The sequence below is a fragment of the Meleagris gallopavo genome, chromosome 1, assembly GCF_905368555.1.
Source record: "Meleagris gallopavo chromosome 1, MGAL_WU_HG_1.1, whole genome shotgun sequence".
In the NCBI taxonomy this organism is placed as follows: Eukaryota; Metazoa; Chordata; class Aves; order Galliformes; family Phasianidae; genus Meleagris; species Meleagris gallopavo.
The window spans coordinates 69,207,099-69,351,277 of NC_139404.1; the positions used below are offsets into that span (position 1 = coordinate 69,207,099).

At 38.7% G+C, this 144,179-nt stretch overlaps 2 protein-coding genes across 6 annotated transcripts in view; one reads left to right on the forward strand and one right to left on the reverse strand.

Moving 5' to 3' along the window:
* The first annotated feature begins 1,079 nt into the window (after window positions 1–1,079).
* Window positions 1,080–78,569, forward strand: ARHGAP8 (Rho GTPase activating protein 8). Of its 5 annotated transcripts, XM_085232866.1 has the most exons (14): window positions 1,080–1,429; window positions 7,125–7,249; window positions 22,262–22,373; window positions 25,529–25,666; window positions 35,286–35,373; window positions 37,205–37,336; window positions 40,371–40,457; window positions 43,420–43,560; window positions 44,637–44,747; window positions 54,002–54,075; window positions 64,992–65,069; window positions 65,738–65,866; window positions 69,039–69,142; window positions 77,915–78,569. In XM_085232866.1, the coding sequence occupies exons 3-14, from the start codon at window positions 22,337–22,339 to the stop codon at window positions 78,110–78,112; spliced, it is 1,317 nt and encodes a 438-aa protein (XP_085088992.1). In that variant the 5' UTR covers window positions 1,080–1,429; window positions 7,125–7,249; window positions 22,262–22,336; the 3' UTR covers window positions 78,113–78,569. The 5 variants fall into 5 exon arrangements, with proteins under 5 accessions (XP_085088992.1, XP_085088990.1, XP_085089011.1 ...); XM_085232864.1 differs by lacking the exon at window positions 7,125–7,249; XM_085232885.1 differs by lacking the exon at window positions 7,125–7,249 and having other exon boundaries at window positions 1,083–1,429; window positions 43,420–43,518.
* An 11,017-nt stretch (window positions 78,570–89,586) lies between these two features.
* Window positions 89,587–144,179, reverse strand: part of PHF21B (PHD finger protein 21B) — a 158,984-nt gene continuing 104,391 nt past the window's right edge. Inside the window, exons 4-14 of the mRNA XM_085232894.1 lie at window positions 132,253–132,345; window positions 117,511–117,861; window positions 115,215–115,337; window positions 110,071–110,122; window positions 103,682–103,758; window positions 101,053–101,107; window positions 97,898–97,920; window positions 96,371–96,529; window positions 95,295–95,370; window positions 94,280–94,383; window positions 89,587–91,864 (exon numbers count right to left, since the gene is read on the reverse strand). Coding sequence (XP_085089020.1) covers window positions 91,640–91,864; window positions 94,280–94,383; window positions 95,295–95,370; window positions 96,371–96,529; window positions 97,898–97,920; window positions 101,053–101,107; window positions 103,682–103,758; window positions 110,071–110,122; window positions 115,215–115,337; window positions 117,511–117,861; window positions 132,253–132,345 — 1,338 coding nt within the window. The 3' untranslated portion in view covers window positions 89,587–91,639. The remainder of the gene's footprint in view (window positions 91,865–94,279; window positions 94,384–95,294; window positions 95,371–96,370; window positions 96,530–97,897; window positions 97,921–101,052; window positions 101,108–103,681; window positions 103,759–110,070; window positions 110,123–115,214; window positions 115,338–117,510; window positions 117,862–132,252; window positions 132,346–144,179) is intronic.

The following is a 144,179-nucleotide window of genomic DNA, read 5'->3' on the forward strand; positions in this document are numbered from 1 at the left end:
CGAGTACAAGGAAGCACTTTGAAAACAGAATGGTTCAGGCAAGACTGGGACAGAACACTAATTTGGAGTATTTTATCTTTATTAGGACGCTAATGGTACTTTAGACCACTCCTAATGGCATAGGGATGTCTGGGTAGCCTGGAGGAGCTACTGGTGTCACACACTATTGAAAAAACTATGTGAAAAGTTATGTACATGTCAGTCATCTGTAGGATATACGTATTTGTATAGGCTGTGACATTACACTGGGCAGCTGTCACCTGTTCGCTGCCCTGATGAATGGAGCAAAACCACCAAACAGGCCTTGCACAAGGGCTGTATTTGGCTTTTCTGCTGCAGATCACTGAGTGAACTACAGAGGGTGATTTTGCCAATAGAATCATAGAATCACAGAATAGCTCAGGTTGGAAAAGACCTCAAAGATCATCAAGTCCAACCGCAATCTAACTCTCTACTACTCTATTCTAACAACTCATCATGTCCCTGAGCACCACATCCAAACGGTTTTTAAACACATCCAGGGATGGTGACTCAACCACCTCCCTGGGGAGCCTATTCCAGTGCTTATCAACGCTTTCTGTAAAGAAGGTTTCCCTGATATCCAACCTAAACTTACCCTGGTGCAACTTGAAGCCATTTCCCCTCGTCCTGTCACCTGTCATCAGTGAGAAGAGACCAACCCCGCTCTCGCTTCAATCACCTTTGAAGATCAAAATTTGAAGAGAGCAATAAGGTCTCCTCCCCCCTTACCCTCCTTTTCCCCAGACTAAACGGCCTCAGTTCCTTTAGTTGCTCCTTGCAGGACATACTCTCCAAATCCTTCACAAGCCTTGTTGCCATTGTTTGGATGTTCGCTACTGTACTCAAATGGCAATTCTCAAAAACTTGATATCTGATTTTTCTTTCCCCCTCATCAACAGAGGCATTAAAATGAGATTAATTTCCATATCTTGCTTTTGCATCCGGTTTTATTCTCCTACTCCCCTCTGGACTAATTCAGTTAAACCCCAGGCTACATGAGTGTGGAGCTAGGAGCCTGCGGGGCGGCAGCACCCTCAGCCTCACGCCTCCTGCCAGGTCCTGCAGCAGGAAGGGAAAGTGAAAGGATCTGGGACTTTGCCGTGCCTCTACCCCGCGGCCAGACTGGCTTTAAGCCGTCCCGGAGCAGCCTCTCCCCTCTCTCTCTCCCTCTCTCCCCGCTGCGTGCCTGAGGTGAGGGCGGCCGCCTCGAGCTTCGCCTCCTCCAGGGGGCTTGGAGGCTCCGTGCCCCGATCCGGCCTCGCTCCTCCTCCGGCCGCCCGCAGGTGAGGCCGGCCCCGGGGCGGTGCTGCTGCTGCTGCTGCTGCCGCCACCGCCCGCCTGCTCGCCTCGTCCCGTCCCGGCCTGCAGAAGCACCTGTGGTGCCCGCCGGCCCCACCGCCGCCGCCAGGTATGTGAGGCCGGCACGGCCGTCCGGGTTTCGCCGGAGGCACGGGGAGAGAGGCGGCGAGCAGCGGCCCCGCCTGGCTCCTGTCCTCAGGAGCGTGCACGGGTTTTCCCCGGGAAGGGCAAAAGGAGCTGCGAGACTGCGGGAGGGAGAGGGCTGTTTGCGTAGAGCTGCAGGAGTCCGCAGAGAGCTCTGTGGAGCTGCGTGTGGGTATGTGCGCGTTCAGCCAAGCCCTGGGTGGGCTTCTCTTCCCAAGGACCTGAAGTGAGTGCGCTGAGGGGATGTTTGTGGTGAGAGCTTTGACTTGGAGAGCGCTGACTTTGAGCCAGCCTGAAGTGGAGGTGTGAGCACATCCTTCCACAGGGCGCTTTCATTTTTACAGCTCTCACAATGATAGGATTCAAAGGTTGCAATGAGGGAAAGGGTTGTGCCCTAACCTGCAATAGGGTTATGCCCTAACCAACGTTATATGTGGCTGTTGGCTCGTCGGTCCCAGTGCTGAGACCTGTGGCTGTTTACACAGGGATATGACTCAGTTCAGGAGGATTCTGTACATCTAGAATGTGTTGTCTGATGGTTGGTGGGTGAGTTTGTGCTCTTGTGGATGTGCCTGCTGATTTTGTGGGAGGACCAAACGTTCTGCATGTGAGACCTGTTCCAAGCCTGAAGCTCACGTTGCTGTTAAACATCACTAGGAAAGGGGAAAGCGCTGGTAAGATTGCAGCGTCAGATGGTTGTCTAGATACCACTTAAACTGTGGGCGTAGAAACCTGCAATACTGTAACTAGAAGCCATAAAATCTCATGCAGAATGTCTCCAGCTATATACTGATATACTGTATTTTTAGGGTTTTCTTTCCTCCTCTGCTACCAGCCCGTTGAAAAAGTGATTATTCTTCATTGCTATCATAATATGTGTATGATTAGCTTGATTTTTCAGTGTTGCAGCATATTTTTTATGAAACCATAAAGGCTGCAGCCTTGAGTAACCAAAAAACATGATATGTCATTAAGATCTGTATCATTGTGCATGTGCACAAGGGGCTGAACTCCTCTTGTGAATTCTTCGATTCTGACCTGTCCAGCTGTTCCAGTTGGTGGTCCTGCCACTTTATTTCCCAGCGAGATTTGCAGGTAGGAGCAGGAAAGGGTTTAGCTGAGGCAGACAGAAGCTCACAGGAGCTGCAGTGGCCCAGAGTGCAGTCTGGAGCCAGTCCAGCCGGGGAGCTGCTGCCAGCATTCCTTCAATTCCTCCCCTACAGCCGCCCTTGGGAATGCATCGTGGTAGAAGTCATCCACCGAGAGGCCGAAATTCAGTAGGGACAAAAGAGGCTAAGCTTCTCTCGTGCACCTGTGCTGTAACTAAACAGCTTGTCCCAAATCTGAGGGAAAAGCCCGTTTCCAGATGTCTTTCCCCTTCCCACAGATTTTGGATGACACCACGAACGCATTGCGGTGCACAGCAAGGAGTCTCCTGTCCTTTATGCTGTGTTGTAATGTTGTAGCCTTGCTGAGATTTTTACATTTTTCTCTTTTTAACACAGATAAGCTCTTAGTCTGTTACTCAGTCCCTGTGCTGAGTGATCACTGAGCTACTTTGGTCTGGTCTTTTCCATGCTGCAAGTCCAACCTATGTGGCTGGGTACAGAAGTGAAAGCACTTTCCTGAGTGGCATTCATTGACAGAAGATGTAAGGACCACTCTTCTGCCCCAAAACCTCTTCTGAGGAGAGGTGAACTGTGCTTCTGTAAGGCATTTTGGGATCAAAGTGTGATTTTTGTCACAGACTTGTTACTAATCTTTGGCATGCTTTCTTAAAGAACATGCCATTTTATCTCAAATTTAGCGGTTTGCTGAAGAGGGCTTTTAATAGAACTAAAACAGATGAAGATTCTGTAACAAAATAAGTTCCTTTTAAAAGTTGCTTTAACACAAATAAGTTGCTTGTTCCAGTGGCTTCAGATAAAAATATGCAATGGAACTGACTTTAAAATGTGAAATGAAAGCGACTTCCCTTTTTCATTGTTAGAGCAGGAATTCAAAAAGTAAATAGCCGTAGTTGATCTAAACTGTGTTTTTAAGATCTTCTGGCTTGAATAAATGTTTAACAATAGTACAGCTGGGAAAATGTGTAAGCAGTACTTTCATACTCCTCTTACTAAGTCTTAAGCATTTCTTTAAGTATACGGATAGAAGTCATTGTTTGACAGAGCTGAGTAAGTACTCTGTATGCTTACATGGGTTTTAAATGTAACAGTTTTTTGTTTGTTTGTTTGCTTTTCCTTCAGATATACTTTGAACATACAGATATGTTCAAAGTCAAAACTGACCTTGGTAAAAAGTGTTTGTGTGTATTATATCTGTAGGCATTTATACTGTGCTGACTGGTCTGGTTTGAGTTTGAAATTCAGCTATAATTGAACACTCATTCTTTGGTAGACATTATTGTAATTAAAACTCCAATTTTATTTAATACTTATTTTTTTTTCTTAAAATTACAGATCTGTTACATTTTTATGGGACTTAAAGGTTGGATATCAGGAAGAACTTCTTTACAGAAAGGTTGTTAAGCACTGGAATAGGCTCCCCAGGGAGGTGGTTGAGTCACAATCCCTGGATATGTTTAAAAACCGTTTGGATGTGGTGCTCAGGGACATGATCTAGTGGAGTGTTGTTAGAGTTACGGTAGTATGGTTAGATTGTGGTTGGACTCGATGATCTTTGAGGTCTTTTCCAACCTGAGCAATTCTATGATTCTATTATAACTCTACATAAAGATAGGATAAAGATTGTCTCCTCCAGATTGTGCAAGTGATAGACCAAAATGTTAATGTGACTACAGGTGCCCCTCTGAGAGGTGGAAATCAGGGGATCCAGGCAGCTTAATGGTCACTGTGTCCACAGTTGAGATTACAGATTTAGAATCATAGAATCATAGAATGGTTTGGGTTAGAAGGGACCTTTAAGATCACCTAGTTCCAACCCCCTGTTACAGGGAGGGACACCTCCCTCTAGACCAGGTTGCTCGAAGCCCCATCCAGCCTGGCCTTGAGTGCTTACAGGAAAGGAGCATTCACAACCTCACTGGACAACACGTTGCAGTGTCTCACTACCCTCACAGTAAATAATTTCTTCCTGATATCTAGTCTAAATCTACCCTCTCCCAGTTTAAAACAATTTCCCCTTGTCTTGTTTCTACCTACCCTTCTAAAAGGCCCCTCCCCAGCTTTCCTGTAGGTCCCCTCAGGTACTGGAAGGCTGCTATCAGGTCTTGCAGCCTTCTCCAGGCTGAAGAGCCCCAACTCTCTCAGCCTATCTTTGTATGGAAGGAGTTTGAGCCCCCTGATCATCTTAGAGGCCCTCCTCTAGACCTGTTCCAATAGCTCCACGTCCTTCCTGTGTTGAAGGCTGCGGAACTGGATGCAGTACTCCGGATGGGGTCTCATGAGAGCAGAGTAGAGGGGCAGAGACACCTCCCTCAACCTGCTGGTCACACTTCTCTTGATACAACCCAGGATATGGTTGGCTTTCTGGACTACAAACACACACTGCCAGCTCATGTTGAATCTTTCATAATTTCTTGCCGACTTCTGCACCAGCATAACCCTTTTCAAGTCAGACAATTTAGCCATTACAGCAGGACACACCTTTGACAAGCTTGCGAGGCAGGCATGTCGCACAGGTTGGAATTCCCTTTGCTTTTGAAGGAAAAAATAAATGAGAAAAGTATTTCTTCTCAGCTTCTACTGGAAGTCTTACCTTGTTCATGCATAGTGAAACTTTCATTCTTTATTACAGAATGCACTTTATGTGATATTGATGCAACCCATATTTTTTGAGATTTTCTTCTCCTCTTCCTGCAATCTGTCTTCTGGAGGCATAATCTTTGATCCATGGTGACAATAATTTTCACAGCATATGCAGACAGTGACTGCAGATGGGGAATAAGTAGCATGAGCAGATGATCATGTGAGAAATAGCAATCCTCTAATCCTGTAAGTGTGGAATATGATGTCAAACCACATATTCATAAGAAATTTTGGATCCAGTGCATGCTGCCATTTACTATATCAGAGACTGCTGGTGCCTCTGAGAATCTGGGACTGTGTGTCCAACATCAGGCTCTGGGAATTAGTGGCCTGCACTGAATTCTGTCTTCTAGCACTAGTTTTGTGTTTTCATTAGACTAATGACTGTGCTCATTTTTCTTTGATTCTCAAGCCAGTTCTTTATGTCAGGCTGCTCTCTGTATTTTTAGTCTTTTGAAGAAAAAATCATCTCTCCCCCTCTCTCCCTTTTGAAAACCCTAAATATACAGTCATTTCTTTGAGAACTTTTAAAATTTATTCCAAAATTGGAGATGGTATTTGTTTTCATCATTCAAAGAACATGGCAGATCACAGAATCACAGAATGGCTTGGGTTGGAAGAGATCTTAAAGACAATCATTCTCTTGGCCTGTACACGTATCTGGGATTGCTGTGACCCAAGTGTAGTCTTGGCCTTATTGAACCTGACTAGACTTTCAAGCTTGTCCAGGTCCCTTTGGATAGCATTCCTTCCTTCTGTTGTATCAGCTTAGTGTCATCAGCAAACTTGCTGAGAGTGCATTTGATTCCATTGTCTAAGTTGTTGATACAGAAATTGAAGACAATCGTCCCAAGATGAACTCATGTGAGATTCCACTTACTACCAGCCTCCAACTGGACACAGAGCCGTTGACGACAACGCTGTGGCTGCAACCATCCAACCAGTTCTGTATCCATAGGATAGTTAACCTTACAAATCTCTTTAACTTTGAGAAAAGGATGTGGTGTGGGACCATGTGAAAGGCCTTGCAGATCTATCAGTGAAAGGGAGTAAGCTAGAATTGGTTCTGAGGGAACCATCCTGTTGTATTTCTTACATATTGTTTCTTAGGAAGCTTGTAGGTAGTCTTTAAATTGTCTAAGTTTTGTTTCATAATTTACAAGGTATCTTATTGGAAATTGTTGTCAGAGGCAAAAATAGATTTTAGCTCTTTGATATTAACTCTGAGACCATCCATTCTTCTCATCTCTGGGCACGTCTTGTCTCTGTGAGTGCAGAAAGGGGGAAAGGCAATCATCAGCAAGGAGAGGTGGTTATTCAGTGCTCCTGAATAACGTTTTCCTATGCAGAAGCTGAAGTAAGATTTATATGGAAAGAAAAATTACTGTTCTGAGCCTGTAATTAAAAATGTATCTTTACTCATACATAGAGATCTGAGATCACATTTTTGAGGCAAACTAATTTTTGGCATTTCTGAAGGTAAGTAGGTAGGCTTAGGGAGCACATTGATATCCCTGTAACAAACTCTGTGACTTTGTATCAATATATAATCCTTTAATTTAAAAAAAAACAAAACCAAAAAACATCGTGATTCTGTTGCAAGTTATTGTATTGACCGTAGTTTAAGTCATCATCAAGTCTGAATCTCAAGCTTAACTGTCCAGACTTGTGTGTTTTGATGTGATGGAATAGTAAATAGGAGCTGTATTATTTGTATGACCAAGGAGTGTAAGAGCTGGTATACTGGTAGGAAGAAAATAGTGAGGTAGAACAATCTTGGATTTCATTCCAAGCTACATTAGTGGGCACTGATTTTATGTCTGTTATCTCCAGCAGGGACTGAACTTTTCTCCATCTCCTTTCATATCTTGTTCCACTTCTTTCACGCAGCCTTCTCAGTAATTCTTCCTGAATTCACATCATATTCACATGCTTCTTTTCAAGTCTGGAAGATTTCAGCCGGCAAATGAAGTTGTGAAGAACTGAAAACAGGGTCACTAACTTGGAAGACTGAGGTAACCTTCATGTTAGTGACTTATGATATCAGTCCTGTCTGTAACAAAGAAAATCCACAGCACTGTAACTTCATTGCCTTACAGTGATGTCTGCCTGAAGGGCTGTTTCTTTGATTCATCCATTCTAAAGATACCTAACTTTTTTTTTTAATGTTAATATATTCTGGAAATATTTCTTTTAACAGTAAATTCTTAGCCTGACATTTTATATATGCTGTGCAGTGCTTGTATTACACTAGGCTTTTCAAATTTTGAAATCAAGCCTGCTGGAGGCTTTGGGCTTCCTCTTTTCCCTGGCTGCCACAACCATTGAGGATTATATTGCCTTTGGCACAGTGTTGCGGGATCGTGCTCATAAGGGCCAGAGCTTCAAGAGAAATATTCACCAGGAATTCCTCATAGGGAATAATTGGTGTCTGTTCTCACCACAACTTTCTAAAACATGATGATCTTGAAGGTCTTTTCCAACCTAAATGATTCTATGATTCTCAGGCATTTATGGTGCTACTCAGCTGGCCACCACAGTGCTCATGCAGATAAGCAGGTGAAACTTAGGGTAGGTTCAAACAAGGGCGGCCAGGAAAATGGTACAAGGTCATTATCAACTCCCACCCTCCTCCCTCTCCTTATTAACAGAGGTCTGTAGTGTCACTGGATTCTCCAATTCTGGAAGCTGCCCCAAACTTGAGAAGCTACTCACTAGAGTCTGAGGCTGGCATTCCGAATTTTGGCATGTACTCTTCAAAGCAGGCTTTGAGCAATGTTTTTACAACACAGGCTGAGCACTGCAGCTTTAGAGAATACTGAAGATCCAGCTTCTCATTTATTTCTGGCTTTGATATATGGTGATCTGGACACCATTGTAGCTTTGGATTTACAACTCAGTTTAATATTACTATGTACCTTTGCATGGATATCATGCTTATTGTCGCCTATTGGATGAAATATGAAGAAAAAAACTTTTTTTTTTTTCCTGAAAACTATTCTATTCGTTTACAGGATTTTACCCTGTATTTAGAAACTGAGAAATGACAGTTTCAGCCTCTGCTGAGACTGAGTGCCACAGGGAAAGAAAGGTGACTCACGACAGAATGTGGACAACTCTTGAATACTTTAGAAGAGAATTTTACAGTAAGAACTGATGCTCTGCTTGGGATAAAAAAAAAAAATAAATAAATTAAAAATACCTGAATGTGTGATTCTATCTCAGCTCAGCTTGAGGTCAGTGTCAAATATAGTGCTGACTGATTTCCCTGGGGATGGAACCTCATGCTGTGTATGCAGGAGTGTCACTAAATGGGTAGGTGAGCTTTTAGGTTAAACTTGTAAGCCAGGAAAAAAAAAAAAAAGCAGTGCCTGAAGGCTTAATATTATCTTTCCTGTTCCAGTGTGTCCACTGGGTGATGTTTGCTTTGGCAATGGTTGTTTTTGTTTGTTTGTTTGTTTGTTGTTTTTTGTTTTGTTTTGTTTTTTGAGCTTGGTTGGTGGTAAGGAAATTCTTTTGAGACAGTTCGGGTAGCAGAATAAGTTGAGGTTCTGTTTGCAGCTTTATTTGTCTCAGCATCTGGATTTATTATACATACTGTTTTGCTTGACAGAAAGATTAAGCAGACTTGACAAACTCACAGTTGTAACCTTATCTTTGCAGTCAGAACCCTACAAGTCATGATAAAAGATATGTTGTTAAGATCTACAAAGGAAAATACTGAAGGAAAAAGGGGGGGAAGAGAGGAAAAACAAAAAGAAGAAGAAAACCATTTGATTCAACAGCTGTCTGCAAGTAGAGCTTGGATGTAGTATCATACTGCATAATGGTGTTACATAAATACAAGTGATATAGGTCTTTTTTTATGAGTGTCATATGTTTTGCTCTGCGTGTGGTGGCCTCACTGATTGTTTGCTGTTACCTGCTGGCTTCCCATCTATAAATATTTAATGATACACTGCAGTTAAATCAGGAAGAACTGCATTTATAGGAACAAAAAAATCAGTAATTTTTAAGCAATTGATTATAACTAGCTTCACATATCAAATTTGTTTCTTACTCTCTCTGACCACCTGGGAGATTTTCTCGTGCTTCATTTTCTTGTCACTTACAAAAGGCTTATCTTCCCTTTGTGTAAGACCCATGCAAAGGAATTAGTTATGTACTGAAGAGACAGTGAAGATGTCTAAGTACAGAATAGTACCAACTAGGAACCATTAAAATACCACCTAAAAATAATTGTAAACTAAGGAAAAATCTTATGCTCAACTGGAAGGGGCAGTAAACACTGTCGAATATTTTGCTATACTGATGGAATTTCCAGACTTAACACTAGCGTGTCACTGTAAGTGAAAACTTACCTAGTAAGTGGGGGAGAATGTTCTGTGTTTTGCTTTGTTTGGTGCTGCATAGTTTCAGTTGACCTTCTGAGAGAATGGAAGGACTTTTCATGCTGGCTCTGAATTCTTTCCAGGTAATTGACATCTAAGCCACTACTAAAAAAGGTGAAGCTGATTTGAGAAACAGCTAGAATAGCTATTTCTTTATCTATTTCTTTATTAATTTATTAATTGTGGCCAGCAGCTAAGATAATTACAGCACAAATACTTACCAATCTAAACAAATTTTTTCTTGCCAACCAGGTTGATTGTGTTACATAGCATTTCTAGTAAGGTAAGTTAGGTGTCCCCATCGCTGGGAAGAGTATAAGGGTTGTTAAAGAAAAAATGGAGATTTATTTAAAAGGTTAAGTTTTAAGTTATGACAGTTATAGAACAAAAAATTTTGTCTGATAACATCATTTATGTCCTATCATTGCATTTATTGGTAGTTTGTATATTCTCCTCTTCTACTTATGTCCTTTCTGCTTTCCACAGCTGACTTATGTTAGCTTTGTCCTCTTGAATCTTTCTCAAACTGCACTTTCTTGTTTATATACTGCTTATTAAATATTTATTAAACATATCAAAGGGAATATTGTTTGAAGGTGCATAAAATGATAAGTTAACAGGTGCACAAACTTCTCTTTGAGGTTACCTGAAGGGCTTATACCCTGGAATCTTAGCAGTTTTTTTTTCCCCTCATCTAATAATAATAATAATAAGAATAACAATAGCAATAATAATAAACAGCAACAAACAACAACAATAAACATAAACAAGAAAACCATCTTATCATTCCCTCTATTTCTTGCTTAAATTCAGATCTTCATGTCATTACTCTTGCAATAGTACTTCAGACTGTGGCAACACAAATGACTACTTCTACGTAAGTAATATAACATTTCTCAAAGTTTTCAATTTTTTGTGATGTGCCACAGGGAAAGAAAAAGAATAAACAAACAATATGGCCTTGTAAGGTAAATGCATTTGTATCTTTAGATTTGTGTAGCAGTTAGCAAACATACGTTTGAAAGTACCAACGTAATTCAAAAAGATATGGATACCAATGTTGTTAAGTACATCTTAGGATCCTTTAGTAGTGTTTCATGCAGACTAATGGACTAGCGTGCATCATTTTCTCTGTACCTTAGAAGTAGGATTTTTTATCTTTCAGATGCTTTAAATGTTGATTATGTCTCAGGATGATGCTTTGTGCATGCTTGTGGGGCGCAGTTAAATATATATGGATATAGAAAAAACTTTTAGATAAGATGATGAAGTGTTCAGGGTAGAAGCCTTCATAATGGTGCAATGGTCTCACAACCATGTTTACCAAATATACATGCAAGCAGACTGCCCAGCAATAAAAATTTGATCTAGCTTATGTAGTGATGCACAATCCCATTGCTGTCAAGTTAGTCAAACTACATGGGGGCAGCAAAAAGGCATAAATTCTTGTTTATGTCAGCATTGGGAGGGCAGGAGATGCTAGACATCACATAAATCTTTCAGATAAAAAGTTAACCTGCCAGAATTTTTTGAGCAAATTTGAATTCATAGAGTTCATTTATGCTGGATAATTTCTTTCTTTCATGTGACCTCAATTTTCTGATATGGTACAGAGAAGTTGAAGGTGACAGTGCATCACTGAACCATGCTATGAGATGTTTCTCATGCAGATTTTAACTGGGATTTTGAAGGTCTGTATGCCATTTCAGGCAAGGGAATTAAATCTTTATAAAGCATAGGCATAGTGAATAAGAGGGAAAAATGAACAGGAAGCTTTTTAGCTACATTTCAAACTTTAATTGTAACCTACTATTTTTTTTTTACCCACCTGTTACAATTTATTGTGGAAAGATCTGACTTCCCCATCTCCCTCCCCCTTTCCTTTTCTATTTCTTTTTCTTCCTCTAGTTTCCTCTACTCCACAGTCTTTCACAAATGTATTATTTTGCACTTTTTCACCTACAAGAATTCTTCATGTTCTTCCATAAATGTTACCTCTCACAAACTAATAGCTTTGCTCATAAAAACTGTCAAATGGAATATTTGTGACCTTGTAGTAAGTTTTAGTAAACACTTTAACGTCGTCTTTAAAATTCCAACATTAAGAAAACAGTAGCAAGTCTTGAGAGATTAAATTATTTCTCCGTTTTTGTTCAGTTATAACTCCAAAAGATCTAGCAGGGGAAATGTTTTGAAGAGTAAGATTCTGTGGATAAGATGTGCTGATGTGAGTAAAGGGGAGAGTTGGGGTGGACCAAAAAAGTGGACTAAAAATTACGGAAAGAATTTGGGATCAAGGTTAGATTTGAAGCACCTGTTTTTCAGCTTGATTGAATTGATATTATAGAATACACAAACTGGTTTGAAACCTATAACCTTCCTTGGCTGATCAATGACTGAGTTCTCATTAGAAACATCTGGTAGGCTGCTTAGTCAATTGAGCTGACATCAAGCACTGAACTCCTTTAGGAAACACTACCAGGCTTTATGGTTTTAGATTTCCTGCCTTTTAAAGTAAGTTATGATAATTTACACATTTGCTTGGAGGAAAACATTTAATCTTAGTAGTTGTGACTTAATGGAGAAATAATTATTTCAGGCAGCCAGCACTTTAGTGCTCAGATGAAGAGCTGGTCCCATGTCAATAGAGAAACAGTGGAATGTTATGTGCTGTTATCATCATTTTACTTGATTTCGAATTGAGATTTGTAGCTAAACATGAGCTTTTGGAACTATTCTCCTTTTCTGTAAAGTCCTATTTCATTTTGGGATAGCTAGGTTATGGGAGGGATGGTGGTAAGTTGGGTGAACTACAACCACATCTTGACAAGAACTGGAAACACTGGCCCTGTGTTATTTAAAAACAGGAAGAATATTTATTTATTTTACAAGCCCTAATTTATTCCAGCTAGAGAAATCCTTGGTGAATAATTATGCAATTAAAAAAAGCAAAACCTTTTTATAATAATACACCAACCCTTTGTCCAGTAACTTGTCAGATTAATTTAATTATAAAATACAGTCTTAAAAATATACTTGTCTGCAATTGAAATTGTTTAATCCCTTGAGCCAGAAGCTCTGGTTAAACATGGGTTCAGCCAACATAATTCTGCCACATTAGTGTGCATTACCATTTACTAATTCAGAAAGCAAGTTCCATAGATGACTGATCATTAATGTTTATTATGATTACATTACAGTAATTTTGTTTAGTCAATAAACATTTACACTGAATCAAAACATGGTGTTGTAGTGTGTCATGTTGCAACCACTTATCCACGTTCAGATAATTTTGCTTTAACAATATAGCAGGCATACATGGCTTTCTGTTAATTGGTTACACATTAGGCACTTTTTTTTCCACGTGCTTGCTCTGTGCCAGATGAACGAGTGGATGCGATAAGAAAATAGCTGCAGTGTTTCAAACAACAAAAGAGCATTTCCAAAAGCTCTTTGCTAGTAAAGGGTAGAAATAATCCCTTTACTTCAGTGCTTTTAGAATTGGGAATAGCTGATACATGCAGATATTTGTATGCAGTAGAGAAACAATTTATATTTCATTCTGACATGCTTAATTTTTCCCAGCAGGGAGGTTGAGGGCTGGGGGGGGAAAGACTTTGCAAAGGCATGGTCTCAGCGTTATAGGGGCAGGCTTTTTGCAATACATTTTGGTATTATCTCTAGTGTAGATCTGTGGGAAGATGGTTTCTTAAGTTAGTGAGATCTATGTGACATCTTTCCCTATTAACTGGGAACTATAAATAGTTCCCCATTTTGGAGGAAAGATGGGAGTGAACAGAGTTGTTTTAACAGCATAATGGGGCAGTTTGTAGCCCAGAACAGCCTGTAAAGGGTGTTCCAAGCTGCACCATTGCTGCAGTAGGGGCTTGGTTGTCCTGCATGAGGCAATAACCCTGCACTTTCATATCTCTATCCTACTCCATCATCTGTACTGTTTTCAGTAATTATGTTCTAATTTTTTTTTGTGTATGTGTAGGGAAAAAAAGAATTAATACTTTGCTCTCCCATAAGTTTCTCTCTGAGGGGAGAAACTGTTGTCAATGGCACCCAAACTTCTCATTTCAGGAGCGTGCTACCCTGCATTTATTATCCTCCTTGCTGGAAATTTGCTTTCTTACACAGTGTAACAATTTTACTTTATCTGCTTCGTATAGAGTGGATGATTGTTGTAAATGAATGCAGTGCTATTAAATATTACGCACGGAAGGCATCAAAAGTGTAGTCTGATTTATCACTGAATCAAGTGCAACATAGCATGTAAGCATCCCACCTTCAACATTAGTAAGTTTGTGTTCTAAACAAGGTCAAACCAATTGGGGTTAAGAGAGTGTTTCAAAATTACATTTACCATATTTGATTAGAATGTTTCCATTTATCATATTTGATGAAAATATTTGCTGTGTCTGTTATTCAGTTACTGGTCTCTGCTATCTGTACTGCTACACACCCACTGGATGAATGTGGAGTAAGCTTCATATTCAGGCTGCTAATAAGAGATGCAAACTGTTTGTGTATCAGGTTATTGAGCCATCAAGCGTCACCAAACACTATATCACAAATGAAAACTGTTTGTTGATTAGACAATTGCAGCTGTGGTTGCCAGTATAATTGTAAGTGCTAAGGAAATATAAACAAATGTGTTTACTCATTCAGTCAGATTTCACCATTAGCAGCTTAAGCAGTGAAAGCATAGAGGGATGAAACATTCAAGAAGCTCTAAAATAAGAGATCTTTCTGCAAACTTCAGAGAGAATTCTGTTCTAACAGATAACAGAATAACTGTAAATGATGTGGAGAACTAGAGAAACATCTTACTTGCAGTTATGAGCTTGTTACCTATTTGTTCCTGCGGCTTTGGTAGTTCACTCATTCATGTACAGCCCAGAAACTTGAAGTCTGTTTGTGCTGGGAGAGAGAAGGAAGGAGGAGTCTAGGCAGAAGAACTTGCACATCAATAGAGAAAAGAGTTGTGGAGAAGAATTAGGCCAGGATAAAGGAGCTAGGAAAAACGTGGAAAACAAGGATCATGGTGGAAGAAGGGAAAACAAAGAGATGAGTAAAAATGAAGGCTGAACGGGGAGAAGGAAGAATGAGAAACTTGGTGGATGTGGGAGCTAAAGAAGTAATCAAGAGCAACTTGGACATGCACGGGCCCTGTAGGAGACTGTGTGTCATGCACCATGGAGGTGAGCACCACCAAAGTGTCAAATAACAAGCACTCTCATTACACTGACTGCTCTGCCAAACTGGGGCATCAGCTGAGATTTCTATGTGGCAGTGTGCTGTGCTGGGGGCTCTGCTATGTGGAGTTGCTTTCTGTGATCCGGAACAGTTGTGTGGACGTGCTCTGAGCGTTAGAGCACAGTTTTACTGTCAAGGCGGCATTAAAAATCCAAAGAAACAAAGTAATTCAGATGGCATGGAGGCTTTAGATAGCTAATTATTATTATGATTCAGTGTTTATCCAGGAGTAAATCCTGAAAAGAAAAAAATGGAAGAAAAAGAAAGAATGAAAAAAAGCAGCTGCACAAACTTGGGTTTCTTTCCAAATCTAGGACATTTACCATCACCAAAAAAACACCATTCTCCTATTTTTGAGGCACTGATAAGACTAGTAGAAAATTACTTTCGGAGAAATCAGCGCTGTTTGATCAGTATGTAACTTGGTGTGATAGAGCACAAAGACTTGTGACAGGATGACTGTCTTCCCTTCTTTCTGATTTTTAAGGCTGTGTCTCAATCCATTGCAGGAACTAGCCTCTTTGTGTCCTCCTTCTCTGATCATTACATAAAAAGAGGCTCAGAATCCCCCAAATGAACAGGATAGACAAATGGTAAAGTCATTGTTCTGATTCTTTTTAAGAACATATGCTTTTCATTTTTACTTTATACTCTTCTATTTTAACATAGATTTTGTTTTTGCTTTTGTTTTTTTTTATTATTATTTATTTATCTTAGCCTTATGAACAGGTAAATTCACACCTTATCTATTCTCTGTCCCAGAAGTATAATATCATAGTATGTATTTTTTTTTTTTCCAATGGAGATGGCTAGTTTTAACTGTTATAAATTTTTAACTGATTTTTATTAATTTTGAAAGATCTGTATACAGACTTGTCAAATTAAGATCTAAGAACCCAAACCACATTAAAATTTGGGGGCAGATTTAACACTGACCTGTAACTGAAATATTCCTAGTATTTCACTTTGAATTGTAGTGTGGATGTTTTTATGTGTTATGTGGTATGGAAATCAATTTGTATATATACAATTAAGGACAGAAATTATGTTTTTAAAGTGGATTGGAATATCCCCACATGGATAATCTGCAAGTTGGACAAGTTGTAACAATTTGCACTGAACTTTGCAAGGCAATAACTTTCTCATTGTAAATAAGAATATACCAACCTGTGTGTATGATAGTCATCCTTCAAATTCTTTTTGTTTTTCTATATTGCTGAACTACATTTTCCCTTTAAAATGAATTTTTCATGGAAATTTTGGTTAAAAATATTTTTACATTTCAGAGAAATGTGGCCAGCTCTAGGAATTCATATGTATTTATCTTTACTGCACCAAAATCAATGGAACTTATTACAGCAGTAAAATTAATTTGAATCCAAATAGAAAACGTACTAAAATGAAAGCTGCTTAAATTTTTTTGAATTTCGGGGTTCGGAAACACTTTTCATCGAAATTGATGTGTGGAAATCATAACAGCATATTTGACTTTCTCATCTTGTATGTACGTTCACTTCGCTCAGGATATCTCAGCGCTGTGCAAAGCCCAAGATACCACTAGGCGGCTCTGCTGACTGCACGAAAAGCTCTACTGTGCAACTGGCAGCCTGGCAGAGAGCTGCAGCCCAGCTGCAGGGTGCATCTCTGCTGTCTCTGTGGAAGGACAAGTCACTGCAGTGAACAGAAGACCCAATTTACTTTAAGTGATTTTAAGAGCAATTCCAGCCCCTCTATTTTATTTTATTTATTTATTTTTATTCCACACTTCCCGTTTCTGCTCTGCTCAGCACAATGCAGTTGGATTTTGCTGTATTTTCACCTGCAGTACAGATCTCAACTCCACTTTTTTTTGTTAAAAAGCGGTATTTTAAACTGAGTCTGTGTGTGTTCTGTGTGCTCAAGTAACGCACCCCACAGAACTTGCACAGAATCCTGAATAGAAGATGGGAGAAGGGTGATGACACACTGGAACATGTTGCCCAAGGAGGTTGTGGATGCCCCATCCCTGGAGGCATTCAAGGCCAGGCTGGATGTGGCTCTGGGCAGCCTGGTCTGGTGGTTGGCAACCCTGCGCATAGCAGGGGGGTTGAAACTACATGACCATTCTGGCCCTTTTCAACCCAGGCCATTCTGTGATTTGATTCTATGAAGAAGAGAAGGATGGCTATGATAACTGCACTGCTCATATTCTACCCCTGGATGCACAGCTACTCTGCTGCTGAAGATGTGTTCCCTTTTTAAAAGCTAGTCCATGAGTTATGTATGTGAAAAATACAGTGATACTTTTGAATTTTTTTTTCCGTCATTCAGAAATATATGCAGCCTCTGAATAGCAAGGCAGGGTTTTGACATTATCTGAACTAGGCCCAAGTCAATCATTAATCTGATTGGTGCACCTGTCCTGTGAGGAGAAGCTGAGAGAGCTGGGGCTATTCAGGCTGGATAGAGGAGGTCCAGGGCGAATTCCATCAATGTATACAAATATCTGAAGAGTGGGTGTGGAGGGTGCAGCCAGGTTCTTCAGGAATGCCTGGTGTGATGACAAGAAGAAATGAATGAGTACTGAATAAAAGGATGTTCCATATGTATACTAGGAAGCACTTCTGTGCTGCAGAGGAGATGGGGAGCAGGTACAGGTTGCTCAGAGATGTTGTGTGTTCTCCTTTTGGGGTGTCTTCAATATCTGCCTGAACATGGACCTGGACACTAGCTTGGGGTGACCCTACTTGAGCAGAGATTGGACTAGATGGCCTCCACGTGTCTCTTCCAACTTCAGCCATTCTGTGATTAAACTGAAAGTTGTGCAAAAATGTACCGTCTTGTGCTCTAGCTGTTGGTTCTCCTGATGTTTGCTTCCTAGCTAACTTTTTCCACTGTATTGCCAGTGAAAAATGATGGATAAAGAATATGAAAATAAAATGCAAAATACTTGAAACTAATTGCTAATGAAAAATATAGACTTTGAGTTTGGTAGACATTGTGCAAGGAGCACACTGAGGAAGAATATTATGTAGCTCAGATAACATATGAGAAGGAAAGCAGAATGTTTTGAATACGCTTTCCACAAGTACATTATGCACTCAATTCCTGTGGTTTTGTGTTTATAAATTCCATAGCAAAGTTACTGCAGCATTATAAATAATAAACTAACCTTCTGACACTACTTCACTTCATTTTGTAGGCTCTATCCCTCAGCAAATACTAGCATATGCAGATGCCTTGTCTCATCAAAATGTAAATTGCATCCTGATGTTACATGGTGTGCTGTCACACCTTTTAAAATAAAGAATATCCATGGAAGGGAGGAACATCAGGAAAAATACGAAGAAAAATTCCAGTATTTAAATTCGAAGAACATTTCTGAGAGCTGAATGAACAAAAAGTATGAGCATGAAAGGCATCTCTGCACTGACAAGTGTGGTGAGGGATTCCTCGTCTTTGTTTGGGCTCTCTGCAGAAGCAAGTTCATTGCCAAGCAGTTCTCCTTGTGGCTGCCTTCATTTTGGATAAAGTAATGCTCTTTTAGGGTTGTCAGTAAGTAAAAAAACTTGCCTGTGGAGGGATATAGGATCCAGTATTTTGTAAAATACTTCCAAATTTCTATTATTAATAAATGACTTGTAGTTTGATTCTTTTGGGGGCTTTTTTATTGCCTTTCTGGTGGGGTGAGATGAGGGAAGGCACTAAATCTGACAGCTTGCTAGGAATGGGGAGACGTTGTGAGAAGCGCTGTTAAGGAGATTATGTTATCTCCCCAGAACAGAGAATGCTGTGGTCAACGGGAAATCAATTTCTGAGGGTGCTACAGTAAATTTGTCTTGTAACTGAAAACTTTTTAATTGCTGCCTCAAGGGAACAGTAAGCTGAAAACCAGGCAGATGGTTTCTCCTCCTTTTCCCTCCTTTGATTCTGTCTAAATTACCTCTAGCTTCCCAGTAACTTTATGCATTAAATGTTTGCAAATGCATAACGCTATCGTAGTTGCTCTCACTTGTACAGTAACTTTGCTGCTCAAAAGCCAGATGTTATTCTACAGGTTCTGGGAGATAAAGCCTCTACTCTTAGCTGTAGCATTAGTAATTATTATGAAGGAGAAAATAAGTTTTATTCCATGCTACACAGCAGAAACAGTATATCTTATTTCTTCTTCTTTTTTTTTTTTTTCCTCCCCAAGAAGAGGCATAAGGAGCTGGCTTTTTCTTTTTTTTTTTCCTTCCCTTTTTTCTTTTCTTTTCTTTTCCTTTTTTTTTTTTTTTTGTTCCTTTATTGAGAGTTTTGGTACTCATGGCATCTGAAAGCATCCTAGTGCCAATCTCACAGCCTAGTTTTTATCATTTATTGTTTTATTTATGATTTGTGGACAATATTAAACAGAATGAAAGGGTGGCATAAATACTACAGAAGTAATGCAGAGATCCATTGCGTTATAAGGACTTTGGGACTTTGGGATGTATCTGGTTGTGATTAAGAGACTACAAAAGTTAAAAGGTGTTGACAGTTCTTTGTTCTGAAAGTTTGTCTGGGTGTGAGTGGTAGTCTGTGCAGAAGGAATGGAAAAACATAACAACCATTGTGTTGTTACAAAGATCTTCTTGTGGTCAAGCTCCAGCTTCAGCAAAGTGCTAAAAGGCTGGCTGAAGTTCGAGGATAAAAATGAGTGGAATAGTGAGTGGAATGTGAGCTGTAGCTTTGATACAGAGCCTCCTGAAAACTTCTCTGTGTTGATATTACGCATCCCTTTGAAACTTAGGGAAAAAAAATTGGCAAGGAAGAGTTCAACTTTCCTGACCATATTTTGCAACTGTATTTTGCTCCAAAAACACATTTTTGTTTAGTCAGATCATATGCTTATGTACCATTTGCTCCTTGCCAGCACAGGTAAACATGATCAGATACATAGATCACTCTGGAAGTAATGCCTCCTACTTATTTCCATGGAAAATACAACAGATACAAAAAAACCACAACAACGCTGTTTGATGGAGCACATTCTCAGCTTCAAAACACTGTTTGTCAACATAGTCACCACCATTAGCTATGCATTTTTGCCTGCAATGAAGAAGAGCCAGCATGTTATGCTTGTAAAAGTCTGCACCAGCAGATCATCCAGTGTCACTGTCACCACCACTGCAATGCATCACTCACTGCTTAAGCTCACAAGCACTGTTTGGTCTCCTTAAACATTCAGCAAGAGTTGATGAATGTCAATTGGTGCATTTTTCTCCACATAGAAAAATTAAATGCCACACCTTTGCTTCATATGCATTTCCTTGTCAGACACCAAATCGTCAGACTGCTCCTCTGCTACCATCTATCACATGGCAACAAAATGTAGTAGAATATTGTCAGGAAGGTTCAACTTCTGCTGCCATACCACCAACATCTGCCTTTGGTGTCATGGGCCAACAAAATAAAATAGGAGGCATTACTTTTGGAGCAGCCCTCATGGTACACCAGTTACTCACAAGCAAACCGCATTGATTACTAAATTTCCTAAAATACCTGTCACAAATTATTTGCTAAAAAAAAAACACACTATCACACTGGTTACTAATTGTTAATTTTCAAAATGTCTAAATACAACTCCAAAAAGCAATAAACAAATTAATCACTGTTTGGAATATTAATTGCAAAGTGTTTAATTGCAACACAATTTAAAATTAACAACAGAATTGTCGTTTTGAACGTCATGTGGTAAAATTAAAAAATAAATAAAATCTATCTGGCCCAGAATTGCTTGCATTTTTCAAGAAAATTCTTTTTCAGTGAGAAAATGCAAAAATTTCTCTTGAACTTAATGGATGATTTTCTTGTGTATGTGCTCTTAATTTGAGCATTTCCTGTAAGTGAGGATAATTGTTTTCGACAAGAAATAATAATAACTGTATTATAAAATAGTTTCTTGGTTGTTTTAAAATTTCAAAGTGGTAGAACCATATTCATACTTTATCTACAGTGAAAAAAGTTAGGGAAATGCATGGTTGTCTATTTGTATTACATTAGTGTAATTACATTAGATCTTTGAAATGCATTGAAAAGTTATAGAAAAGCTTCTCTAAACATCATAAGCTCTCATAAAGGTTGTGATTGCTAACAGGTACTTGTTTTACTGTAGTAATTGCAAGTTGCAGATGCTAATCCTTTTCCTCTTTACAAACCTAAAATCAAAGGATAGACTTTGCAGTAGGTAGTGAAGGCCAGATTCTATCCAGTTCATGTTCAGTTGTCACTTTAAAGACTGATCCCTCCTCAGCAAAATAGATAAAAACACCCCTATAGTTAAGCAGATGATTGCTTGCTTTGGTGATACGATCATCTGTTTTATTTCTTGAAAACTACTTTCATATCCTTTCACTGGTTAGAAGAAAATGGTTGGCATCTAGCTTTCAGGCTGGTGGGTCTGGAACAAACATCCTTAAGCTGAGGATTGAGTGGGAAGGCAGGCAGACTGACCTTGTTGTATTTTTTTTTTTTTTTTTTTTTTTTTTGGCCTAGGATGATTTCCCAGTTTCAGTTCATTGAAGCAGTGGTGCAATCCATAACCTCTTGGCAGAGAAGAATGTATTTGTGCATGCATTTTCTCAACGATCAAGCCATAAATTCACCTATGTTCCTTTTAATGTACTTAGATGGAATCAAACTAATATTTAACAGGTTTTTGAAATTAAATTTGATGAGTTTGAAAAGCTCCATTCTCTCATACCTCATATCTGAGTCTGCTTTGAGCAGCTACTTGGGAAATCAGATCTTCTAAATTGTACTCTTAGATCCTGATGCACTCTTTGGGTTACTTAGTATTCTGTTTACAAAATGCTCCTCTTAAGTATTTGATGAAGAGCAGTGATTAGGTACAGGAAGTGCTGACTTTTTTTTCCTTTCAGTTTTATGTATGTTAATGCTCACTTGCAATTTTTATGAAGCTGTTGCGTGTGCCATGCGAGGTAAACAGCACTGTCCTGTAATAAACCATATGACTGCAATAGAAGTGACTGGGTGTGTGAGAATGGAGTATACATCTTTTTCGTCAGAGAAATAAAATTAAGAAGAAAGAAGAATGTTGTTTCTAGAAGTGAGGAAACCCTAAATTCTGTTGTTAGTCATGAAAAAGCGTTAATGTTTTTTATAGAATGACCCTCCACTCCCCAGTTGGCTGGAAATCTTATATGTAGCTTTCTGGTTTGAGCTGCTGTTTTAAAACACTTTCCTAATGCTCTGTGTTATTAAAAAAAATGGTGCACAAATGCAGTCAACTTTATTCCTCAACAACTGAGCAGGAGGATTTGTGTCATTTTTATTTTTTTCTTTGCTTTTTATCTGTGTAGTGTGTGAAATGCGCCACACTGTGGTGACAGCTTCTTTTGTTTATTCTTGTAGGCCTGACCCAAGGACAGTTTCATCCCACAAGAATCAACTAGCAAGGTCTGCACAGGCTTCTTCCTAAGGGGAATCATGTCTGAGATTGACTACGAGAAGTTAGCCGAAATAGGTAAATATTTTTTATTATATTTTAAATGGCTTCTTTGTAGAGTCACAGGTGATTTAATAGAGCATCTTGATTAAGGGAGAGACTTCACCAGCGTTTTGTAATGCTTCTTGAAGCAATCCAGTATGAGTTACAGCCACTGTACTCATGTGTACCCTATTAAAGCCATTAGAGTTGAAGGTTAGTTTAATACATGCAGCTTTTATGAATTATTGGTAGATGTTCCCAGTGCAATTCTAAGCTATTGGAATATCACCATCTTCACATATTGTGGCACAAATGGGAGTCATTATTCCAAAAAGACAAGTATTGAATGAGTATAGAGATTGCTGTATTGCATGTTATTTCCAAAGATGTTAGTTGCAATGAGCAATATGGCCATGGCATTAGAAGGCTCATCATTTTGAAAGATCAGTGTTATCTGGGTTTTTTTTTCCCCCTGGGTTTTGGAAGATTCCAGGCTAAATCCCAAAGCAAGAATTTTTTTTTTTTTCTTTTCTTTTTTTTCCCTCCACCTCAGTCTCCTGATCCTCTACTTAGATCTGATGTCTCCACACCACAACTTTCAGCAACAAGCAATTTTCCAGTCAGTTTTGGCAAGCTCTCGGTCAGGTCCTTTGTCGTCTCTTCCAGCCAGGGCTGAACAACAGCAGCAATGTGCGTGGTAACAGATGATCCTCTGCTATGGCTCATGAAGCAGGGCAATAAACTCCTAGCACTGAGTGAGAAAAATGGAGCTCAGTTCTCCCTCAGTCTGGAACACTGAATCTTCTTTTTTATTTGTGTATATTAGGAAATGTCTCTTGAGCTCCTGTCTTCTTGTTCACGCATGTGGAAAGGAGGAAAAGAAAAAGAATAAAGAATTATTTTACTAGGTTAGTGTTAACTAGCTTTTCAGTAGTTTGTGACTACTGCTGAGACTACTCTAGTGCCTGTGAATAACTGCAGTAGAAATAGGCATATGTGTTTTGCTTCCCTAGCTCTTTGCTGCACATCAAAGCCAGGTAGCTTTTTGGAAGCACGTCTATTACTATGCATAGTACAAAATGAATTTTTACAGAAGGGATTGCCCACAACCTCTCTGCACAAAAAACTATAGATAGCATATCAGTTGTTTCTGTTGTTCAATAAAAATGCACATTTCACTTTTATTAAAACTTGTTAAGTTTCAAAGGATTCTAGTGAATAGTTCTTATTTCTTGCTTTTTAACCCCAGGTACTCGCATTTTCTATTTTCTTCTCTCTCTCTGTTTTTGCTATTTGTTACTTTATGTGGTTAAGTGCTCAGACATGAAAATTTGCTAAACAAAACAGCACTTTTCTTTTTCAGATTTGTAGCATGACTTTAAATATATAAAAATGAAAAAAAAAAAAGTGAAATTTGGGTATGGAGTATATTTGTATTATTATTCCTGGCTCTTGAGAAAATAAAAATCCTCTAAAGTGAAAGATTACTGTAGCTCTTTATATGATATGCTTCTAAAATATAGAAAAACACACATTTTGGTGATAATAGAAAGATTAACTTTTATGTGTATGAGGAGGGCTGATGGTATATTAATTAAATGCAGATTATTTTTCCAGTGTGTAATAGGACTTTTGGTTTGTTTTCTGAGGAGCTCGACTGTGAATTGAAACATAAAGAAATTTAAGAAAAAATGCACTTTCCTGACTGTTCTTTTCCTTGAGAAGCCCAGCCCATCAGTGACATTTTTCATCATTTTGAAAGGCATTTTTGGTACAAATCATACAAATATATGTATTTTTATATATTATATATATATATATATACAAATTTATTTGTATAAATACAAATAAAAATGAAATTATGAAACTTTCATGTAGCTGTTTATAGAATGGAAAGCTACTGGGAAACCGTGAGATAAAAACATTGCAAAAATATTTAGTGAGAGTTTTTTTCTAACACATCCTAGCTACTGGTACTAAATCTGGTTGAAATCAATACCTAATACATATTCTCTCTGCCCCAGTATATCTTGAGTTCTGGTCAAGGCATGTAAAATATATAGATGATCAGAATGCAAAAGTTCTTGAAGGACTTAAGTGGCACCAGTAGTGTTACAGATAAACTTTTTTGATTTCTTAGTGTTAGAAGTTTTATAATAAAAGAGGTGGATGATGTACAGGGGGTGCTGCACCCTAGCAGAACATTAGTTTTTCTCTTTACATGTATGTTTTCCTCTCATAAGCCATTGAGACATTTGTGTGCCAGTGTGTCAGTATAATTTTATTCCAGTCAGTTTCTAGAAAACATCCACTTGTGTAGTTCAGCAATTAAGGGCAGCAATTGTCCCAGAATCTGTTTGTTTAGATTGGTACTTTGGTTCTTTCCTTTTTTGTACTGAGCAATGATTTGAAAAAGCTTTGGGAAAACAAACTAAACCAAGTTCTGAATCAAGACTGAATAACAATGAGCTACTAATTTTAGTGTGAAATAGATTTAACTTGAGAATCTAGACCAGAAGTGAAGAGAAAAAATGTCCACGGATTTCATTGGGTTTTTGAGCTGATGTTTATATCTTACTTTGGCCTCAAGCTGGTATTTGTGATGGATGGAGATTTGACTGCCTTGCCTACTGCAAGTTTTGAACATTGAATTCACATTGACTTCAAAGAAATTATAGATTTTGATGGAGCTAAGATGGAGGTTTATTGGTTCTTCCTTCAGTACCTTTGTTCAAGGTATCCTCATGCAGGGCTGCTTTCAGAGAGTGTTATGGAACAGCTGTCAATGCAATTAGCATAGTGAAACTTTGACTTCCCCATTTGGACACCCTTGAAGTAAAAGAGGAGATGTAGATGGATAAAAAAAGCAGATTGTGAGAGTGTAAGAAATGACAAGACAACACTAGCAGTTGTGAATAGCAAGGTCACGGCATGCCAGCTGTCCAGCCGTTGTCAAGATTTTTATGATTATCACAGCAGATACTATTTTTAAGGAAGACATGAAGGTTGTTTTGAGTTATTAAAGGGTTGTTTTTTCCCACACATGAAAATGAGAAGGAGGAAGAAACTGTTTTGAAAATATATCAACTGGTGTTTTTGTCTGAGCTAAAATTGAAGCCTTCAGTAATTAATCAGAAGCAAAAGTTTTTCTTTGTTCATTAGCACTTAAGCATTCTTTCTTGCTTCTTTAGAACTGCAGAAAGATGAAGCAGAAGATACACAGTCAGGACAAGATAAAACATTTACGCCTCCACCACTTGAGGATCCTCAGCTAGATATCAATCATCCCTACTATGATGTTGCAAGACATGGCATCATTCAGTTAGCAGGTATATTTGGACAAAAAGCATAACTTCAACATGCTAAACCCCTTAACACAATTTTCTCACTGTACTCTTCAAGGTGATGCATTGTAATTGTACTGATGTTTTCAGCCTTCATCCCAATGAACAGCTGAATAGTAAAATGTGGTCCCTTGCTTTTCTAGAGATGACTTATGAGTGAAATGCTTGAGCTTAATCTTGTTTTAAAGTATAATATAATCATAAAAATATACTGTAGTTGAAGACCTAACTGTGGCTGTAACAGAGCCGTACTTTGTTTCAGTGATAAGTTGTTTTGTGTTTTTATTAACAACCTCAAGTGTTATGAGGCCACACACATCATTTTTCTAGTTTGCTCAGGAAAGGGCATGCAGCTGAAGAGATACGGGCTAATAAAAGGCAAAAAGGACACTGCTGACAAAAAATTTAACTGCATTTATCACTCGACTCTCTGTTGTGATATGGAGTGAAACTATGGTTACATATTTGATATATTGACATATTGGTTCATTTGGTGTATACACTTATTTATATTTAAAGCATTTTGGCAACACAGAACATGCAGACACATGAAATAAAAGGCATACATATGAGGTGTATATGTATAAGTATATGCTGCATGTCGTTTCACCCATTTGATTTGCTTTTGGCATTAATGCTTTTGTAATTGTAATATTAACCACAGTACTCAACTACAACTAAGTTATAGAGTAAGATGTAAACAACAATATTTAATATCGCGCATCCTAATGAAGTCTAAAATTGTGTTCTACCATGCACGCTTTTCGCCTAGGTTGTGATTTTTCTGGAAAATGGAGAACTCTGGTTATATGTATTTACCTTTCTGAATTTGATCCATATACAGGATGCCATTCAGGTGAATATAAACTTCAGCAAAACCAGTCCTCAGAAGAGGTTTCATTGAATAGGCTTGTGAAAAACTTTGTAAATTACTTCTGATTATAGGAGAGTTTTACTCATACTAGTATCTCTTCTTGAAGCTAGCTACACACAGTATAATAATTAAATTTTACCTTCATCAAAACTAACTCCGCAACATAAGATTAATGTCCATAAACAAGGGAACCACAGAATCACATCCTTGCAACTCAATAGCTGCTACCTACTAATCTAGTAGGATGCTTCTCACTGAGGCACAAGCTTAAGAATGAAGGAAATACTAATATGAAAGTAATGAAGTCATTGAAATCAAACTGACAGTGTGTGAAATAGATGTGTTAACAGACACACTGGATACACCAGAGTTACTGTAACTATCCATCTAAGAACCTCTCCCATCTGCTGTATTAGGCAGATCTATACGATCATGTTTTAAAAGAGATCTCTTCAAGACTTCTCCTGCTATGATACACAAGATTGAATCATGATTTGCCATATATTTTTTTACTTCTTCTACCTTAGTTAAAATGCATGATTATTTAGTAAATGTTTGTTTCTGGTCCTTGCTGTTAATTCACTCAAAGCTGCCCTGGAAGTGGTGCTTATCGTGCTTGGAGTAATCACTGTGATTTTTGCAGCCGCCAGATGATGAGCCTAAGCTTGGGTCTATATTTTGAAAAATCTCCTCTTTTCTGTCCCTGTGTACTGGAGGAAAAGAGGACAAGTTGGAAGTCTTAGTATGCTCAGCCTGAATCACCAATGAGACATACCCTGCTGATTTTGAAAAGAAAATAAGTAAAGTTTACTAATTACTGTGGCATACAAACTGGTATCTTTGATAGTCTTGGACTTACACTACCATTTGTCTCAAAAGAGCTAAAACAGTGGGGGAACTCAAAATTCACCATCTCATTCATTTTTTATTTAGACAGTGAAATATACTGGAACAGCAATTTTTAATCTTTTCCACACTTCTGCTGGTGAAACAGAGTATGCATAGTGGGGACAGAGTGATAATCAGCCTGCCCATTCCCAAATAGTCTCATCTGCTTTCATTTAATGTATATTCCTTCTCCTTATTCCTGTATTAGAGAATGGGAATTTGGTTCAGTGCAGTCTGGAGTGAAAACCACAGTGGTTTTTAGAGACCTTCTGGTAGTGGTAGCATCCACTGATTCTTTTTGGAACTTGCTCCATACCAGTGTTTGTTTCTAATACAATCAAAACATTAGCTGTATTCTGAATTTGCTGAAGTATTCACAAGATGAGCCTGGGATGAAGTGTTAGTTTATCTATGTTGGTTTTCTCCTTACTACTGTAGTCTTTTGTAGGGAAAAAAAGTGTCCTCCAGCCTTTGTCTATGCGTAGAAAAGAGTGACTTTCGCTGCCATTTCAGTCAGAAACATGTGATGGGATTTTGCAAACCTACAGGACAATTAAAATGTGAAGCACAAGCCAGGAACTGTTCTTCAGAATGTGGTGTATGTGCATTTAAAATAATTCTGATGGTAGAGTGCAAGATGGAAACACAGAGGTGTGCATATGAATGCAAAACATGGGGAAGGTAAAATACTATCCAAAGATATACTTCACCTCCGCAAAAGGAGACTTCCTTGTCCCCACTGTTAACGAGTGGAATCAGGTTCGGATGCTTTCTGGATTTACATTCAAGAGAGAAAAAGGTGAGCTCTTCAGATCTCCTTCCCATCGTAGAAAAGGTCAAACAATGCTTTTGACATGAGTCACTTTAAAATGATTTGTACCTAATTATAATGATTTCAGTAATCTCTGTGAATAAGACAAAGTATAATTTCAGCACTTCGAATGCTTGTTTTAGAGAAATTCTGAAAGCTGCTTCTTCAGGTTTGATTCTGTGATTGAAAGACAATGAGATTATTGTTTGAAGTGAAGAAGAAAAAAGAATTTAGGTGAAAATATTTGCAGTGATTTACCCATCTCTTATATGATCTAATTTCCAACACTTATTTAAAAGAAAAAAAATCTATGATTCCTCTTCACTTCTCATAAATTGACTTCTACTTGCTTTCCATAACAATAGCTTTGACTATATGCAAAGAAGATTTCTGCATTGTACTTATACAATGTGAAATGCATCAATTAAAGAAAAATAAGGAGCATTTGGAAAAGCTGTAAACTTTAATTATTTTTTATTAATCACGTACTAGTTTATCTCACTAATAGCATTGTACAGCTGGCTACTGGTTAACACATGTAAATGGAAACAAGGCTGCAATGCTTGTTCTTATTATTTCCATTCTGAAGGAGAAATTTCAGTCTGTTTTTCTGTTGCCTAAAAAGAAAGTAAACTGGTTATTGATTGTGATTTTTTTTCACACAAAAAAAAGGGACATACAAGTAAATATGATCTTTTTAAGTTGTTTCTATAATACGATTATTGATAACTTTTTGTAATGCCTGTTTTTGAATATGTGTTGATTTAGGAGTCTGTCTCTGATTCTTGTGCTTTTATTAACTGTCAGTTATATCCGTATGAGTTTGATTGAACTTTCCCTAACAGAAGCAAAGCATCTTATTAACTCTACATTTTCCTTAGCTTTTCACTGTTTTTTTTTCTTTTCTTTTTTTTTTTTTTTTTTCCAGTTATATTTAAATATTTCAGATTCAAGGATTTGAAAGATTGGTTATTTGAGAAGGACTGTCCATGCTCTTCAAGCTCCCATTCATATTCATTTATGATTTCTGACCAGTGCATTAGAAAATGATTAAAATAGTGTTATGTCAATCACTCTGAAAGAAACAGTGATGATGTAGTTTTTGTGTCTTAGTCTCATTATGTAATTCAGTACTGTTTCTCCTGAAAGTCACAAATCTTTGTAACTTTCAGTCCATCTCAGTGACATCTTTGCCACTTCCTGCAATACCCCCAGGAGCAGACCCATTGTGTGTAAATTGTAATGTCAAAATAAAGAGGAAGGTTTAAAGCTTTTATTCTTGAAAGAAAATAAAATGGACAAAGTAAGTCTTATTTTCAAAAGATATTCCTGAAATCAGGAGATATTCCTTTGAAATCAGTGTTATTTCATAAATTATACCTTCTTGTGGGAAGCAGGAAACCAACTGGAGAGACTTAAGATCTCCAAGTTTTCAAGAAGGACCGTAGGCAGTTTTCAAGAAGGAACTGAGGGCTCTGTAATTTATTCGCAACTCAAGAACAGACATTAATGTGTACTTTGCACTTTAGGAAGCCTGTCCTAACCATTTGACTGCTGTCATTTTAGAAACATGGGTTCAAGTTCTTCAGGTAGGAATTGAATTTGAATTTTTCACATGGAGACAGTTTTCCTGTTGTTTCTTTCTCCAAATATTTTCTTCAGAATGCAAAATTATATGAATTGATCTTAATGGCATTTCTTGCTTTCGAATGTCAGGCTCCAAGCAATAGTGTCACTTTTAAAGGCAGAACATAGTTAATTTCATTGAAGAATATGGAAGCGTTTTCATGTTGAGTCTGAGAAAATACAGAGATTGAGCCAGGCATACCTGAACTTAGTGTTTGGCTTCAGAAATGGCTTTAACTTAACCGTATTTCAACAAATTTTTTGTACTTAATGAAGAACACAGAGAAATGCAGATGTTTCATTACACCAAAACAAGCTGTCTCTTCACTTTCAGCTGGTCTGAAGAAAATGTGCTGTGGCAAAGCATTTCTCTTAGCCAAAACTGAGGAGAGAGAGAGTCCATGAAGAAATCTCGGTTGAGTCTTTGTTTTCTGAAGGGAAGGTACAAACGTCTTGATGTAGGAAATCTCTGAAATACTCACTTCTGTCTTATAATTCCTTCTTTTTAGGAAATCATGTGAACATATACTTGCTTTTAATTACATTTTTTGCACTTTTCAGAATTAACCAGGTGCAGTGCAGGTGCAATCCTCTCACAGAAAGTTGGTACTTAAATTACTGTGTGAACAGGAAGGGAACTGAGTAATGAACAAAAAAGTAAATGGTGTGAAGTCAAAACAGGCTGACTCTTATTACATAGAGTTGGTGTCACTCCCGTTACGTACTTGGGGAATCTAATGTCTATTATAATGGAAAAACATCCAGCTCATTATTGCAAATTTTGGCCACTTTAAAGTTGAAGTCTTCAAATAGCCATTGTAATGTATTTTCGTATGATTGGCCAAGGTAATCAGTGCTAGAAAAAAGAGGACTCAGATATCTATATGCAAAGATATTAGCTTCTAATGCTAGCGTGGAGACTCAGCTGTGTTATCAGGGCTGTGTGCTTCTTTGCTGACTAAGAAGTTTGCCATTATGGATGGGCAGAGACCTACATAGCATTAATTGTGGGCATATTTACTATCCATTACTCATCCAGTGCAAACCACAGAACGTTAGTAATTGCTTTTTTGGAACCCCTGGTTTCCCCAAGTCACAGAGAACAGGAGGGACCTTGAAAGCACAGTTTGTCTCATCATTTAACACAGTGCACATGAAGTTTAAGCTTATTTTCAGTAACTTAAATTCTAAGAAAGAAACATATGGGAGTAAGTCTTTTCACTGTAGTGGCAAGTCCCTTGGATTTTGACCCAGCTCCTACTCCCATCTCTCACTGAAAGAAAGGCAGAAGTTCCATTTACTTTAGGATCGTTCTGTGCTTTCATGTGATAATGACAAGCTTCAGTGAAATAATATATTTAACTTTTATAAAATAGTAATATTTAACATTGTTAGAAGAAAGACTTTAAAAAGTCGTACTAAAATTATAGCATTCAAAATCTCTCATTTGTAAATTGGAATAAGCTGTATCATTAGAAAAAAACTTCTCATTTGCAAGATGCAGTAAGTGCTGTGCCATCCAAATTTTTAATTAAAAAGCAGAACAATCATCCGTTTTCCCACTTGCCCTTCTTTGTTTCTTACCATAACATTTTTTTCCTTGGTACCGCAAAGTTTGATATCAGAAGTGATGTATGAATCATGTCTGCTTCAGAGAAATACACACAAATAATATTCCAGCATTTTGTATTTTAATGGGCATAAATCCTGTTTTGGACACTGCACTCCACACACCCCTCTTTACTCATGAGGTGTAGAGAAGAAGGTTGGCTTGGCAGAAATGAGTTTACAGAAGTGACTCAGCAGTGGGCACAGCTAATAATGCTGAGGCTGTCATCATCTTTCTATTTACATACTTTACGTATGAATGTGGCTACTGGGTACCAAGTGAGGCAGTGCCCTCCCACCCATAGGTGAAGGAAATCTCTCAGACATTTTTTCTTTGTGAGAGAAGGATTTCAGCCAAAGGATTTGCCAGTATGAAGAAAATGAGAGCATGAACACAGAGAGAGTGGGCTGGGGAGTTTAGGTGCCCAAGCAGTTAAGGAACCCAGTCTTTGGGAATGCTTCTGGAACTGCTAGAGCACAAAAGCAGTGTAGAAGCATAAGAAGAACACAGAAGCATAGAACAAGTTGCCATCTGAAGCTGTTCAGTAATGTGGAATAAAATATGTTAATATGAAACTACATTTTTTACCTGAAAGTAAATCACCAAGGAACAAAACTGAAATTGTGTTGTTTTTTTGTTTTGTTTTGTTTTTCATTGTCTTCTGTAAAGAGAGGCATCTTTCAGTTCTGAATTATTTAATTCCAAAGGAAATACAGGTTTTGTGGGTTATATACTTGCTCTATGCTAGTTTAAAATCAACGTGCTTCAAGTAATGCTCTTTGTTGTGTGTAGATAATTGATACTCCCACCTTTCAAACTACACTTTCACGTGTTTGGGCATAACTTATATCCTCAAAATTCTGGACTTCAGTGTGTTTCAAAGTGTGAAGCAAATGGTCTAGAGGAATGGGAATTTTGCAGGGTGCTCAGTCACAGCTCTTCTGGTAGAGGGCTTAGGCAGACCTACTTGACAGATCAGCACTTCATGTGCCATTTAAAAACTTTTATGTTTTTCAAAGAATTATTGATGCCTATGTAAAAAGAACATGCTCTTTCCTTTTATCAGCTGTCATTATTAATGGGAAGCTGGCACTGCTTTATTTAGCCTTTAGTTGATCTGAGGTTCTCATTAACCATTTCTGATTGTGGCTGTTGCCCATATAGCTCTATGGAGTTGCAGAACAAGGTTCTGTTCTCCGCTCTTCTGCTAGTTTTGGCAAAGCTATTGCACCCCAGTTTTCTGATTAGTGGAACTAGAACACTTTACATGTGTTCTAAGTGTATCTGTTTACACTTCCTTTATAAAGGTAGTTATTTTATTCTGCCCTTTAAATCAGGCAGAGGAATGTAACCAACATTAACAATTAGTGACTCATTTAGTAATTTAAGTGGAAACATTATTAGATTTATTTTGCTCATAAAAATGATTGTCTAACAAATAAAATATTCCACAGTGCACTGTAGCACAGCAGTTTTTCCACAAACAAGTCATGATTTAGAGAACAATTTTTTATTAATGCTTTAATTTAATTTTAGTACGTCGTTCATATTAATGCCTTTAAAATTATAATGCCTTTATAAGTGCTCTGAGAACATCAAATAAGACACTTTAAATAACTTCAGGAAATGAAATTATTGCCTGTTTAAGAACAATATACACACTTACCTGAGTACGTATAATCATGTTGTTGTGCATAACCTTCCTTTAGTGGTGCTCAAGCAGCTTATTTAACATGAGAATCAGAATTTATTATTAATGTGGCAAGGGGGCATCAAACTATGGTGGATGAAAAAGCATGTTCAAGAAAGATAGCAAACATAAGTAGTAAGCCTGAAAGGAATAGAAAAAAAAGAAGCAGCCAGCAGAGAAAACTACATTTTGGAAGTAAGAAATACAGGACTAAAGTGATAACTGCCAAAAGTCAAGCTGAGTTAAGTCTTCAAAGGTTGTTAAAGTAAATAATAAACGGTTCTTTGATTGTATAAAGAGAGAAAAAGGAGATAAATGATCTGTGAAATCAGAGTGGGTTAGACAATTTAAATGAATACTTCATCCCAGTTTTCAGTAAAGATGATGTTGATACTATTAGAAAACCTGTAAGTCCTATTTTTGATGTTCATCTGCAATTCATTATCTAATCCTTGTCACCCATGCTTAGGAAAGAGGCATTCAGACTGGAGCAGTGTAGAAAACAGTGGGATTGGAGAAGGGAGATTTTTAAAAGAGATGGAAGATCTAACATGTTTATAAGCAGTAAAATGCAGGCTGAGAAGTGATTATTGCCTAGATTTGTAAACAGTCCTGGAGGAGAACTGTTTCACCTGGATCATATCAGTGTCACACAAACAAGCTGGTACAGACTTGCTAGCACTTTTAGACCAGAATTGAGGAAAGAAGGTTGCATATTGTCATAGCAGTGAGCAGTGGGACCAAGAGCTGGAAGAATTCACTGGTTTTCAAGATGGAGCCTGACAAGTCAGGAAGGGTTATGGACACAGTTCCTGGTGATGACAGGCTTGGAACTGATAAAGCAGAAGATGTCTCCAGTCAGCACTCATAAGTGAAAAGTAATTAAAAGTTAATCTCGTCTCTTCTATCCCTTTTCCCATATTAAAAAAAAAAACAAAAACAATAGTGTACCATCACGACCTCTGTGTACATGTGGGATAGAATCTCCGTAAAGCAAATGCAAGAATGTTTTTTTCTTGATGTGGAATCTGTCAGTTGAAGGTGCCAATTTTTCCTAAGCAAAATAAAGGGAAGAATATTTATATAGTTGGAGGTTTTTCATCAAAAATACATGTTTCCAAGCTGGCAAATATTTTCTCATTCAGATGATGTAATTTGATCAGCTTTAGCTGATCAAGTTAATAGAACTGATGTTGATTCAAACAGCTGAAGCTGCTCATTCATAGAAATGTTCATATGATTCATATGTTGAGTTATCGTGTTAGATCTTTAACTTTCCCCCTTTTACTTCTTTGCTTTGTCATTCCAGCTAGTTGCCAGTATGTTAAGATCTTAACATCTCACAGTCTTCCGTACAGTTACCCTCAATATGATCATCCTATAACTTCTGAATGTGGGTTTTCAGATAGCGGAAGTTGGGCATTGGGTGGGCACTAGCGTCATCACCAGCATTGTCCATACAAGCAGTGGGTGAAAGTGTCATGAGCCAATGAGTGCAATGAACTTGACTGCCGCAGTACATGCTTTGCTGAAGGGATTAAGGGATGCAATCTTGGTGATCTTCAGGTTATGAAAAGCAAAGGTGTTTGCCCTGTGTCTTGTGTTTTAATGAGATCTGAATGCATTAGAAAAATATCTAAGAAAGCTTAAGCTGATAAAATAAAAATCTGACTTCAGTGTTTGACAGAGCAGATCTCTAAATTGTTTGTTGTGGAACAGCAAATAAGGGATGACGAGTTTAAAAACATTACTTCTGCAACTACTCCAGAAAGAAAGAAACGGTTTCTTCCATGGTTAAATTCTGCAGGAGGATTTAGTCATTCCTTTTCAGGAGCTGCATGCTACCAGCTACACTTTGAATAGATCTTTCTCAGCTTAGTTTGCCTCAGTTGTCCAGCAGTTGCATCATTTTACTGCCATGGTTGCCAAATTTATTTCTGTAGGCAACGTGATTTGCTTGTGAAGTTTCCCAGTGTGTTTTGTGTAAAGATAAGAAATACAAAGATTACCCCAAATACCAGAAAATACAAGCTGCTCCCTCAGATCACCGAGGTCCCACTGCATGAGTAAATGAGTGTTGTCTTTACTAACTGTTTTGTTCACTAGGTGATGACAATTCTGGAAGAAAGGTGATTACCTTCAGTTGCTGCCGTATGCCCCCCTCCCACCAGCTCAATCACACCAGATTGCTGGAGTAAGTTTCTCTCAATCTCCTGTGTGGACTGCTTTACATTCACAGAATCACATTTATATGTGAACCTCTTTTAGCTTGTTTCCAGATGAATGAGTTTTCAGAGAGGGAGAAGCAGGAGACAGTGAGTGAAATGGAAAAATGATGTACTTACTAGTGTTAATATTTAGTCAATGAGATGTGGATGAAACTGTCAGTTTCTTCACCTGGAATCTTGACTAGAGGAAGTAATTCACTGTGTACTGAAATTAACTTGGTGTTTTGATTTTATTAATGAGTTCTGATATTTTAAAATAAAGAATTTATGATGAAGACTAATGAAAGAGGAATTCTAGTATTTTAGCGCTGTGTACATATGTTCTCATGAATGACGAGTTTGCCTTAATTTGCTATATTTCATTTCCTAAATCACATAGCAATAACATTTTGTTATTTATGTTACGGTTTTTCCTCTTTTATAAGATGACCTACATCAAGTACAATATTATTGTTTAAGTCTCTTATTTCTCACCTTGTAACAAGCACTTGATTGTACAAAAATATTGTTTATTTTACTCCTTCAAAGCTCCCTCAATTATTTTTAGAAGTACAGGTTTTCTGTAGGCAATGTGCCAAGGAATTTGCATGCTGTAAAATAAAACATGAGGCTCTCTGTATGTCAGAGTATATGTTTAGATATATTTATATTTTGATTACACTCTTTTTGAAAACCTTGAATTACTGTTGATGGTAATTCCATTATAATACCATTTAATACTCAATTCAGGTATCAAAACAGTATTATATAAATAGCAATAGCATTCCTTGTCCCAGACTATCTGCAGTCTTAAGGTTTTCAGTACCATAGATGAGGAAGCGAATCAGTAAGACTGTGGGAGTACAGCATAGCAGTGAAGTTATGTGCTTTTGCATAGGTGAATAGTCAGTGTGGCCTTGATACTTTCAGATAGCCACAGCCTAATAAGTGTCACATGAAACTGTCTATTTACTGGAATGAGTGAAGAATGATGTCTGGGACTCTGTCACAGAATAATAAGATAACATTGAGAATGACATGAGAAAGTTGAAATCTGACACAGCAAGAGATGAGGCCAGATTGTACTCCTCCATCATTGCTTTATTTGAATCACTGAGCTGTGTAATAGACCATGCAGTGCTCTCAATTGTAGGAGAAAAGGAAAAGTGTCTTACACTATACCACGAAAGAATCAGTGCGCTGAAATCTGCTTATAAAACATATACTTTTATTTCAAGATGGGATAGCTAGTGTAGTTCTTTAGATTAGTTTTAAAGGAAATGATCTATAAATATAGGCCCTACAAAGCAAACAAGAGAAAGGCAAACGCATTCAAGAAAACAGTTTACAATAACCAGTTGTAATTGGCAGTAATTAGAGTTAATGGATTTTTCTAAGAATTTAAAATCTTTTTATTTGAGAGTAAAAAGAAGATTTATCTCTTATTATTTTGAAAGGTCAAAATGTCTATGTTTGGCTAATTTTTGATAAAGACAAGAAGAAAGCAAAATAAAAGTTGCTGCCAGTTAAAATGTATCCTTTAAAATATTTGCTGAGCAACACAGTCATATATTGTCTTCATCTTTTAGTGATTTGTGAGTACCATTGTTTTTATAACTAAACATGTTCATAATGTGGTGGAATTACTGGTAATGCTGCCTCTAAAACAAGATGAACTTGTTTGATAAATACATTGAGGAAAGCATGAATCTGCAGTCATGAACGTTCAGTGCAAAAACAGTGCATTTACTTTCTCAGTTACTGCTTTAAAATCCCCATCCAATACACTGTCTTAAAACTAAAATGGTATCTTTTCAGGTACTTGAAATATACTCTGGAACAGTATGTAGAGAATGATTATACAGTTGTCTACTTTCACTACGGCCTGAAGAGTCTGAATAAACCATCACTGAAATGGTTACAAACTGCCTACAAAGAATTTGACAGGAAGTATGTCTCCAGAATATTCGGTTTGTGTGTGTGTGTAAAATGTCTGTAGCTAATGCTTGAGTTAATTTTACCATTACAAATTCTTGTAATGGCCTCAGTCCGTTAGTTCTCTTATAAGTGTCTTCTGTGCACTACTGAGTGTCATAGGTGCTGAAATGATTATCCAAAGTTATACAAAGACTTGGGAGCAAGAACTGAGCCATTATCTTTCTGTGCACTATTTAACAAGAAGCTTGTGACACCTTACTAGCCGTCGTTCTTGATCATCTCACAGGTTTTTTTTTAACCTTAAATCTTCTCAAGGTTATGTTATATATGAAATAGAGATCCTAACAGACAGTTTCTCAAAATACTTGTAGTATTCGTTGTTTGTTATATGTAAAGCGCAGAAATGACCCCTGTGCTTGTATATGCCAGTCCTTTGAAGTAACAATGACTGCTGCTCACTTATATTTTGGGTGATTGGATGTGTTGTTGACTAGGCCAGAGCTCCTAGATAGATAGCTTTTCAGTAGAGGAAACTGAGTTCTAAAGTTTATTCTTTGAAAACAAGCATTCATCAATAGAGCTGGAAGTTCCTATTGAAATCAGTTAGGCTTTTAATTGTTCACAAGTTATTTTACTTATTTTCAACGAGTTGTTTTACTTCTTTTTTAAGTTGGCCAAAAAAAGGCAACATATCTGGAAGTGAAAGCATTCATAAATGGCTTTTTCCCAAAGTGGAACTGTAGATGTGCCTGTGTGTGCATGTTGGGGGATGAATCATATGTGCCTGATTTTTCCAATCTGGGAGCTGGAACAAGAAGCAAATCTCCAAAAAGACATTGTGAAAGAGGTTAATGTGTATTTCTAGATTAAACTGCAATATAAATACACAAGCATTTAACACATCTATGTACCACACTGCTTTGAAAATGGAAATTCAAATATGCAAAATTTGGTTATCTAGTGCCAGAGCTCAGTCTTTTGAATCTCACCCAATAGCATCCTGTAACTCTAAAACCCACAGTGCAAGAAAACAGCAGCCATCCGAGCTGCAGAGATGAGCTGTCATTTGAAATATCTAAGTGCTTTAATGAGAAATTGATATCGGTACATCAACAGATCGAGAAAGCTTATTTTTGCTAGTAGGTTTCTGAATATGTTTTCTGTAATGCATTTATTGTTTGTGAGACAGGGTAAGGAAGAAAAAATGGCAAAGAATCTCCTATATTTTGTCTTCGGTTAAAGGTTTGGGCTATAACAGTGTTTTTTGCTGTGCTTTGACAGTTCCTGAAAATAAACCACTCTGTGGAATTGGAAACCTACCCTATCATATTATTTTCCTTCTGAGACAATCCCAAGCCTAATTTACAGCAGCTATATAGGGAGAGGCAGTATGAGGGGCTGTATCTTCCTCAGTTTTGTTGCCTTCTCTCCTGCATATATCTCAAGAACACAATTATGCCAGAAATCTGTTTTCTCCATTTTCACTCTGTCCCAGAATGCAAGAGAACCAAAGAGGAGCAGATAATCCCAGGTAGCTTTAAAAAGTAAGCAACCTCACACCCGTCATTTTATTCACAGCTGAAGTTCATGGCATGCAGTCACCGAGAAGATCACAGCAGTATTTACAGTCCAGCTTTTATGTTTAGCTGTACTAGCCAGAGAGAAAAACACAACACAAATACAGTACCTTTCAGACCTGTTCCATTTGTGTATTTTGAGGGTGAGAGAAAAGAAGAGAATACAAAAGAAGATTGTAATTAGCTAGTATCATGAAAGGAAATGTTCAACTGGAATAATTTCAAGGTAGTAGTTCTTGGTTTTAAGGTTTATGGCAGAAGTTCAGTGTAGTCTTCTAGGCATTCAGTTGTAGTTCAAGAAAATATGAAGTATGTAAACTTCCATGGAAGTAGAGGCTTATGCCTTCTATTTTGAGATGCAAAACAGACTTATTTCAGTAAAGCAACTCAGTTATGTTGCTTTTTAGTATTTATCACTGAATTTGAGTTCTTATTTACAGCAGTGCCTGTTGTGCAGGAGGATATTTATTTGCTTGTATGTAATACTGGCTTTGTAAAAACAGCACAGACATATATGGGCCCATTTAAAACCCAAAAGGAAGAACTATTTCAACTACTGAACTATTTTAACTGCTAAGTTGATCCTCTTTTCCCTCTTACAATAACCTGTTACATAAAGGTTTTTTTCGTGAGTTAATGATTATATATATATATATATATATATTTTTCCCCATAACAATGAATGGTCAGCACTGGGGAGGATTCTCCAGCTTTGAAGCAAACTTTGCAAAGCCCTAAGCAAAAGTTTATGTACAGAAAATAAAGAGATACTTGATTGTGGGTTTTCTCAGTTTCATTTTGCAGTAAGGTCGAGTAAGATCAGCATGTTACTGTGGTGCCTAGTTTCCATTTCAGTTTTAGCCTGCTAGAATCTATTGTTTATGTACCATTATATGACAACATGGAATCAAGCGGTGCTGTAATGGAGAAAGTTTTTGTTTTAAACAAAGAGGACCATCTGATATAAAACAATGCATAAATGGCTTCAACTTTAGCAATGACTACCAAAACAAGAAAAAAGTAGCGAGAAAGAAGATTAGGTCTAAATTTTACAGCTGAAAATATATAAATTTTCTCCTGTATGAAGCGCCTTTATGGAGAAAATAAAGAGAGATGAAGGGAATCCATTTTTAAGACTTCCTTCTCCCCTCAGTTCTTTTTCAGGTTGCTTCATCTCATAATTTTCCTTCTTCCCTCCAGATATTAAGCCCTTAAGACAAAAGACTTTGGTTAGGATTAAAATAGTGTTATCTTGGAATACTGTTGTATCATCAAAAGTAACCTTTTTTTTTTTTTAATAAAAATGTCATTTTATGTTGAGTTTCTCTTGAATTAAGCCTTTTTAATGTACTTGAATAAAATGCTGTATGATATTCCTGTAATAACACCTTCCATTCAGCTGTATCTATTCATTTCTACAGTCCATGATATTCAAAAATTTTCTTAACAATTTCATTTTCTTTTCTTAGGTATAAGAAAAACCTTAAAGCACTCTATGTTGTACATCCAACCAACTTCATAAAAATTCTGTGGAATATTTTTAAACCTCTTATAAGGTACTTGGCAATTTTCCTGTCTAATTTAAAGATGATTTGTTCTCTTACAGGTTGCTTTTAAAAACCTTGAGGTAAAATATATCAAGTAACAGCACAACACCCATTTAAACTGGCTTGAACTAATACGTAAGATGAGCTCAAGCTTGAGTATGTATAACAGGGTAGAGGGTATTTTCTTTCTAAGATTATGAAATCTGAATTAATAAAAGGTTCAGTGGTATGTTAAAGCAAATGCTCCTTTAAAACATAGTTATTCTGTGGGCATGAATGGCTTTTTTGTTCTGTTTAACAGTACTTAGCACAAAAAAAACTAAGTCCATGACTGGAGTTACTAGGTGGTATGGTAAAGCAGGTAATAAATGGCTAACCTTTGGTCTGATCTCAAGTGCTGAGATGAATAGGACTGATAATATTAGCATGTTCAAAGTTAATGAATAAGCCCTGAAGTGCTCATAAGAATTTGAGATAGATAGTATAATGGTGGGTATACTTTAACAGTGGATTCTTCTCCTTTTTGTTGTAAAAACTAATGGTAGCTACAAGGAACCAGCAATGATGGATGGATTCTGACAAGCACTAAGTTGGTTGGACTTTAAGTTTTTGCTCCTGAACTTCTGCTGCTTTCAAAGTAATTGCAACATGTTGTAGATTATATTATGAATGTCCTCGGAGTTGAAAGAATAAAGCAACTTTTCCCGAGAAGACATAGTGAATCAGCTCCTAATGTATATTATGCTTACTTACACTTTCAGACTGGGTAGCAATTGAGTTAATTGTAAAGTTTAACTTTTAGACAGGTCAGAACATGCAAGAAGCATGTGAAATTTAAAAAAATACAGCTAGAACTCATTCTGTAGTATATCATTCAAGAAACAAGAATGACTGTAGATATTTATTGTAACTGGCAGTAAAATAAATGTCAGTAATCCAGGACATAGACCAGTGGTGACAAAAATGTGACAGAAGCAGGAGGTGCAGTAGCTGATTCAACTTCAGGAACTGTATGGATATTTTTTATTCCTGATTTGCTGTAGGATGGCTATGAGGAGTTTTCCAGAAGGTTTTGGGAAAAACAAACAAACAAAAACAAACAAACAAGCAAACAAAAAAACCCAGGAACACAACAAACCAGTAGTCATGATTTGTTCTAAGATCACTCAGGCACAGCCAACTTCTTTCTAAGAGGCAGTTGAGAGTGATTTGTGGGGTGCTGAGAAGTTAGCTTCAGGCCCAGCTGTTAAGCCAGGCATTGTGTGGCTAAAGGAAGAAGCGGAGTAGTTAAGGACAGCTATTGCCTGGATGTATTCAGCTGCTGATCACACTGTGGTGTGGAATCAGTGCTGGCTTCAGGGTTTGAACGTATTTGTAACCCTCCTTGCACTTCAAATTTTCAGTGTTCCTTTGGTCTTAATGCTCTCAGTGGGGCTACAGGTGGATAAACACTGCTGCTAATTCTAAAAAAAAAAGTACATATACATGGTTATCTCTTCAAACATTCATTTTCCCTGGATCATATGATGTCTGCATAGATAAGATAAATGCCTTTTTCTTTCTTGGAACACTATGATATGCTGGCATTTAAATCCTTATTTATTTTGGATGTAAAAATGGATGTGCTCTTGATAAATTTAAGCATTCATATCCAGCACAGAAAATTGAAACCAGCATTTGTCATCTTAGATGCACGATCATCTTGTCCTTCTTAATGCCCTGTTTTCATAGCAATGAGCAATTCATGTTATACTTGACTTTTAGTACTGCTTACCTGGATACATGTTTTAAGTCTAATCTGATAGCACTCTGCTCCTTGTTAAAAAGAAAAAAACGTGACCAACAGAAACAAGTTTGTACACTGGCAATAATAATAATAGCAATGATTATAATGCTATTTATTATGACAAAATAATTGAAGGAATGAATTAACTCTGAAAAGTCAATTACGGATAATTCTTCATAAGGTTATGTGTGATGTTGAAATCAGAGACCAGAAAAAAAAAAAAAATTTGGAAAAAAGACAAGCTGAAAAATCTGAAGTTCTGCACAGTGGACTGATATCTATCAGTAATAAAACGACTTGTCTGTTGGCAAGATTTTACACTTTCCACTTGAGAGCTTCTAAAATGCCCAAGTTTGCATTTGTGTCATCGCCCACTAGAGGGAGTGTGCGTCTGCGTGTTTGACAATTCAGTGATAAATTCATTACTGCGAGAGAATTTTTCTCTAGTTCAAATATCAAAGTAACATGCAGCGAAGTACAGTTTTCATCATGAACACCTACTACTTGTATTGACAATTCATTACAGGGCAGACACTTTGTATCCCAGAAAAATATGAAATTGTTTTAGACTGTACGTAACTGAAACTCAAAACCTAACTTGCTTTCCTTCTTGCACCTAAATTGGAAAATCTGTTTTGTTCAGCTCATCAAGAGAGCTTTATTGTTCAGAAGCTATCCAGATCTTTTCAAAACAGATAAATCTGTTGGCCCTGCACTTCAAGGACATACATCATCCATTCTTTGAATATCTTGCCTGTCATTTAATACTTTATGGTTTGTGTCTGTAGTCACATTATTTCACGTTTTGATAGGAACGAGTACCTAAATAACACAACCGTTGTGTTGGCCATGCAGCATTTTCTCCAGAGTTAACAGTTATTTTAGTGAGCTTTCTAATGCTGTGTGAAAGCTGTTTTTCAGTGGCTTTTAAAGCAGTGTTTTTCATATCTATGCAAATCAAAAAACATTCAGACGAAAGTCAGTTATTTTTATTCAAATCAGACTCTCAGGCATGCACTGTATATGTTTGATCATACAAAATGAAATACATCTCATGTCTCCTGCTGCTTCAATTACAGTCTAATTTTGAGTTGCATCAGCACTTACATTCTTGTAATGGAAACTAAAACCTTCATAAATGCTTCTCCCATGCTGATTTTTATACTTCTTTCCAATTTTTTTTAGCCATAAGTTTGGGAAAAAAGTCACCTACTTGAACTATTTAAGTGACCTGAGAGAACATCTCAAATATGACCAGCTTAATATTCCTCAAGAAGTCATCCGGTACGTGTCAAGTTTCAAATACTTCGTCTCACATTTTTTCAGGTACACTTGTGTTACATTCACTGTATTCCAAGCAGAATCTAATCCTATTTCTTCAGTGACTGAAAGTTTAATTTACCTTCTGTGCTTGATTAGATTTAATTCTGGAATTTGCATTGTCATGTAAGACGTGCTAGAGTGTGTCATGTGTACACAGGAGAACCTTATGTAGTTTTCTACAGGTCTGAAACCTCTACATCTCATTTGTGGAGCATTTTCTTCATATAACTGCAGCCTTAGTGTGAGTGTTAACAAAATCCAAGTGTTGCTACTACTTATGGGTACTGCATAATGGTCATGGGCAAAAATACAATCCTGAACTCTTTGCTTGGATACTGTAATGGATCAAGTGACTTCCATTTATGAAGAGCTATCACAGTCAGCAAATAGTTAATTTATTTTGAATTTTATGGATATGTCTATTGTTAGCAGATCGATTACTTTAACGTGATGCTTGTATGTGTGTTAGGGAGGAGTAATGAAGAGGGAAAGATTAAGAAATACATTGGGTTGGGATTATCAAGTGCCAATATTAGTATCAATAACAGTCTTTTCAACACTACTCTTTACATGGAAATGCTTTGATATACTGACAGGAAATGATTTTATGTCACTGCTGAATGAAAGTAACTGGAAGCTTTGATTATGACTATTACTGACGCCAGGTGGGTTTTTACACACCTTCTGAGTAAATAGGGAATAACTGAAAATACCTTAGAGCTCTGAGGTTATAAATTAGAGTGCAAGGTTGCAAAAGAGAGGAGATTTGTATTCTGAGTAGCAAAGAGGCTTGAATTTTCTTTTAAATTATAGACTGTTCCTATTTTTTTGACACATTTATTACTGTACTCCATTGGCTACAGCAAAAAAAAAAAAAGCTCTTTTTTGTCTTGCTTAAGAATTCTTTAACAAATATCGCTTAAAAATTTCCCTATTGCATAAATTATAGTAAATGTAAATTCTGTAAGACCCACAGCATATACACTGTTAGATGATCAGCATCAAAACTGATAGTTGTTCGTATATGTAATTTGTCAACTGTGATGCACAGAAAATCAATGACTTTTTGATTTTTACAGACATGATGAAAATCTTCGGGGGAAACACAAGGGAAAACTGCCACCTGTGGTCAAGGTTCCTCCACCAAGACCACCTCTACCTACCCAGCAATTTGGAGTCAGCCTGCAATAGTAAGCTATGAGATTTCTGAAAAAGAAGATTTCTATATCCTGCAGGTTTCTGTAATATGCAGGTTCACTAGACACAAAGTCTGCAGACATTTTTTTTGTAGTATATGTTTAGTTTCTCATTCCCTTTGAAAACCATAAAGCTACGGGGTTAGGCAGTAATATTTATCAATTTGGGACAGGTCTTACAGTCCCTGTGCCTGGTCTTCGTGCTTATAGTATCTTTGGGGTAGTTAGTGCTACTACTGCTGCACAGTTTTTCTCTCCATGGACAGAAATTTGCCCATAAATGACAGTCCCAAGCTCACTCACCTGTTGCTGGTGGTTGCTGGCAGATAGGAAAGTGTTTTGGAGTTACTGATAGATAACTTGTGGGTAGCAAAGCTTCAGAGTCAAAAATGGCTGCAAAAATCTAAAATGGATGCTTTAGCCTTTATAAATTGATAAATTGTTGCTTTGCTGCCCAAGTATTATTCTTATCAGAGCTCTATGAAATAAATACAATCAGTCTTACAGAAGGGCCCTCACAGCTGTTTATGTAAATTACAGTACAGTATCTGGTATAAAAAATGATTTACTTAACACAGGGAATGGGATAGCAATATACTTTCAAAAGGCAATTTTGCTAAAAACAGCTAGAACAAAATACTGAAGCAAACAAAACCAAAAAAGCAAAGAAATGTAAAACCCGAAAAGTAACAACTGCAGTGAAAACTGCAAAATCTTCTTCTAGCTTCCAACTAAGTAATTTCTGTCAAAGATATGGAAAGCTATCTTGCCATGGCTTCTTCTTCAAGAGCAGCTGGCAAATGTTCGCATTCAAAAAAAACAGTTTAGTCTGTCTGATCCGTGGACATTTGGATTTCCTCCCACCCCCCAAGTCTGCTTATCTGGTGTTAATGATTCAGCTGTAAATGAGATATAAAATATAATTTTCCCCTGTTAAATGTTAAACATTAGTCCTCTGTGGAAGGCCTGATATTAGAACAATCAATATCTATCGTATAAGAGCTGCTATGACATTAACTTTTATGATACCTCTTTAGAATCCCACCTAACACTTGAGACATGAGTAACTCACTTCCTTAATTCAGAAGATACCTTTTAGGTAGACTCCATTGGGTCATTAAGAAGGACAATGTTTTATGCTGCCGCTCCTGTTGTAAAAGTGGGACTGCTTACTGGCATCAGGGCATCCAGTTTCTTGCTTCCAGTCCATCCTGGAAGTCCAGTAAGTTCTGTCTAACCTCTTGCAGCAAACAATGTCCTTCTCACATGCCTCAGCCTTCCTGAATATAAAAAGGATGACAATCCTCTATGACTTCAAAATAAGAAATAAATGAATTAATATATGCCATATTTATGAAGAAGATAAAACTATTGGAGGAAAGAGAATGATGTGTGTTGAGAGCTTCTAGAATCTGAACCAGAAAAAAAGTATTAACTTTTCTCTTGATGAATCAATTGCTTTTACTTCCTTCCTCTCCTTTTGTGAGTTCTACAGTCTGTAGTGGCAAAATTTCAGTGACCTCCCACGTATTTAGCAAAGATACAGGTTTGAAGCCTTCTCCTTGATGAGGCTCTTTCTGTTTGCTGAAAAGACTGCAGGATGACCCAGATTTTGTTTTGTATGGGTTTATGGGAATACGTGTGCTGTGTGCCATGTGTTTCAGTACTGTCAAGTGGAAACAGTATTATCAGTGATGCTATTGAGAGAAAGTTATTGCCATTAAAGGACTATTTCTTGCAGACTTCTTTTTCTGTAGTGTAAGAAAAGAAATATTAAGACTCATAAGCCTGAAGTTTCATCACTTTCAGCACCTCTGGAATGATGATCTTTAATTAGGCAGTTAAAAGATGGTGAGTGAGATTATCCAAAACCTCCTAGATAGCCTAATTTTGATCAGATGTTAGACAATGATATCCCAATGACTTCTGGATATGGAAAGTAGTAAAACCCATATATTTTTGAATGTTCTTCTGTAAAAACATCAGGCAATGCTGTTGTTTGGACCACAGTTAGCAGCCACCGTGTTACACATGAAGAGTATGGGTAGAAAGAATTTTTGGTCATTCCAATCATGTGTGTATGAAAACTTTATAGCAGCACACTCTTAGGCATTTAATTTGTGTCTCATAATTTCAGATAGCTACTTTAGACATTTTCAGGGTGTTACAAAAATTTCTGTGTACTAGTTTTTATGTACTTCGGTTATTATAGGTGTAGAATAATAGAGGAAGCTTTAGTAATTAGAGTTTATTTGAAAGAGCTTTTCTGTGAGTCAAGGTGCTGTTGTTGCCTGGTGCAATGAAATAAATGAAGCTAAAGAGGAGCTCTGAATCATGTGCAGAGAGGAGTTTGAACAGTCAAATCACTGTTCTTGCTGCTTGATGCATGCACAATGCTCTTTCTGTAGGCACAGATCAAACACACGCTACAGATGCAGAAAGGAAGATAGATTACATAGTTATCTGCCTGTGGTCCCAATTTTACAGAAACCTGTGAAGGAACCCAGGATCTTGTGCAGGAGTGGACTTAATGAGAACAACTATTTTTAAAGGGAAACGTTCGTTATGATTGATGCCACTGATTCTCTGAAACCTAGAAGTGTTCCTACAGGGTATGTTTGAATCTTACCTAGGAGAGCAAGACAGTAAATATATGAGAGAGATTCAGTAGATCAGAGATCTGTTCTGGGCTGAGTCACAGAAGTTTGTTATCCCATGCCAGCTGTTCACACTGTGATTCAGCAAAGTTCTTAACCCAATTTTATTTCTATTTAGATCTTTGGAATTTAAGTGTGTAATTTGTTGCTCAGAGATATGAATTTGAAACCTGTATCATTTTTGGAGCTCCTGTGAGGACACTCTTGTTTGGTCTTCGCAACTAGAACTTGAATCTGGTACCAAGTTCTCCTGAAGTCTACATGGGAAGTACTGTAGTTTTTAAGCTCATAGTAAAGGAGCTTAGTAAAGGCAGTTAAATCATCAAGAAGTGGCAACAGCATTTCTCTAAAGCATAGGAGACCAAAAAAAAAAAAAGGGGGTGCTCTCCTGAGTTAATTCTTTGAGCAGACTTGCCCAGTTGGCTGAATGTCTTTCCAAGATATTTTTGGCCTCCAGCCTGGTTTTCCTGGGTGGCAAATTCTTCCTGTTTCAGTGGCCCAGAACACATTTAAATATTTGATCTCATGTTGAAAGCAATGTGATTCTCTTGAAAATATAAAATAAAACAACTGAAACTAATGTACATCTTAATGGGCATATCGGGCAGAACACTCCTTCTGAGGAAGCTTTGCCCACACTTGATTTTTCAGTCATAATTTAGTGGGAAACCATGCTTCAGTTTGACAAGCACTTAAGAATCAGTTGGTAAAATATTTTGTGCCTTTATTGTTAATTATGTCCTTTAGCTAACTCAAGCTTCTCATGCTCAGAGGGAGCGAACAGATAAAGAACCGTGATGAGCCAGTTTAAAGGTCTATCAAGCCTTACATCCTGTCTCCGATAGAGGGTAATAGCAGAGACTAGCAAGCAGCAGGGTTAGGAAAGGGCAAGTGTACAGGGATGCACCCTCTGCTATAACGTTGCAGTCTGTAGTCACTCCTAACTTGCAGAGGGTAGCACGCAGTGCTATGAAAATTACTTTGTAGCTCACCAGTAGCTGTAAGTTTTAAAAATCCAGACATTTCAAAGAATGCTCATGTGTTGTGGTCATAAAACAGGACTAGTTTTGTGTTCATTCTACCTGGCTATTTTCACACAAAAAATGCAGAGCAGCAGGAACTAGCTATTCAGAATACATCCTCACTACTTTACACTGTGAGCCAAGATAAAAATATATATATATATATAGGATTTTTCTTGTAAAAGCCATTTGTAAAATTTTGTTTTTAAAAAGGCAAGGAAAAAAATGGGGCACCCTCTACTTGTGGTGTTGAGAAAAATACAACTCGAATGCACAAATGAAGGTTCCTAAATTTGCAAAACATATAAAGAATAAATAATTGACTGTGTGAGCCAAACTGAATCAGTCTTCTGCTGTGCATTCAGCAAGCTCCTATGAACCTCTGTTGCTGCACCCTATTGCCTCTGTAATCAAGGATGGTTACAGCTGAGCTCCAGCACGGAACACAGAGCTGACCTTGACTAGCTGTTGACATTGTTCTGTTTCCTCTGATTGGTTTTAAAATCTAAAATTAAATATCATTTGTGGGGAGACAGGGAGTACTTTGTTTTTGTGTTTATTGCCATGGATGGGGAGAGAAGGCAGAGGAAAATGCACAAAATTGCAACAACTGTACAGCTTTTACTTGTTAAATTGTTATCATAAACATTTCAGGGTGCTTTTCTTTTGGACATAATCTTTCTGCTTGTGCATGCTGGGCATGCATGACCACAGAGCAAGAATGCATTCAAAACTGGATCTCGGCATGTCTCAGCAGGGAAAAAATGAAAAGGAGAGGAAGAGGAGAGAGAGAGAGATTATCAACCAAGAATACTTAATGGCACTTCAGAACAATGTGTAGAGGTCTTTTGTGATAACTGTCCACAGTCTAAAAATGAATCATTGAATGTATGACACTGCAGTAACTGATCACATATTCTGTAGTGGAGTACTCATTCCCTCTAGCTATTGTGTTTACTGAAATAGATCCCTCTTGAATCTAATATATTGTTGCAACATGATTCAGATATGCGAATCAGTTACAGAAGACTATATAGTACACTGAAATGCTGTTTTGTCTTTCTCTCTTAAGCAAAAAGCATAAGAGATCTCTCATTTCAAAATGCCTGATCTCTAAAAGCAGCATGCATTGTCCATCACAGAGCACAGCTACTCATCACACCATCCTGAATGGGGCAAGAAAAATGCAGATTACTTGACAGAAAGGGAAGATAGAGGTGTAATTTCATTGACCTCTGGGCTGCTCTGATTTACATTAACTGAGGTAATGCCCCTATTATTTTTTGTCACCTTAGATCCAGTAAGCTGAACAGTATGTTCCACATTGTACAATGTTGTGAAAATATGCATTCCAACTTTGTCAGGTGTTGGAAAAACAGAACAAACCTTTGCATGTGACTTTCAGTGAATTTTCTACTCTATTTTAAAATACACTTTATCCTGAGGTCCTCTTTCATGTGCCGGGAATGGAACATTTTCTTGAAGAGAAAAGAATCATGCCAAAAATGGCAAATGTGCAGAAACTAGATTTTTTTTTTTTTCCTAGAGAAAAAAAAATGATGCATAGTTTTTATTATTACAAGTCATAGCTCAGTCATTTGTTTCACCTCTCTGACAGATAGGCTAGTGCTCAGCAGGAGAAAGTGCTGTAAATAATCAGTTTGCTATTTATATACTGAAATGAGGAAACACATTTATAGAAAACAATAATAATTAGAAAACATTTATAAAAATCTGCTGGGTTGCTATTTGGTGTCTCTGGAGTGAGCAGCTGTAAGAAAGCAAAAACAATCAAATCAGTGCAACTTCAGAGAGGCTGAGAATGGGTTCCATGAGCTCAAATTGTCAATAATAAAAATGTAACAGCTTCCAAGCAAATTAAAGTCTTGATGATGTCCCTATTTAAGTGATTTAGGCTTTTGACTGATTTTAATAAAACTTGCCCTAAAAGTTTAATGTACTTACTTGAACACATGATTGTGTTGCACAAGGAATGTGTCTTAACTGCCATACTAGAAATATATTATACATATTACATACAAAAAATGCATAGTATTTTTTCCTCTGGTCTTGATTTGCTGCAAGCTTTTCTTCAGTGGTATCCCAAATTTGACCTTGAAATTGGCCTCATCTCCCCCACTCTTTTCTTGTTCAGACACTTTTCGGGGGTTATCATTTCAACCTTGGGAATTTCAACTTGGCGTGCAGTGCAAACAACCCTTTGAACCTCCTTGTTTTTTATTAGTGGGCTGTTCAAAAATTGCCTGTTCTCTTCTATTTTGAGGCAGGTTTTGTTAGGCAACAGTGATCTGCTGCAAACAAGAGAGTAAATGAGTCATGTATAGAAGCAACCGTGACACATGGCTCGTGTGTTCTGTGCTTGGATGCCTGCATTCCTTCTGTAGGGGATGAGAGCTCACAGCATTGCTGCACAGCTGCTTTTAGATTTTTCCTCCCCTTGGACTATATGGATATCAGGGAGAAGGGAAGCACAACACAGGTCTCAGACCTGTTCTTACAGCACAACTGCTGCACAACTTCTGCATGGTTGTAGCACTCAAGCTGGCTGTCCACTCTGAAGTGTCACCAGAACATGTGAGACTGCTCTAAGCTCATTGAAGGTAATATCAGAGCTGGAGGAAGCAGGAGAGGCTTGGTACTTCGGGGGTGACAGAACTGATATCCTGAAAGTGGCTGGGAGGGTTTTGCTGCTGGGATTTTATTTCACACAGGCACCTGATTGTCCCCGTGGGTAAGATGGGGATGCTGCACTGAGGACTAGGCCATAGACATGGCCCAGGTAGCATTTCGGGCAATGACTGTGCCTAGTTAGTGAGCTTTTTTTCTTAAAATACTCATGGCCTTTGGAGTAGCTTTCATAAGATGTCTGTGATAATGATAAAGATTGAGATTGTTCTTTGTCTTATAAGTCAGGTCATAAATCTTTCTTCTGGCCATTGCTAAGTTATTATGATACAGCAGAAAGTGATTTCTCCAGCTAGTCAGGTACTATTTTAGATTAAAATTAATGGCACCTTGCCAGTATGTAAAGACAACAAGTTGTCGCATTTGATCTGAAGCTCCTACTTGTAAACTATAGCAAATTATGAGAATTACTAATACACAGAAGGTCAGACTTCAGGGTTATCAGAATTAAACTCAGTTCTTGCCATTGATCTTTTACTTTCCCCAAGTGCATTACATATATATGTAGAATTTTTTTGGTCAAATGTCTAAAACTATTCTATTACAGACTTAGTATGTGAAACTGGATTGTAATTTCTAGCGGAATTCCTATATCTGCTTGTATTAAAGAAAACCCCTCTTTCCTGAATAGTTCCTGTTAGATGTAGATACAGTGATATTTCCACAAATTAGTATTAACACACATATAGAGCAGTATTGAATTTTATATACTTGGGTGTCTGGTGTAGATACTTTGCTGAACAAGAACAGGAAAAAAATGTTGAATGGATTGATATTTTTTAGTCATGTTTTATAGGGGAGCTATAGACCCCTGTCAATAGGGCTCTCAGAAATACTACTATTACTCAGAAATACTGCTACTACAAGCTTTTAGAAATCATTGGCTGGAAGGAGAGTAATTAAAGCATAAAATCAGTTTTGTGTTGTTTTTAGTCTGCTGATGCACCTGTGAGTATTTAGGTGGTGATTAATTATGAGTTGTTCCTAACATTATAAGGAAATATGAGATAAAGAGGTGAGGGGAAGAAGTGAAAATACTACATAAAAGTTAGAAATGACATAGGGAAAATGGTCCAAGGCTACTTGATGAGGAAACAGAGGGCATAGGCTACAAATCCGTAACACATCAACTTTGTTAGTTCTGCAGCTGAAGGAACAACTAATTCCCTTTCCAACAGCATTTTGCCTCTGGAGTGATGAATGAGATCAAACTGCTTGGTGGCTGAACACCAAATAGTGAAGCATATTAATTCCCATGTCAATTTATGAGTAAGAGAGGTAAAAACACAGGGCAAGTTGGTGACTAAGTCAGGAACCTGATGCTTCCCTTACGAGGAGCCCTATGTGTGAGCCTGGGGTGCCCATCCTCCTCAGTGGCGTCCCAAAATTAAGCAGTCTGCACATCCTCTTCTATCTCCCTTCTTAGGCACAAGGAAAACAAACACGAAGTAGAAGGGCCATGGGCCCCTCACTCAACATTTTCTCTACCCCTCCATGCTGACTGACATTGCTGTAACATTTATTTCAAAGTATATTTTTACGTATAGTGTAAATGCAAAATAAAATCATTGATGGCTCATTCCATGCAAGTGTTACGAAACTGTATCTAATACGGTCCAGTTAGTATCAGTTGTTTTATATTAATAAAATAATAAGCAGGCCTATGCAGAAAGAGAAGAAATCACACTGCCTTGAGAAGAAAAACTCTACAACTCATTCCTATCTGCAGGCACAACCGCAGCCAGGAGCACTAGGTGTGTTTAACATGCTGTGTGTATCAGCTTGTGTGAGCACCTCACACACACTGTGGAATAACCACAGCAGTTGCAGCCTCTCATAATGCAGCCTTTGTGCTGTTTTGTGCTGGTGCTCATCAGTAAAGCTGGTCACCTTTTAAATATGACATTAATTTTTTCGTACAAATACATTTGATTTTTACGTTAAATCTGAGATTTGTCCTTTATTTTGTTGTTGATTACTATAAAAATGTAGCAAAATGATTGACAAATACTGTCTTTTTGTTATACTTCTGAAACTACTAGAGACGTTTTTAGATAATTGAGGAATTCTCTGCATTTCTAGATTAAGAAAATGCTACGTTCGGTTTTTTGCCTCAGCTGCTCACTCATGAAAGAAAAGGAAATGTAATTTTGTGAGAATCATTCAAAGCATTAATAAACTCAATTTCACTGCGTCACTTTGCCTTCAGAATAAATAGTGCAATATCCTTTTATTTATACGTACTCTGTGACTTAAAAAGGGAGAAATGACAAAGAAAAATCTGCACGATAAAAGGCTTCTAAACTTGCAGCATTCCCTAAGACTGTTAAAATGTACTCAATGCAAGCTTTTTTCTTGTCTGCATCCGACCTGCTTTCAAACCACGTTCCAGCAGTGATGTGCAACTGAATCCAGACAGCATCATCACTGCTGTGTCACCACCACATCGTTGGGCACTACAGCCAGGGGAACAAAACTAAAGAGAAACCAACCTTGACTGGGGGCAAATTCAGCCTGGAACACCTTACTGCCACTCTGCCTTCAACTTCTCTTTGGAGCAGAAAACAGCCCTTCTTTATATGCATTGCCTTTGTGGTTGTACAGTTTTTCTAGCAGGAAAAAAAGCACTTAGAAATGGCTCTTTGAATAAAACCCTTTGGCTCATTCTTGCACCTCTTGCAATTGTGGAGGAGTATCGTTTGGTGCAGGCGCCAAGATGTGGGCTCCTTGAGTTTTAGAAGGAAATGCATGCTTTCAAAATCCCTAAGGTTTTTCCTGAGACTGTTCTGCCTTTTGTTTGATTCTTTGTCTGCCAGCACACTTAAAGGCTGTTACTTTTTCTTTTTTTCTGTCTTTCTAACAGTATCAAGGACAAAAATAGCGGTGAACTAATTCCCCCAGTAATGAAGGAAACTGTGTCCTACCTAAAAAGAAAAGGTGAGTTCTGTGTCAAAAAGGGATGTGTCTTTCAGAACAAAGACAGCAGTATGTAATCCTCAGTGCCTGATTCAGCAAAGTTTATAGCTGCAATCTCAAAATGAAGGATATATTCAAATCCTGAAAATCTGGGTGGCAATTGAACATTGCCTTGAGAGCTTTGATTGGTAGAGAACAGTTTATTATCAGATTATTGTCTCACTACAAAAAATAAAAACAATAATAATAAAAAGATTAGGGAATAGCAAGTGAGAGAGGATGTCTTGAAATAGACCTCACCAACCCAAATCATATTGTGGCTTTTAAATAAAATCCACAGTAAAAATCAATGAAAACTTCTGTATAGAACTCATTGAAGAAAATACATTTTGTAGGAGTAAGCCTGAAGTCTTCCCTTCACAAAAGACTGTTACTGGCATTTACAGACCCTTTGACTGCAAGTCATATCTGTGGTTGCAATATATAGGGATAGTTTACAATAACCTTTATTTAAAATGAGAACATTTAAAACCTATGTTCACAAATTACCTTCATGTACGAGGAAAAGAGGGATGCACTATGAACTGCTGTCTATACAGTGGTATCCCTCATGCATACCCAACCAACACAGTGGAGGAAGGAAGCATCAGGTGCTATCTGTAGGGCAAGCATGCTGTGTTTCCAACTTAGGGATGGAGGAGCAGGCAGGGAGGAAGGGATAAGGCTGCAGTTCTGACATTCTTTTTTTCTATATAATATGATTACACATTCTGATCCTTGATTTCGAGGGTGGTGAGAGTAATATTTCCATAATTCCTCCTGCTTCAAGGTGTTAGAGTTTCATGAATATTAATGAAATCTTACAGTACCAACTCCAAATATTAGCTGCATTTATGTTACACGTGCAAGAAAAGAAACAGAGCATAACACAGCTATGTGACTGGTGCAACACTGCTAAGTTCTAAAGCTGGGACTGATTCCTATGATCTCTGAAAGTACAGCGTGAATTTTTAATAGATGTGTCAGTAGAGGCAAGTGAAGAAAATCAGAATGTTTGGTTCTGGTATTTTTTGTGGGGATGCAGGTGGCATTGTTGGTTGTTTTGTTTGTTTGTTTTTTAATTGAATGTCACTGGTCTCTAACATGCTGTTAATTTTGGTTAATGTTTAAACAAATTTTAAGGATTAACATGATTTTTCTTAAGACAAAAGCCAGGCTCACGGCTCTGTATTTCTGCTATATATAGCAGTTTCATCTGAGGTTTTCCTTGTTTAAAGAATGATTTGTATTGACAGCACACAAATAGAGAATACAAATGTTGAGTAAGCTACTGTCTTCCATAGAGAGGCTTACCCCAAACCTACATCCCACAATATTCCCCATCCTCAACTGCATTCTTGAGCTGCTAATCTGAACAGGTACATTTTCCTTTCAGATGTGTTTAAACTTGTTCAAATGTGTTCAGTGTTGATGTCTGTCTGTTTTAACTGTTGTCACTAGAGTTTGATTTCAGTTTATTTGAACCTTAAGAGAGAAATATTAAACATTTTTTAAAACTTGCACTGAATAGTTTGTGAAAAGAGAGAGGAAGGAATGTGAAGAAAAACTTTACTTTTCAGCTGTGTTGCAGATTCCCTTGAGCAATCCTGTCTTCATTTGTATCAGTGCAAGATCATGCTGGTTTAAATGAGGACAGACTACACAGCATCTTTCCCACATTGCTGGACTATGCTCCTTCATATTTTAGTTTCTCCTGTAGTAAATAAGAACATTTTATTGCACATTTTATTTTTGTTTGGTTTTCATATCTTGCATGAAATTTAATGATGCGTATAGGAGATTAAGAGGGAGATCCATTGCAGTGGATACCTGCTTTCAGTTCACAAACAGCAGAGCACAGCTTTTGTAGGCTTCCTTGTATACAGAACAGCCAGCTGCTAGCCTACTGAAATTGGTGATTTATCTTCAAAATACCTGTACAAACCAAAGGCCAAGGATTGGAGTGGTGCCAGTTGTGCTATTCAAGGTATCTACTGATCTGCAGTACATGGAGAGCCCCCAAAAAAACTTTACTGAAGGCCTCTAGGTCCTAATTCAGCATTACACTAAAGCTCATAAAACTATTCTGATATTCTGGATATGCTGCTTCAGGCACCTTAAAGATGAAAACTTTTCAGATGCAGCTTGTTTCAAATGCATTGTTGTTAGATGGGTGGAATGTAAATAGTTCTCTACTAAGAATGTTGAAGGCAAGTGACTGGCAGTTTGAGACAATCCCTGTAATTATAATTGTAAATGGATGATTAGAGCATGTGTAGTGGATCAGTGCATGCCTCATCTGCAGATGAAAGCCAGTTTTTTTCATGTTTTAGATGTTATGAAACAATCATACTTACGTACATTTAGCTTATCTTACTAGGCAAATACTTCTTACTCAGTAATCCACGGGAATCAGGAGAACTAAAACAAGGATGAACGTGCACAGATATCACTACTTCTCATGGCTGTTATTACTGAGAGATTGAGTGAAAGTTTAATCACTAAAAATGTCAATTGATTTAAACTTCTGACTGTATAGAGAGAGGATAGTTTGCTTATCTTACACTTCCTTGCACCTGTTTGAAGATTTTAAAGGAGTTGTATTTTGCTGGTGACCAAAGTTTCATTAGTAACCTGTTGTTATGATTGAAAACAAAAGGTCCATTTCTTGTTATTCTTGATGTTTTTCTTTATGTTTTGTCTCGTAGCAACTACAACAGTATCGGACACCTCCACCCCACCATTTGTTGGGTCCAGCTTAGTTTTCTGAAGCCACCATTCCTATTGCACAATACAGAAATTTAAAACAAAAACAAAACAAAACCAAATAAATTTAAAAAAGCCACCAAAGTTTCAGCTTTCATGGTTCTGATTAAAGAGAAGATTTGGCTCAAACTTATCATTGCAGAATGCCTCTGAGATGAAAGCTTGTTATTCTGAAAGCAGTAATCATCCTTGGGTTTTCTCCAAACATCCTCTTTTTTTTGGCTAAAACTTCATCTGTTCTTGTCCTGCTTTGTGCATCCATGCAAGATGGTAGCACAGTGATGCTGAGCACTGATCTGTAGTTCAGCCTCACACTCGCTAGCCTGTCTCACTTTTCCCCATCTTTCTGTCCTTCTGTGTCCCCAGGAAGGAAGGCCATCAGATCTGCCAGGGCTGGCTTCTTCCAGCTAAGCATGGGTTTGTTCTGAGCTGACATATTCCCTATCACAAGGACATGTCCTCTAACCAGATTTCTCAGTTATGGAGACGGCTTGTCAGGTATAGCATTTGCTGACATTTTCAGCCAGCTGATTCTTGAAAGCCAAGTACCTGCCACGCCAAGGCTGTTAGCAGTAGGTGATAGACATGCATTTTTTTGCACTTGTTTATAAGTGTGCAGGTATCTGTAGTACTTGCTGTCTGCTCTGATTTTAACTCTTTATCTAAATCTGGAATATCTCAGTTCTGCCATCAGCCTCAGTGCGTGTTGGTTCTGGTGCTGACAGCCCTGCAGGCTGACTGGCAGCATTCTTTGCACTCCAGACGCAGCTGTGAGTGCAGCGAAAACTTCAGCTCATCTTCCAGAAGTGGCAGAAATTCACTGTCATTATCTTTTCCATTTGATTTTTGGCATAGTTTCAGTCCCCATAGAATTATCAGGGGTTAGCTTTTGGTTTTGTAGCTGAGAACTTGCTCTATCAAATAGTGTTATTTTGCTCTGTTGTAGTTTCCATGGAAATAAATAGGATGCATTACTTCAGAGTGGCCTATGAAAAAAGTCATCAAGTACTGCAAAATCTTAGCAGACAAATTCTGATCATCTTCTGGACCAAAACAGAGAAGTTTTCTTAATTTCAAAAGTGAGCTGATGATTTTGTCAGGCCTTGGCAAGATCGATTTAAAAGAGCTCATCTGTGAGCAGATTTTCATAGTAACAAGGACTTTCTTCCCCGCTCAACCTCTGTTCATCTATCTAGTTTAGGCTTGGCTTGTGCTTACACTAAATAAGATTTTTGTGTACTACCTTATCTCTACTGTGCCTTGAGAAATTACCTTGCTTAATTAAATATTCACTCTCTTGTCAGAACAATTCATACGTGTTCATAACCTGGTGTCATTCCTTTGGTGGTAATGATCTTGATGCTTTTTGCGCAGACCTTTTTCTCAGACAAACCCAGTTTATGCCACAGGGCAGTCATTTTTTCTATGGTTAATATGCCTCCACATGTCCTCAGCAACCTACCTAGCGCTGAAGTGAGTTGCTGATGGAAGCTGACTCTTCTAACAGACTATTTTTGTAAGCAGGGATGTATGTAATGCCGTGCTATGGAGGCTGTACCTTTAAACATGCCCATGATGCTTGGGGATATGAGAATGGCTGCAGCCACAGGTGCTGCCTGCAGCATCCTGGCAGGGCAGAGGGGACTAACAGCCATGTGCATTGGGGACTGTAGGGCTCAGATGTGTGCTTTTCCTTTATGCTTAGTTAGGTGTCTCACCAATTCCTTTCATGCCTTTTGCTTACATGTCTTTTTGTTCTAGAAAAGTAATACTCTTTATTTAAGTGTGTCGTGTGAAATTAAAAGCTCGGTAGTGTGTGAGTGTTGGTTTGGGGTCTTGTTTAGACCAGTGTTAATACAATTCACTACATTCCTTTAGTTCTTTAACTGAGCCACAGTTTGAAGGGACTAACTGATATACAATAAAAGCGAAGATGCATGGCAAAATCCATATTCTGTGAGCAAGCACTCCAACATCTGGAAGTCACAGAACAGTTTTTAAGGGAATTTTTATTTGATTCATTGTAAAGGTGGGTATAATCTGTACTCTTCTGACCCTTATGAAGGTGTTAAAGAGATTATAAGGGGCAGAAGTATCCTTAAACCCTATCTGAAGTAGTAGCATACTGTCATTTTTACTGGCTTAAAGCAGATTACCAGTTTGAAACGTAAAAGTAGGATTATTATTCCAATGCATTTAGAGATACAAACTCTGTCCTTGTTTGTGTTTTAAGCAATTTAAAGCCAAAGCTAACTACTAAAATTTGCAAAATTTGATAACGTTTATGTTCTCAAGAGTAGGCAAATAAGTGAACAGCTACAGAAAATTACATAGAAACTGAAGAGACCATTTGAGATCAGCAACAGCTCAGAAGTGATGGAACTAGCCAATAAAAGTCATGGTGAAGGAATTGCTTGCAAAATTACAGAAACAAAATAGATAACTGTCCCCTAAAGGAAAATTATGTCACAGTAGTCCTCATTACTGAGTCTTTCTCTCTTACCTCATCTCTTTTGTCGACTGCTAGTGCTTTGTAGCACAAACTTTTTGTTCCGTGTCCTCTGATAGTACCACAGGAGAGTCCTGGGTGATGACAAAGAATCCTAAATGCAATGATAATAACCGTGCCATAGAAGTTTAATAATAAAGTAGTAAAGGTCCTATGGTATGATTATGGTAGCAACTAAAGCTGTCCTTTATCTGTTTGACAGCAAAAGCAGTGGTAAACAGCAATTAATCTTTCTTGCTTATCCTCTTCATGAAACACAACAAATCTCGCTGATGGACAAAATTTTGGTTCAGTTTTTTAATATGAATGAATGCATCCTGATGGTGAGACAGAATGGGTAGAGATGGATAGTTATACATTCTGAATACGTTTGGATTGCTGCAGCTTAGTGAGTTTACCTCCTGGCCTCCACTTCTTGTAATCAATCAAATAGCTTTTAAAAATGCAACACTGGGAAAGCTTGACATTGGTCACACAAACATTTCTGAGTTCTTAGTTCTTTCTGTTTTGATGAGAAAGTCTTTACCTAGGGATAATGGAGATTATATAAATCTTAAGACCGGTTCATGTGTCATCAAATAAAAATGGACCGTGTAATAAGCACAGTTTGTGTTTTCAATGCTCAAACATTGTAAATAAATTATGTTTGGAGGTACCAAGCGTAAACTGAGATTATTCATTCATAAATCCAAAGGCTAGGCTGTGCTGTTCGAAACTGCAAAGACAAAAACACACTTTGGATTCTTGGAAGGATACACTGTTCTAAATCCTTGCTGCAGCGGCTTTGCCATAGGGCTGGAACTGTACTTTCTCTCTATCCTTGAATTTCTGTACCGTCTTGCAGAGCAAATCATTTACAAACCGCAGGCATTATGATCACTTGCTCCATATTTGTTGCACAGTGTATAGGGAAACCGTGTAACCCACTCCTAAAACTTGTAATGTATTCTTACTTTAAAAAATATATATCCCAAATTTATCTTAAATATAAAAATTCTTCATTCCTACCACGTTAGACAATTAAGAGATTACAGTCAATGTGGACAGTTGAAATATGATATATATTAGTCAGTCTGCATGGTAGAAATAAACAAGTTCTGATTTTTAAAAGGGATTCTTATTAGAATCTGGAAGAAGAAGCCTGAATCAGTTGTGTCAGTGAGGATGAAAACTAATTCCCAGTTAGGATGGATGCTTCCTGAAACTTGGCAGGACAAACAATTGAAAGAAACATTTCCAAACTCAGTTTTGGATAGAAAGAATTCAGATGCTCATTCATTCCTGTTTCTCATGTGAAAGCAGACAAATTAACAAAGAATTTTGATGCCAGATGATTGAAAGAAAAAGAATGCAATTTTCATGTCTCCCTTTCTTTGACAAGTTTTCAGCAACGTGTCAGCATGTGCAGCTTTAATTTATCTGTTTTGATTTTCTGTGTTTTTCCTTTGGAACAACTGATCGGGGAGGCAGAAAGGGGTTAAGTATTTTTAGCAACAGTTTATTAATTCAGAGTATGACACAATTGTGTCACTGTACTGTAAAATTTTGTCTACTATGGTAAAACCCATCTTATTTTAGTGTGGAATGAAGTGCCTGCCTGTTTTCATTTATGATTACTGACATTTAAATAATTACTCAGCTAAGTTCTCAATCTCAGGATCACTTTTCATTGAATACAGATGGCTTCTTCTTCAGTCATATTACTATGTTTTTCTCTCTAGTATTTAATATTTAAAATAAAATTTTACTCACTTTGGTCCAGAGTACTGAGGGCAGGGTAGCAAAATTCTACTGATCTTTATGTCTGTCTGTCCATCTATCCGTCCGTCTATTTATCTGTTTTTATGCACAAGGGGCATGGAGCAGTTTGTGTTATCTCAATAGCAGTTCTGCAGCATTGATGGAATATTTGAGTCATGTGCAGCTGCATGTTTATCAGAACTGTTGTTAATGCCAGTCATCAGCTAGCAGTGGTCTGGCAAGCACTGTTAGTCTGATTTTTGTATGGAATTGGTTACCCATGCCTTTAATGGCAAAATAGTTCAACTTGTACATACACACACAAAAAAAATTTCAACCAAAATAAAGAATTAGCTGATATGAATTGGGCTGTAAATAGAATTTGATTGAAGAATATTGCTAACATAATACTGAGTCATCTAAGTCAAAACACATTCTTGAAAGGATAGAAAAGTATGTATTATGTGAAATGACCAGGATCGTCTTCGGTCAATTTTGTTTCCTTTAACGTTGGTGGCTCTGACATGAACTGTGTCTGCAAAAAAGGAGACAGAGTGATTAATTTCACTTTAGTGGGAGCACCTAGCTCTAAACAGTGCTTAATTATGGTAGTACTATGGGCTGATTTTTCCCCATTATTGGCTGAACAGGAGGAGCCGGAGCCAGGATTGGCAAATGTATGTCCTGGTTGTGTGTCAGGCTGAATACTTACCCTTCACAGTTGAATCACTGGTAAGAGGCTTCAGGTCTCTTTTCCCTTTCCCATCCCTTATTAGGAGACTCCTGTTGGGAGCTTTGGGTTAGATGATGTGGGAAATGCTGTGCAGCACTGACATTCAAATGCCAGGCCCTCCTGAAGTGCAGAAAGCACTGAGAGTAAATAACAGGCTTGTGGACTTCTTAAAAAAGAATCCCACTCAGTTCATATGTATGACGCAAGTCAGAAAGAATTATTGCAGAAGGCCTTTCTACATAGGCTCATTGTTTTCCACCTTCAATAACATTATTGCAGATGACCCATATCTCTGTTTACTTGAGGGCTGAGGACATTACCTGTGCTTTATTTAAAAATCACTGTAGTTGTTTTCTGTTTTAAGCGTTTTTATACAAGAAGACTCTTGTTGTTGTAGTTTCTTTACTTGAGAGTGTATCTTTCTTTATCTCTAAGAATTGTTGCTCTAGCCTACATTTAATTAGTCATGTCATTTGAATAGGTTGTACATGTAGATATCCACAAATGTAAGGAGTAGAAATACCTACATTGGTATTTGGTTATTACTACCTGTGGTAAAACAATTTATGGTATATTGATCCAGTTTCAGCTGCTCTGGAAATTTAATTCTGAAAGTACCACAAATTTCACATGTATCCTACACTTCTGCAAATGAGGAAATAGTTGTTTTCTCCTCCCAAGGGCTTCCAAACAACATATCCAGCAAGAGCAGAGTGCCATCACAGTAACATTGATGGGATGCAGAACCAGACAAGTACAGCTGCTGTCTGCACTGGAGATTCATGTCTTTAATTAGACTCTTGAAAGCACAGCCAATAAAGGGATACACATGTTAAAAATGGATATTTATTACACTTTAGTTTATACAGTGAGACTAACATCAGATTAAAGCATTAACTATTAAACCACTTCCAGCAAACCAAATTTTAAGTATTTATAATGTCCATCTTCTGAAAGATATGTTTCTATAGAAAACCTACAGTCCACTTACAGCCAAAATAAAATTCTACAAATTCTAAGAAAGTTATTGCATTTGTTGTTTGCTGAGGACAATGCCTTGACAAGCTATCTTTTCAGAGCTGCCACTTCCAAAGCCATGCCTTTAGACAGGTTGCACTATAAATCTAAAGGAACAGTTTTACTACAGTGATATCATTTACAGTAACTTTATTCAACTGAACATGATCTGGTTGAGAGTTAAACAATCATTCAAATAGATCATAATCACCATTCATTAGGTTCCTTTAGTAAGCACACACATGGCCTTCCTCACGTAGTACAAGATTTCATACACCTTCCAGATTTGAAGGCATAAGTTAAAGTTTTAATATTTAAACTGGAGTTTAAGAAGTGGGAACATACATGCTCAGAAAAAAATTAGGTGCAATATTAAGTTCCAGATAAGCTTCTAATTCTAGTGAAAGGGCCACTTTTAAGTAGACCTAGGGCTTCTTTGCAAAAGTCTCTGAAACGCATCTGAAAATTTACTTCAGTACTACATTATCAATTCTAATATACTGATCTGAAGTCATGTAAATAATGCTAAATACCATTCTATCAGGAGAAGGTCAATTAAGGAATTTTGCATTTATTAGTTTTTCATGTATAAAATATACTTTTGTATGCAACTTGTGTGAATTTACAAGAATGACAATATCTGGCAATAGGACAAGGGGAAATGGCCTCAAGTTGTGCCAAGGAAGATTCAGGTTGGATGTTAGGAAATACTTCTTCTCTGAAAGAGTGGTCAGGCTCTGGAGTGAGTTGCCAGGGATATGGTGGAGTCACTGATGATCCTGGAGGTGTTCAAGAAACGTTTAGATGTTGCACTGAGGGACATGGTTTAGCGTGAAATATTGGTGATACGTGGATGGTTCAACTGGATGATCTTAGAGGTCTTTTCCAACCTTGGTGATTCTATGATTCTATCCTAGTATATTAGTGTATGTCAGTGCATGACTCCAGATTTTTCTTGAACCATAACATAACAACTCTTGATGATGCAAATAGATGTGCACATACTTCAGTTGAGATACACAAGCATAACTTTCAGTCTGACTGCTTAGCAGCTGAAAGATTAGCATGAAAAAAATAAAGAAGTCAATCATCTGCTCTTCCACATTAATGTAAAGAAAACAAACGACAGCCTCTTCAAGTCAGTGGGTGGTCTGCCACCCTTCTCAAAAAGACTACTATTTTTGCTGTGTTTTGTCAGAAAGCCTAATATTTTAGGTGACTGTGCTTCCAGTGGGAATCTCAATTTGAAACTACATGTGAGCCAAATTGTATTTCCTACTAAGCGGAAGGAATAATACAAACCAGAGAGGGAGACAGAGAAGGAAATGATGATTTTACCAAACTCAAAAGCAAGAAGCACTGCATGTCTCAAAAAAGTAAAACATCTTGTCCCAATACTGTTTTGCATTATAAATCAAATAACTTACTTTGAAAGCTATTATCCAATTTCAATCCTTGTCTGTATGCAGCTTGTTGACATTTTTCCTCTGTACCTGAAAACAGATTTCAGTTAAAGACATGAAAGGCATATTTCAGAGATGCCTAGCAAGATTAGAATTAGGTATTTCAAAATACCATGGGCAGGCAGAGTCTGAAGTCCCATTGATTTCCAGAGAGAGGTGGAAGAAGCAGTGGTCTGCTCAAAAGTACCTTGAAGGTGGAGAGACCAATATCCCTCCAGTAATAAGGACTCCTCAATTCAAAGATGCTGTAAAGCATCCCCTAACTGACATCTTGTCTCACCCACTGACGGTAGTAGCAGCTCAGGAAATTTTTGCAAATACTCTCTTTAGCTTGCTAAAGGCTTTAAGGTGTTTAAATTAGAACAGCAGAACAGCAGGTGTGGCTGTTTGCAGATAAACCGAGTGAGGGTGAGGCACTATTGAAAAGTACTTTTAAAGAAAAGAATATCGTTGACATGACACTTGTAAAACACTTATGTAAAGGCAGTAGTACTTCTATGAGTGGCATTAAAGAAAATGCTTTAGGCACTGCTACAGTGTTTTGTACAGTGACTGTACCAAGCAGGTTTGTTCCCAAACCTTCTTCCTCTGCTCTGTTTTCAATTGAATCTGTGAAGCAAAACAAGAGTGTGACATCTGTTACCAATGGGGCATTAACTGTATTTTTCAGGACTACAAGTAGAGGGCCTCTTCAGAAGGTCAGCCAGCATCCAGACTATCAAAGATGTTCAGAAGCTCTACAACCAGGGTAAGCTGCCATTACAAAAATTGCCACAGGTTAATAACAGCGTGAGGGCTTTATTGATCTTGTCTCAAATGATGAAGCAGAGATGTTAGGTATTTTTTTTAATAATTAGTTAATCATAAAGTCATTTATAATCTAAAGTACAATAAGAACACTAGTACAGAAGCTCAAAAGATAGCTTGAAGCTTACTGAATAATGAGTCATTAACTGATGTCAGAGTTTTCAAAAACTGTAGCAACTGAAAAATGTTGAGGTTTCAGTAAAAAATGGTCTGGTTTCTCAGACACTCGTATTACCTTTGTGCAGTTTGAGTCACTGCAGTTAGTTAAAAATGCCAAGTATAGTGCCTTCATGTCATTTTGCCTCTGGTATTCTTCCATGGCTATGGCAAAGGAGTACAATTTTACATAATAATTTATGAAATGTAATGAAGTCATTTTGAAAGTCAGTGACTTCCTCATGAAGTAATTTTATGGTATGCGTTTAAAGAGAGGATCACTTACAGCAAGATTAATAAAGCCTTGAAAAATATGAAGAGAAGACTGTAGGAGTTACCACCTTCTGGAAAGCCAGTGAGTTATCTAATCGTGGTGTGAAACAGGTTTGTACAGTAGTTCAGAGAATAAGTAAAACATCTGATTGAACACACTTCTTTTTTTCCTCCTTTCAGGCAAGCCTGTAAATTTTGATGACTATCATGATATCCATGTTCCTGCTGTTATCCTAAAGACCTTCCTTAGGGAACTTCCTCAGCCATTGCTAACCTTCGAGTGTTATGATCCTATTGTTGGAATTACCAGTGAGTATTAATCCAGTTTTAGGAAAATTCATACAGCTAATTAAACTGAACCTTGCTAATTCACTGCTGCTTGCTAACCATGGCTCAGTTGTGGGTATGTAACTGTATTAGTGCCTTCACTGCAGCTATTAATGTACAGTGACATAATCTGTACTATTACAAGGTGGGATTCCACCCAGAAGAGGTGGATAAAGTATCTTGTCAAGGAGTTTGAAACGTGGGAGTCAGAATCTCTGCTGTTTTGCTGAGTATCATAAAGGCTCAGAAAACGGGCATGTAGCTCCCTACTGGATATACAAGGCACCTAGCACCTTCACTGTTCTTTTTTGGGGTTTGGCTTAACCTTCAGTACAAAAATACAAACACATATTTTTAGAGAATGTTTTTGTAGATGTTACAGACTCTATAATAACTATGGTAAATAAGTTATCTTCTCTATCATTCTTCTTGTATTCCCTGTATTTACGCTGCCTGATACCCTGATAACAATGTTCACTCTCAGTGTTTTTTCACTCTGTGCATTCGGAGGAATGTAAGAAGAAATAGCCCTGTGACTAGCAGAGCTAATGAAGCCTGGATTCCCATGGATTTCCATCTCAAACATGAGCTTTCTTTTGTCTTCTCTAATGCCCAGAGAGAACTCATATCACACTGCACCGTATTTTCATGGTTGGGGCATCTTTATGACCTGCCCTCTCTACTCAGTTACCTAATTCCACAAAATGCAGGGCTTATAAAAGACATTGACCTGCTCCTCTCTCAAATCTGATCTAATTGTCCCAACAGTTTAAATGTTGGCAGCTACCTGCAGGTGGATGACAGCACAATACCAGAAGTCTATCCTCTATAGAAAAGCAGCTTGAAAAATCAGTCCTTGGACACTGTTCTCTTCTCTTTTTTTTTTTTTTTTTTTTCAATCAATTCTCCCTGCTGGCAGTGTGGGGAGAATAAAAATCTGCTTTTACACACACACCAAAAATTGAAATTACTTTTCTTACAGCTTTTGTGGGGCAGAGCTGTGAACCCTGCAGTAAATTGGAAAGATCTTTTTTTCCAAAGCACAAGTTGCTCAAACAAGAAATGTCCAAAATTTTTATGAATATTACTGCCATTTTGGATACTACTTTGTCATATAGGACTTACAAATGAAAAAACAAACAAGCAAAACATGTGCAGTGATTAGAAGTTTGGTAACTATCTGCGAGAATTAAAAGATAACCTAATTCCTTCTGTACTTGGGACCCCCAGCCTCTTTTATCAAATATAGCTGAAATTACCCTGAAGGCTAAGGAGGCAGGCAAAATCAGGTGCATTCACACCTATGAAGTATTTTGTCAAAAGTCATTAAAATAAAAAATTAATCGATCTACAGAGTGACTATCTCAGCATGTTAAAAAAAAAATCTCTTCACAGGTTGGTTGTAGAAATTGAGGGAATAAGGATAGAGAACAGAGTAAAGAATAGAGAAGTTTGGGAAAGGGATAGGGGAATTATAATTTTTATTGCATTAATCTTCTGTCTTTCTGTACAGTAAGTTACTTTTTGCTAGAGCTAATTAAAAAAAGAAAACATCTGAAAAGAACCTGAGAGCAATGCATTGTCCTAGTAATGCTGAGGTTTTTTGCTAGGAAAACTAGCAAAAAATCTTTCATCCCATGTTATTTTAGTTTATCAGTGTTTTAAATGTTGGCAAAATATGTTTTTGAAAAATGCAGTTAAAGAGAATTTCTCCTTGGGCTTTTTTGTTACACAGTGTGATGTCCACTATTGTTTCTTGATATTATGGTGACATCCTACTTTTTAAAGATGCTAAGCCTGAGAGCCATTCTGGACTGCAGCAAAGTTATATTCTGTGTGAATACAGTGCAGAAGGGAGCTCTGAAGAGGTGTGAATGCAGACAGCTGTCTTGGAATGATTTGAAAATTCTCATTCTGGCTTCTGTGTGATGTATCTATTATATCTCTTAACCCACAAACCCAAAAATACATTATCACTGCTTTACAATACTTTGAAATTATAGTGAAGCTTTTCTCCTTAGTGTCTCACCTGAAACATTTTTACAAGAGGTATTGACAGGAGCTGGAAAATTAAAAAAAAAAAAAAAAGGAATTGGAACTTTAAGCTTGTAGTTTTCAAAGAACTTCTTATATGGCTGTGAATGCTGCTGACGAGTTCCTCTGCCCAGTATTGCTACACTTTCTGAATTATTTTCCCTGCAGAAGGCTGACAAAAAAATTCTTGTGACTCACATTTTTTGTCTCACTGGAACTGATAGCTCTGCAGTAGTAAAAATATCAACGCAGCTCACCGGGGCATAGCTTCATGTATTTAAATCAGAGCTTAAGGGAACTTCTAACATGCTGGAATTTTGTGCCTGCAGACATACTTATATGAATCTCTAGCTACGTCAAGGAGAGAGAGAAAAATGGAACAAATGGAGAAAAAAACATTAGCACAAATAAGCTGGTTAGGTCAGATATGGCTGTAATCATGAGTACTTTTTCCAGCTAGATGTTGAACTTCCAGTACGAAATTTATTAAAATATTCCAGGAAAAATAATAGTAATAAAATCATTTGGAACAACATTCAAAATGTATTCCAGTGCTAGCATATTCTCAATCAGAATGTTTCACTGAGTCTGGGGTCTGGTTCCAGTTCTGCCTATCTGTAGAAATGCGTTAATGAATCTGATTTGGCTCATCTCTAGAAAATTCTTACTCACCCAAATGTCCATCTCATAAATCTTTGTCCAAGAAAGAAGTTTCCAACCGAATCACAGAAGTGTGTTTGGAGTTAGTAGAGTGCCAAAAGAGAACTTTGCAGGACCAAGTCTCAGCAAGAATAAAATTAAGGTATAAAAAGTAGACATCTGGATACACTGCATGAAGAGATAATGGGATTCAAAACAAGACCTTGGCTACTTCACTGAGTGGGGAAAATATTCTGGAAGTTAGTCTTAGCCATATATTTGAAAATACTAAATACGGTAGGCTTATCCTAAGAGGCAGCCCAACCTACTATCATGGGGATAGACACTGATAAAGGTGATTTTTGTGGTCAGTTCTACAAACAGATAGCTGAAGTAATTCCAGGTGATATAAATAAGGTGTTATTTCTTGGTAATACGTTGATGCTTCTGGGTTAATTTAAGACTGACTTTGATATTGCAGGTGTGGAGAGCTGTTTACGAGTAACCAGATGTAAACAAATTATTCAAGGACTTCCTGAACACAATTACATTGTTCTGAAATATCTGATATGCTTTCTCCATATGGTGAGTATATAGGAAAAAATTCCAAAAGTACAGCCAATCATTTCTTTAAATCTAATAAAGCTTTGTGCTAAACAGTGGTCTCAGCCATACAGTCACCATGAAATTCTCTACATGTAAGAAATAGTACTATGTGAATTTAAATGAAACTGTGCCTTCACTGGAATATTTAAAAGTCCGCTCTGCTCCATTACCCATTAACTAATGTATGTTTTAGTGACTTTTTTTCCTGTTTTGGAGTGAAAAATATTAAAAATAGTAGTTGAGTAACTTTTAGTGATGCAGGAAAAGTACGTAAAGTGAATTTTTCCCCAAAGTGTAAATTCTGGCACTTAAAACTTTAATTATATATTTGTGTCACTTTGGAAAATTATAAAAAAATATTGATGACCTTTAGGAAAGTAATCAGCAAAATATTTTATATTTTACTTTAAAAACAACATTTTCCTGTTTAAAATAGCCTTTAATTCTGCAACTTAGTACATTCTCAAACAAAAATATTTAATCATGCCCTTTTGCAGCATTTTGGTGTTCAGAATAAATGAATCATTTTTTAATTGTTATTCATATTCCAACAAGTTTGGGACTTTGGGGAACCTCAGTTATAGTCATCCTGTTGTTGCCAGTTCTGCAGGAAAAGACAGTAATAGGAGTGTAATTTTTCCTCCATCCCATCTTATTCAATGTATTACCATTTTCAAATTGCATTTTTCAAGCCCAGGTGCCTAAAACTGAGAATTCTGGTTTAGCTGATATCTAAATAAAAGGATCTAGCCTTCAGAAGACTTAAGAGCCTATCAAAGTAATGACAGATATGGAATGACATTTATTTTCCTCCTCATTAATTGTTATTGGGTTACAACTATGTTTGGCATATTCTAGCTATTAGCATATTTCAAAAAGAAGGATATTTAATCCTTTTTTTTTTATACTGAAACTTTACAGAAAAGCAAGATCAAAGAAAACACGTTGATATGACCCTTGCACTGACAACACTTGCAAGGTTGTTGTAATATTCATATGTTCATTTACTGCTCCTTAGTTGAACTCTAATGCTGTTAAGAAAATCCTCATGTCATTTGCTATTATTTTAGCAACTGATATATCTCCTCAGTATTATGAATTGTGTAAGTGACTTTGTTCCAGTAATAGATGGACCATCTCGATGCACTTCTTAAGAGCTGAGCACTTGAGATGTTAATGAGGTGTGCAAAAGTACGACATAGTGTTTTCTGTAATTGGGCAACAGAATATAGCATTATTTTTGAGTATTCCTTGTTATATAAGGCAACATGTCAAATTGATGTTAGCGTTCAGCTCTGCAATTTTTGCTGATCCATAGCTTTTCATCTTTAATGTCTTGGGGAATATTTGCATGTGGAAAGGTCAAGGGAATGTGAAGCAATCTCAAAGCTAGAGGTTTTTATTCACTGCAGATTAGTGCACTCCACAAGCTGACATAATTCAAATGTAGACTGCTCTACCACTAATCCTAGTTCTTACCTGCAAGCATCAACCTTCTTACATACATGAGCCAATTTAATTCTTCCATGAGCTCAACCTTGAGTAGTGCTAGAGATACTTGTGGTAATTTCATGAAGTGGAATGAATTGTAATCATTGGATGTAGGTTTTTAATACTGTAAGTTTGATACAGGCTTGTGAAAGAAGGAAAAAAAACAGTAGTATTTTCTCTGCAGTCTCAGCCCCCCAACTGAATGAAATGACTACTTCTACTCCAAGGGCATTACAGCAAGGCAGTGTAACTTCTACAGAAGTAAAAGATTTGCATTTCAAAAATACGTCCATACTTCTTAACCTTAGACTGGCAGTTATTTTGCCAGTAATGAGCCCAGGATGCTGTGAAAGGTCTATGCTGTTTCCATTTTGCAGTGCATGTGACTGCTAGAGAGGGATCTGAAGCTCCAGCGTGGACTGAGGTCTGTAGGCAAAATCAGACAACTAGAAGTGAGGGGCAGCTCATATATTCCCCATTCTTTACTATATCTTTCTGTCCCTTTATCCATGCCTTATGAAGAAGAATGATGGCTGACTTGTCTCAAGCAGCTATTGCAAAACTGTGCCAATTTCAAAATGTCAATATGGAGCAAATAGAAAAAAATAAACAAGGTTTTGTGGCATGTGAGCTACATTTCAGATCTGAAACTGAAGCACCATAGTTAAAGCCAAGTACAAGCTGAGGGGGGAAAAAAAAAGCTCTGAATTGCTTTGAATTAGTGTTTTATCACAATCACTTGTCCAATTTAAAAGTGTAATTAGCACCAGTAAAGCTTGGAGATGGCTGGGGGATGGGTCACATTGGGAAAGATGATTGAGCGTGATGAAGCAGACACAAGCAGTTGGCACCTCTACAAGGTTAGCAGAGAGCGGGGATAGAAACTTGCATTTCCAGTAAGTTTTGAGGGATATTTAATATCTAGTAGTTTTCTTCTGAAAATTTGAAATGGGTTGATATTGGGTTGATATTTAACATCTCGTAGTTTTCTTCTGAAAATGTGAAATGGGTTCTGTCAATAATTGTGTGTACAAAGTTCAAAGGTGATGATTTCCTTATAATTTTAAAATGTATAGCAATTGGATGTTTCTACCTTCTATCATATCACTATTTAATTTCATTATGTAAAATAGTGGCAGACTAGTGTCCCTCCTGCAGTGTCCAAGAGGGTGCTGGAATGAATATATGTGGAATCAAAATACTGATACAGTTTTGCTGCGGGAAGCTGACTCTTGCATGATGGACATATATTTTTACATTTGTTGATGTGGCACTAAATCTTCAGTGTTTACTTTCAATTATTAGCATAGGAATTTACAGATTTTATCTGAAGGCTAGAAAAGATTCCTAGATGACTTGTTTTCTATACAATTTGTCACTACTTAATGATTTTTCTATACATGTCCTAGTTAAAGAGAATAATGAGCTGGAATTGTGTAGGTCTTTCTTGTCACTTTTCTGTGATGTTCAGATGTCTTCAAAGACAAAATGTAGGTCCTTAGAGAATTGTCTTTTATTAGCTTATGAAATCGATAGAGCAAGCGTATTCTTACTTGAAATGGTGATAGCAATTTTGTGATGGAATCAAAAAAAGAGTCTAGGCAGTTAGTCCAAATGTTAAATATGTCGTTTGTATTTCTTAGAGCACATCTCTGGATATGAGCTACTTAGAAGAGACCAAAAAGTGCTGATCTTGGATGGCCTTGTGTGGGAAGAAAATACTAATTGCCCATGATAGTGCTGTCGAGGGAGTGGATTTGATTGTGATGTTTGAGAAAGAAATCTGGTATTGGATTACTGGAAGAGTTGAAATAGCTTGAAGCCAGATCCCCTCAGGGAGGGATGAACAGGTGATGAGAGACTGGAGAGCAACTCTGCTGAAAGGGATCTGGGGATTCTGGTTGTCAGTAAGTTGAACATGAGTCAACAGGGTGCCCTGGCAGCCAGAAGGGCCAACTGTACCCGTTGGTGCATCAGGCACAGCACTACTAGCTGGTCAGGCTCTGCTCTGCTCTGCACTGTGTGCAGTTTTGGGCACAACAATACAAGAAGGGCTTCAAACTATTACAGAGTGTCCAAAGGAGGGCTACAAAGCTGGTGAAGGGTTTAGTGGGAAAGATGTGTGAGGAGTGGCTGAGGCCCCTTGGTTTCTTCAGCCTTGAGAAGAGGAGGCTGAGGGGAGGCCTCATGGTGGCCTACAGCTTTCTCAGGAGAGGAGGAGTGGAGGGGCAGGCACTGATCTCTTAGAATCATCTAATAATGGAATTGCTTAGGTTGGAAGGGACCTTAGAGATCTTCTAGTTCCAGCCACCATCATGGACGGGGCCCCATCCAACCTGACCTTGAATGCCTCTGTGGGTGGGGCATCTATAACTTCTCTGGGCAACCTGTTGCAATGCCTCAACAGCCTCTGAGTAAAGAATCTAATTAGATTAATCTAATTTTCCTAATCTAATCTAATTTTCCCCTCTTTTAGTTTAAAGCCATTCCTGCTCATCCTATAATTATTGGACCATGTGAAAATGGTTCTCTCTCCTGCTTATAAGCTCCCTTCAAATATTTGAGGATTTCAATGAAGACTCCCTGGAGCCTTCTCCAAGCTGAACAAACCCAGCTCCCTGAACCTTTCTTCATAGGAGAGGTGCTCCAGACCTTCTCTCTGTTGACAGTGACAGGACTTGAGAGAAAGGCATGGAGATGCAACAGGAGATGGTCAGTTTGGAAATTAAGAAGTTCATCAAGGGGTGATCATCGATGGGACAGGCTCCTCAGGGCAGTGGTCATGGCCTCAGTCTGGCAGAGTTCAAGAAGCATTTGGATCGTGTTCTCAGTATAGGGTTTGAATTTTGAGTGGTCCTACTTGCAGCTAGGAGCTGGAATTAATTATCCTTGTGAATCCTTTCCAACTCAGGATTTCTGTCATTCTTTGAAAGGGCTTCCTTGCTTGCAGTTCTTGTTGAGCCAGCAAGATTATTGTAGAGACAGAGTAGGTTTCAGTTGCACGCGTTTTCTCTAATCTGCTGAGGTAAGGATTGCTCTGCAATTTGTAATAAAACGACATGCTATGTCTTCCTTGAATTCTTGAGTGTCAGGCTAATTGATGACTCACAGACAAGACGGTGTAGCTCTGCCTCAGATATAATCACTGTTTTATTTTATGTTATGTATTTTCATTCTCAGGGGAGAGGCTGTGTCATGGGTATTTTTGTTGATTGTTTCTACATTGTCTGCCTCCTTGAAATGTTCATGAGGTTATATCGGACTGAAAGAGGTGGTTTCATCTTGGGGTTAGAAATATTCTATGTGACAGCTGACTGAGAATTAACAAAAAAAAAACAAAACAAAACTAATTCTATCAGCAAGTTGCAGTGCTGTTGCTTTGGACTGAAGAAATGGCATTTGAAGGAAGCAGCAAATTTGAGCTGGATGTATTTCAGCTAGCATTCCAAGACAGCGCCTGCACACAGCCAGCAGGATAGTGTGCCAGGGAACACCCCTATCAACTAGGAAAAACATGACTGCAACAGGTGTGGCTCCTTCCACCTTTTTCTGTCCTCCAGTACTATACAAATTGCTTTTGTGCTGTCAAAGGTACTTATCTATACCTAAAGTACCTCCCCTAGGATATGCAGCAAATGTGTTTGTTTTCATGCTATAAAAAACACTAATGAGAGGGGCTGCAGCAGAGCTCTCACATTATTTTTGAGACTTCCTAGTGAAAGAAATGCCAAAAATAATTTGTTCTAAGTCATAGAGGCTGCTTGGTACAACATTGCCCTCAATGGATGTAGCCAGGATGGGTCACTTGACCTTAGAGCCAAAACATCAGTTCTTAACCTATCACATTTAGCTCTATTCAAAGGCCATTTTCATCAGGATGACACTTATGTCTGTGTCTCCTTGTTAACAGAATGATTATCATCATCCTAATTATTTTTCCTTATCAGTTACTTTGGTAGCAGTTTAGTGTTTGCTATCCTGCTGTAGTACAATGAACTCTTCTTTAAGCTGATCTCATCTGAAGCATATTAAGTGTATGAAAGTAGCTTGCTGCTTTTTTTTTTTTTTTTCCTGTATAGTTAAATAGCATGTTGAGAGCATTATGTGGAGGTCAGCAAGCTCTACGCAGTTCATACTCAAGAGAGAATGATGTGGGTTTTGCATAAGGTCATGGAGCAGGCATCGCTGTTTAATCTGATGACCCTTATTCTCACGTTGTGAACTCAATCCTCTGAAAAGGTGATTATGGCAACAGTATACCCTTATTAAAACTCCCTTCCTTTATCCAGCCCTGCTTCATGACCTTAGAATCAATTGAATCCTTTAATATTTGTAGCACTGTTGTATCTCTAACGGCCTAGGTGGTTAAGGCAAAGATTGGAAGGAAAAGTAATACCTCTTACTGCAACAAAAAAATGTGGTTAGGAAGAAAATGCTAACCTTTTGGCACATACGTGTTTCTTCATGTCTCCTAACGAAAAAAAAGCATCTTGCATGCATGTCTAAAGGATTTTATATCCCTTCTTGGCTTACCAAGCAGGCTTCTTGGTAGGTAGAAAACCGAGGAGCTGGAGACAGAGGGAAATGAAAACCCTGTTACTGATTAGAGGGAAGTTTATGTATCTGCTCACATAATTGTAGCATTCCTTAGATTTTTTCTCTTGTGCCATCAGACTTTCCATAATACTACTAAGCCATCTTTTCAGGAGACCCTATGGAAAAGCCAGAAATGGAGAGATGCTGATAAGCACAGGTTCTTGCTTTCCTGTTTCACTTGAAATTGTAGTACACAGGAATATTTAACTGATACTTCCCCATTCTATTCCAGGTTGACAACTTCAGAGCAACCTATACATTACAGTTTAGACCATATTACAGTTATAGACCATATTCTTATTGCCAATGAGAAACTGCAGCAATCAGCCTGGGAAGAAGTGGCTGAACTAATAATGTCATAGAATCATGGAGTAACTTAGATCTTAGAGGAGAGGACCTTAAAGATCATCTAGCTGCAACTCTCCTGCTATGGGCCACTTTGCCAGCCACTAGATCAGGCTGCCAGGATCCCAATCTGGTCTTGAATGCCTTCAGAGATGGGCATCCATAGTCTGTCTGGGCAACCTGTTCAATCACCTCACCACCACCACTCTGAATAAAAAAATTCTTCCTAACATCTAATCTAATTTTCCCCTCTTTTAGTTTTAAGTAATGCCCCTTTTTCCTACCACCATCAGATCCTGGAAAAAGTTGTTTCCCTTCCTTCTTTTAATCTTCCTTTAAGTACTGGAAGGCCACAATAAGGTCTCACTGGAATCTTCTCTTCTCCAAGTTAAAAAAACCAATTCCCTCAGCCTTTCTTCATAGAAGAGGTGCTCCAGCCTTTTGTTCATCTTCATGGCTTTCCTCTGGGTCTGCTCCAACAGCTCTGTATCCTTCCTGTACTGGGAACAGCAGACTTGGACAAAGTATTCCAGATGGGGCTGCACAAGGGCAGAGGGAGGGTGACAATCACCTCCCTCTCCCTGTTGTTCACCCCTCTTTGATGCAGCCCAGGATACTGTTAATCTTCTGGGCTGCAAACACACACTGCTGGCTCTTGTCCAGCTTTTCATCCATCAGGACCCATCAAGAAAGACAGGGAGCTGTTGGAGAGGGTCCAGATGAGAGCCATGAAGATGATCAGGGGACTGGAGCACCTCTCCTACGAAGACAGGCTGAGGGAGCTGGACTTGTTCAGCCTGGAGAAAAGAAGGCTGCGGGGTGACCTCATTGCAGCCTTTCAGTACCTAAAGGGAGCCACAGACAGGAGGGGAATCAGCTCTTTGAAAGGGTAGATAACAGCAGGACAAGGGGAAATGGTTTTAAGTTGAGGGAGGGAAGATTTAGGTTGGATGTCAGGGGGAAGTTCTTTACAGAGAGAGTGGTGAGGTGCTGGAACAGGCTGCCCAGAGAGCTTGTGGATGCTCTGTCCCTAGAGGTGTTGAAGGCCAGATTGGATGGGGCCTGGGCAGCCTGGTCTAGTATTAAATGTGGAGGTTGGTGGCCCTGCATGTGGCAGGGGGGCTGGAGATTCATAATCCTTGAGGTCCCTTCTAACTCTGGCCATTCTGTGATTCTGTGTGACCCCCAAGCCTTCTCTGCAGGGCTGCTCACTAGGAGTCCTTCTCTCAGTCTGTACTTATATCTGAGATTGCCTTGATCCAAGTGCAACACCCTGCACTGGCCTTGTTAAATCTTACTAGATTCTTGTATGCCTGCTTTTTGAACATGTCCAGCTCCCTTTGGATGATTGTGTCATTGTGTCAACTGTACTACTCATCTAGGTGTCATCAGAGGGTACACTTTGCAGAGAGTACAATTTGCAGAGGGTACACTTAATCCCACTGTCCTACCTCATTGATAAAGATGTTGAAGAGCACTTGTATAGAACCACTGACAACAACCTTCTGGCTATGACCACTCACTCAATTCTTTATCCACCTCATAATCAAGGAGGGTGTCAGGAGGAATGTCAGGAAGAATGAAAGCACATTCAAATTGCTGGCCCTTTGCAGTAACAGGGAACTTATCACCCAGAGTGTATTGGGCTTTAGATACCAACCACACAGTGCAGGAGAGGCAAAACATCACAAATGCCCTGACAAATTTATACAGGAAAGAAAATTATTTCTGCTTCCTACGTTAGGATTCACATCCACAGATATGTTTAGGACACATCACCTCGATAGAGAGCAGAGTTCAGTGCTGCATGTCTTCTTTACAATCTATTTTCACCTCCATTGCATCAGGGGAATTAGGGGGATGTGGAGGTATTTAGAAGTGAAAGTCATGCATCAGTGGGAAAAAAAATATTTCTAAATCCTTGCAAACAGTTTCAGAATTCTGGAGTTTTATTCTGTAAAGGACATAGCACAAGCAGATGGAGTAGCTGTTTCTGCCATCCTTCCCTGCCCTCCAGCAGAAATAACAACATATTCCATATAGAAAACCCAACACAATTAATTTTCCTAGCATAAGGAATCAGTGCAGGCTTTTTGCTTGACTTACTGACATTTTTTCTTGTACTTGAGGGTTACAGACCCTGGTGGCCCCATTACCTTTCAGCTGCATGGTCAGTCCTCAGGCATTTAGGAAGCCAGTGATGTACCTGTCGTTAACATCTATGTTCATCATGGCTCATTCTTGATGTGCTAGGGTCTTTTGTCTCTCAGTCACAGGGTGTGTGCCTCCAATGTACCAGTTTATGTTTTTATTTTTCAGGTTTCCCAGGAGAGCATATACAACAGAATGACAGCATCCAGCCTGGCCTGTGTCTTTGGCTTGAATTTGATCTGGCCATCTAAAGGAACAGCCTCTCTGAGTGCTCTGGTGCCTCTGAATCTCTTCACTGAACTACTAATAGATTTCTACATGAATATATTCAACTCCCGAACAGTGCCTGGTGAGATCTTACCTTAATGCTCTCAGAAAGGGAAGAAAAGTTTGGCTGCCTGGAGGAAAGGTCTGAGCATCTCAATTGCCAGAGCAGTTCCTGCAAAAGACATTTTCAATTCTATACCTTTCCAAGTACCAAAGATAGTGAGGGAAGTACTCTATATTCTCCTCTCATAAGAGAACCATGTACAGGTTAAATATGATAGGTTAAAGTGAAACCCCTTATTCAACTTCAGCAGTTCTGATACATTTAAAAAAAAAAAAAAAAAAAACAATTGTGACAGTAGGTGATGCTGTTATTTGTATAAGGATCTGAACACCTCACTATATGACATTATTTACTGGGACCATATGGAACTAAGTTCTGGATCACTCCTGTCTGTACAGTTTTCTATTATTAATATTATTATTTGAATACAAGTTTGTTAGAGATTTCTGTAATAAGTTAATAAAGATGGAATTGATTTTTAAGGTACCAAAATTTCTAGAACTACTTTTCCCTGTATTTAAGTGTCTTGTTTTATGCAGGAGTACTCCTGATGTTTGGTCTGCATGCTTCTGCAATTTAAGTTAATAGAAATTTGTTCTTCACATTGATTTCTCTACAAAGCAATAACAACTGCAACTTGGGTAACATACCTAATGCCACTTGAATGCCTTTAAAGTCTGTTCTTAGTCTCGATGTGAATAATTAGCTAACAAAAAGGCAGTGTTTCCTTTCTAACTGTGCCATTAATATTGCTTGTATTTGATGAACTCTAAAACACTACTCTTTCATTGTTGATTAGTAGTGGATTGGTGTAATGAAGTTATCATCATATTTGCCTGCAAAGCAAAAGCAAATTAACAAGGCAAACAATATTTTCCCTAAGGTTCAGATCTTCCTACTTCTGTATAGAACTACAGAAATAGTGGGACTTCAATAAAACTGATCGTCTCTGGAGAACAATTTAGCCATCCCCTTCTCTGCAAACACAAAGCCTGTTTTTATCCTGAAGGTTCTAGTTGCTAGCTGAGGGTTTGGCCATCCTCTCAACAGTTGTGAGTTGCCTCCCTGTGTAGCAGATGCAACAAGACCTTATTGCACTGGGTGAAGGTTATTTGTTCTTGTCAGAAATTTGGGGAAATAACCAAGCATCCAGAAGGCTGTGGAATGCTGGATCTGGAGCTGGATTCTTTTGTTCAGTGGGTGTCATCTATAGCATTAGACAATTATTAAAAATTGAAAAATACAGAGGTTTTAGAACAAGACTTATTAGGGCCAAATTTCACATCACAGTTGTGTATTCTCCCATGTTCTCAAGTGCTCTTAAAGGAATTTTTGGGAGTTTTGAATATCTGTGAGTAATAGCCACGCATAACTCTACTTAAATCTAAAATACTGTGCCATACAAGAATAATTAACATGTATTCATATTTGTTGCATTTCAACCAGAGAATATTGCAAAGGACAGAACTATTTTGAGTTTTGTATCACAACTAATCTCAATTTTATAGCTGAGTTATCAGTGACAGCATCACAGCTTATATTATGGAAAACAGACACAGTTCTGCTTGGTGCTGTACAGTGGCTTGGCAGTACAGCCCTGTGAACAAGCAGTGTGTTCTTATCGAGGAGGAATTTGCCCTTGAGCCAGTGACCGAGGCCAAGAATCAACAAAACTTCAGCATTTTGCCTCTCTCTGACCTTGGTAAAAATACATATGTGCAACACATAGTTTTGCTGTCTGTAAAAGGAGGTAAAACTTGGCATTAGAAAAGTGCTTTGGGATGAAATGCTGATAAGCACTATAAAATGGTTATTTTCCATTTCCCATGTTCTCTTTCAAAATTCCAGCAATATAAAATGTCATTTTGAATGTAGTAGTCTTCATGTTATGCTGCATTACGTGAATGTGTGTACTGGATAGTTCTAACATACCCCGTGCTATGAAATCCTGAGGTCCTGGAAGCCAGCTTTGCTTGGTGGGAAAGATGGGTGCACCTCATAGACATAATTCTCCAATTTACCCTAGGTAGAAAAAAAGCAGAGACTGCGAGCAGTGAACATCCCTTCAGAAAATCTGCCTGCCTGCAGACACACTAAATGATAGAACCAGAATCACCCCCTGGGTATTGGCCACACACGCCAAACTGTCAGTCTTTCTTTGGGCAGTTCGTAAACCACCATTTCCTAGCAATTTATAGCTCCTCTCCTTTACCAAACAAATAGCAAAACAGTGATTTCTCCTTTTAAGGTTCCTTCTTTCTTTAAAGAACGGATAACATCTGTTATCCCTTGGTGTAGATAACTTGATTCTGCTCAGGAAAAATAGAGGCTGTAGCACTGGTGGAGCAAAGTAGAGCCAGGGGAACTGAGTGCTCCTGCTCCCCATCACCTTCTTGCCTCCCTGGCAGGCAGCAGTGAGAAGCAACGAGTATAGCAGTGGCTTCCACCCTGCCAGCTTGTCCATCCAGAGGAGGAACTTTTCCAAATCAAGTACCAAACCCTCCCGATGGGGCCCCAACTCCATCCCTCCAAGCCCAAAGGAAAAAGCAATATCCTACATCTGCTGCAGAAGTCCCCAGTCTCGGTCCTGAGAGCCAGATATAACTACAACATTAAATCAGCTCTCATGAATTATGCAGCAGGGTTTGGAGTGAAATTCATGTTAGAGAAATATATGTTTCAAATTTCCTGACTCTAAGAGGAGTCCTGGAGGTGTCCCCTGCAGTTACTTTGATAACAGTTTCTCTTTACAAATGATAATTGCACGATTTGAGGTTTTGTACTGTGTGGCCTTCTGAACTCTTCTCTCATATCAAAGGACAATTTTCAGATCATTTCCATAGCAAAAAGGAAGTGATTATGGAGATAATCTGTTGGAAACACACATGCTGGATTTCAGCTTAAAACAATAAAATGCAGTCATGGAATGAGAAATCAAGTGTTACCTGACAGTATACAGAAAATAAATTGCTGAAGCATTTTAGTTTACTGAGCTGTTAGAAGCTGAAAATTGGTCCCAAGATTTGCCTGATTATCATGGTGCCTCTAGCAATGAGCGCTGAAGGGGGAAGGGTGTACTTTTCTATCCTGGATCTATAAAGAAGTGTAGCAAGATTGAACAATATGTCATTAACCAAGGGTGTCCTTAGGTTGTTACAAAAAACTTCTGTACATAAATATCCCTTACACGTGTGCAAATGATCTGCAAGTGTATGCTGCACTCTGCGAGCATCAGAGAACCTCTCAGAGCTTGCAACCTTGAACATACTCATCCAGTCATGATGATATTGATAATAGACAAGCTCAGTATTTCGTTAATATCAAATCTGAGCTTAATTAAGGGAGCCAGTTGAACTTATAGTGGGATTGAAGGTGTAATCATCTCCCTTTATTGCCTGAATAGTTTGTCTTCATTACCCTGGCAGATGTGTCACTTTTCAAATGGCAACAGGGGTGCTGGAGGGAGGAATCAGAGTTACCTATGATTTCTTAAATCAGAAGCTCATGTTCAGTGGAAGATCTACAGGAAGCTCACATTCCTGTCCTTACTCTATTCATTTCCAAATATTTTTACCCATAAAACAGAAGCAAGAAGCCAATGCATCTGGCTCTATGTAGGCACATCTCCACTGAAGATGTGTAAGAGTCACATGTGTCCAATTAAATATGTGGCTGGCATACGAAAGTTGGCATTTTGCCTTTCCCACTGGAGTAATACTCACTGTCACCATCAGAAGGGTTTGATTTCTCTCTTTATCTGTGCACACACAGGAAAACTGCTTCAGTTTATTGCATCTAATTTATCAAAACATTCCAAATGTCTTTCAGCATCATCTAAGAACAGTGGGAGATCTAAAAGTCCGGGATGCCACAAATATTTCCTTCTTGCTCTCAAACTGGAAAGCCTGTGAAAGCACTCCACTAACCAAGGAGATTTCTTAGGTCTTTGGTGGCTTCAGCAACGAATTGTCCTGGAGACAAAGAACTAAACTTCCAAATACAACCAGAGAATATAACCTTTTCCATAATGGTCCTGTTAGCATTTCCCAGAATTGTCACATTGTGGAAAGAGTCGTGGTTTGCCTCTCAGAGGTGGAGATGCACAAACCCATGGTGGAAATGGCACATAAGTTCTCCTACCTCCTACTCCTAACTGGGATCTGTTGCCTTTAGCATTGGGAAAGCCATGGTAATTGCACATAGAATTGCCCTGATTCCTACCCACTCCAGTTCCTCTCCAGAACAACTGGCAGAAGTTCTGTCACAAAAATAATGAACTGATGGAAAAAAAAAAATTCTGCTGGAAAATGCCAACTCAACAAAAATAAAAGCAACTCAACAGAAAGGAAGGCAGTTTTTCTTCCAAGGCTTATTTTTCGTGCATTGCTACTTTCCATCACCATCTCTTTTGGGATTGCATCACTTGGCTGTGCACAGTGTTTCAGTCACTGTTCAGAAGCAAGAAGGGAGCTCTCTGGAGCCAGGAGAGATGGCACACACAGTTGAGTGAGCATTAAAGCTAAGTACTTTTGCGGTCCTGATTTCTCCGTGGTGTAATTATCTTATGGAAACTGCCTTAATGACTGCTGGTCTGCCTGTTGTCCTCACAGCATGAGTCATAGGGTGAGGATTTGTGCCTATGGTTTGCAGTGTCTAGGTCTGCTACCTGACCTGAATGCTTAGGTGGCAGAGCTGCTTCCTCTGCCAAAGGGAAGTGTACCCCTCAGAAACAGAGCCCCATGTGCTAGCCAGTTCATTTTATTCTGCTTCAAGCCTCAAACTGACACATTTTAAGCTACTGTTAGCCCAGATAGCAACATCAACCTTCTCAAACCTAATTAGAGATCAGGATTTCTGGTTTTTTTGGTTTTTCTTTCTATTGCATGGATTGGGTTCTCCAATGATTATTTTTTCAATTCCCCGTTTAATCACCCAAGAAAGCACTTTACAGCCTATAACTCTTCTGCCATGAAAATTATCCAATTAATTAATGAGACAATAAAAAGCAATTGTAAAATACAGCAAACTGCATCATCTTTAATTTCTGAACTGAATTTCTGATACACTCATGTAAGAGTCTTTAGCGTGTGGGTTTTTGCCACTTCACCAGACCCAGAAATATAGAAATAATAACATTAATTAATTTTCTATTTCAAGAACTTCCAAAGATCCTACATTCTGTTCAACTTCACCTGCCAAAGTTGTCTTCTTTTTTGTAATATTTTTCCCATTCCTTGAAGCTGTGTCCATCTCCTTATTCCCATTTATTTCCATCATCAGTCTGGAAGCAGTCTACGTATATTGGAGGTCAGTCTTTACCCTCATGTACATGGTCTTCATTGTGTTTTTGTGAACACAAAATCCATTTGGGAAATGGTTAGAATCATCTGTTTCGGTACAGGAGCTCCCCCAACTAACTGGGCTATCAAACAGCAGCAGCCAGCACCCTCAAGATGCCTTCACATGGTCTCTTCTACACAAAGTGCTTGATTGCTGCCACAGGACAAATATACAAAACATATATGGAATATCACAAACCACATCCACTTTTGCAGAAGGACTGGAGGACTTAATGTCAAATGGCTGATGTCATTGTGCAACCTCTCTCAATTATTTTTCAAGAGTCTTGGAAATCTGGAGAGGTCCCAGTCAACTGGAAGCTGGCCAAAGTCCCAATTTTCAGGAAGGAAAAGAAATAAGATACTGATAATTACAGGCCTGTCAGTCTCATTTCAGTGCCTGGCAAAATTATGGAGATGATTTTTCTGGGAGCTACTGAAAAATGCATGAAAGACAATGCAGTTATTGGTCACAGCCAACATGAGGAAAGTCCTCTTCAAAGAAGAGCAAACAAAGCTGGTAAACGGACTAGAAAGCCTTCTGAAGAGTGGCTGAGGGAAATGGTATTTTTTGGTCTGGAGAAGAGGCTGAGAGGAGAACTCACTCGCTACAACTATCTGAAAGGAGGCTTCAGCAAGGAGGATGTTAGTCTATTTTCTTAGACAACAAGTGATAGGACATGATGAAATAGTCTCAAGTCTTGCCAAAGAAGGTTTAGATTGGACATTAGGAAGAATTCATTCACAGAGAAGGTGATCAAGTGTCGGAATGGGCTGCCCAGGAAGTTGGTGGAGTCTCCATTCCTGGTCCTATTCAAGTGTGGAAGTGGCTCTGAGGGACTTAGTTTGTTGACTGGACTCAGTAAATCAGATTGATGGTTGGACTTGGTGATCTGGAAGGTCTTTTCCAACCTAAATGATTCCATGACTCTACGATGTCTGAAAAAATCTTTCTACTTTGGCTTGTGGTTGAACTCTGGGCAGTATTGCAGAAGAGGGCTCATGAGCAACCCAGATGGGTAAGTAAAAGGCCTCAGCATAAGAACAAAATGAATTTGTTCCATTTCAAAATAACATTTAAATTCAGGAAGATAACATCACTATCTTCTGCACCAAAAGAGATTTTACAAAGTAATGTAAATGAGAGAATGAAAATAATCAGAATCTTTGTAGCTCTCACTCACCCGCCATGGCACTCAGCATGCTCCTGCCAGAAGGGCAATAACACCCCATTCTGTGAGTGTCACAGTATTTCAACTTCTCAGTATAATTACTACTTGAAAGTTAATAGGCCCCTACTCCCCGCTTGATGGTATTTTAGCAGTCACAGAGTGCCTGGTGTCCACAGCCATCACTGGGCCTGGAAGTGCAAACTGGGAGAATGAGTGGTTGAAGGCTGCTGTAGAGACAATGCAGATTTCCTATCGGAAACAGCTGTACTACAGAAGATAGTGCAGTAATAGAGATGGAAGCACCTGGAGATTATGCCTGTCATACACCCTGTGCTTCATGTTGTGGGGTGGGGAAATTTGGGATTAAACACGATCTGTACAGAACTAGTTCAGCAATAATGCATTAAATTGGCCATATTTCTGGTGTTCAAACTCAATCATTGGACTGAGTGCACAGATAAATGTAAGTGCATTTCCCTCACAGCAGGCAACCAAAACTAGAGTCTAGTATCTCCAAATATGAGAATTTACCAGGTTTTATTCTGTTGTGACAGGGCAGCGGGAAATGGTTTCAAACAAAAACGGGAGAGACTTAGATTAGATATAAGGAAAATGTTTTTTATGATGAGTAGTGATGCACTGGCACAGGTTGTCCAGGGAGGCGTTGGAGTCCCCATCCCCGGTGACACTCAAGATCAAGCTGGACAGGGCTCTGAGTGATCTGATCTAGCTTTAGATGTCCCTTTTCATTGCAGGGCAGTTGGACTACATGACCTTTAAGGGTCCCTTTCCAAGTCAAACTATTCTATGATTCTATGTATGAGTGGGCTAATGTGGCATTAGGTGTCTCAAGCTCTCCATAAGCTCACCTTGTATCACACCTGATTGGATCTTGCCACTTGGGGTCCCAAAGTTGTAAAGGAAGGTCACAGTTGAGCTAACAGCATGCAGCAGAATATGTTCCACACACTTTCAGATACCCACACCTCCTGATGCCTCTGTGCACACAGTCATTGCCAAGTAGAAATCAACAGCTGCCTGGATTTTCGTGAGTGAAAGACCAACTTACGATGTGGTGGTCCCTGAACACACCACTGATGGTCTTCACTGCAGGCATTGCCAGCATCCTCCTTGTGAGACAGGTTTTGATCTTTAGACCAGGCATTTCATCTGTGCCTAATCCTCTTTGATCCATTCCCAAGTAAGGCTGGCTCATTAGTTAGTATCAATACATTGGTACATTTCATTCCCACGTTTTCCCTCACCCAAGATACTGACAAGCATTTTATTTGCCAGACTTCCTCCTTCATGTTGTAAAGAGAGAAATTAAAAAGATGACTGGAATACTGAGAAATCGCATAGTAAAAAGTCAAATTCATTATTAAAAAAAAAATTGTATTCCCTTTGTGGTTGGATTTTCTCCAGCTGCACTATCAGAAGTGAGTTATCAAAGCCAACTATCATTAGTTTTTATTTCAGAGTAACTTCAGAAGGCCACTGCAGTGTTGATCACACCCTGACAACCATCTCCTCTCCACAGCAAAACAACACTAACCTGACTGGGCCCCTCACACCAAAGCAAGATACTCCCTTTATGAACTTTTTTAGAGTAGGAAGAAAGAAAAAGCACGGTGGGAGGGTGTCTCATTTTTAGTCTTTTTCTTCCTCCAGATGTATTTAGTTGAAATGTTTTTTTTTTTTTTTTTTTTTTCTTTATAAATAAGAAGGGCACAGGATAGGTACTGCAGCGCAGAGGCTGAGCCCTCATGTCTACTGCCAGCAGGAAAAGAAAACTAGATAGGAAAGGGCTGCAAAGCCACACACGTCGAGTCATCCAAAATAGCAGGGAGCTCTGGGAACAGACATAAAGTCTGAGCTGCTCTTAACTCTTGTTACACAGCTGGTTCAATTCCGGCTATGGCCAAAGTGAACACACTTCTCTGTCTCCACTTGGAGCTCCGGCTTTGCAGGGGGTTCTGTGGGGTAAATGCAAATCAGAGAGCACCCTGTCAAGCCTCCAAGGACAATGACATCTGTCTGGCTGGGTGTGAGAGTAAAGCACACAGAGTGAAATTAAAAGCTCTGATTTGTCTTCTTGTTTCATTGTTATTTCAATTCTGTGCAGTTTCAATGATCTTTGCTGTCGGACATGGCCAAATGATTCCACAGGTGATGGTGGTGGAGCTACTTCTGCTAGCTGGCTGTGAAAGGGACCCTTTCAGTTCATTTTTTGCAGACTTGAAGCAATCAAAAAAGAGAACTGTAAAACAAAGCCAATGGCTCGACACATTTATTTATAAGGCAGTTTCAAACAATGAGAAAATTTCTGTGAGTTACACACACGCACTTCAAACAACACTAAATTCAAGCCAGACCTTTGTCGTTCTGTTTGTTGCCACCACCCATGTGTTTGTTTTCTTTTAACACAGACAAAGCAATAAAATTTCCCTAACCAAACGAAGCAAGAGTGGCTCCAGCAGGGAGATAGAGCCAACAGGCATGCAACATATGGGGATGTGCAGCCGCCAGGTGAAAGATGCTCAGTCCTGTATCTGCCCATGGCACAGCCCTTTCTTCTCAAGCAGACACAGCTTAAGCTGCAGCCCTGGGTTTCAGTACTTCAGTGCGCATAGGCAGAGGGAGAGACAGATGTAATTCTTGATGATCTGTTGGGCTCACTGGTGAAACGATTGCTGCAGAACTCCTCAAATGAAAAGTAACGGAGTCACATGTGGCACTGATTTTCAGGGCAGTGCCTTGGCCACGATTTCAGCCTGGCATCCTGGCAGGCAAGAGCGGCCCGAGAATAAATGAGATAGCACTGTCTTCACACAGAGTGGATGAAGCACGAACACTTACACGCTCATGTCAAAGCTCACAGCTCAGCAGATTGCTTCATCAGCAGCAACCAGACTGCTGGCAGCAGTCAGTCCTTTCCCTGTATGGATATTGAAGGGAAAAGGCTATTGCCACACCTCCATCCTGGAGATGAAATGCAAAAGTGAATTAAAATTTCTGTGGTAAATGCTTAATGAGCAAGGCTGATAATCAAAGGTTGGGGTGTAGCATTTCTGCTGCGTTTAAACAACACAGAAGTTATCTGCAAGCCGCCATACAAATGCAAACAACAACTTCAAAGAGCAATGGCAGCGTTTTGCTTTCTTCTCCCTGGCTAGCATCACTACATGCCTGTGTATGCTTTGTAGTACTTTTTTCCATCTTGGCAATTTAATTTTTTGTTTGCCTTTTTAAAGGAGGAGGAAAAAAAAACACAAAACTTTTGCTTTAATGATATGCACCATGATGAACTTGAAAGTGGCTTACAGAAGCAGAGGCTGGCGTTCCTGTACGCACCAGTCAGTTGCTAGTAATTGATCTTGGGAGCCAGACTTCATTTTCTAAGCAAAATAAGCTTAGAAATAAGCTTTGCAGCTGGCAAAATCTGATTAAAGTGAGCAGAGTTTCATCTGATGTGGCTGTTGCCACTCACTTCAGCATAACATCTCACTTTAACTACAGAGGACCTGCCGAAGACAGAACAAAAAGTATGCATCAGCTTATAATGCACCCTTCTAGAAGTTTAAGTGTTACTAATAGGCCATCAAGCTGCTCAGAAGCCAGTATGCAATGATATGTCAATGTGTAGAATAAACTATGTAGGACAAATTCCTATGCAAAATGTACTCCTATATAGCTGTTATGGAGTTGGCTCAGTCATCCTCAGAGGAGGCCTAAAAACAGAAACAAAGCCTGTAGCTGACACTTCTGTTAAATCTAGGGCACAAAACATGCTGCCATTGATTGTTGCATAAATGTAATAAAAATATGGCTTTGTGACCTCGCCCCATAACTTCTGAGGGCTTGGGGCATCCAAGTGTACAGCGGCTTCTCCTGCAATGACAAAGACTGAAGACATCCTGGCATGGCCTAAAATTGCTGGTGCTCACCATTCTGCACTCCAGAAAGGAGTAGCATTGCTGTGTGCTGCTTCCCAAGAGTTCCTTTTCCTCTAATTTCTGAGGAAAGGGCAGCAGTGAGAGAGGGAAGAGTGGGCAAAATTACATTTGAAGAGGTGCAAATATAAAAGTGACAAGCTCAGCGACAAGAAGTTTCATTCCAACAGCTATTTGCAGAGCAGCTCCTCCGCAGGATAACTAATGGCACATGAAAAGGTCCAGTGCACAGAAAACAGTCTGTCATGTTAAAATAAAGAGTTCTGAAGCTTTGAAGTGTTGTGTATCCTCAAAAATAACCTGTACTCGGAAGGACAGAGTGGAAACCCCACAGCTCCTTATTCTTGTCAAAGCTGGAGCCCAGGGCCACAGCAAGGAGCATGGCAGCCATCAGCACTTGTACAAATCTCCCCCAAAACCTTAATTTAAATTACTCTCGAACATTAAAGGCTGGCATTAGCCTACAAGTCTTTGCAACTGTATTAATTATTATGGCAACACGCAGAGCTCTGTAATTGGCTCCTGTCCTACAGCACAGAGCAGGGTTTATGGGTTAAGATGGTGGCAGGATGATGATGATGACAATTTCCTATTGCAAAACCCAACCCTACACAACAGGCACAAGTGTCAGTGCTGTGCCTGCTGCTCTATGTAAGCATTATCCACCATGGTGGGTTTCATGGGACTTTAACATTGACTTCCTTTAATTTTGTTTGTTCTGTTGAAATTCTGCCCCTTTCATCTGTCAGATGCCAGACAACTCTTGCAAGGAATCTAATCTATCATTCTTTAATTACTGTATTTACACAGGGATTTAGAAATGGCTTGGCAGAATGGGCTTGCTTCTCTTATCCGAGCGCTTGCGCTGAAAGCACAGGTCTAAGCCCAAAGCTGCCAAGCTGCCATTAGAGCTGTGATATGTCCTTGTTCCACAGTATCCCTCCTTCCAGCAGCCTGCAAAGAACAAGGGCTGTGCTGCCTGCCACGTGCACCAGGGAGGGGAGAAGGATGGGAAAATCAGTAATGAATAGCACATCATTGACTATTAAATTGTCAATCAAGTTTAATGCATCATAAAGAAGTAAAACTACATTGGCATATTTAAGACAAACACTTTTTTTCTATGCACACTATCCACTGGACAGTCCCCTTTTCAAAATAACTACTTTTAACAGTCCAAGACACTTCTTCAGAAATTCTTCACATACTCAACCATTCACGCTTTTCATTTTTTTTTAAATTTGTCTGAGAAGGAAAAAAAAAAATCATTAAACCTGAAAACACTTACATTGCAAGCCACGTTAGAATGCATAATAGGCATACAATAACCAATGTATAACAATTGTGTTTTACTTAGTTCACTTTGTTCATCGATAAAAGAATATAAAAATCTTGTTCAACCGAGTGTTGTGTATTAAAATAGATTTGTATAGTACTGCACAGTTTCTCCCGGAGTTGTGAAAATGGTTGAAGGGACCATGTGCTGCCTAGTGATGGGCGATGGAAAAAGCCAGTCCCTCGCGTGTGTTTTTTGTTTTTTTTTTGTTTTGTTTTGTTTTGTTTTTCTAAAAATAAAAAAGATATTCGGCACCATGTGATATGCTGATGTGAGAGACTAGCCTTGTGCCGTGCTCTGGTGGCTTCCTGCTTTCCTCAAGTACCTGTTGCACTAATTGGTGAAGAACTCATAAGCGACGAGGGTGATGGCAACTGGTGGGGTGTGATGCTGAGACAACCGGGTGCCCGTTTCACTCCTCGTCCAGCACGAGGCTGGGGAAGACGGGTGGACCCGTGGGGTCAGGAAGACTACAGGTGAAACAGCAGGCGTGCGAGGGCTTGCCAGGCCAATGCCACGCACTTCCCAGTGTGCTAAGAGCCAACAGAACCTTAAATAGGAGTCAAGTTTCCAAAAAAAGAGGAAAAAAACAACCAACAAACTCTTATAATTTGCCACAGCCCGTCCCTCCCCCAAAGCTCTTGATATTACTCAGTACGAGAAACAACCCCATGAGGCAGTTATTTTTTTTCCTGTACCATTTTGGCAGATAGTTCCACAAGCAAAAATAATAATAATTAAAAAAAAAAACATATTTTTAACAATAAAAACGCAGTACAAAAATGTGAAGTTATCTTTTTGGCATTTTATCTGTACTGGTAAGAAACAAAAAGCAGAATATTTATTTGCTTTTTTCTTAAAATTAAAAAAAAAAAAATCAGATGCTAACAAAATACCCCAAAACAATCTGTTTAAAAAACAAAATCCAATCTGCCAAAGATATCCACTATTATGGTTTATGCTAAATCTTGCACAAAAACTCCATGAGAAAAATACACCAATAGCAAAATAAGTAAAAAGGACCTGCAAAAAAGTAAGGAGTTTTACAGTCATACTTCTTTAAATACTTCAGAACGCATATACAGAAGCATCAGCATGAAAATACTTCAATATTTTACTAGAAATGCTAACTTCATACAGTTTCTTTATTTAAATATCTGCAATTCTCAACTTTAATAATACTGAAAAAAAGGATCTTTTGTTTCGAAGGCTCTGTGAGTGTCCGTTCTGGTCAAAGCGGCCCGAGTTTCAGCTCGCTCGAGTCAGCGGGGCCGACCTTGTTCCTCTGATAAAGAATCCATGTCAGGTCCTAAGTAGCTCAGTTTCCTTTGACGTCACCGTTTTCCCTCCCACAAACAGCTCTCAGCCCAACTACATACCCACTAGCTCACTAACTCTTTGCATTTTAATTTTCCCCCTTAGAGCAGAACTGCGAAACCGCCTGCTCCCCACTAAAAGGATATTCCACTTCCTTTCTATCGGCCATGCTCTTCCTGCTCATCCTGCCATAAGTACATTAAGGCCAACATAACAACAAAAAAAAAAATCTCATAAGCACTGAAGGTCTCGGCAAACAACGCTGCAGTGCGCTGCGCTCCCTGGGAAGCTGCCGCCACAGCGACTACAAGTGGGACCGATGGGCCTGCAAGTTCCAATGCGTATAAACCCCGAGACCACTCTTTCCTTCTGTGTCTGTCCCCTTTCTCCTCATGCCCGGGTGCAAAGTCTGTCCCCCTTCCATGGCTGTCCTGTGGCGGCCCGGTCAGTTGTGGCCCTGCGAATGCTGCAAGGCCTGGTGCATGGCGGCGGAGGCCGAGGAGGGCTTGATCCAGGGCATGGTGAGCAGGGATGAGGTGGTGGTGGTCGTCATGGTAACCTGAATCATCTGCTCGTTTTGTATCAGTCTAATGAGGGTTCGGAGACGTTCCAGTGATGACTGAGTCCCCTTCTGCTGGGCTAACAGGCTGCTTTTTAGCTCTAAGCATTTCTGTCAAATAAAGAGAGAGAAGGGAAGGCTGAGAATGCATTCAGATTGGTGTCAAACATCTCTCAAAACATCCTTTTGTGTCTTGAGTGCACGTCCTCCTCAAATGAAGTTATATTCTCCTGTGAGGATAGCAAAAGCAAAATGAACAGGGCAATCACACACACTGCGGCCACAGCAGCAACTGTCTGAGGTAACAGCCTTCACCCATGTCCACGTGCATTCAGAGAACATTTCTGACTGCACCCTGTAACAAGCTTCCTGCATTCAGAGATGTCATTGGCACAGGATTCACAGAAATAGAGTCAAAGGGGTTGGAAGAGACAACTGGAGATCACCAAGTCCAACCCCCTGCTAAAGTTGGTTCCCTGCAGCAGGTTACACAGGAAAGCGTCCAGGTGGATTTTGAATATCTTCAAAGAAGGAAACTCCACAACCTCTCCAGGCAGCCTGTTCTATTGCTCTGTCACCCTCAAAGTAAAGAAGCTTTACTTCATGTTTATATGGAACTTCCTGTGTTCCAGTTTGTGCCCACTGTCATTGGGCACCAAAAAGAGCCTGGCCCCATGCACTTGGCTCCTGCCCAGATATTAGGGAGCCAGTACTGTGAAGATAAGTTGTCCTCTTCAAACATTATTTTGGCAGAAAACTTAATCTAATACCCTAATGTTGTACCACAACAGTCACAGGAAATTATTTTACCTGCAGGGTGAACAAACTGTACCCCACCATCACTTCAAACATTTCATGCAAATCTACATGAAAATGAGAATGAGAGTAGGAGCTAAACAAAAGCATTTTGATTCTCCAAGAGGGAGTAAGGAAGAACCCGTAAGCCTCCCTTCTCTCTCTAGTTCTGTACTGCTGCAGCTGCTTTCTCATCTGCTACACATCATCTGGCCTGCAAGGGACTAAGTGATTGACCAAACACCTGAGTCTGTCTGCGAGGAGGAAGAGGATAGGTTTCCTTCTCCCATTGGTCTTGACCTGGCTGTGACTTATCTGCATACTCCTTTTCTTTGACTACCTGGAGCATGGGAGCCTACAGCTCAGGGAAAGTGAGAAATGATCACCTGAAAGTCAAGTTGTTCAAAAAGACACTGTGTAAAGCTGCTCAGTGATTGGGTTAGATAAATGAAATCTCAGGTGAAAGTTACACCACATTCTGCTTTGAACAAATAAAACCATATCACCTGGGATGTGTTTACAACTTCTCTCTTTAATGTAAATCTCTGTCAAGGAAAATGCCAGGAATTAATTACTCTGCACTGGAACACCTTTAATTGTTTTTCTTCTTTCAAGTGGACGTATCTCCAGTAAATAATGAGAATCAGCTGATTTTACTATTTAAAAAAGATTCTTTCCCACTGAAAGAACCCAGTTCTGCTTATGTAGAAATTTTTTGACTTTGACAGTACTGACATAAACCCAATAACTGAATCCATCCCAAATGCCTTTCTTTGTATGAACACCTCATGCCACTGCACTCTCCTAACCACTGAAGATACTTCATACCCTAGTCACTTTTCATACATATGTTTGTTTCTTTCCATTAGCGCAGACGGTGGCTGTGCACACTTAGAGGGAATATCCCCCACTGAGATGTCTTTTAATAAGTTATTGCTTTCCTTTCCATTCTGTTTTAAATGTGATAAATATTTTAGCATGCTTCCTCTGGATAACTGCAGCAGTAAAATAAGTAGTGACCAGTCACTCCTGCAGCTGCCACTTTGATTCTTCCAGGGTAAAGAAGTTTCAAATATTTATTGAGCCTACCACACAAACTAACAGCTACCCCTTAAGAGTTGGCATGAGGTGAGCTAGTACCATATAAGCTCCTTCATCTATGAAGGATAGAGATCAGGCCTGTCATTACTGCCAGACACTGGCCCTCATAGCACACTACATACGGGAGACATCGCCAGCCAACATTAAGTTTGAAACGAAATCACAGAGGAAATGGTTCTGAATCCATTTTCACTTGTGAAGAGGTTGTTACACCATTCAACCTCAAAGGCAAATTAAGGATTGCTACTTCTACCTGATCTCAGGAGTTTTGGAGTAGCTATCACTGGAGCACACTGATCTTTTCATCTGAAGGATGGAAGTATCTTATTGTCATCAGACAGATCAGAGCTATGTACAGCACCACAAGGAAGACAGGTACACCTATTTTGTGTTTTTATGTCTACAAAAGGAATTCAGTCACTGGTGATTTCCTCTCCTGAGGTTACCCAAGTAGCTTGCTTTTGCACATAAAGGAGGTCCATGTTTTTCCTCAGACAGAAGAACAAACACACTTGAACATTTGCAGCTTGGGAGTATAAATAATCTTCTAGCCACAGATTATCAGTTTTCAACCATAAAGTTTTTATAAATATCTCGGCAGGAGACTGAGTCCCCAGTCAGGATTCCTACCTTCACTGCACTGTTGAGAAGTCGATCTTTTTCTTCTAACTGTCTGTGCTCACTCTTCAGCTCGCTGCTTCTCTTTAATAACTTTCGTTTCTCTTCTTCTTTGACTGGAACAATAACATTAAGGATGTACAAGTTAAGAAAAGGTAATACAGCAAAACTCTGTGCTTGACAATACCAAGCATGTATTTTGAAAGGCAAGTTTCTGATATCAGTAGCCTTTTGTCTGTAGATACAGCTGAATAAACCCAGAGTTTCTGTTTGCATGGATGTGTCTGTGTCAAAGGCTAGCACACAGGATGATCCAAAAAGCTACAATGTGCTAGAATTAATGACTGGAGCACATATGACCCTGAAGTCTCCAAGAAAAAGGTGAAAGATATTTAGGAACAGATCAGCCACCTGTAATGGCTCAGGTTCAGTGATTCTGGATGAAAAGCACAGACCACAACAGTGTCAAACTTCTGCAAAGCTCCTCCCAAATGCACTGTAATGCCCTAAACAATCCATTGTAAGAGTGCAACAAGAAATAAAATGAGTAATCATCAATGTACATACATTATTTGATACAAATGACTTTGATACCAAATAATACCAACGTAATTAGAATGATATTACTACAATATCTGAGATATTAGTCTTGTAATGTGCTGCAGACCCAGCTGTATGTCCCTCCCTAGCCTGATCGTGCCTTTCTGCCTCCTAGCCTGATATAATTGTGCCTCAAAATCCCATTTTCTTTCACCAGGAAGTCACCACTTTCATGACAGCCTGAGTGAAATTTCACTGAGTGAAATTCCTCAGAGATTGATCTCAGATTCCTCAGAGTAGATAGAAAAGGAGCAGAGACAGAGAAGGCAAGAGAAAGCCACCTGCTGTTCTCAGCCACAGCTCCTTATGGTGCTTTGATAACTGGTCATGTTGCAACACTGCTTTAATATCAGTGCCGTGAAGGATTTAAATGGTATCGACCATCATGAGCAGAGAATCCCTTCTCAAAAGCCATGTCAATTCCTACCTGTTTTGTGAGTGACATAGGAGTGAACAATAGCTAGAGTTCCAGTCCATGGCACATTGTCATCCTTCTTTAACACCTGTAAGCCCAGGAAACAAGGCACACATTAATATTTTTCTTCCTTCAGCCTCACAGGTCTGCAGGACCAGCTCTAGAGTTCCTGTTTCAGAATTCACAAGATGAAAACTAATGAAGTAGAAACTTGTGTAGCAGTCTCCATTGGGCCTTACTCCTTTCCATATCTCTAAACTGATCAACCAATACTGAAGAGGGTAACAAAGCCTCTGCTTCTTGTTGCCATGACCAAAAAACATCTCTCAGCTCCTGATCAACATGTATCATGCTGTCAGCAGTATCGTGGGAGAGTTTGGAGACTTACATGAAAACACGACTGTGTAGATCTAACACAGGATTGCTCTGTTCTCTACAGCTTCATGCTAGAATTTCCCCTCAATATTTTCAAAGGGTAACAAAGAGTAATCCCAGTGCAAAACAGAAAGAAATCTAAGGCACAAAATCTAAGCCTCCACTCTACAATTTAGTGACACTGTACTGTTTTAAGTAAGTATTTTACTCTTCTTGCAATCAGCATTATTCACAGCAATTAGATAAATTAGCACTTCTGATCATAGCTATGATCAATAAATATCATATAACAAACATGATTTAAAGAACGTGATGTGGTCTCCTTATAGCTTTCAGATCTACTGGTGAAGCTTCTGCTTCTGGCAATGTCTCCCTCACCCATAATGTTTACATTTTTTGTTTTGCAACATACATGCTTCTGGCTTTTTGGTAACAAAGAGAAACAAAGAAAATGAAGAGACATTTCTAACCTTTTTCCAGGACAAATCTCAGCAGATGTAATTATGGTGAGTCTAGGCACTCACTGTATGTTTTAAGGCTGGTACAATAAAAATAAGAGAAATAAATGCAGCAAACTGTACTAAAACTCTCAGTATTACTCTATCAAATGTGGTCCCCAAAACTGTGATGAAGGTTAATTTAGCTTAGTGGCACACAAATTTGATGTTTCTCCTATTTTCTCTTCTCGGTGTGCTGTGCCTCATGCAGCTTACCTTCTGTTGGCACTTTGGACAGACCCAGACCCCCTTGGGGGCTGTTTTGAGGGGTGGGTCCAAGCAGTTGAGGTGATACGCCCTGGGACATGTGCCACAGGGCTGCAAGTTAACGCCTCGCTTGCAAGCAGTGCAGTATTCATCATGGTGGATCTCATTCTGCAAGAGAAAAGCAAGGATGGCTTGGATCAAGTCAACCCACCAGGCGCTTCCCCTGGGCAGCACTCACAGACACTACTACAGCAGCCAGTCTCATTCAAAGACATATCTATTTGTCAGAAACACCCTGGCCACTGTAGAAGACAAGAGAAATAATGGTGTATGAAAGCAAATACAAACAAATGAGCCAGCAGCAAGTTCCATACATTGTAACAGAAAAAAATAAGAATCAAATTATCAAACAGAGCAGAGAATCAACTAATATAGCCAGACTGTAGTGCAGGAATTATTTCACTTGTTCTTGATAATGTGTATCTGATTCATATATCACCAAGTGTAGCTCTATTTTGAAGCATGGGTCAAAGTGTGATTCACTTGTCCTTCAAGTCCAAAACAGAAGGAAGCAAGCAAGCAGAAGTTTCTGGGGAAAAAGCACAGTTCCATGTTTTATGCACGCTGCCTCGAAGAGCAGCCAGGAAAATTGTATGCTTGAGAGCGGCCTTTTCCTCTGTACCCTTCTTTATGAGCTCCTCTAGAGGGCTTCTGCAACCCTCTACCCTCCCTGTAGTCAATTGTTTTCTCTTCAGAATCTGACAACCTTTCTCCAACAAGACTGATTAACACTTTGTCTGAAGCAATATATAACATGAACTAAGACTCATCAACAAAGTTACAGTGTCATGTAGTAAATTGCTATGCTAATGTAGCAGCAATGTTAATTACTCTTTGTATAATTAAGTGCATTTTAATAAAGGAGAGGCTGATTTTGAAACTCTGGTGGTTTGTGAATCTTTATATAAAAAAATCTAATTTTTCGTAGTACTTTTCCAGAAGGAAGAATAATAATATTGTGCCTTTGTTAATTCCAAAAGCACACTTTTTTCATTTTTAGGGATATTCCTTATAATGTTTCATGATAATTTTAGTCAGACTTACATCCCGAATTCTAAATCAGTCCTGTCAAAAAAATCAGCTCTCCAGAATACTAACATTTTAAAATTATTTTCTCAAAAAGTTCAAGCTCAAGATTGAGAGATTTAATCTATACAACATATAACGGTCACTCATTTTTTCTTAAAATGGTCATTAAAAGCACAAATCTGGACTAGCAATTTCTCAGGGGGGATTCTGCAAAGGGATTAAATTCCAGCCTTGCTCATGCAAGCCCACAAGATCCTGCCTCTGAAATTCTAACTCAGAGGCTGAAAGATTTAGTCAAGTGAGGAATGTTTCACAAAAACAGTATGAAAGGCAAAGAGAATACTGGAATCCTGTACCTTGATGGAGACTACAGTAATCAGAAGAAAGCACTGAATTACACAGTGATGGAAAAAGATACCTGTAATACACAAATTTTGCTACACCTACCTTCCAGAATGGATCCTCATTTGCTAGCATATGGAAAAAGGACAGAGAACAGATTAGTGGGAAATACATTGCTGAAATGAATGCTAGTTCTCAGCTACGGGAAGGAAAGAATTTTAGTCAAGGTGAGATGCAGGAGATCAGGGCATTGTCACAATTTAGCACCAGTAAGTATTTTTCAAATTAAAATTTTCAAATTTACATCATAGCAGCCCTGTCCCCAAAGGTCTGATACTACAATGCCATTGTATGAGAAGCACAGAGCCTACTTGAAATTTTCAAGAAGTTTCCTGTGGAACTCTTCTCCACACGTCATCAATCTGGAAGCCTTCCTTAAGGACATCAGCCTGCTGGGTGATGAACTGCCTGGCCATGCACCAGCAAGGCACTTATGCAGTTGCTTATCTTGGGAAACAGAAGTGGTGCAACTGACTTACTGTTAAACCTATATAGGTGTTCAGCTGATTCACAGCCAAAATGCTCAGCCACTTGTGGGAGTGAGCTCTGTGTTTTCATCAGCTCTTGATCATCAATCTGCTTCCACCCAAATCCCTGTGATTTTTTGACCTTTGGATGAACTGTATTCACAGCCTGATAGGAAAAAGAACCACCAGAGCTCACTGGAAAACAGGCCAAGTTTTCATTTAAAAATATTTGTGAAATTCATTATGCTTTAATCCAAAAATAAAATTTGAGAATTTTTTAATAGCTTTATGGGAAGTGCAGTGGTTCGTGATTTTTGCTGCTGTCTCATAAGAGAACTAACGAGGTGTTTCAGCAACAAGCAGCTGATGGCTTTTTTTCAGATTGATGTGGTGACAGCCAAACTAGAATTCTGTCCCTAATTTCTTCAGCTCCCTCTCTGATCACAGCTGGGAACACAGCTGCCCCAGTGTGCACGCACATGTACCAAGCAGCTTGGAAGCTGTACATATACAGGTGAAGACACGTACACAGTGTGCTCACACATATGTAAAAACAGGACCATAAGAACAAAGGATCAGCTTCATCTAAGTTGAATGGAGACCAAGGTCCTATGAAGACCAAGGTCCTTTGCTAACAGCATCCCATGTTGCTGCTGCCCAGGCTTAGAGTGTAGGAACTGGGCATGCACAGCATAAATTGCTTTTCTCCAGAGGTATCCTTCCAGAGACTAACAGCAGTATATGGCTTTCCTTAAACTGGAGTTTGCATCTTCACCTTTATATTCAACAACCTTAGAAGGGTTCTTCCATAAATTTGTCAGCTTTTTCCAACAATTGTCGCATTCTTTGGCAATGAGTTCCATAAAATCTGCAGATGTCACTACACATATGCAAAAACACACACACAGATCCTTCTTTATATGACACTGTGATTACTCAGGGGACATAAATGTTATTCAGACAAACAAGAGCTTGGTAATTGAAGAGTCTCTTCTACAAATGATGTATGTCAGGGGATGCGACCTCATTTCAGGTAAGACATTTTCAGATAAATGAATCTTGATTAATTGACATTTCGCTGGAAATTTACAAGAATTGTTCTCTTCTGCATTTCTGGAAATGACAGTTGTTTCCTGTACTTCATAGGGATTTTTTTTTCATTTGTTTATTTCTCTCTTCAGTTCAGTTTTGATGTAAAGTTTTTGACATTTTAAAATATGTCCAATTAAACTGAAGACAAATGTTCTAAAGGAGTGTTTTATTATAGGAGAAGGGGAAACCAGCAGTCCACTATGGGCAGACGTCTACACCTCTGTTATTCCAAGCTGTCTGGGGACAGTGACTGACTTCAGATCAGAGTTTACACCTCATCTTGCACAACGGCACCCAGTGCTAACTTTGTCGTTCTCTCCAGATGCGTGTTTACAAGGGAAAAGCAAGTGCCAGGATAAGATAAACAGTAATGTTGATTTTACAATAAAACTGAGCCAGGGACAACATTCTTTCAACTTGGGCTCACATGAGCATGGGTCCTGCTGACAGGCTCGTCATCGTGGCAGCTTACTGTATAATAATCTCTCTTGTCTTCTGAGACCCCAGGCACTATAGGCATATGGTAAGGTGGCCAATTGTCTGCATCTAGAACATTACATTTTGGATATAGAGAAGCACCATGGAGCAGGAATTCAAGGCAGGGCCAAAAAGGTGGCTCTAAAATGACACTTGACAGGTATACCAAGAAAACCCTGAAAAGATGTCTTAATTGAAGTCTTAATTGAAATTACTACTGTACATGCTCCAAAATCTGAAATAATAACTGGATCAGAAAAAAAAACAACACCCTGCAGTCCCTTACCTTTAATGCACCACAGTAAAACTTAAGTTATGAAGGCAACACAAGGGCAAGAAAATACGAAAATGCTTCCACTCATTTTCTCTCCTCTTTTTACATGCAGCTCAAGCTTCTTGCTTTGTCTTTTAAAATCCTATCTGGGCCTCATCTAAAGAACTAAATTGTACTGTGTATTCTCTTTGTTTCATCTCCCACCTCTCAATACTTTGCCTTCTCTACAAGTTGCATTTCTCCAGGAATTAGCTTCTTCACATAAACTAATTATCACCTCAAATGGCTCCTCTCAGTTGATCATTCTCAAGGATTTTACCATGAAACTTTCAGCATCTGAAGTTCTCCTAAGTACAAGATTGGTAGGCATCTTCAAGGCCATCAAATCTACTTTAATTGCTCCAGTTCTTAGAGTGAGAAAAATAGTGGGTTTTGGCCACTGTTTTTAAGGCAAATGGTAAGGTAAATTTCTAGCCTTCGAAAGTAGTAGATAGCAGTTTCTTAAAGCTGACAAAAAGAAGCAAATGAAAAGAAGCAATTACATTTAGATCCAATTTTCAATACATGTTTTTAAGCACTTGGGGCTGGCACTGCTATCTTCTTGAATCAGTCCTCTCACTGGACGGTGCTTACAGTGCTAGAGACCAGATTTACCATTGATTGCAGAGACTTTGGATCCGTTTCTACACAGTTTTGACCTTTAGCTTTATCCTTTATTTATTTATTTATTTATTTTGCAGGAAAAGCATCTATATTCACACTAAAAAGTTCAGGGTTCTTACACAAAGTAATATCCTATAGTATCGTAGTAGTAATTCATATGAAATCCTACCAATAAATATTTAACATGTAATTAGAATAGTAGTATATTCACTTAAAAATATGCTTACCTCTCGTTGAAAGGAACAAGGGGTTATTCAAAAAATTTGATGCAAGACGTTTCCGCTGGATGGGAAAAAAAAACAACACAGTATCATAGCATTATTGAAAAGTGCTCTAGTTGTCTCTTACTGTCACATACAGATTATTTCTATGAACTCTCTCATACATAATGAAGTATCCAAAAGCCAGTTTCGTGTTTTAGATTATTCATTGCTAACCCCTAACACGGCTATATAAACGGTTGCCTTATTTACCTCTCTAACAGTTTCTTCATAGAGCAGTTTCACGTACATCAGATTTTATTAACAAGAGAAATGCAAATTGCAAATGTTATTGATTGCGTTTCAGGTTATGTTGCAGAGGCTCAAGGCAACAGCAACAGTAACTCCAAACCTAGCAAATAAACAATGTCTATAAAGGAAAAACTGCATAATAAATTGTTGCTTTGAGATGACATCTTTATTTGCAGGTGGTGAAGTGGTGATGGACTTCCCAGCTGCAGAAACACATCACTACCTTCTATGACACTTGCCCACAGTTAGCTGGAATATATTTGTTTGCAAGCAATGCATTAATGTCCAAGTTAAATATTTCTCTTTCAGAAATTAATATGTATGTCCTTTAGGAGTGAGTAGTTGTTTTAAACTACTGAGGTCACCAAAGAACTTCAAATTTGCAAATACAGCCCACTGGAAACATGACTGAGATGTTAACAGAGATGTAATATAGTCCATCATGAACTTATCAGACTGTAAAAGCTGTTGGTCAATAGCTTCTTGGGCTTCATTAACAGTCTACATAACACCTAATTGCTCCTCTACACCATCCTTGTACAGCAGGACTGCAAACAGTACCATTAGATGTTGTTATACTCTGCTTGAAGGAAAATTAGAAGGTTTTTGCTAATAAATGATTTATTCTGTGGTGAGTAAACTGTTGTTTTATACACAGATGCCTGGCAGCCTGTTAATGAATTCTAAATTAATGTTTCTTTCTTCAAAATATCCAGCCTGAAACATAACCCTTTCCAATGCAAAAAAAGAAGAAAAAAAAAAAGCACCCAACCAAACCAAACCAACACCACCAACAAAACAACAACACAACAACAAAGACCAAACCAAAAAAAAAATAACCAAAAACCCTAGATGTTGACAGAGGGAAAGCAATATCTCAATAACATTTTTAGGAAAAAAAAAAAAAAAGCCTCAAAAATGATATGCACAACATTCAACTGAAAATTGTGATCACACTTTTGTAATCAAGGAAGTCAACATCACCACTACAGAGGCTGAGCTCCTGCCGTTTTGAGGGGCGTTGGCAAATAGAAAGTCTAATTTATATGCAATTCCAATTTAAACAATCATGAATTAAAGATCATTCAGTAGACTAAACGTAAATTAAACTGCACCAAAATGCCTGAAATGCCACAAAATATCTCAACTCACTGATTAACGAATCAATCTGAGCAGCTAATTGATCAGAGGAAAACCATCTGCCTCCATTTTACTTGAACAGCATTCCCCATGGTCAGTATTTAATGATAGCTCCTAATGAGGACACAGCTGATCAGCTATAGGGGTCTTTCACAGACATTTTTTTTTCCATGCTATCTCTCACTTCAGGATATGCTTTTGAGAACAGATACAATGAGAAGTACAAACTAAGGGTGTAGCAGGCCTCTTCCATTACCCCTTCTATCCCTGCTCCAGGACAACTGAGTTTCTCTTGAACACTGATCAGAATACAACCACAGAACTGCTACTTCTTAATAAACTTGTTGGGAGAAAAAGGTTTTAGAGAAGACACTACAAATGTAATTCTAGCAAACCTACAATTTCTGCTGTGTTAAACACTGGATGGATGAACATCAGTATTTGCTATGAAGAGGTGGCTGGAGAAAAACTGAGGAGTTCTGAATAATTCAAATTCCCACAGATGTTCTGGAGAATACAAATCTCCAATGTTTTCAAAAAAGAATAGTCAATTCACTAAGAAGCTTGACTACAACTGATAGGCTTCTTCTTAGTCTTATCTGTCTGCTGTCTGCCAACAAACACAGAAATTTGAAATTTTGGCATGCCAAAAATTTCACATCGCTGATATCCACATACAAAAAATCACTTTATTTAGGCCTTTAAGAACTCAGAACACAGAAGGATCTTAATTAAATAGAGAGCTGCCTGTGAATCAGTTTTATTTCTATAGGAAGCTCAAATAGTAACCCTGAGCTGTAGTGAAATATTAAACGTGGAATTTTAATGTGCTGAATAAATCTATATTTCTCAGTTCAAAAACAAAATGCAAGTCTGAAAACACTTCTGTTCTCCAGGTATGATCTAAAAGGACCATCTCTGTAGGTAAAGGAGTAACTAGATCCCACAAAAAATTGGTCCTTTTGCTCTTTACTAAAACCAACTTGAGTTCCAGTCTGAAGCAAGTGATGTTATGGAAAGAAAATCTGTTGCTTAGCTACTGAGATGAAAATCTATGTGGTTTTTTTTTTCTTCGCATCAATATCCCTTTACAAGTGAATGTGTGGTTCTGTATTCATATCTACGTTTGTAATAAGAAGCACTTTTAAGCATTTTATTGACATGAAATAGCAAAATAAAAAAAAAGAAGTGAATGATCAAATACCTCTGTTTCCAAGAGTCCACTATAGGCTGGATTTGCTGTGCTTCTTCTCTTCCTTTCCTGACGTTTGCTCTGAATTTCTGTAGGCATAGAAAGAAGCATAAATCGTGTATTTCTCATTCATCAGGGAAAAATTCAGATCTAACTTGTTAAGCAAAACGCTTTTACTCTCAGTCCTTTGGGCTTTCTGTTCAGTTTCAGTTTCTAAAGTGTTAATTGGGTTGCAGCAGCACTGATACTTGCTGCAGTTCAAGGCCTGATGTTAATAAGTTTTGCCTTGTAAGATTCAGAACATGTCATTTTTTATTTCTCCCCTCCTTCACAGTGGACTTGTGCTGCCCTATGAGATTTTTATGATGATCCCTCAACACATACATTTAGCAATCATCAACAGAGAGCTTTCAAAATGCTATCAATGTCTGCTATTAACAAAACAGAGCATATAAAGCAGTTAAACCTTGAAAGTCATATCAGATGAGAGAACAGAAATCCTTTTAAGTTTTGTTGATATTACTTTTTCTCCATGGAGGCTAGAAAAAGTAGTCAGAATTGCATGGCAAGACTCAGCTCTAACTAGGGCACTATGACTTATTCATCCAAAATACACAACTTCACAATCCTGAGCAAAACGTTGCTGTGAGCCATACATGGCACTGCACCACTGAAAACAGCAACACATAGTTGGTCTCACTGAGCTGAGGTCCTGCTTTGAAAAGGAGGAAACACATAACTCTCTCCCCCTAAAAGGCAACATCTATTGAAGATGGCACTTACTCAGGATTGTACTTAGTTAAAATTAGTCGTGTTTACGCTTCTGGAAACATGTACAGAAAGGAAGAGTGAATTCCTGGCCCACTGAAATCTGCAAGCTAATTGCTGCTTTTATCTGAGCTAGGATTTCATTTCTGTCACATGGAATTTTTTTTTCCAGCTCCTTACATCAGTTCAGAACAGCAAGACTGTAAGAGTGTATTTTAAAGCCTACTTTTAGTGAAATTCACTAATAAAGTAAGAGCAGATATTAACAAGGAGAGCCATCCAACATCCACTCCATGACATGAAAAGCCAACCGTGTCCTGGGCTGCATCAAAAGAAGCGTGGCCAGCAGGTCGAGGGAGATGATTCTGCCCCTCTCCTCTGTGCTGGTGAGGCCTCACCAGCATCTACATCCAGATGGTGAGCCCTCAGTACAGGAGGGATGTGGACCTGTTAGAGAGTGTCCAAAAGAGGGCCACAAAAATTATGCAAGGCACGGAACACCTCCTCCACACAGACAGGCTGAGAGAGCTGGGGCTGTTAAGCCTGAAGAAGGGAAGGCTCCAAGCAGACCCCAGAGTGGACTTTCAGTATCTAAGGGGGAGCTGTAGGAAAGAAGAGGACAGATTCTTTAGCAGGGTCTGTTGCAAAAAGACAAGAGAAAATGGTTTCAAACTAAAAGAAGGGAGAGTTAGATTGGATACAAAGAAGAAGTATTTTACAATAAGGGTAGTAAGGCAAGGAACAGGTTTCCCAGAGAGGTGGTGGATGCCTCTTTCTTGGAGACATGGAAGGTCAAGTTGGATGGGGCTCTGAGCAACCTGGTGTAGTTGTAGACATCCCTGTTTACTGCATAGGAGTCGGAGTAGATGACCTTTAAAGGTCCCTTCCAACTCAAAAGATTCTATGATTCAATGATTCTGTGTGTGCAGCTAGCCTGATGCTCCATTTCAAAATATTTACCAAATGAAATTCTTATAGCAAAGTTTATACTCTGCACTGAGAGATCCCGTTAGGCTGAATGTTCCCATAGTCACTTCCATTGTGTCTTGCTTTGAGCACATTTCCAAGAAGAGGAAATGGCAGGAACACTAACCATCAGCCCATCAAAGCACCAGGAGCACACCCTACAGAAACTGAAGACACCATCTGGTTCTGCAGAAGGTCTGGTATCTCCTATAAATATTTGAGGTAAAGAGTCCCATCTCAGAATTTCCACAAAATTCAGAATATTGAATTCTAGCTCTCATTTGCGACCCAACAGTATAATACAGTCCATTTTTCAGGATGCTTATGATGATTCTTGACACACACTTCTGGCTTGCAAGCACCTTCCCCATGAGTAAAAAAAGGGCAGTGTATGGTATGAGTATTACTGGTCACATCCTGAACATAGTGTCACTAGGAATGAGGCCAACAATCTGCATGGATTTTTTATGGCTCTGAGTTCCCGGATATTGATTTGAAACTTCTCATTCCCAAAGGGCTATTGGCTAAGCTGACACTTCTTGGGTTGATGGATGTAGCAGAAGAAAATCATATAGACAAGAAAAAAAGAGGAACAACCACTTGCATATTCTGTCTGGGTTTTCTCACTGGCGTGAGAACATCACCTCTCACACTTGGGTGTCTTTTTCTAGCACAGTTCAAGACAGGTCTGACTCCCAGACTGACATTGGATAGATATATGCTGCCACGTGCCTCCTGAAGCTATGAAGCATTTCATTATAAGAAACATGTGATGCAAGACTGTACAGCAATGTGCAATAAACTCCCTGGTTGCAACCACTGGCAGCATGTTGTTAACATCCCCACTGCTATGACACCTGCAAAGAGGAGGCTCTTGTGTGGGTAATGGCTCTGTCCTACCATTAAAGTATTACCTGGCTATGAAGAAATCACCATCCTGAAGCTTCCAAACCCTACATCATGATGGGAATATGGCGTCAGCAGCTGCATGAGTGCTACCTGTAGATCCATTAATCTGCCATAGAGCCACAGGAAGAAAGGTGGTCTCAGTCTTAGAAAGGGAATGCACTCCAGGCCAAAAGTGCCAGGGATGTAATAGAAGAAGAACTTGTGTGCCTTGATGCTAGTAGAGAGAGAGGAAGTGGATAACCACTGACTTTGGGCTTTGATTCCAGCAGTGTGAGCAGGAGCTGTGGTTTCTGCAGCCAGCTCCAGTAACCCAAGCCGGTCAGTGAATCCAGGGGCTGCAGCACCTCAGTATCTGCATGGCAGTGTAGGTAAAAAGCTGGAGCAAGGGCTGCCCAGACTTACTGCTTCTCAAAGGTTGTCACAGGGCTGCAAGATCACTGGTTTGGGAAAAGAAACAAAGGACCTGACACGGCAGAGATTTCCATGTGTCAGAGTGCACAGCTAGGCTGAGTGTCTTCATGAGAAGCCCATGATGGATCTGTAGCTCTCTGCCCTTTTGGGTCCCAGGATTAAGAGAGAATTTATTTGATACATTCTCTCACCAAGGCAACAGAAATATTTGCTGGAGCCTGACCGACACATGTGGTAGAGACCTGGAACGCAGCTTTGGAAGAGGCATCAGTGTGGTGAAGAGATAAAAGCTGGCTGGGGGGGAAACATAATCATAGTGGAAATAGAAGGAAATAGAGAGAGACTAATGAACTGAAATGGCACTGGATGTACTCTACCCTATAGTGCCATCAGGGAGGGAGGGCACAGTGTCAGCACTTCATTTATAGAACTCCTTGTGCATACATCCAGGAACATATCTATAAGTAATCACATCCCGTTAGACCAGAGGCAAAGACTGAGATACAATCTTTTGTTGCTTGCTGCTTGCTACTTCTGCTAAAAAGTACTGAGCATGTTTTCTCTGCTACCTCTTTCACAGCAGGGCTTAAAGAAGTAAAAATAAATAATTTGTTTTAATTTATTAAAACAACCCAATAATAAAAATGGAAATATTTCAGCTTTTTTTTTTTTTCATTAGCAAGACCTGCAGTAAAGAATTATTTAGAATGTTTTCTTTTTTTTTTTTTCTATCTAGATTTTAATTTTATTTATTTATTTTAACACAATGGCAATGCTGAAAGTATTCTTTGAACTTTCAATGTCACAACCATACACTGCATCACAGATCTATTCTTTGGTTTGTTAATTTTTAAAAATATAAACCAAACAGAAAGAAGGAAACCTAAGTGGTAATGCATTTGTCAGAGATAAATAAAATTGAAGATAGCTTTATGTTGGAGGCTTCCACAAGCTACTGCCTTCATCAAAAAACACTCTGTATGGTTATTGAATAAGGCCTGTAATGACAATTCCTCTTCCTCTTCAATGCAATCTGTATCCTGCAAAACACCAGAGGAATGGGCTCTGATGATCATTTACTGTTGAGGACTGGGGATCTGCAGAACAGAGTTCTTTTCCCAGCAAGGGGAAAGAACTTCCTATGGAAGTCAGGTGGAAAGACTGGGCTGGTAGAGAAATCCTTATAAGAAAGGTATCACAGCTCCCCATCACAAAATTAATGAATATAACGAAGAAAATCAGTAACACTGAGATGATGTTACTGAGTGAATAGGCTTTTAATGACTCAATCCTGACACAGCCTAATTCAAAAAATGTAAAACTGAGGAATACATTAGAAGTACTAAGAGAAACAGAACCGCATAATGAGCATACTTCTGGTAAATCACAGTGGCTGATAACCATAAACATGACACAGCACTAAAACAATAACCTTTAGCCTGTGAAAGCTATGAGGGTATTTTTGGGAGCTGTAATCACCAACAGTCACGACAAAATACCCTTTCCATAGTAAATAGCTCTTGGTGACAGCTATTTATTTCAAGATAGTGGGAATATAAAAATTGAATATATCTGAAAGAATTGATTCTGGAGGATAAGTATTGTAGTAGTTAGGTTCAAAATGTGCATCTCTGCATTTACTGTTCTGTACAACAAGCAGAGCAGAGCAGTTCTTGTCATTTTGAACATAAGCATTAAATCCATGTGAACAATTTATTAGTTCCAATAAAATCAAAGAGCAAAGAATTATTCAAAACAAAGTTCTCTCTGTTGCAAGCATAATTTCCACTTCAGCATAATTTCAAATGCTGTCCTATTTTCCCTAGACAAAGAAAACAAGAACCAGTCATCATTTGCACTTTTTGGATTAAAAATCTTCTCTCAAAATTGCTGTGGCTTTTTAATTTCCATTTCAATCCATTATCATTAAGGCATTAAAAGGGCTGATGGCTTAAAGTTTCTCTAAAATGCTTTCAAATTCTCAGTCGCTGGGACATCAAATGATTTTCTAAAATGCAGTTTTAAAGAGGAAAGAGACAGAAAAGAAGCAAAGAAAAAAAGAAAGCCCAGAAAACCTGCTGCATGTATGAAGAAGCCTTTATAATTAACACACTATTTTCTCCATAATTCACAGCCACTCTTAAAACCAGAGAAGAGAAGAAAAATGTACTTTATTAAAAAAAAGCTGTAAATAAGTTGGACTCTTAAATCAGCAAGGAATCTAAGAATGTGGCTAACTCTAAAGCACATAAACAGTCATAAGCAGTGTCAATTATCATTAACATTTTTGTTATCAGGATTCACTCTTGGCTGGCCTGGACACCAGATTAGCACTCCGTATATCAGTGGAATCTCACCAACTTGAACTGACTGACCACATAACCAAAACACATCAACCTGTAGATTTTTTCTTAACAATAACTCCTCTCTCCATGAGAATGTGCCCATTCTGCCGAGAAACCCCCGAACCCATTTAACACCACTGGTAAATTTGCTGAACAAGTTCTTTTTTGCTCTCATCTACATCCTTATTCAGAAAGACAAAGGTAGAGCAAAGAATGGTACAAATCTGCTAACTTCTGCAAGGTTTTTTTGGAAGGATGGAAAAGAAAAGCAAACAGTATGCAACAGCTGCTTTTAGATTATATGCAATATCTGTTTGAACACATATTTATAGGCCTAGGAAGGTGTACTAGCAACTCTCACACGAGCAAGATCAGGCTTATGAAAGTCTGCTTATTTTGGCTAAATAAAAAGGAGTGGGAAAAGGAAGACCTTGGGATAGGTAGTTTTTAAATCCACTTAAAAACACATAAAGCAAATGCAGAATTTCATTACTGTCATATACATTATTCTGTGGAACTCTAAAGATGGACAGAAATAAGAGCATGTCCTTCTCACACGAGGAAAGAAGGGAGGGCATGCTCGCTACAGAAGGCTGGGATAAATCATTCAATCTTTGAATGACTCCTGCTGACACTTCAGGCAGACCAGCGTTGGCCAGAGCCTTTGCAGACTTCCAGCTTCACTATCTTTCTTGGTAGGTAACTGCCTTTAAAAGACCACGTTGACAGATTGAGCCCCAACACCAGTTATGCCAGGCATGCTGCTGCTGGCTGCAGAGCCAGTTGTCACACCATGAGATGTGTGATAAAATGGGAGGCAGAGCAAAACACAGACGCCCATTAGTTTGAGGCTGAAAAGCACAACTGTGCACAAGCAACATTTTACCTGATCTTTAATTGCCCTTCTGAGGACAAAACCACCCATTTCTTTCAGCTGTGGAGCAGCAGAGAGAAAAAATATCACTCAAAATCTGAACTGTGAAACAACACATGCCATCTTACCTTCCAAATGTTCTGTGGTAACCAGTCCTAATGCTACCATGAAGGCAATTTTCTATGGAAAAAATAAACAGGGGTTAGATTTTCTATTGTGACAATCCTGGTAGAAGTAAGTAATCTAGCACTGATAGAATAAGCTTAATAAAGGTCTTTTAGAAATGTCTATTACCTAAATGCATATGAAAAAGCAATTCAAGATTTGCTTCAGATATGCCTGGTCAGTCATGCCCTACTTGTAGAATATAAGTAGTGTTCAGAGACATAAGGCCAGTGCTGTATGAGTACTAATGCTACATAACACATGATCAAAATCCAGTCCATTCAATTTCATATTGCCAGTTGCATTGTTACTCCACTCTCTGAAGAAGTGATTGTGTATTAGTATCACTGTCTGGACCTGGCACTGTTTTTACTGGATATGAGCAAGCTGTACTAAGAAAATATGACACACACTTTCACTGAGCTTTACAATGCTGTAAATACATCTGTTAATAATCAAGAAGACATTAGAAGTATAGTCTCCCAACAGAGACTCTCCTAATTAGTCTCTCCTAATTGCAACCTTTCAGTACCTAAAGGGAGCCTACAAACAGGAGGAGAATCAACTCTTTGAAAGGGTAGATAACAGCAGGACGAGGGGAAATGGTTTTAAGTTGAGGGAGGGAAGATTTAGGTTGGAAGTCAGGGGGAAATTCTTCAGAGAGTGGTGAGATGCTGGAACAGGCTGCCCAGAGAGGTTGTGGATGCTCTACCCCTAGAGGTGTTCAAGGCCAGATTGGATGGGGCCTTGGGCAGCCTGGTCTAGTATTAAATGTGGAGATTGGTGGCCCTGCATGTGGCAGGGGGGTTGGAGCTTGGTGACCCTTGAGGTCCCTTCCAACTCTGGCCATTCTGTGATTCTGTGATTCTGTGTACAGAACAGTTCAGAAATTGCTTTTCCTAAGTTACAGAAAAATTATAACGTGCGTGGACTACAAATAGACACTCTGGTACTTTGCCCCAGTGGGGAGTGAACAAATACCTTGCACTGACAGTGGTGAACTCATTTGACAGTGGGGAATGTGATCTAAAATACGACTCAGAATTCTTGTACATTGTATACATATAAAACACATTTGAATATCAACAAAACTTCAAAACATAGCTGTGCAGTAATAGGTCAAGTACTAGAGCAGACTTACATTTTGTGTCAGTGATTTCTCATTGGAAATTCTTCCTGGCAGAAAAAGTTTTGCTGGATCAGAAATTCCTTTTTATGCATTCTGTTTTCTTAAATGGAAAACTGAAATTTTGCTATGTAGTTCCTAGCCCAAACTGAACTGAACTCTTGGTTTCAAGTCAGACCCGGGATAACACAAGGCCTCCTTTCTGTGCTGTTCTGAACAGCCTTGTTGGGCCATGTTACACAGGTGGCATTTTCACCAGGTGCTATTCCACAGGAGAGAGAATCTAACTTGAAAACTCAAGCTATTAGGGGCCCAGGCAAGCAAAACTCACAATCCAACTGTGGCAAAGCACCCTATGACCATTGGAGGATATGATCATCATGCTCACCCAAAATAAAATGAATAGGTTTAGGTTGAACTAACTGGAATGTTTAGGTAGTATAAGGTCAAAATGTTCTGTTTCAACCAGAGAAATGTCAGAAGAACACATTTCAACAGTCCCAAGTCAAAATTAATTTGACCATCTTGTTGATGATTCAATTTTCAGCCCAGGATAAAATCAACTAGTAAGTCACTTTCATGCATCAGTAAAAGGAAGCACATCCTCATTTTAGAAATAAAGGATCTAGCTAAGGAGTGGGTTAGAGGGTGAGGATTGGATATCCATACTGTTCTTCCATCTGTGAAAATATCTACATTCAGAAGATGAACTAACAAAGCCATAAGATAGGAATACTGTCATTCCACGATCCCCTAGTATGTAATTCCTCCTGTAGATTAAAGAAATATAATTTAAATCCTAATCACCAGCAATTTGGATGGGACATATGCCATATTTTTGCCCTCCATAACTTTGGTAATGACAAGCACATGTACATTCGCATGTCGTACCCTGATTTCATTAATGCTCACTCCTTACATGTCTAAAACACCAGCTACACACAGTGGGGATTCCACATGTGAAGGGAAAGATGAATATTTGATCTGAGACCCACTGAGAAGATCTGAGAAGAAAATTTGTCAATTGAGTAGAATTACAAGCTTCTCTCCACCCCTACTGAAAGTAACTTCGTGGCAGGATACATCAGCACTCTGAGCAGAAGTGATAGAGACATTTCAATACAGAATCAGAGAGTTGGAATGGTTAATGTGAAACTGTATTTTCCCAAAGGAGCATAGATTGTCTATCTTACCCAAAGATCAGGCTGTAAAGGGAGCATGTATTTTCTGACATCTAAACTAACATTATTTGTGTACAGGAACCCTTGCTAAACAATTTTCTCTATTTATACTAACAGTATTCAAATATATATCTAATTAAACGTAATGACAGCATACTTGCTTAACGTACGAAGAGCTTTCATAAATGGACTTGATAATTATCTCACTATTAAAGAAAGGAAGCATTAGCTTTTATAGTTGTTTGGAAGATGGATTCTTTTTAAAGGATTCAGTAAAAGCTGCATTCATTTTAACAAGCATATTATATTAACAGCATTTTTAAAATGGGTTTTGCTATTTCATGCTCATGCAGCCTATTGGATTAAACTCAGAATACTGCTTCCACTGCAGTGCTTTGCTTTCAAGTACCACAGAGTAATGGCAAGGCAATGCTGTTTCTTCTCTGCGCAGGAATCCACAAAACTGATCCTTTAGTTTTTCCAGCTTTTTAATCACTAGCATTTAGTCCAAAACAGCAATGAGTATCTCTTTGTCCTTCTTAGATAGAATTTAAAACACTGTTAGCTAAACAACCAGCATTTCTGGCATTAGTTTTTCTTTTAAATAAAAAAACGCTAAAAAAGTACCAGAAATGTAACATTTTACTGACACACAAAATGAAATGCAAAATGTTTTGTGCAATTCTGACCGTCTCTTTCTGTACTAAACTCAGTAAAACAACAACAACACACTGATGACAGAAAAATAACAGGCACTTTCTTCACAGAAGAACTGCTCCCTAGCACAATTCCTTAATTTCTAGCTGGGGAGCAGAAAGTTCAAGGTCAGGACAAAAGACAGCCAGCATCCTCGATCTCTTGTTTGTTTAGAAACTCAGGAACTGCAGGTGGAACTCCTGGCTACTGGAAGGTCTGGTTATTTCTGGATTATTTATTTTGAATTTTAAATGTAATTTGTTCAATCCCATCTCTCACAATGGAAATTTATGTTGAGACATACTTGAGTTCCTGCCTCAGTTTTGTGCTTTGAAGACAAATAAAGGTGTGGAGAGAAATGCCTAGGATGCTTGTTTTCCTTAAGAAAAGATCACAGTATCTTTGTTACTCTTTGTCTCAAATTTAATCATCTGTTAAACAGCCATGACTGCTTTTAGAAATATGCAGTATGTCTTTTCATGAAGCAAAACAAAGATTTTTACAAAACCATTTCATTTTATAATTGCATGTTCTATTTATGTCATTACATGTGTTTACACTAATTATGTTGTTAGCTCTAATTACACTAATTGCTCAAATACATTATAATCTACTAAAGTTTACTTTCAAAGCACAAAAGAAATTAACTCTAGACCTAAAGACCTATATATTTATAGCTGTGAAACAAATCTAAGAAAAGAAAAAAAAAGTCATACTTTCATACTTAAGGACACGGCTTCAGCATCCTACCTACCCAGAAAAACATGCTTGCTGAGGCCTCCTGTATGTACTATGGGAACAATGATCTTGGTTACAAAAAGGCAACCAAAGAGACCATTGACACCAGGACATGCTCATTAGCAATTTAACAGAAAGCTATACCAACATGTGTCCCCAGTCACGTGGTCTCTTCCTGCATCCCTCTGGAAGATATTTGCTTAATATACTTTTGCAGGGGATAAGTTATGGGCAAAGAAAAGATGATGTTTTTTTCTAAAATTCTTTTTCAAGCAGAATCTACTAGCCTTTCTGCCCAGCAGGTGCTGCACAATAATAATAATAAGGAAACATTTCTCTAAAGAAAATAGATTCATGTGGTCCGATTGTTCAGTGACAATGAAGATTCATACCAAAAGTCAGATTTTAAGCTGGGGAGATTTCGTAACTGTTGTTCAGCAGGGCTTCTGCATAAAGCTGTGATGTTCTAGGCCAGAAGTCACAATATTTATTCCTTAACACTCTTTTAAGTATACAAGCCTCTCAAAATGGTAAAACGAACTACCACCCACACTGCTCACATAACATTAAAAACTTATATTGCACTAGTGCTCTTATACCTACAGCTCCGAGAATGCCTTCTTGCTACAAGCATATTAGAGTAATAAGGTTAGGACGTCACGTAATCTGAGCATTTCAACATCAGAAGTAAATTCAGCTTGTATAATTTCTCAAATTGCCTCAAAAGTATGCACAATCTAATTTGAATATATCTAGTAAAACCAAAACGCTTGTTAAACATAGTCTCCATTTCTACATCTTCTGATTTGTATTTTTCTTTTACATAGTAAATATAGTTCATGAAAGAGTTTTAACCCTATAACCTGCTCTTTATTCAGAGAGAGAATGTGTACATATTGAATAGCAAGCACACAGCAAATGCATAGAAATATGTCGCTACACGCAATCTAGAGGTTGCAAAATTCATTACAAAGAGAACAAAAATGTAAAAGATCAGCTTATAGAAAGAAATATTAATTTGATCTCATATACAGCCTGTAAAGCTGGTGTTAGTTATTTGCTAGCATAAAATAAAATATTATCAGCTTGTATATATCTTTCAGAAGAAATACAATTATACTCATACAAGGTGCCTGGATCATTGTAAGACCTACAGTTCTTACATTCTGCGACAATGGAAGATTTGAATGATGCAAACCAAACTTGTCAGAGTAGCTCTCTAGGGCAGGAATCACTCCATTTGCAATCAACCACAAGCACAAATACAGTAATTATATATGCACGCAGAAAAGTGTTTAAAAATGGTCCCTAGAGTTCAACCATACTGTAACAGATTTACAATACTACTAATAATAAAATAAATCACCTCTGGATTTTCCTCCTTTTTCTTTTTGGTAGGAGGGGGTCCCTGAGCTGACTCTTCAGGAGGTTTCTTTGTCTCCACTTTACTTTCTGTCTGGGTTTGGACTTGAGGCTGAATAATGATAACCTAAAAGACAACGTACAAACAAAAGAACAGAATTCACTACACGAAACTGGAATTTTCTGCCTGAAACTTGATTCTTCACAGAATGGTTAGTTGATACCTATGTAGATAATAAATGCAAATCATAAGTCAATAGTATCAAGAACTGGATACCTAGCTTAGGTCTCTAAATCTCTACTAAACTTTCCACAGATTAATCTTTATAGATGTATCATAAACTAGCAGCAGCCTAAGGGAGCCATTTGACATTAACATCTCTGCAAATCAGGACACTGTATTCAGAGGGCTAGTGAAGCTGTTTCAGTGGCCTAAATTTACTATCCAGGTTGTCAGTGATTCTAAATTGTTTCCTTTAATTCACTTCACATACACATAGAAGAGATGGAACTACTATACACTCAAAGTAATAGCCTGACCTCAGTCATCCCAGTGTTATTTCAGAGTAAGTACACGTGGAGTGGAGGGAAGGTGCTCCTCAGAAATACTGATGTAACTGAGATCAGAGTTGAGTCCTAGTATTTACGGATTATGAGTGGTGGACATCCAGTTTTGTGTAAACAAAGTAAAATACACTTTTTAAATTAAAATTAACTGAGTTTTAGAACCTTATCTATAGGAATTATTATACAGATTTCTTATGCATGCATCTATTACTGTCTGATTTACTACATAAAGATTTACATGTTACAAATAACATTACCTCGGAAGGCATTAAATTAAAAGGAAAGAAAGACAATTTTTGATGCCAGAACTACACACGTGACTTTACACCCATAATCAAAGCTTCATAAAGGAGTATGGAAGTTTCCCAAGTTCACCTTCTTGATGAAAGCTATTGGATTTCAACATGGAGTCTCTTCCATCTAATTGCTAACCTTAGACCAATTTATTTAACTGTTATATATGGGTACTTGATTTCCACTCAGTCACTCTAAAAGACTCAATAGCATAAAAAGGTATTTTTTTAACCAGTAACTAGTTTGAGAAAGAAAAATAAATAATTTTAGAGAAGTATGGAAGAGATGCTTAGTTTTATTTATTCACAAACCATACTGCATCCTGTATTCTTTGTTAGCACTGTATGAAAACCTGTGCTGCCAATAATATCCAGAGCAGCGGGATCCTAGCAGCAAATTACAATGAATGTCTGCTGGTTTTATTGGCAGACTTCATTGAATCTATTTCTGGTACACTACACGAGTGGTGAAGTTCTTGTATTTCAAAGCTGAAAAACTGTACAAACAGGAAACAATAAATTTATAACTTGATTTTTTCCTACTGATCTGTTGATCAGTTTTGAAACTCTGATCTCTCATTTCATTTGGCTTGCCCCTGGAAACATAGAAGGGAATGCCTGATTATTTGATACATTCCCCTGGGACCAGTTGATATAACTGATATCACCATATAATTGAAGAGGGAGTCCATAGGAAATTTGAGCCTGCAAAGAAATCTGAAATATTATTAATAAGAAATGGTTTAAGAAAAGGGAAGATCATAATGTCAAGTTATATACTGATGCATTTTAATCCCACTAAAAACAGGCTATTTACATTGATAAATGTTTACTGGCATCCATGTGTCCTGCTAAGGATTTTCCCATTGCTTTCTGAATGTTTCTTTTCCCAGAAACCACCGGCATTATTCCATATAGAGCTGTGCAGGACAAGAGGGACAGGCACTTATTAGAAAGAGTCCAATTGTGGGCTATCAATACACTCAAGCAGTTCCGTGAGGAAAGGCTGAAACAGCGGGCTTTGTCAGCCTGGAAAAGAGAATGCTTCAGGGGATCTATTCAACATGTGCAAATCCATGAAGAGAAGGTAGACAGAAGATGGAAGTGGGGTCTTCTCTATGGTGCCCAGTGCCAGAATCAGAGCCAATGGGCACAAATTGGAGCAGAGGAGGTTCCCTCTGAATACCAGGAAGCAATTCTCTGCTGTGCAGTTGTCAGAGCATTGGCACAGGTTGCCCAGAGGTTTTGGAGTCTCCTCCTTGTAAATCTCCAGAAGCCACTTGGATGTGGTCCTGAGCACACTGTTCTGGGTGTCCCAGCTTGAGCAGGGGACGGAGCAGAATTCTCTTCCCACCTCAGTGATTCTGTGAACATCCTGCTCACATCAGCATCATAATTCCCGTGTTTGGCACCTCAAAGGCAGCACGAATCTGAACCTACCTTGCTATCGGCGCTGATGAGGAGTGGCTGCACTTTGATGCTGTCATTGACCACAGAGACAGTAGCGCTGGTGCTGATAGGGGCTGCATTGCTGGGGGAGGTGGAGATGATGGCGTAGGCCACACCGGCACTGCTCAGAGGTGATGAGAGAGGGGTAGGATCAGTGACGCTCTGTGCCTGGCTGTTAGGCGTCTCTACATGGCTGACGGTGTTGTTGGCAGTGGGGAGGGCAGGGCTGGGATTTTTGATGCTGACGACAGTCGCCTTTTGGAAGGTTGGAGGCTGCTTGGATGGTTGGTCTCTGCATGGGGAAATAGGGAGGCTGTCTGGAATCAGGGTCTTTGGCCTAACCTGAAAAAAAAATTAGATGTTATTAGGCATAATCCAACACTGTAATGGATAAATGCTGCATACATGCACTCTGCCCATAGACTAAAATTGTATTAGCCATGCAACAAGAGCGTCTACAAAAACATAACATTGCAACTCCAGGTTGACAGCCATTCATTTTCCAGTAGACGTATTCTCTCCACTCCTCAACTGAGCCATTCTGTAGTCCCTAACTCATTGCAATGCTGAACAAGAAGGGAGAAAAAAGTCAGTCCGTCCCTTTTATTAGCACACATCCAAAGGCACTTCCACGGATGGAGGAGAAGCCATTTGCCAGTGTTTGTGTAGGCTGCACCTTTTCATGGAACAATGAATGATAGCTGAAAACAATAGTTTCCAGCTAATGTGATGTGTTTCCAGTGGAGTAATTAATGTCAGCCTGTCAACAGGGCTCTGACTGAACAACGTGGTAACTACAGTTCTAGAATTGAAAATAAATAATTTAAACTGCTTCACATGAAGTTAACTTCACTCCTGGCTTATTCGTTAACATGGCCACATAAAACAGCTGGCTCTTTGTGTGCTTATTTCATCCTGTCACTTCTTGCACCTTCCATACTGTGAAACAAAATGACAAGCTCTAGCAGACAGGCACTGGAAACAGCTGCCTGTGCCCTTCCAGTCTGCTGCATCCAACCTCCAGCCTTAGTACTCCACTGAATGAAAAGACAGGGATGTACTGATGTAAGGAAAATCACCTCTCGGGGCTGGCCATAAGCCTCTGTCAAGGAGGAGCCAACCCATATCTCAAGGAGAATACTTGCAACACATGTATTTCAACTCTTTGTACTTCAGTAGCTCAGCCCTCAGTTACCACTCGGTCCTAAGTTCAATGAACAGTACAAATATGCATTAGAATTACAGTCCCTCTTAGGGGTATATGAACTACAAGCAATTAAGGCAAATGGAAAGCGAAAAAGCAAGTCGAGCCAGGCTGGAGGCCTTGCCCAAGGTGTGGCAACAGATAAGCAACAAAGCTGGAAGCCAGTTCACTCACAGCTTTGGATTGACACTGAAAGGCCTTTCAGACTCAACGCAAAATGTCTCAAAACTACACTAAACTAGGACAAACCACACTCAAGATATGCTGACAATAGCCCAATTTTTTTTTTCTTTTTTTCTTGCTATTTTTCCTCTATTCAGTGAGTTCAGATTCACATATTTAACATAAGGATTACTTAATTTACTTAGTTAAGATACCAGACAAATATCTTGTCCAAGATATTTTAGAAAGGAGTTTATATTTAACTTCATATTGACAACTTGGTAATGATCTAATTTTCAAAAGCAATGCCCAGAGGTTTGGTTTAAAACCATCCTCACTCAGGCATTTCACAAAACTAATGCTTATTACATGAAAAAGCACCCAGTGCAATAGCAGCATGAAGCAGAGACAGATACTTAAGGCACCTTGTTCATGTCTGGATCAGTCAATTATACAAGCAGATATTGTAATATCTATTTTTACACTTTCATAATAATACCATTTTCCCTCCTATACCTTATATAAGTCTTTCATATGTAAGCCTTTAACAAGCTGTTCAAGCCCATGTGCTCAGAGACATGTTCACAGAAATAGTGCCATTATTCAGAAAAAGTCTGAGACGCTTGGCAAAATACAGTTAAAATGTATTCTCTTGGCCAAAAAAAAAATCGAAATTTAATTCTAAGCTGTCTGGCAAACTTCTAAATGTTGCTATTTCTCCTTCAATGTTTTTTAATTGTAAATTAATGTAACACCAGTTACCAGCAGAAATATTGCAAACGCACAAACAGATAAGCTCACATACACAGAGGGTGAGAGAGAGAAAATAAATAGTAGCTCTCAGATCAAAGACTTGATGTAACAGTCCCTGAGATCTTTAGAAATAATCAAGTCTGATAACAAATCATCTCAGTAGCTTTTTTAGCCAAAAACTGTCAGGCAGTCTATACAGATCTACTGTTATCTGTCACTGTCGCTTGCGTGTTTATATTTAATCAAAAGTCTACTGAAAACTAAATTCCTATATATACTCTAACTCCATAGCTGTCTTTTCTACACCATTACCTACATATATATTGATGAGTGTAATACTTCAACAGATTTTGTACAGGCTTTTTATGCAATTATGCAAATTCTGCAAGTTGTGGATGTCTGCATATGACTTTCCTACATAATAAGATCTTCCTGCCCATTTACGCAGACAATATTTCAAAGTAACTTATTCCCTAAAAAGGCTTTTCTATTGACGTATCCAATACAACTTCTCAGTGGTACAGCACAAGAATCCAAGCTATTCTGAGCCTATGAAGAACATAAGCTGGGCATTTTCTGCCACCTTGTGATACAAAGAAGGTATAGCGGTCTTCCTATCCTAAGGCTCTGCAAATTCCCTGACAAGTTCATAGTTGTGAAAGCACACTTGTTACAGAGTAATTAAAAGAGTTGATAACGGGAAAGTTTAAGGTGCTCCTAGCACAAATTAAAGCAAAAATAAGTTAAAGTTTAAACAGTATTTCTTTCCACAGCCCATGGACATGGATCCAAAAAAAAGAAAACATGCGTAGAAATCCCTTCCTATTCACAGTGCTCTAACACCTACGGATCATAGCACTGAGTGTAAGTGTTCAATAGTGCTAAGGGGAAGATCTCTAACAGTTTCACATTACCTGCTACAGTAATAAGAATAAACGGTGTCAACTAGGAAGGAAAAAGAAAAAAAAGAAAGAGTGAGCTAACAAATTCCTTCCCTGCACTGCAAAGCAGTTGCCTAAGAGTCACCAAGGAACAGGAGAAAAAATGGGAGCAGAGTATGGACTGTCTTTTACATACAAGGTGATAAAAATCCTCTTCCACTGCAAGTAGCACAGGTTGCATGGTACCACCTCCCACTAGAAGTCATGGCAAATAAAAGGTGCCTAAGTTTGGAAGAGGAGAAGGGAAGAGGAAGAGTAACAGACAGCATGTATGTCACAAAGAGAAACTGCAACTGTTTTTCCTGTAGCTCAACACTTCCTCTCCTCAAATATCTTTCATTTAACTTCTGACAGCTGTCAAAACAGAATGTGATACTACCAGGGCTATAAATGTAGTAGAGGAAGAGCTGCTTCTTGAATACAGTGATTTCACAATGCCACGTTGTTCTCAAGTTTGCTCAATAACCTCAATAACAAAAACATTTTATTTTAGGCAGCATTATTCAGACACCCATGGTATTTCTCAAGTAACCTGCAAGAGAAGATATTTCCAGACCTGGGAATTCATAAGGTGGCTTTTCAGACCAGCAAATAACAGGGAGCTGGATCCAGTGAGAGGTGCAGAGTGCTCTTTTCTTCAGCAACCTCTAATTTCATGTATTTTAAAGAGTTTGAGATCAGAATGGAATCAGCTCTTGTGACTAGCATGTCTCCTTGAGCATCCCATATCATTAAACTCCGTCCAGATGCCCCTATGTGAAGCTAAAGGCTTCCATTACACTGAAACATCATTCCAGCTCTCAAAAGCAGAAATTGTTGCATACCACTGAGGTGCACGAATGGCTAAGTGGCTGCAGTGGCAGAGCCTGATATGTGTCACCTAACTGACAGAATCAACTGTGATTATGGGCAATCTATGTCCTATCAGGTAAACCACTCCTGTGCTGTAGTAAAGAAAAAGGTAAAAAAGAAAAACCCTTACAAAACAAGTCCTCAAGACCCAGCTCAAGCAAGTGTGGGGGAGATGAGAATGAAAACACAATTACTCCCATCTCTGTGGGCAATGATATGTAGTCCTAAAGGACAGGACTTAATGAGAATTGTTATCTCTGTGCAGATCTGCAGGTTCTCTGAGAATTCTGGCAAATACATTGTCTTCGTGGCCCAGTGAGAGAGGAAAGATAAAAGAGAACTTCAATTACAAAATGAAAAGAGATCATCATGATCCTCCAAGTCACAAAATAGCCATAGAATTGATCCCAGAAACTGAAGTCTGATTTTAACAGGAAATATGAAGGACTTCTTAATGATGAATTCATCGTCAGGCCCCAAAACTTCTAATATTTCATCATGCTTGCAAGTGGCATTTTATTGCAAGGTTGAATTTGCCTAAGTTCAGCCTCCAGTCCTGGATGTTGCTAAAGCTTTGTCAGCAGCACTGAAAAGCCCTCCCCCTTCCCAGCACTAGATATAAGCTGGATCGTGCTCAGCATCAATCAGCCCTTCATACTGGCAGGGGCGATATGTATGAGAGCAAATTTTTCAGCTCAACGCAATATCACATTGCCTTTGAGAGAAAGACCATTATTCACACTTTATTTTCACTTCACCCTTGTACTCGGAGCTTAAAAACAAAAACTCAAAATGTATTTGGCACAATTCATATGTCACAGAGGCAAAGTGCTGGGAGCAGCAGACAGAGCTTTCATTCTTGAAAAGCTTTAGAGGATCACACAGAAAACATTAGCTATGGCTGATAAAATGATTGCAATATGGGGTAATTATAACCTTCACCAGAATGAACAGATGCACAGTGACTTCAGTAAAGCGGTATCTATTTATGCCAGCTGAGGACTGACTTTCTCCATCTTTTTTTTAAATCAATAAAAATTGGGCAGAAAAACAGGTTCTTCATAACTTCACAGTAATGACATATCCTAACATCCAGCAGACCCAAATAAAAGCATTTCTACTTTCATTGATTTTTAGTATCTTTCTTGATTAGCTTCTGTTGTCGTCAGATTGGTCTGATCACAGTCAAAATAAATACAGTTTATTTTCTTGCCACAATGGCAAGATTTTTTGAAACAAGTGACTGCGGATCCACATGGACTTTTCTTCCTTCCTATTGATGGAGCCTCACAAAATAAATAAATAAATAAATAAAATAAAAATAAAAATCTTCAGTGTGCACCATGAAAAAATGCAAGTTCTGCAGCCCACATTTCCAATCCTTGCTGCTCTGGAAAGGCTGAACCAGGGAAGAAATCTTTATCTTCACTGAAATCAACAGCAATCCATGTTGTCCAGAACCACAGTTAGCACCTGAGAATGAAACTTAGTCTTTCATTCTACCTGCCATGCAAATGAAGAATCATTCTGTAATATTTTGACTTTTTTTTTTTTTCAAATCATATGCTCTACACTTGATATTTTCTTCTGGATCACACACCTACTGTTTTTTGGTATTTCAACTTGTCAGTCGTGGATAGACAACTTTAGTGACAAGGGGACACCCAGGTAACATAACCCCTGCACAATTTTTAGGTCAACAAAAGCATTTCATCTCATTTTTATTTCTCCTTCAGCCTTGCTTGATGCTACAGAAAGGGAAGCTGAGAGTGTCGTTCATGCTGGAATCTGCCATCTCTGCTTTCTGCAGATGTTGGTGGGAGGCAGTCAGGTGGGAGTTCTTTATTAAAAACATCAGTATTTCAAACACAAACTGCATTTTCACAGGAACTTAACTGACTTTTACTAATGAAATGCACATTTTCTCCTCAATTATACTGACTGCATTTTCTAGTTTGGCATTGGAGCTATTGAGATGATGATTCATAAAGTAGCTCTTATCCATTTACAAAGGGGAAAACTACTATTAAACCAGCAAATTAAAATCAATATAATTTAAAAAAAAATAACAAGCATGGGTTGAAGTTGACAAGGATTTCTGCTTTTTCCTTCCGCACAGTGATCCTATTCTTGAATATACAGTTATCCATGTGCCTCTGAGAAAAGAATGTAATCCTTATTGTTTAGGATTACAATAGAAATATAAAAGCTAGACTGTGATTAAACACACCAGTCAATAACTCACTTCTATTCTAATCTCTTCAGTATTACAAACCAGCTTGCTTCTCTCTCAGATACGTATCTGTGATTAACTTGCTTTAATTTATCTACAAGGTGTCCATGAAGACTTTAGGCACAACCCAGTGAACATCTGACCACTTTCTTCCTATCCTTATACATTTAGGGTTGGGCTCTGGACCATTCCACACAACTGGGTTTTCCTAAGTGACATTCTGGTGTCACTTTAAAGATGGGAATGTCACAGTTTAATGTTGTCCATCACATTAAAATCTTTTTGTGATTTTAGATAATAATGGCACATTATAATAATCTGACCAACCCTGAGTTGTCAAAACCAAAAAATTTTATCTGGAGAAGCATGAGACTTTAACAGTGGAGAAGGTACAACGTTGAATGTTAGAACTGCTTTAATCTTTCCTGGAGGTTGTATGGATATTTTTGGTTCTTACTTGCAGACTATCGTGGAGATCAGTCTTTTCCAGATTCTTTTCAAAATGCTCATAAGACTGGTTAGCTCTGAAGAAATCAAGGACAAGTAACATCCAGTTCTGCTCCTTCACAACTACCACAGATATGAGGGAACTCCCTCATAATGAACAGAAAATCAGATAGAGAATACAGAGGGAGGTATTTTGGAAAGTTTGTATCTGGGTACAGCCCATTTTGCTTCATGTACATACTCATCTTTTTCCAGAAAACTGGATTTCTTGCTAGGGCCAACTGCCAGCACACTCTCATCTACAAGGAATGGTTATAATCATAGCACCTTATTCACATCTTCTTCCATCTTGGCTGCACTAGAGCAATGCAAAATACCTAGCGTGAAGCACTTGGTATGCTCCAGAAAACCTACAATTCTATCAGCAACGCAGCCTGCCTATCAGACCTATCCATGAGCAAGTCACCAAGATTCCCACCAATTGCCATGTTTTCATCATGAGGGTGCTCAAGCACTGGAACAGACTTCCTTTAGAGGTGGCTGGTGCCCATGTCTGTCAGCGTTCAAGGAGTATTTTAACAATGCCCCCAAAAACATGCTTTGACTTGGCTAGTCCCAAAGTGGTCAGGCAGTCTGACTCAGTGATCTTTGAAGGTCCCTTCAAACGTTCCGTTCCATTCCGTTCCGATCTGTTCTGTTTTATTCTATTCTATACCATCCCATCCTGTCCCATCCTATTTTCCAAGCTTCCCATGAATCTCTCTGTATGAAAAACAGAGGAGGTCATGCATCCTGGTGCAGGGAATCTCTACAGCCAGACTGATGTTTACACAGGGAGAGGACTCAACCTTCTTCTCTAAGAGCACAGAACATAAACTGCGTCACTTTTGACAATAAATATTTTCTGTGTTACCCTCCTTGGACAGAAATATACAGAGGCATGTAATTAATAGTAACATGCCTATTAAAAATAAGCAAACTGATAAAAAGAAACGCTAACCAGAACACTCAGCTGCACATGCTTCTTCCTAAAGGGAAAGCATGAGAGAAGAAATAGCTTACAACAGATGTTAATCTTTCTGCTTACTGGAAGGCGTTCCAAATACAGTGACAAGCGCAGTATAAAAGCTTATATAGAATAAAACAGATTAACAATATATTTTTTAAGGGCTACATTTTTCAGCCAGACCTATGCAAACCTTTCCCTTGAAAAAGCAATTTTGTTTCTATGTTTTCTGCGTGCATACAGTCAATGAATATTAAATATTATTGCAAAACCCTTTGCTAGGTTATACACCATGTTGATTAAGGTACCTTGAATTAGATTATACCTCCTTCTCCACTAGCATTCCAACACATCCCCTTTGAAGTGCAGAGGGTTATGTAGCAGAAAGGTGCACGACATCCCTTAGGGGATTATAGTCCTTTTCTCCTCTGACACTGTAATAATGACTTTGCCCAATTCATTGTTCCATACTCAAACAAATAATAAAACACTTTTGTCTCTCTTAAAAATTCAGTTTAACTTCTGATACAGACATGCATATCAGACAGCTTCTTTCCCAGCGTCACAAAGGCCAACTCACATTTAGTAATAGTATTTTTTCCATTTTTTTATGCCTGTGCCCAGTCTTCACATATTACATTCGAAAGTAATGATCGTTTTAGACTTAGGATACAAACAGAGAGATGCTTTGTCACAGACTAGTCTGTGAGAACATTTTTCCTACTATTGCACAGCTCAGGTGCTGGCTAGAAGGGTTGTTTTCCTTTCAAGAAATTTTCCACAAGTACTGTCACCGAGGAAGCCAGGAGTTGGGTTGGGTACACATGTGAAGAGAAGTAGCAGCTGCTAGTGGAACTGTGCTGATGATAACTATGACAAGAAGTGTTATAAATGCAAATGTGCTTTTAGGTTATGGGAACATGTAGAGACCACAGCCTCTGGTTGGGCTCATGCTGTAACTGCAATGAAAATACGTATGGTAACAAAGCCATTTCTGCCCCAATGCAGCCTGCAGGCTAGTGACTGAATGCAGATCCTACTGAATGACACACAGTAAAATCACTCCTGAAGAGAAAAAATAGGCAGCACTTGACAGCAGAATTGGCTAGGGTCTATTGAAAAACACGCACATTTTATGTAAAATGGTTCCTGTTTCTGTTCACCATTAATCTACGTGATATTTCTACCATGGGCTTCTGCCACACAGCTCTGCACTATTCTAGTCAGGAATGTCATGAGCAAAGCAATCTCAAGCCCTGCCTTCAACCAAGAGTGGAAAAATAGGTCAGGGAAATAGCATTATAATCTGATTTAACTGCTCTTCAAATCATCACAATCTCTCTATTAATTTCAACAAGAACTGGATTGGGCCCAAATTACAGACAACAAAATGGGAGGTTTATTTTAATACCTTGACTGCTTTATTGAAAATGCTCCGCTGGAAGAACTGAAACTAAGATTTTTTTTCACATGCCTTCAGGTTGCTACATGACTGACATTTCTACGTAAAAAGGTTCAAACCAAACAAATTTTCTGCACCTCAGCTGGAAACTGGAGCCCCAGCCTGCGAAGGGGCCTCTCCTCCTTACAGTTAGTGGGTGCCACTGAGCAGAGGAACAGCTTGAGAATAAGAGTGCATCACCTGTGTGTTTTGGTAAAAGAACTCCACAAGTTGCTTCTGAGAGTGGAGTCTGCAGTTTAAAAATATCTCACTCAACTGGAAGCCTCAAAGGCCAATATAAGATGAAAAAGAAGATCTGGATTGTCCTGCTCTGCTCTACACTTTTATGTCCTCGTCTCAAGTCCTGTGTGCAGGTTTGGGCATCACAATACAAGAAGAGAGCGTCCAAAGGAGGGCTGCAAAGATGGTGAAAGGTCTAGAGAGGAAGATGTATGAGAATCACCTGAGGTCCCTTGGTCCCCCTTGAGCCCAGAGCAGAGGAGCTGAGGGGAGGCCTGATGGCGGCTGCAGCTCCTCACAGGAAGCGGAGGGGCAGTGCTGAGCTCTTTGTGTGACAGCAACAGGGCCCGAGGGAATGGCATGGAGCTGTGTCAGGGGAGGGCAGCTGGGGATTAGGGACAGGGTCTGCACCACAGGGTGCTCAGGCTCTGGAACAGACCGCCCAGGGCAGTGGTCATGGCCTCAAGATGCAGGAGTTCAAGAAGCGTTTGTGCAACAAACTCAGATCCAGGGTTTGGTTTTGAGTGGTACTGTGTGGAATCATGAGTTGGGCTTGATGATCCTCTGTGAATCCCTTTCAAATTGAGATATTCCATTATTCTATGGAATTAAAATCCCAAACATCGCAGCCCATAGCAGAAATTGTATTTATTTGATGAAAACAAAAATAACCACATATTCTGGAAAAATAAAAATAAAAATTAGAAAAAGATGTCTGCCAAAGAATCTTGTTTTGGCAAATAATGAATGCCTAAAGAAATATTGTTTGTATTATGCAATGAACTTGTAATTAATGTTTGTTTGTGCTCTCTTTAATAGCAGTACTGAAAAAAGTGATGGGATTTTGCTACCATTTGTGAATATGCAAATTTTGAATCTTCATTCCCCATATGGAAGAGCTCCCAGGGGGTCATATAAACCCATTCAAATGATCAAAATAAATTTGTAATTTGTATCCATACAAATGTGGAGAATGAGAAAGCTGCATGTATTGTTTCATGTAAGTATAGCTAAGTGCCTCAGTTTACTTTTATGGTGATTTTCTGGTTGACTGCATTGAGGTAAATCAAGAGCCTTGATGAGGAACAATGAAAGCATCAAAACATAAATACAAAGGGCCATATCAGGTCCTCAACCACTCCATAGATAAGAAGAGAGGCACATATAGACATGATTAAACCAGTTCAAGAGATTGTCCCTGTACCTGATGCTACACTAGCACAATCTGCAGTTAAACTTAGCTGCTTAAGAAGGTAGGCATGCTGGTGGGCTTACTGAAACCTTTGCTGCCATGACTTCATTGCTCTTAGGGCTCTTCATTACCCATTAGTAAAGCCAAACGTTGCACAGGTGGAGGTTGGGGAAGGTTAGGATGCAGAACAATGTTCAGCCTTGGATAATATGCATGAATATGACATTGTACTGCTTCAGTCTTTTGTGTGATAGGCTATATTCTAGAGGAGTAATGAATTCTGGTTTGTTGTGAAAAAGCTGTCGCTTTAATTTGCTGCTACGAGGGCACTGGAGTAAGGTTTTAGCAAATGCCAAATTCATTCAAGCCCTGCTTGTTAATATGTTTGGGCAACAATGACAAAGCTGCCTCTCAGAAAATCAGTCCTGGAATGGTAGCATTGCACCACCAACTCAGAACAAGGTGCACAAGCTATGGAGGTCACCCAGGAGGGACAAAATAAGGTTAGTAGGCAGCCTGTCCTGTAACCAAAACTGATGCACAATAGCGAAGAGGACATGGATTGTGACAGGACTCAGTATAGCATGTTTTCCAGCTCCTCCTGGAAGATACTAAACATCCCTTCGTTTCCAAAATAATTTCAAAATGAAAACTTGATCTCTTTTAAACATCAAGCAGGAAGTTTTGGTGGCTGGGGGAGTTCTCCAGGAAATGGTATGGAAATTTTAAACTTCTCTTCAGGCTTTGAGCAGGAGATGAACATACAGACCAGGATGAGCTGCAGAGGAGACAGCTTGCAAGTGGGGGAGGCTATTGCTGAAGAAGGAGATCTAGGCCTGTGATAACTCAAAAAACACATAGAATATAAGTACTCCTGATAATGAGGTCTTATATGTAGCTGCGTACTTCAGTTTTAATTCTGATAGAAGTGAGATTGCCGTGTGGTTATTTCCAATGTTGTCTATATGAAATAGAAAATTTAGTAAACTATGGCCCAAGGCTGCTGCAGAAGCATTGATATTTCATTAATACTAAGTAAAATTGCATAAACAGGCCTGAAATTAAAGACTGTTCTACAACACAAATGAAAAAGAGAAATACAAATACTGCCATGAGCTCAAGAGAAAGATAGATAGAAAACATGTTATTCCACTTTTTTCAACTCTTCAAAATTGAATCTAACACAAGGAAAATTTTTCTGTTTAACACAAGTATAAGAATATTGATGCAACGAGGAAGGCTAAAGCCCGTCTGGAATTGAATCTAGCTAAAGTGATAAAGGATAATAAAAAAGGCTTCTTCAAGTATGTTAACAGCAAAAGGAAAACTAGAGAGAATGTGGGCCCCTTACTAAGTAGGGGGGGTGTTCTGGTAACGGGGGATGCTGAGAAGGCAGAGATACTGAATGCCTTCTTTACTTCCGTTTTCAGTGAAAAGGCTCTCCCTCTGGTTTCCCACACCCTGGAGGTTAGTAAGAGGGTCTGGGGAATGGGAGACTTCCCTTTAGTCAGGAAAGAGGACATGCGTGAGCGCCTAGGCAGTACTAAGGTCCACAAGTCCATGGGACCTGATGGGGTGCATCCACGTGTGCTGAGGGAGCTGGCGGAGGTCATTGCCGAACCGCTCTCCATCATTTTTGAGAGGTCTTGGACAACAGGGGAGGTCCCTGAAGACTGGAGGATAGCCAATGTCACTCCGGTCTTCAAAAAGGGCAAGAAGGAAGACCTGGGTAATTATAGGCCTGTCAGCCTCACCTCCGTCCCTGGAAAGGTGATGGAACAGCTTGTGCTGGATACCATCTCCAGACAACTGGGAGAAAAGGAGGTTATCAGGAGTAGTCAGCATGGGTTCACCAAGGGGAGGTCGTGCTCGACCAACCTGGTGGCCTTCTGTGGTGCTGTCACATGCTGGGTGGATGGCGGAAGAGCAGTAGATGTAATCTACCTTGATTTTAGAAAGGCATTTGATACTGTCTCCCACGACATCCTTATAACAAAGCTGAGGAAGTGTGGGATAGACGAGTGGACAGTGAGGTGGGTTGAGAACTGGCTGACTGGCAGAGCGCAGAGGGTCGTCGTTGTTGGTGCAGAGTCTGGCTGGAGACCTGTAACCAGCGGTGTCCCCCAGGGGTCTGTGCTGGGTCCGGTCTTGTTCAACATCTTCATCAATGACCTTGACGAGGGGATAGTGGCCACCCTCAGCAAGTTTGCTGATGATACGAAGTTGGGAGGATTGGCTGACACGCCTGAAGGCTGTGCTGCCATTCAGCAGGACAGGCTGGAGAGGCTGGGCAGTAAGAAACCGGATGAGGTTCAACAAAAGCAAGTGTAGGGTCTTACACCTAGGGAGGAAGAATTGCATGCACCAATACAGGCTGGGGGATGAGCTGCTGGAGAGGAGCTCTGCAGAGAGGGACCTGGGCGTCCTGGTGGACGACAGGTTGGCCATGAGCCAGCAGTGTGCCCTCGTGGCCAAAAAGGCCAATGGCATTCTGGGGTGCATTAAGAAGAGCGTGTCCAGCAGGTAGAGGGAGGTGATCCTCCCCCTCTACTCTGCCTTGGTAAGGCCTCATCTGGAGTACTGTGTCCAGTTCTGGGCTCCCCAGTACAAAAAAGACGGATCTCTTGGAAAGAGTCCAGCGGAGGGCCACAGAGATGGTGAAGGGCCTGGAGCATCTCCCCTATGAAGAAAGCCTAAGTGAACTGAGTCTGTTTAGCCTTGAGAAAAGACGACTGAGAGGGGACCTGATCCAGGTTTATAAATATCTGAGGTGTGGCGGCCATAGCGGTGAGGCCAGTCTCTTTTCAGTGGTACGTGGAGACAGGACGAGGGGAAACGGACATAAGCTGCAGCATAGGAAGTTTCGCACGAATGTGCGTAAGAACTTCTTCTTGGTGAGGGTGACGGAGCACTGGAACAGGCTCCCAGGGAGGTTGTGGAGTCTCCTTCTCTGGAGATATTCAAGTCTCGCCTGGACGCCTACCTGTGCGACCTGGTGTAGGGAACCTGCTTTGGCAAGGGGGTTGGTCTCGATGATCTCTAGAGGTCCCTTCCAACCCCTACAATTCTGTGATTCTGTGATTCTGTGATTCTCTAAGTGCAGCATTTGCAATGCCATCATCTGCTAAAACATAACCTTAACAATAATTTAAGTCCCTGTTACAGGTCTTTCCACTGCTCTTGAACTTCATCTATTTCCAGGAACAATCTGCTCATCTTTGACACCCCAAAATGGCAAAGAATCAATGTGTCATTATGCCATAAGAACAGCTGAAAAGCAAAGACTCGAACTTGATAAGAAAACTATGACCTTCACTTTATGTTCACAGCTTTGTTTTCTACAAAATGTAATTTAAAGAGAGAATTTAAGAACTTTATCTTGGAAATACAAATACTCCTTCCTCCAGGCAGATTTAGTTCATAGATCTGCTACTAGATTCTGCCACTAAGAAAATATTAGAAAAAAAAAAATAAAAAATAAAGGAACAATAGGAAGACCTAACATTGAATTCAATGTTAGAAAAATGTTCAAATATAAAAAATAGACCTCTGAGGGCTACACAAAGAGCAATACGTCTGCACTTAATAATCATGACTCTGAAAGAATAACTACTGCAGTAAGACACATGTTGAAAATGACATCTAATGCTTTTGAGAAGAAGCAGGGGAACAAAGTTTATAATTAGGGAAACTATGCTGGATATTCGGAAAAGAAAATTCAGGTCTCAAACTGTGAGTGTAAATGGCCTAATACTTTCACTCCTACACAGACTCTCAGTCTGGCATCTGGGTTAGTTGAGACAAAACTCTATAATGGGATAAACAAAGATAAAGTAAGTTAGAAAAAGAATGTTTGAGTCTAAATCCTCAACAGAAAGGTTAATACTTCCACCTCCCTTTTTTAATTACAGATTTGCAAATTTTTGCATCTATGATTTGTGATTCATTTTACGAAGCCTAAATTTACAGTTTGCCATATGTATTTTGTTCTTTCACAATGAATCTGAGTTGTTTTTTTTTTCTTATGACTTTTTATTGTGCTAACAGTATACTCCCAAAATATATCTGATATTTCTTTTCTTCACAAATTGGAGAAAATCATAGCTCTGCTTTTCAGCTCACTGAAGGTGAGTTGCCCAGTAACATACAGGATCTACTAAATTTGTTCAGACAAATGGGTGTGCAAACCTACACAGATCTTGGCACCAGATGGGAACACAGCCGAATGCATATTAAACAACACATGGAACTGTATTTCGTACCTGAGGTAGCACTGCTGGTCCTTGTCCTGCCAACCTCTGCAAGGAGCTGACCTGAGGAACCTTAATGGGCACTGCAGTGATAGTTCCCAAAGTCTGTTGAAAAAAAAAACAACAACAAACACAAAACAGTAGAACAAGGTTTAAAATACAGGCATAGCTCACCCAGGCTCTACTTAGAGCATCTCCGAACTATGAGTGCGAAGGATGTGCCTCGTTACTGTGCTTTTTTTTTTTTTTTGTACATACAGCAAACAATCATGTGGCAAAAACTGAAGGCTGTCTAAGCTTGTTTTCAAAAGATCTGAAGAAAGGTGAAATGCAGAATCACAAGACTTCAAAATGTGCACTAGAAGGTGATGCATTGCATGGTTGCCAGGGTCATAAGAGAAGTTCACTGTGTTGCAGTAAACATTAAATACTGAATTATTAAAATGGGAACTATTTATAAATATGCTTTAATGCACTATAACATAACATTCATCTAGGACAGCTGTTTACGAGAGTGGGGAATGGTCTTAAACTGAGACAGGGGAGGTTTAGGTTAGATATTAGGAGGAAGTTTTTCACACAGAGGTTGCTGATGCACTGGAACAGGTTGCTCAAGGAGGCTGTGGATGCCTCATCCCTGGGCATTCAAGGCCAGGCTGGATGTGGCTCTGAGCAGCCTGGTCTGGCGGTTGGCAATCCTGCACATAGCAGGGGGGGTGAAACTAGATGGTCATTGTGGTCCTTTTCAACCCAGCCCATTATATGATTCTATGACAGCATCCATTTGGGCCAATGCAGCAGCTATTACCATGCTCCTTTATTCACCCTTCCCTCAAATAAGAATTTTATTCAAAACTTATTTAAGAGATTTGATGTAGCTCCTTCAATGAGGAAATGTCTTTCTCACGAAGATTACTTTCTAAGCAGAGAGCCTGTTAACCCGGTAATGTCTTTCTCACTTATGAATACAGAAGGACACCAACAGAACAAGTTGCATTTACAAGAACATGCTTTTGTGATACCATCAAATATATTTAAATTCCCCCTCTTCCCCTAAAAAAATCTCAGTGACTGTTCAGCTTCACTCCTTTGCTGGCTTTTCATCCATCTATAGTGATGTTGAAAGAGGTATGACATCTATTTCAGACAGTCTGAATGGTAGATCTTTTTCAAGACACCCACAGATGCTTCTGAATTACTGAGATGTTCTGAGATGTTGTAAATAACTTGTACTTCTTTCCTCCAACAAAAAGGATAGATAACTCACAAATCTAACAGTGGGTCCTACAACTAAAGAGTATTTCTAACTTTTCCCTTTACCCTCTTCCACTCATTCATCCTCTTATGCAGTTCATATTTTAGTTAATTGGCCAGTATTCTTAAGACAAGTTTGTACAACTTCTGTCTAATGTTTCCTAATTGCCGTTGGAATGATGTGGCAATATAAGCAAGAAGATGACTGCCATTATAAGAGCATGGAAGACAGTCACTTAAAAAAAAACAAAACACAAAACAAACCTGAAAAAATGTATTTGGTTTCTAGAAACGACTAACAACAAAAGAAAAACAGGTTCCAATGAATTTCTCTGGACTTAAGAGTCCTCAGAACAAAGATATTGGATCACAGACAGCAAAATAAAATATGCTAACGTTATCCCAAACTGATAATGAAATTTGTCAATAAAAATGAAAGTATAATGAAGTCAGTTCAAGCAAAGAGAGACTGTGTTAGGTCTGTGTTGATGAGTTCTTCTCAGACTTCAACATCAGAGTTATAAAATAATCTGCTTCATTTTAACTACCGTGTTTGATAAGAATGCCATGCATTTTCATGCATAATATTTTTAATCAACCTGTCATACAGAGTTTATATTTTCAACACCACCACTCTTCTTTGAGATATTTGGTTGTGTGGTTTTATATCTTCAAGAAAGTTTAAAAATTTCCAGAGTCGATCACCAAGGAGAACTGTATGTCTATAAGCATCCAAGATCATTTTTCCTGATGCTCACAGATTATCAGTACCCTGCCTGGATTGCCCAAGTAAAAATATATCCCAAAATTTGTCTTGACTAAAGAGAGAAAAAAACAAAACAAAACACCATTCCTACCTGAAGACACAAGAATTAGCAAGTTTTACCTTCCCACATGAGTACTGCAAGCAAAGTCAGGAAGTGAATGGGGTGTTTCCACTGCAACTATCCCTGCAGAGTGACATACAGAATAAAAACAGGAAGGATACAAAAAACTATCTGCGTGAATGGCTTGTTTGCCCTCTCTACCATATGATGATATGCTGGGAGGTGACATGAGGAATTCCTGAAGGGAAGGAGAACTTGAGAAGCCACTTGCTGTATGGCCACTTAGTAGATGTAGTGCTACTCCCAGTTTTGTATTACCATGAGCTACATTAATTCAGCCCAGTTGTTTTGCCTTTTAAGATGGATAACAAATAGGAATTTAGAAACTCAGATAATCTGAAAGTTTACATATTTCACACAATATGATGTACATTGCCCTTGCATCCCATCACTATTAATTAATAAAATGAGCTTTCTTTGGTAATGCAGTGAGCCCAGGTTTTCCCTGCAAACATCACAACTTCTCATGGGCTGCACATAACCCTCTACTGCAAACTGTAACAAGTTCTTCCTTCAGGAAGGTCATGCTTAAAGTGTGGCCGAAGTTCTTACCTTTTCTATAAATGCTATCGTAGACCTTGAAAACTCATATTCAGATATTCATATTCCTGTAGATATGATTGGATTTGCAAGGATTTTCACACCATCCAACAGAATACCATGTATCAAAATCAGAAGTGCTGACACTGAATGAAATTGGGAATTGACTATAAAGATAGGAATCAAATTACTCAGAAGTTAGATAAGATGTGGTTATCAACTGGTAGGATGCACAAAAACTTCATGTGAGTAACAAATCTCCTTTTTTGTACTACTTCAAATATCAATCACGGGAGGAGAAAAAAAAAGTCTCTGGAATAGAATGCCTCTATCCTCTGAGAAAGGAGCTCATCTCAGCCTCTAGGTGCATTGCTGTGCCAGTTCTGTTATGTCTAAAAACACACAGCACTGGAGCTGTGAACATGAATGATAAGAAACAAAAAAAAATGCCATAAAACTGCTCTATGCCGTTCTCTTGGCTTTACCTGGAAACAAAGGCAGGATGTATTGTCTGTGGGTATCAGAGGAATGAACTATCATTAGTTCTGTCACCTGCGCCCTGAAAAAATTCTTCAGATTTATTTTCCTGAAGTAGGAGTTCTGCAGCCATCTCAAGAGAGCAAAAACAAATTACGGCATTCTCGGGTTATGAAATTTTCAGTGACAAAGATGCAGCCTACTGTTTACAAATGTTTTTATGGTAAGGATCTGTTATTTAATATTCAAACAGCGTCAGCACATAAATCACACGGCTAAGGGAAAATTTAAAATTTTGATCTCACAGTAATAATGGCACTGTAGTACATTCAGACAGGAGTCTATTTAAGAATTTGTTTTAATATTCACTGTTTGCATTAGTTTGTTATTGTCTCTCAGCATGGACAATAAATAGGTCAAGATGTTGTACAAGCAGAATTCAGCAACAGAAAACTCTGAACCATTCCTATAACACAGCTCATCTTTTATCTCAGAGTACTCAGTACTACTGTCTCCATTTCAGAGATGAAAAAATTGACATTTAGAGGCAAAATAACGTTGTAAGGGGTAAACTTCTATATAGGTGGAAATGCAAGCCAAACTTCCTATTTCAAGTGTCTGATCCACACTGCTGATCAATGTCATCTCGTCTGTTGATGCAGAGCCACATTTAACTCAGATAACTTTTAGGTCAGTGACAACTATTTTCACTCCCAAACTGTCCAGGCTTGCCATTGTGAGCCTGAAGGATCAAACACTCATCACTCACTAACCCCACATCTTAATTTCCACCCATGCAGGGTTTTATTTTCTCCTTCCCTTTTTCCAATTTGTCCAAAGAGCAAGCTGGTGCACATTCTTATAAACCTTTAATTAACAAGCTGAAAAGACATTTTTCTGGCAATGCCTGACCTTTAAGCACTTTGTATGAATTTATCGATACCAGCAGAAACAATAATTTAAAAGGTTATTTTATGAGTGCTGAATAGTTTATGGCAGCACTTTTGTCAAGATAAATGAGTTTCTTATTACTACATTTACAGCTCTGAGCATTTTAATAAAAAAGGTCTATAAAAGTCAAAGATAACTTCAAATCTTTCCTCTATCTAAGTCTGCTTGGGTTTTTCTGCTGACCCCCTGAAATACCTACAGTGTGGAAAGAGAACTAAAATGAGAAGTGATAGGGGCAAATTAAGAGCCAGGTTTCTGTTTGCTTATAAACAAGTTCACAGTGTAGGAGATCTGCAGTTTAAGCCCTTAAGTAAATGTTACCCAGTAGCATGTTCTGAAGGGTCACATTTTGAATTGCAAAAACAGGTGAAGAGAAGCAAGTTAAATAATAAGGATGTAGTTTGCTCCAAAAGTAATACTTTCTGTTTATTTCCATGGGAACTATATCAGATACAAAAAGCACAATAACACTATTTGATAGAGCACATTCTCAGCTACAGAAAAATATTTTTCGACATACTCTCCATCATTAGCTATGCGTTTTTGCCAGCAATGAACAAGAGCCTGCATGCTGCGCTCATAAAAATCTCCATGGCTGCCCTGGAATGTGGCTTGGATTTCATGCTGCTGTCACCACTACTGAAATGCAAGCCCCACCACTTCACTGTGCTAAGATCCATGGTTTGGTCTCCATCAACACTGAGCAAGCATTGATGAATGTCAATGGATGCCATTTTTTCCACATGGAGAAATTCAGCTGCATGCCTTTGCTTCATATTACTTCCATGTCAGACACCATTTTCCCAGACTGCCCCTCTGCTGCCATCTGTCACACAACCACAAAACATAATGAAATATTGGCAGGAGGGTTCAACTTCTACTGTCAAACCACCAGCATCACCCTCAGATGTCATGGGCCAACACAATAAAATAGGAAGCATCTTTTCCAGAGCAGCTCCAATGGGTAGTTTGCTACAATACATAACAATTAATAACAATATCTTAAAAGAAAACTAACCCTGAAGCCTCAAAAGTGAAGGATACAGCTGCATTAAAGAACAAAAAACAGTTAACCTTGTGTTTATTTTTTTAAAAAAAGGGAAAGTTTAGAAGATCCTGCCAAATACAGCTAAAAAGTAGAATCATTTCTCACCATTAATTCTATTAATGCTCAATAGCATTGCAACTATTGGCTGTATCTTCTCCTCCAATGCTTCTGAATAAAATCAACATTCTCCTTTGATCCAGGCTCTCAGAGTTAACTGAGGAGCAGAAGTGTGTAGGGACACTGGCAAGTGGAAGACATAAAACATGAAACAAAGAAGTATGGACAGAACATAAAAATTTAAAGGACAAAGACCAGAGATGCTGAGCGACAAATAGGGACGAGATTTACATTGTTGGTGATCAGAATAAAGGCTGTATGTTCAATTTTCTACTGCTTGTTATCTTATGACATCATTAGTCAATTCCTGAGTTTTTATTATTTTATTTTATTTCATTTATTATTTGTGATTTTAGTGAACTTCTGCATCTCAGTCCTGAGTAAATACATACAAACATGTATCTGTACACACGCACACAGGTATGTATCTCTTTTTTACCGAAAGATATCTAAATATTAATTTGGTAAATAGATTTGTCAGACCACCTCTTGCTATGTTAGCTTTGAATTACAAATTCTTCCCTGTCACCCCTCATTTGGATGTACTAATAAAAGCTTAAGGTCCTGTTCCTACAATTCAACGCCCATCTAAAGTCATTGATGAGCTTGGTAGAGGAGTAATTTCAGCTTAGATCACAGACATAGAACTGTTAGAAGCCACAACTCCTCTCCCATTCTCTAATTATTCCAGTACAAGTGAAACTTCTGAAATCAATCCCTGAAGAGAATCAGACTCACTGAGTCGCAGAAGGTTAAATAGCCATGTAGTTTCAAAAGCCTGTTCCTACAGCATGTTACCAAAATAAATACTTAACTCGGGAACATATGGGTTTGTTGTAGCTTAGCAGAAGAGTTCAAATTATTTGAGTTCAACTGACACTGCACTGCTGTATTATTTGCAAACTATTTTACACTGACATAAATAATGCAGCGCAAACATTGTGTTCCTTCAATGTACTACAGAAATACTAATCTTTTTTTTTATTATTATTTTTTTATTTTAAGTACACATGCATCTCTTTAAGATCTAGGTCTTCTTCCCATTGCAAATAAGATATCTAAGCTATTAAAAAAATGTTTTTGTCTGTTATGTGTTCAATATTGGCAACAACAGTTTTACAGAATGGATTTTTAATGTGGTAGTGACAGGGGAACAGATTGCTATGGCAACAGCAAAGATGAAAATTCTTAACCTGAATGGATCGTCACTGAAGTAATTGCAGGTTTTTTTACCCGTTCTACATCCATTTTACAACTTGAATGCTGCATTCAACCTTGAGCTTGCTTTATATAAAAGCCAAGCACTGTATGCAACCTCCAAGTTCATTTGACTTCAAACTTGCTGCGCCTTAGCTCAATAATCCTGGATAGTTGCTGTAGCTTACCTAAACAGTGGAATGCTTTTATTTTTCCATATAACCACCCAGTAAAAGCACTGTGTGCTTGGATGTAACTGAAGTTTCTGCAAGATATATGCACATAAGTATTTTTTATTTCCCCCCTGTACCAAACTTGTACCAAAAAAAGGCACCTTTCTAAATCCCAAATCTGTTGTGAACACAACCATACAACCAAATTTTTCATTGCTTCTGAGTTATTCATCCTCATCAGCAAGGAAGTCCACATGTGGTAGCAAAGCTGGTTGGACATATCAGAGAGGCATAAGCAGAGGGAAAGTAGAATTTTCTGCTGTCACCATAGCTCCAAGGCTTTTCAGGGCACCATTTAATCTACTGCTATCCCACAGCATTCAGACTTTTCAGAGAACTGTCTTTACTTCTTGCACATCCCCATCTAGGCAACCTTGGATACACAAACACAGTTTGATGACACTGTGGACAAGTATTCTGGCAAAGGAATGTTGCATGAAATTAATGACATTCCTGCTTTAGAAGATCCATGCCTTCTTCCACAAGAGGATGGAGAGCTGCGCCAAATAACTCTCCTTAAACACAGCTTCCATCACCTTGTTTACTGGTTAGTATCTTTTTTTAAGACACTGTTATTTTTATCAAAAGAAACAGTCAGCATTTTTCTTCAGTCATTAGATCACACTCTAAGTTTCTTTAAAAAAAAAGGTTCAGCTATGCAAACTGCATTAACATGAAGATACCTGTTTTGTGGCTTGAAGCTTTATTCAGAAATCAAACCCAATTAATGATCTCCACCTCCTGCACAAATGAGAACGGTCTCACTGAGTTGCACAACACTGCTCTGCAGCTGTGATCACACCTAGAGTCTGTTACACAGCTTATTCACAGAATTTGCTGTTAAACTCCTAAACTCTTCCAGGTCGATGTTGTTTTTAATGACTAATGCCTTCAAACTACTTATTCTCTGTTTACTGTCTCTGAAAGTATATTTCAGTAAAGGGGAAAGTATGTAGAGCAGAGCCTTGACTCTCTTGAGCTAGTTCAAGCAGGAGGAAAACCTCCAGCAGCGGCACGGCAGCAAAGGCACCGATGCTGCATCCCTACTGCAGGATTTGAAGGCTGGGATAAGAAGGTGGCGGGAAGAAAAATAATAATGGGGGAAATGACCACTGTTCTGTACTGACTGAGGAACCCTTGCCTGCTGGAATGACCCACACAGTCTCTCATCAGCTACGAGAAATGAAGAGTGCCTTCTACATCATTCCGCCCAAAGGGCTCAGAGCTGGTTTAGCAGTTCAGGCTCTGATTTTTATTATACATTCTTCAGTCACTCTGGAAACACGAGAGGAGTGACAGCTTGAGATGATCTTATTGCTCACTGCCACACAGTCCTTTTTGTCAGACACATAGCAGAGCTAATTCAGCTTGCTAACCAGCATAAAGAAAGTTTTCTGCTGGTTGAAATAGGTGATGAAGAAAGCAACAAAATAAAGGCAAGGGGAAGAGCAATGTTTCCTGGATGGGGAGGGGGAAGGGGGACGAGAAACACAAAAGCAGGGGAAAAGAAAAATGGCCTGATGGTGCCAACCTTCCTGTAGAAAGCAATCTATTTGATCAACTCAGCTATCATGACTGCTTGTTGTTCCCGAAAGTAGCTTCTTTGAGCATACACTTGGGGCAGGAACATGAAGTCTTTGCCCAAAATCCACATTAAACATGTTTAAATTTGACTGATCTTATAATTTTTCTGTTAAAATAGTTAGAAGAAAGGAAGCAATAACTTTACCAAGAAATGTTCATCTGAATGTACATAACATCCCATAAGCTTGCTGTATTTATTTTTTAGGCAGGCTACTCAGCAATATTGAGCCACCTGCCCATCAACAAACCCAGTGGGAAATACTGCCTTAGTACAACACGGCTGAATTACCGTTCTTATTGAATTCTTAACTTCGGCATTCCACAGTTCTGGGATTGCAGCTGTGCAGAATCTCTGTAGTGTTATTTAGGCGCCTTCTTCTAATTAAAAGAAAATACTCAGAATACAGCACATTTTTTAGTTTTGGAAGGTGATATACTCTACAGAAATCACTTAAAAATGTAGATGATCCTTCAAGGATCCAAACAGAAAGCCTGATCTTCTATGTTGGTTTGTACAGATAGTAATAGGATTTGGTAAATTATACTTGAATGAATATGTATACGTATAGATACATATATATATACAACACTGTACCTATGAGAGTTTTGAGTTTTGAGCTCAAGACAGTTAAATTCACTTCAGCAGTGCAATATTTCGGAAGATTCAGTATAAACTTTTTGCTAAAAATAAAAGGCAAAGGGAGAAAGTAAGTCCTGTGTTTTCAGCTTATGTACTTAGCCAATAAAGTCTTCATAAAGGCAGCACCACAAACCATTACAAACCACGATTCAGTTCAATGAAGGTCTGCATGTATCACTGAGATCATCGCAAAGATCAGGACATCAATCCATAATCATTCCCAGAAGCAAAAGGGGAATTTATTTATTTATTTATTTATTTAATTAGACAATGATATCTCAAATCCACATAAACTGCCATGGAGCTAACTTTACTATCAATCATTTCTTTTAATTTTTCAGAATGACTCTCTGTTACAAAAAAAGTTCACTTATATAATGCTGTTGACCCCAAAAGCAAAATGCTGACAAAGGATGCTACATGGGTCTACATTCCACGTGCAGATTAGAAAGTTCTGAGCAGTCTACACCCTGACACTGTAAATTGAAAATCATGAAAATTAGGATGAACTGGTCACAAAGACTTTTTTTTTGTTTAATGAAAAGTTTCTTTTCAAAGAAAATGTAATAATTATTAATGACATACTAAGCCTATTTTACTGCTATTAGGAAAATGGTTAGAAATGTGCTAGCCGTGTAGTCTTGCATATAGCAATGAAATTTTTTGAATGATTTCTGGTACAAATCTAGTACTACTCTATTTGACTTCAGTGGAGACATTTCAAATTCACACTCCTTCACTCATAAAATTTGTTGAATCATACTTTTTCTTGAACAAACTTATGAACTGCAACTTATTAAAGTATGTACTGAGAAAAGATAGACTATCAAGACACATGTTGATCCTACATAATAACTTCTAAATTCAGGAACATTTTGGACAAGGAACCAGTTTGATCTCATATTCCTCAAGACCTGAGAACTAAGAATAAGCACTCTGAGCATCATGGTGTCATTGAAAGCCACTTACTCCAGCTTTTAAGCCACATTAAGAATACAGATACAGCAGAGACCTGCAGCTTCTTAACTGCTTGTACTTCTTAGGAAGGTTGGACTTTTCCAGAAATACTAATAAATGTAGTGTCCAATATCCCACAAAACAAGAAATGTTAAGAAGTTTTACGAGCCAGTAGACCACAGATTATTGGCTGGATATTTTGAAAAGATAGGGGAAGGGAAAAGAGAGTGATGTAATGGTTCACCCTAAAGAAAATACTTTGAAATCAGTAAATAGGGTAGTGGGATTTTATTTAGCAACTGCTAATTAATCACCACATAGAGTCTTCTCTGGTTATATCCCGAAGTATCCCTGCCAAATTTCTGTCAGATTCTCATTACTACTATGCTAAAATAGCTGTCCTTTTGAATATTTTGGCAAACTCATTCCTGAAAGAGAAAAATGTATCACATTAAATTAAGTAAGGATGACTGGTGTGATCATTTTACACACATAAGGGGTAAACATGCAGATAAGATCCTCAAATCAAATGTAGATTTGATCCTATCAAATGTAGCCAGATTCAGTGGGGGACACAGCAATCAAATTGTTTGTAATATCACAATTCAATATTGTACGTGGAAATTTGATGACAGTTGCTGGAGTCTTAGTAAAATCAATACAAGGAACAGGCTAAACAGAAGTCTATAATAAGGACCTGACTGAGTTAAAAACAGTTATCCCCATTAACTAAATATCTTGTATAAAAGCAAAGGGGACAGGCTCTTGCTTTCGCTGGCCAAATCTCCAAGCACAATATTTGGGCAAAGAATTAGAATAATCAAAAAGATTAAGATCTCAGCAGAGAAAAGCAGGAAAATACAAACTCAGTTACAAGCACAGGATTAATTCTACTGAAGACTCAAATTATGCATATGATAAAGTTAAACTTGGGGGTCATGCTCAGCTGCAGGACAAGGTCTGAACCTGTTCTCTGAAATTAGGATATTGAATTGATTGTAACATTAAGAAAAACAATTTTAGCTTCTCTTACCTTGTCTGGTACCTGGCCTACTTAAAAAACATTTACATTTCAGAGTTCATACTAATAAAAATCCAAGTCCAACGCAAACCTTTCTACTTGAAGCGCAAAAAAAAAAATGACGCCAGTCTACAGAACACCTTCTCCAGAAGAATTATCTGTACTGAAGCGAGATCAAACCTACGAATGATTTAAAAGCAAAGAAGAAACAGGCTCTTGATAAATAAAAGTTAGTATATAGTCTTTTCCCACACATACACATATATCAGTATCAAAAATACACAATATTGCTGTTAACTGCAATCCGCCAACACTGTCCTTGTCACTTATGGAAACTGAAGTATATCTGTCTTGCCATTCAGCTAATCTCTAAATTTAGAGAAGAACAAATTTGGTTAAATTTGGATCAGATCCTTCTCTGACTCACAATATCCTTCAAGCTAGCAATCCTTCACACGTCATACAAAAAAGACCACTGAATGTTGAGCATAATCTCAGGCACTGCACACAGTCAAAGCAATGAATTCAAAAATATATAGTTAAACAACAGGAAGCCCATACAAATAATTATGACATAAAAAGCAGAACAATGCTTATAGGCATTCAGGGAGCAAGTATTCCAACTACTATAAGCCTACATAACTCCATTTCTTTGAGCACAACTCTGTAGATTCCTAGGCAGTGAAGGTCTGGCCTTCCGTATAGCAGTATCTCCATAAACAGATTTTATTTTTCTCTCTCACACATATACTAACACTTTTAATTGCTTATTGTGTAGCAATTTAACTTGATTTTTTTTATAAAATGGCTGTGATGTGAAGAAAAGATAACAACTAAACCCTAACATCAATAAGTGCTAATAAATATTAATAAAACATAAGCACCACTTTTATTGCAATGTGAAACCAGTTTATTATCCACAGATGAAATCAAATTGCTGCCTTTATTACTGTCAAGAATGACTTCTAAGATATTTCTATTTACTACTTGAGTATTCGTCAGCATTCTGTATTTACAGCATCTATGCTCTCTC

What these genes read in the sequence shown, in the direction of transcription:
- ARHGAP8 (XM_085232866.1), top strand. Translation starts at nt 22,337, where the DNA reads ATGTCTGAGATTGACTACGAGAAGTTAGCCGAAATAG. An exon ending in CGAGAAGTTAGCCGAAATAG is followed by an intron (nt 22,374 to 25,528) that starts GTAAATATTTTT and finishes TTGCTTCTTTAG; the next exon opens with AACTGCAGAAAGATGAAGCA. An exon ending in TCCTATTGTTGGAATTACCA is followed by an intron (nt 65,867 to 69,038) that starts GTGAGTATTAAT and finishes TTGATATTGCAG; the next exon opens with GTGTGGAGAGCTGTTTACGA.